Source organism: Sus scrofa, chromosome 6, assembly GCF_000003025.6.
Source record: "Sus scrofa isolate TJ Tabasco breed Duroc chromosome 6, Sscrofa11.1, whole genome shotgun sequence".
Lineage (NCBI taxonomy): Eukaryota > Metazoa > Chordata > Mammalia > Artiodactyla > Suidae > Sus > Sus scrofa.
Genome location: NC_010448.4, coordinates 2,540,238 through 2,679,614, shown reverse-complemented (window position 1 = coordinate 2,679,614; position 139,377 = coordinate 2,540,238). Strand labels below are relative to the sequence as shown.

The 139,377-nt window shown below is 58.3% G+C and overlaps 4 protein-coding genes across 16 annotated transcripts; 3 read left to right on the top strand and 1 right to left on the bottom strand.

Moving 5' to 3' along the window:
• Positions 81,493-100,267, top strand: FOXF1 (forkhead box F1). 3 transcript variants are annotated; one of them, XM_021093697.1, is made up of 3 exons: positions 81,493-82,196; positions 82,832-83,832; positions 85,197-100,267. In XM_021093697.1, the coding sequence occupies exons 2-3, from the start codon at positions 82,866-82,868 to the stop codon at positions 85,355-85,357; spliced, it is 1,128 nt and encodes a 375-aa protein (XP_020949356.1). In that variant the 5' UTR covers positions 81,493-82,196; positions 82,832-82,865; the 3' UTR covers positions 85,358-100,267. The 3 variants fall into 3 exon arrangements, with proteins under 3 accessions (XP_020949356.1, XP_020949355.1, XP_020949354.1); XM_021093696.1 differs by having other exon boundaries at positions 82,827-83,832; XM_021093695.1 differs by having other exon boundaries at positions 81,493-83,832.
• MTHFSD (methenyltetrahydrofolate synthetase domain containing) lies at positions 85,820-127,505 on the bottom strand. Of its 11 annotated transcripts, none has more exons than XM_013998136.2 (9): positions 118,366-118,474; positions 115,207-115,310; positions 114,440-114,553; positions 112,386-112,499; positions 109,673-109,763; positions 105,760-105,872; positions 105,449-105,574; positions 99,697-99,918; positions 96,871-99,561 (listed from the first exon to the last, which is right to left on the bottom strand). In XM_013998136.2, exons 1-9 carry the CDS (start codon positions 118,379-118,381, stop codon positions 99,436-99,438), a joined length of 1,026 nt encoding a protein of 341 aa, XP_013853590.1. In that variant the 5' UTR covers positions 118,382-118,474; the 3' UTR covers positions 96,871-99,435. The 11 variants fall into 11 exon arrangements, with proteins under 11 accessions (XP_003126861.1, XP_020949361.1, XP_013853590.1 ...); XM_021093701.1 differs by lacking the exon at positions 118,366-118,474 and adding an exon at positions 117,425-118,175; XM_003126813.4 differs by lacking the exon at positions 114,440-114,553 and adding an exon at positions 114,586-114,699 and having other exon boundaries at positions 85,820-99,918.
• Positions 124,574-127,474, top strand: FOXC2 (forkhead box C2). Its single transcript, XM_021093694.1, has one exon. It carries the CDS (start codon positions 125,248-125,250, stop codon positions 126,751-126,753), a length of 1,506 nt encoding a protein of 501 aa, XP_020949353.1. The 5' UTR covers positions 124,574-125,247; the 3' UTR covers positions 126,754-127,474.
• Positions 134,637-138,867, top strand: FOXL1 (forkhead box L1). Its single transcript, XM_021093703.1, has one exon. It carries the CDS (start codon positions 135,924-135,926, stop codon positions 136,938-136,940), a length of 1,017 nt encoding a protein of 338 aa, XP_020949362.1. The 5' UTR covers positions 134,637-135,923; the 3' UTR covers positions 136,941-138,867.

The window sequence follows — 139,377 nt, the reverse complement described above, 5'->3', positions numbered from 1 at the left end:
TTATCTATTTATCTAGCTGCAGGGCCGCACCCGCACAATACGGAGGTTCCCAGGCGAGGGGTGGAATCAGAGCTGCAGCCGCCGGCCTACCCCACAGCCACAGCAACGCCGGATCCGAGCCGCATCTGTGACCCACCCCGCAGCTCACGGGAACACTGGATCCCCGACCCACTGAGCGAGGCCAGGGATCGAACCCGCAGCCTCACGCGCTCCAGTCGGATTCGTTGCTGCTGCGCCAGGAAGGGAACTCCCTGTTTTGCCTCTTTAGATCTGATTTATCCAAAGGCCAATGATAAAAATAATGCTGTTGACACGTGTTTACCCACTCGTTCAGTCATTCCTGAAGCCTTTGCTCCACGCCCGAGCGCTCGGCGGTGCTAATGCCGCTGACCCACACACAGCCCCCTCTTCAGGTAGGTCCTGCTCTCACCCCCACCTGATCAATGAAGGCACTGAGGCCTCACTGGCTCTGGCGGCGTGCGGGCCTGAGCCGTAACTGCGCACAAGGTTACACACCGTGGCACGGGCGCAGCGAAACTGTGCAAACTCGGTGTCCAGCAAATACTAAGTAAATTCTGGTTCAGACTTTGAGTAGAATATAAGTCAGCTGTTCAAAAAGAATAAGGCAGATGTGTAGATACTGATATGGAAGTAGCTCCAAGAAAGGGGGCAAGAAATAGCAAGCGACAGAACAGCAGGTGTCATGTGCTGCTCCGCACTTTCCGGTACCTCTTCCAATTACATCTGGAGAGACACCAAGGAAACGGTGAGAGCGTGTCCTGCCGAGCGGCTGGGTATGCCATCGGTAGAGGCACGCGTGCGCTGCAATAACAAACAGCCCCAAAATCTAAGCGGCTTAAATAACAGAGGTTTATTGTTCATACACACAAGATCACATGGCACAACAGGGCTTCTCGGCTCATATATTTCTCAGGGATGGAGGGAGCCTCCGCCATCCCAAATGTGCAGCTGTCCCACGAAGAGAGCCCGGCGGGGGGACTCGAGCTGACAATGAACTCCAGCCTGGAAACAGCACGTGTCAACTCTGCTCGCAAGCCCTGGGGCAGCACGTGCCACGTGAGGGCAGCCAGGAAACGCACATCTTTGTGTGCCTGGAGGTGGAGAGGCTCTGAGCAGCCCTGGCGCCCCGGACCTGGGGTCAGGCGACGGCGGGAGGATTGCTTTCCTCCGCAGACCCTTCCCAACCCTGGAACGTTTTCCTCGGGTACATCCTGCCAGCCGCAAGCTGAAAGGTGCCAAAGGTGCCTCCACGTGAGCATTCGGTCCCAGGTAACCCGCAGGGACCACAGATCTTGCCGGCGGAGAGGAGGAGGACAACTGCAGGCCACGAGACTTTCCACATGCATTTAAAGAGCACCTACTGTGTGCTGGGGGTGGGCTCTGCAATGGACATGCATGGCGAAATAAGACCTGGTCCACCTCGCCAGGACATCAGAGCCAGAGGCAAGCCTCGGCATGTAAGTGGGTTGAAATCCAGTCTCTCCGGGGTATCCTCGTTTGCCCCACCTGTAAAATGGGCCTCCAAACACCCTTTGAAAGGTTTCCCCAGTGTGGATCTGGGTGGACTGAACTCAAGTCCCTTGGCCCAAGAGACACGGCCCCGTGGCCAGCAGGTGCGTAGCCTGCCTTCCTCGCAGCGTCTGCCACGGGACGAGGGGGCCGCCCGGGAGGTCCCATCCTCTCGGTTTTCCTCCTTCCTCTCGTTCCCCCCTTCCTGCTAAGGGACCAGCTCTCTGGGGTGGATCAGACCACTTGTCCTTCTGTGAAACTGCATCAGTCTTGATCTCCCCACTCAACACAGCCACACAGACCATGTCAGAAGCTCTTTGTGGGGAATAATCTGCTGAGTATCTTATCAAAACCCTGAAAGCTGTAATTCAGTTCAGAGGGGGGCATTGGCGGGCTGCAAAGGGGAGGGGGAGACGGCCAGAACGCTGGGATTATCAAGATTTGGATTAGCAAGCAGTTTCCTGAGCGCCCCGACTTCACAGATGAGGTCAGAGAGGTCCGCCCGGAATGGAGCCCATTAATCTCCCTGTTGTTAGCGAGGAAACGTTGGAAAGTGCAGGTGTTAACAGTCTCCGTGTTATTTTTGGGAGAATGTGAATTGAACACTCGCAGGAAGTGTACTATTCCCTTGCCAGCATCCTGGAGTATTATTTTAGGCAGCAGAACTGAGGCGCATGAGCAGAGGCCGGCTTTCAGCACACCTTTAAGGCAAGGAGGCTCCTTCCCCCGCGAGAATGTTGCTGCAACGTTGAGGAAAACGGCAATAACCACAGGCGCTGCAAGCACGCCCGGCCAGGGTCACCCGTCGACCTTCCCAGAAAAGCCACGCCAGTCCTCTCGGCCACAGCCCGTGCGCCTCGGCGGCAGTGTGGACCCGTCCTAGCTCTGCGGAACATACGGGCTAAGCTGAACACCACCAGCCGGCGGGCATGCACACACATGAACACACACACACACACCCCAACTCAGAGTGCACACTTCCGCCTCTAGGGGCTGTCTCCCCAATGATTCAAGGAGTTTATTCTTTAAGGGCATATTAAAACTTCTAAAGTTCCACCAAACAAACAAAAAACTAAAAGAGGGTATTCAACCATCCTCAGACAGGTTCTGTTGGGGATGCGCTGGAATCTTCTCTTTTGGCCCCTCCAACTGCACAGCACTTTGCGGGAAATGTTAAGAGCAAAACCCCCAAAGCCTGTCAGGCTTCCCGCTCCTGGTCGGGCTCTCCTGGGCAGGTTTCTTAACCTCTCTGTGCCCGTTTCTCCATCTGGAAGACGAGGGCGGGTGTGGCTGTGATCAAGCTGTTGTGCTGAATTAATGCAAGTACAGGTACGCTTGGCGACGGCGCAGATTCTGACCCAGGCCACCGCCAGCAAGTGAATATTGCAAAAGAGTGAGTACGCGGTTTCTAAACACTTCCCAGGGCATGTAAAAGTCACATCGTACACCTGAAACTAAGGCAACGTTGTCACCCAACTACGTATCCATCAAGAGTCACGTTCGCGCCATCCTGCACGTGGAGGGCGTGTCCACTAGCATCACGTCCAGCCAACGGCGTACAGACCTTAACGAGACAGACGTTATCACTAATACACGCTATGACATCGAAGTAACAGCTGGGATCACGGAGCAGGACCACAAGAGCAGGCGTAAGAGTAATTTTAACAAGTTTAGAGTTCCCGTCGTGGCGCAGTGGTTGACGAATCTGAGTAGGAACCAGGAGGTGGCAGGTTTGATCCCTGGCCTCACTCAGTGGGTTAAGGATCTGGCGTTGCTGGAAGCTGTGGTGTAGGTCACAGACGCTGCTTGGATCTGGTGTTGCCCCCTGGGGATGAGGTTTCGACACAGGCATCTGGGGAGGACACAGGCAGCCTGCAGCAGTGACGATGGGGTGTGGGCGGCTCCGTGTGTTTAAGTGTCTAACAGACAGGCCCAGGAGTCCAGGAGCATACACGGGGCGGGGCAGTCCTGAGACATGTGTCCCCAGGTACTGAGGACACACTGGCTTGCCGTTCCCTCAACCACCCCACCGAACGGATTACAGTGTCTCCAGGGCTTGATGACGACCTGGGAACGCTCAGTCAGAGTCTGAGGTCACTTCCAAGGACAGGGGACTCCAGGCCCTGTGTGGGGAACACAGGCCCCACTGGGTGCATGTCTCTGGGAAAATCCAATGGGCAGCGCATCTCCAGGCAGGATGAGGCCATCTGTGCAGAGAGAGGGGAAGAAGCAACCTGGGGAACAGACACGGATGGTGATTTTTTGCAGATGAAGAAACAAGTTCTGAAAAGACGACAGCCAGGGAGTTCCCGACGTGGTGCAGTGGTTAACGAATCTGACTAGGAACCAGGAGGTTGCGGGTTCGGTCCCTGGCCTCCCTCAGGGGGTTAAGGATCTGGTGTTGCCGTGAGCTGTGGTGTAGCTTGCAGGTGCGGCTCGGATCCCACGTTGCTGTGGCTCTGGTGTAGGCTGGTGGCTACGGCTCCAATTAGACCCCTAGCCTGGGAACCTCCATATGCCGCGGGAGTGGCCCCAGAAAAGGCAAAGAGGCGAAAAGAAAAAAAAAAAAAAGACGACAGCCGGGATGTACGTGGCAGGGCCCACATCCGGGCCCGTCTACAGAAACTCCACCTCGAGGCCCCCGCAGTGGCGTTAAACCACACCCAGGGATAGCATGTGTCACTCTATTGTGCACAGTGGCCTCCAACTCCAGAGTCAGCATTCTCAACCTTTCTGCTGGTAAAGCCTCAGACCTCTGCTCACGAGGCACTGCTCTGGGCAGGTGCTAGCTGTGGCCCTGCAGATGTGCGGAGCCTAAAGGTCCGGGGGTGGCCTGGGACACCGCACCCCGGGTGAGCGGACGGCGTGACACTGGCCTTGGAGAAACGCAGGCTCCACCCCGCTGCCTTCAGTCCTGGGCTGCAATACGGCGTGGTCTCTTTCTCCGTAAGATGCGTGCAGTGGTCCAGGCGGGGCTGGGATCCAGGGAGATGATGCCTCTGAAACACGGTGCCACGAGTCCACCACTAGGACCTGCAGGCCCTTCTTCCCGTTCATGCCAGAGAAGACTCCCCAAGGCGCTTGCCCGGCCTTCTCCAAGGAGGAGAACTCACAGGTGGGGACGGGCGACACGTGTCCGTCCCACCCGAGCCCAGTGGAACCAGCAGCGTTTCCGTGGAAGAGATTCCAATCGCCTCGCCCGAGGAGGCAAATGGGAGATAAAATTACCAGCAACTCGAGTCATAAATACTTACTTTCTCTTTTAACGTTTTTACGATACTCCCTCTTTTCAGATGCAATAATTTACCCTAATGTGCTCCTCCCGCCGTGTTCTCTACTCATCTGACATCTGTTTAAATGTCGGGACAGCGGGATGAGAGTAAATCACATTATCCTGATGATACGTCTTTCATTCTACTGTGCGCTGCTGAAGCCACATCACCCTCACGTATCGACGTAACACCAAACCCTGCCCTTTGCGTTATCTTGATGAACAGGACATAAATCTTAACTCCTGCAAAGGGGCAAAGTACCAACATGCCATGGAGTTGGTCTGGCTGTGTTGAAAGGAGTGGGAACGGGACATATCCGTCTCATCCCATTCACCCGGGAGCCATGAATCAATCTGCCTTGTGGACCTACAAGTCCACTACGCACTTAACCAGAGAACTTCGGGACAACCCAGGGAAAGAACTGCTACTGCTTTTCTAAGAGCATATCACATGGGAAAGTTTCCCAAATGGAATTTTGTTGAGGTCTGATGTCACTTGAAGAGATAGACAATGTCTCCATTGGGATTAGGCTCCACTAAGACAAAACAAACAAACAAAAATAAGTCATGGATAATGGCCACACCATATTTTATCCTTCAGCATAAAAGAAGACATAACGGATATTCCAGGGCTGGTGTGGTGCTTCCATGCCACCCCAGAGTTGACAGGGGACAAGACGCCTGTCAGCCTCCCTACAGTGTGACCCTCCTCCTTACGGTCCAAAACGGCTGCCTGAGCTCCGGCCATTGCATCCAAGTTTCTGACAGCAGGACAGTAGGAGAGAAGGAAATTCACACCTTCCTTTTCAAAAAAAAAAAAAAAATAGACTTTATTTTTTGAACAATTTTAGATTTCTTGAGGAATTGTGACTACAGCAGAGTTCCCATACCCCCCACACCCAGTTTCTATCATTAACATCTCACATTAGTATGGCGACGTTGTTAGAATTAATGAGCCAATATTGATACCTTATCGTTAACGGAAGTCCCTGGTTCTACCTCATGTCCTCTTTCTGCTCTAAGCTCGTTCTTCCACCTTATGCTCTCATCACGTCCACTTGGGCTCCTTGTGGTCGTGATGGACAGTTCATGCCCCTCCCTTTTAAGGAGACGTCCCAGAGGTATCACATGACATTTCCTCTTACTTCTCATTGGCCAGAACCTAGTCACATGACTGCACACAGCTGCGAGAGAGGCCAGGAGGTGAGTCTTTATCCCTAGGACCACGTGAGCAGCAGGGCACTAAGGAAGGGGCGGAGAGTGGCCACTGGGAGCAGTTCCGGCCACAGAAGGGTCTTGGTGGACCACTGGGCAGCCTCCTGCTTCAGGCCAGTGTGTCCCTAGCCACCCCGGGTGGCGTCCAGGAAAGGTTAGTGACCACTCGGAGGTCACACAGCCAGAGCCTGGGGACCAGGCTCCCTCCGCGCGCCTCTCCTCTCCTGCTGGAGCTGGTTTCTGAGCAGATTCCAGCCGTCATCCCGCGCTCACTTCAGGCCTCAGGGCCGGCACGGCCTCCGAGGCCTCCATCATCCCGGGGCAGGGCCTGGGCTGGGCTCTCCCGGGGGTGACCGAGCGCTCTCTGCAGGGCCGGCGCTGCCCTCACTGCTCCCAGAGGACGGCTTGGGATCCCCACAGCCGCCTCAACAGGGAGCGTGCTCGGCGGCCTGGCTTTCCACGAGAGGAGGCTGGGGACCAGCCCGAGGTCCGTCAGACCTGCCTCCAGAGGTCAAACGCTGTGTCGCATGGTGCGGGGCAGTGAGGGCCCATGGTGGTCACACAGGGTCAGCGGGCATCTGTGTCTCTGGGGAGGGTGTCCCCGCTCCAGAGGCCAGGGGCCCCCCATCCCGGCGTCGGCAGGACTGGCTCCTGCTCGAGGACTCTGCTTCTGCCCGTCGGGCTCGTTCTGCAGCCTCCAGCCTGCGTCTTGGCCTTCACACGCCCGCGCCCTGCTCCGCGCGCGTCTTACACAGCGCGGTCCTGCTAGAGCCCAAACTACTCCAGCAGGGCCCATCGCAACCAATTACCCCGCCTTCTAAGCAAGGTCCTGTGCACAGGTCCTGGGGGCGAGGAGGCGAACATCTTTGGGTGTCGGAGGACCACAGCCGCCCCCCGACCCCGGGCTGGGGGGCCTGGGAGAGACTCCTTCCTCAGATGCGGCCCATGGCCCACGGGCCTGCCTGCCTGTCAGCTTCTTTATCTGCAGCTTCTGTAACAGTCTGGGAGCAGCAGGATTCGGCGTCGCTCTCCAGGGAGGCCCTGCCAAGGACTTAACGGGGGGAGACTGACGAAACGAACCTACAAGCGCGACGGGGGCCGGGGGCTGGGGGCCGGGGCCGGGGAAGGGTCACCAGGACTCCTGGTAGAGAGGCCTCCACGGAGACAGGCCTCCCCAGAGGGACACAAACGACGGAGCCGGAGCTAGGCTCGTGGGCGCCTCCTCCTCTCGTCTCCCCCGGCTGATGGCTCGCTGGTGCTTTGTGTGGGCTGACGTCACCCGGAAGCGAGGGCACAGGATGCCAGTTCATACCGTGCAGGGGGGAAGGAAGGACAGCGGGGTGTCCAGCCAGGGCCCAAACTGCCCTGAGATGCGCTGACATCCCAGGGCTCCCCGTGTGGGCTCCCCTGTGGGGGGCAAGTGACAGCAGCTCAGCCCCGAGAGGCTGGGCACCCTGCCACTCCGGTCTGGAGGCCAGGTTCTGTGGGGCTCGGTGTGGCGCCGCCGTCCTGGACCCAGGCTTCGATTTCCCAGGCTCTCATCTGCTCGCCTCCCAGCCTCCTGGAAAGACTGCGAGCTTGCTACCTCCCAGCCTCCTGGAAAGACTGCGAGCTTGCTAATCCTCCCTCCGACTAAGAACCCCGAGTGATGCCAACCAGGGGCAAAGGTCTGGGTGCCCCAAGGAAGGAGACCGCCCCCTGGGCCAGGCTTCGGAAGACTCCTGTAGCGGAGGGCTGTTCACGGGGGTGTGAGCACGTGGAACCAGCAACTCCAGGAAGCCGCGGACATTCGCAGATCCGAAGATCCGAGAGGGCGCGGGGAGGAAGGGGGTTCAGAGCTTGGCGGAGTCCAGGGGCTTGGGTGGAGGGACGGGGCGCTGCGGCGATGCAGCAGACGACCGGGAAGAAGTACCTGCCGCCTCCCAGGGCTGAACCGACGGCGAGTGGAGCAAGACGAGGGAGCCCGGGTGTGCCGACGTGCGGGGCCAGAGTGGGGCAGAGGAACTGACATGAGTGGGCGATGAGCAAACACCAGGCGGGGTGCCTGCTGCGGGCTGCTGGGCGCTCTCCAGATGCTTTAGCCACTCGACCTTGTCCAACCTTGACCGCGCCCCCTCAGGCAGCCTCAGAGACGTGTCGATGGGCTGCAGCCCAGGCACCCGTGTGACTCCAGGCCAGAGTGACGGCTCCGTCGTCTGAGCTCGCGGCCATCCGGGCGGCTGAGCGACAAGCCTATGTTGTCCCTGTCTGCACGATGGAGAACAGACTCAAGGAGGCTGGACTCCCTTCCTGAGCCTGTGTGAGTCGGCGCAGGCTAACCCCTGCGACAAATAGCCCCAGATTCCAGGAACTTAACCCAGCACAGAGCCCTGGCTCATCGCAGTCCACTGCAGGACGTGGGGTGGGTGGCAGCTCCACGTGGTCACTCCTGAACCCAGGACCCACTTCTTAGGGGCTCGGAGTCTCCCATGGATCCCAGCGTCCAGTCCGTGGAGAGGGAAGATGGCAGAAGTTTCCGGGGCCAGGCTGGACATGGCACGCAGCACTCCCTCCCATACCCGACTGCCGGGGGTGGGGGTGAGGGGCGCAGGGGAGGAAGCGAGGAGCCCAGGTATGGTGACACCGGCACAATCCAGGGAGCACTTCCCCGTGGGCACCACATCGGGCCAGCATGGAACCATGTGGCTGGGAGGGGACAGTCACGGGCAAGGGATGGGAGGGGGGGAGCGGGCCCACCACGCCGACCCCGTGAGCCCTGGCTCTGGAAGCCGCTGCAGGCAGTGAGGAAGCGGGCTGTCGGGCAAGACCGCTCAGGAGGTGAGCTGCAGCCTAAGCCCCAGGGCACCGCGCCCGCCCCCACGACCACCTCCGCAACCACAGGCGAGGTGCCTTCCTTCCCGGGTCTCGTATGCAGGCTTCGGGCCCCCACCTGGGCAGGTCGGTGCTCCGTCACGGCCCATCTTCCCGGCAATGCTCGGAGACGGAGTGCCAGCCTCCATCTGCACTCAGGGAGTCCGGCCCGCACTTTGTGGGAAACACCAGGAGCACCGGCAGGCAAGTCGCCGCAGAGCTGGCAGCGAGGCAGGCCGCCTTACAAATCACCCGGTGAAGCCCGAGAGCTTCAGCGATCCGGGGATTAGGAGGAGCCGGCCGAGGCCTCGTTAGGACGGGCCCCCGGGGCGCGGGGAGCTATTTACATTTGCTGAAGGGCTCATTTCGGTGAAGGATGACAGGGCCTCGGCCTCGGAGAATCATGTGCGCATGGGCTTTTTTTTCCAGCAAACACTCCAGCTCTCCAGAGGTCAGACACAGTGCAAGGCGGAGTCACGCTCAGCTCCAGGCGGGGATGTTGCGGGCTCAGCGGGTGCCGGGCGCCAGCGTGTCTCCGGGGTTTGGTGTCTTCCAACCCGGGTTTCCGTCAGCTTGGCAAACATGACACCCGGCCAGGTACCAACCCAGTTTCACGGGTTCCAACCGAATTCCGCAGGCGCTGAGCTGGGTGGCCACACTGGGCGCCCTCGGCCTCCTGCTCTGGGGCCCTTCTGCGGCCTCCGGGCATAGATGCTGTAGATAGCCGTCTGTGCGGCCCAAGGGTTCACGCCTCATGGGGCGAATGACCGGCCAGCCAGTGGCAGGAGCCAGTGGATAGATCACCTCCTTGCTCCTCCTTGGGTGGCCTGTCCTGAGAAGCAGCTTTAGGAAGAAGGTCCCTTGCTCTTGAGGCCAAACACGGGGTGTTCCCCACTGGACCTTTCTGCTGGCTCCCCCGCCCTTGCTTCTGCTCCCTGGGGTGAAGCCTCCTGAGGGCAGCAGTGTAGACGCCCCGTCTCGGGTTTCCTCTTCCGGGGACGCTCCTGCGCACACCTGCCCGCACAGCCAAATGCTGATTAGCCTGAGCCTTTCTCAGTCCTGCGGAGCCCGAGGGTCTCTCTTCTTCCATGAAGTGATCCACACGGCTCTTGGGGCTCATGGAGACTCCGTTTCGGCAGCAGAGGCGGAGGGACCCACTTGCTGGCCTCCCTTGCAGCCGGGGGTGGTGGCACGTGACGACCACGACGCCCACCCACCACTCCGGACTGACCCGTAAAATGCGACTCTGCGCTCCCCCCCCTCCTTCTACGTCATCCACCTGCTGAAGGGAGAGGCCCCCCAGGGCCTGGAGAAGGTGGACCCAGAGGGTGAAAAGAGGGAAGCTTCCCAGGAAAGACCCTCGACCAGGCACGTGGGCGTTGGGCTGCTGTGCCAGCAAGAAATAAAGCTCACGGTGCTACGCCTCTGAACACGCAGCCGGGCGCTGAAGCAGCAAGACGTTCTGCACCAGTAGGACCCGCAGACGTTGCAGGAAGGACATTTCTAAGCCCCATCCCACCGAATCTTCACCAAGGATAAGGAGTGTAAAACTGGACAGCTGCGGAAACAGAGTGCCGAGAGCTTGCAGCATTTGGAAGCTCCCACATTTAGCCAACGCGGAGGGAGCGTGTGAGCGCTGGAATTTTAGTGCTAAAAAGAACTCCTGCCAAGATCAAGTATGCCCACCTCCACTGCACAGAGGACGAGACTGCAGTTCAGAGGGGGCCGGTGACCCCCTTGATGTGTGACTCAGTTCCCTGGAGGGCTGACGGCTTGTCCTCCAACCTGCCAATTTCCTGTGCCCTTTCGGAGGCACTGCAGAGGGACAAGTGTCTCCACAGGCACTGGCTGTCTCTTCTGGGAGGAGGACAAAGTAAACGGCCCTTTTAGTGAAGGCAACAACCAGAGAGAAATCAGGCACAGCCTACAATACGGTGCTGAATCTAAAGGACACCGGACAGAGAAGCCAGAGTGTTGCCGCAAAGGGCGCAGAGATTTGGAACCTGTTCCTCTCCTAACAAGCTGTGTGCTGTGGGGCAAAGGACTAAACCTCTCTGTGCCTCCGGTCCTCATTTATAAAAGAGGGCAAGTCATGGAACCTGAGCAGCAAAGGGCTGAGCGGATTCTAACAGAGCCGTCAGATGACGTGCGCCGTGTCGCCAGCATACGGTAAACACCCCCAATTTAGCTTTTCTCGTCGTTGTTTGAATTCACTCCGGCCAGTTGCCAGGCTATCAGAATTTACTACCCCACCCCCGTCCCTGCCCAGACTCTTTGTCCCCCTAAAGTTCTTACCTTGCTTCCCAGCTTCAAATACCTATGGCCATACACTGATTCTCACCCCTGTCATTAAGCTTTCAGGAAAAGATCTAATATCAGCCAGATAAGGTAAACCTGCCCTGCCCGGGAAGCTCTGCCGGTGCAGCCTGGGCTCACGCTGTGGGTGCCTGCAGCACAGCCTCCTGGGACAGAGGTTCGGGTCCGAGCTGGCAGGCAGCGGGCAGATGGGGGAGCCCTTCCTGCAGTGCCCAGGCAGACCCCTCCCTGGCCCCCGCCTGGAAGCCATGGACGGTGCCTCCATCAGGCACTTTGGTCTGAGTCACCAGAGGCAGCTTTTCTCTGAGCCAAACTGAAAGCCCGTGATACACACCCCAGCTTGGCGCTGTGGTTTTCTGTTTTGCTCATTTCCCACCACACAGTCCTCAGGAGGCTGAAGGCCTGGGTGTGCTGATTCCTGGGAAGGGCGGGGCAAGAGCAACTATCTCTGGAGGAGGCAGAGAAACCTTTTCTGAGAAGGATGTGGAATGTCGGCGGAGCAAGGGTTGGGGGATGCAAAACACTTTGCCAAAACATACTGCTGACTCCTGACTGAACACAACCTGAGGGGACCTAGGTTCTTGCCACCTCTTCCATGGCATCTATCCTTCCATCCCTCCCTCCATCCATCCATCCTCCCATCCACCCACCCTCCAGCCATCCCTCCCTCCACCCATCCCTCCTCCATCCCTCCATCCATCCATCCTCCCATCCATCCCTCCCTCCATCCATCCATCCTCCCATCCATCCCTCCCTCCATCCATCCATCCTCCCATCCATCCCACCCTCCTCCATCCCCTCCATCCATCCATCCTCCCATCCATCCCCCCCATCCATCCATCCTCCATCCATCCCTCCCTCCACCCATCCCTCCTCCATCCATCCCTCCATCCCATCCCATCCCTCCCTCCACCCATCCCTCCTCCATCCCTCCATCCATCCATCCTCCCATCCACCCATCCCTCCTCCATCCCTCCTCCATCCATCCATCCTCCCATCCACCCACCCTCCAGCCATCCATCCTCCCATCCATCCCTCCCTCCATCCATCCATCCTCCCATCCATCCCACCCTCCAGCCATCCATCCTCCCATCCACCCACCCTCCATCCATCCATCCTCCCATCCACCCACCCTCCAGCCATCCCTCCCTCCACCCATCCCTCCTCCATCCCTCCATCCATCCATCCTCCCATCCATCCCACCCTCCAGCCATCCATCCTCCCATCCACCCACCCTCCAGCCATCCATCCTCCCATCCACCCACCCTCCAGCCATCCCTCCCTCCACCCATCCCTCCTCCATCCCTCCATCCATCCATCCTCCCATCCACCCACCCTCCAGCCATCCCTCCTCTATCCCTCCCTCCAGCCATCCCTCCTCCTTCCCTCCATCCATCCATCCCTCCTCCATCCCTCCATCCACCCCCCATCCGTCCCTCCATCCACCCAGCCATCGACCACACACCTGTTCAAGCATTCGGTATGGGTCAAGCCCTGTGCTGAGCATGGGGAACAGGACATCGAGCAGGGCTGACATAGAGGCTTCCCCCACTCCCTTGCTCACTGTGCAGCAGGGTATCCACAAGATACCCCCCAAAACAGACCCTGAGGCAAGGAATGAAACCAGTGCGTTCAGAAATGGTCCCAGGAAATCACCGCAGGGGAGCAGAGAAATAAGGCAGGGAAGGAAGGCACCACAGAGAAGATGCCCCCGGTGCCCCTGGAGCTCCGCGCTGCTGGGAACCTCCAGAAGGCTTGGAGAACGTGCCTCGGTGTGGCCCAGCTGCAAGACGGAGAGCTGGAGTTTGATCCCCTGACTCACTGCACTGCTGGTCAGGGGCTGCTTCCGAGATACCTGCTCCAGGGAGCTGCCCACGGGGTGGGGGCAGGGGCAGCACACATCTTTTTGCCTCTGTGCAGGCATAAAATGATTCTGGAAGGATGCACAGAGACCCACAGCCCAGTGAGTCTGCACAGATCCCGGGCATCCCGGAGGGGAGCCAAGGGCAACTGGAGACACGCAAACCAACTACAGAAGGAGGTGCCACCTCGGGAATTAGCACGTCTGGGAATCGCCTTTAAAAGAACGTGCAGAACTTTCACGGAGGAATGGGAAACTTTACTAAGATGTGAACTTTCCTGAACAAAGGAAGAGAGCCCCCTGCACGTGGGGGTGCGTGGTGGGGGGGCTGCGTTAGAGGCGGCCGCCAGGGTTCCCGTAGCATCTCTGGAAGAACTTGACAAGCGTGTTTCCTGAAATGCACGTGGAAGAGTAAACTTCCACACGCAGCCAAGACGGCTTTGAAAAAGTGCAAAATGGGACTTTTATCTTACAGTGCTTTAGGCTGTTACCCTGATATCCATAATCTCACGGATCTTTCTTTACGTTTTTGTGTCAGCATCATTTAAATCTTAGTAATCATGGTTTAAAGGCCTCACAATAATCTGACGGGTTGCTTTAACTTAATTTCCTTAAACACACCCCTACTGTTGACATTTCAAATTTCAGTCTTTTATCATCCTAAGAAAATTCCATGGGAGGAAAAAAATTTTTAATTGCAGTAAGAAGACGTGAGAGCTACTCTCTTATCAAATTCTTGAGTGCCCAATAGAGACCGTTAGCCACAGGCAGCCTGTGGCACAGCAGCACCTCTAGAACTTGCTGCCCTTGGACCACTGGGACTGCACCTGCTGAACCACACGCTCCCTCCCCAGGCCCTGGCAACCACCATTCTGTGCTCTTTGAGCCTGACTTTTTTAGATTCCACATATGAGCAAGATCACGTGATATGTCTTTCTGTGTCTGAATTATTTCACTTAACACAATGTCCCTCTAGGTCCGTCCATGTTTCACAAACGGCAGGATTGCCCCGTTGTTTAAGGGTGAATGATATTGCATTATAAAGCTCCCACGTTTTCTTCATCTCGTCACCCATCAGTGGACGCTTGGGGTGTTTCCACATCTTGGCTGACGTGAAACTGCTGCAGTGAACCTGGACGTGCAGGTATTTCTTGGAGACCCTGATTTCAATTCCTCCCGGGAAGTATCCAGAAACGGGATTGCTGGATCACACGGTAGCTCTATTTTTAGGTTTCTGAGGAACCTCTGTACTGTCTTCGCAATGGCTGTAGAAATTCACACTCCCACCAACAGTGCACAAGAGTTTTCTTTTTTACACATCCTCACCGACACCTGCTATCTTTTATCTTTTTGAGAACAGTCATTTCAGCAGGTGTGAGGTGACATCCCACTGCAGGTCTGATCTGCATGTCCCTGCCTCTTTGTGGTGTTCAGCAGCTTTCCAGTTACCTCTCTCTGTGTGACAGATGTCTTTCACCGAGAACTGTCTATTCGAGCCCCCTGCCTAGTTTTTAATTGTGTTAATTTGCTTTCTTGCAATTGAGTTGTTTGGGTTCCCTATATATTTTAGATATTAACCCTTATCAGATATAGGCTAGCAAATTTTTCCCACTCCACAGACCGCCTTTTCACTCTGTTGACTCTCTCCCTTACTGCGAAGAAGGATTTCGTTTAATCAATAACATTAATCTATTTTTGCTTTTGTTGCCAGTGTTCCTGGGGCCATATAAAAAAAAAAATCATTGCCCATACCAGTGTCAAGAAGCTCTTTCCCTGTTTTCTTCTAGTAGTTTTACAGTTTCCGATCTTACGTTTACGTCTTTAATCCATTTTGAGTTTGTGTATATGGCGTGAGTCCCGTTTGACTCTTTTGCGCGTGGCCGGCCCGTTCTCCCAACACCATTTACTGAAGAGACTCCCGTTTCCTCACCGTGTGTTCTTGGCACTTTTGTCACAGCTCACCTGACTGTGAGTGGAGAGAGTTCTGGGCTCTCTGTTCTGCTCCATTGGTCGATGTGTCTGTTTTGATGCCAGTACCTACTGTTTTGATGACTACGGCTTTGTGATAGATTTGAAATGGAAAGCATGGTGCCTCCAGCTTTGCTCTTGCTCAAGACTGCTCTGTCTATTCAGGGCCTGTTGTGGTTCCATGAGAGTTGTAGGATCTTTTTCTATTTCTGTGACAAATGTCTTCAGAATTGGGAAGGGATCACACCGAACCTCTGGGTCGCTTGGGGCACGAGCGCGCGAGCAACGTGAACTCGTTTAGCCCGCACACACGAGCTATCTCGCGCTCATTTGCGTCATCTTTAATTTCTCTCATTCATGCTTTACCATTTTCAGCGTATAAGTATTTTTCCCTTCTTGGCCAGGTTTATTCCTAAGCATTTTATTCTATTTCGATGCTAGAAAATAAGTGAATAAGATTGTTTTCTTAATTTCCTTTTTGGATAGTTCATTGCTGGTATACAGAAACGCAACTGATTTTTATTTTTTTTTATTTTTTATTTTTTATTATTATTTTCCCACTGTACAGCAAGGGGGTCAGGTTATCCTTACATGTATACATTACAATTACATTTAAATGTTGATTTTGCTAACCTGCTTGCCACAGCTGTACTGAGTTTGTCGTATTGGGTTTTTGTGTGTATGGAGCCTGTAGAGTTTTCCACATACGAGGTCATGTCGTCTACATACAGATTCTTTCTTTCCTGTTTAGATGCCTTGTATTTCTCTGTCTTGCCTGACTGCTCTGGCTACGGCTTCCAGTACCACAACGAGTAGAAATGGCAAGAATGGGCATCCCTGCCTCCTTCCCGATCTTAGAGGAAATGCTTTCAGGTTTTCACCGAGTAGGATGTTAACTGCAGGCTTTTCACATACAGCCTTTCTTATGTTGAGGGACCTTCCTGAAGAAGTGCAACGACTTCCAAACTCATCTTATGAGGCCAACACCACCCTGATACCAAAGCCAGAGGAGGACACTACAGGAAAAGAAAATTACGAGCCAACATCCCAGATGAACACAGACGAAAAAATCCTCAGCAAAATATCAAACTCGATTCAGCAGCACATTAGAAAGATCATCAGCCATGGTGAAGTGGCTGCAAGGATGGTTTGACATGTGCCAGTCAGTTCACACAGTGCACTGTGTTAGCAGAATGAAGGGCACCCACGTGGTCACGTCAATAGATGCAGAACACGTGCTGGACAGCCTTCAACACCGTCGATGAAAGAATCGCTACGAGCTGGTCACAGAAGGAAGGCGTTTCTCAGTATCCAACAGCTGTGATCCTCTGAGTAACGGCTTTGTTCTTACGGCGTGGGGGCTGCGGATTTCAATACCATCCTATGCCCTCTGGCTTGGCGAGGGGGGGGGAAGAGCACGACGAGAAGACTCAGAGCCAGATCTCTGGCAGCGCCCAGAGCATCACGTTGGACATTTTCTTGCAGCGACGTCACTACAACTGCCTTTCACACAGCCGCCCTTACCTGTCCTGGTTGAATATCGTTAAGCAAGTATGCTACCTCCAGACGTTGCCAAATCTGGACATGGCCCCCTTTGAGAAGCCCTAGAGACGCTCCCAGAAGTTGGGCTTTTCAGAGCTTGGGGAGCACCAGACATTGAGGGGGATAGCCAGGGCCAGCTGTGCCCTCTCCTGATGCCCTCCTAGCACCAGAAGGGTAGCAGCACAGGTTGCTGACTGTGCACATGAGGGACGGTCACTGGTCCTGCAGACAGGAGGAAGGCCCGCATTAGTTTGGTAGAGGAGCAGGCTGGACATTGCTGCGTGGAGACCTCTAGAGACTTTTCCTCCTGGACACAGGAGGAAGGAGGCAGGGCTGGCCAGACAGCGTGGATAGAGCAGAGCTGCTGTCCCAGAGCAGCCTGGGGGGAGGGAGCAGCTGGAGTAGCCTGACTCTTCGGTAAGGATGGCCATGTCCCTTGGCACTCCCTGTTGAGTCACTTTGAATGTCAAGGGTGTCTCGTCTGAATTTGATTTTCCTTCCTTTGCAGGGACCTCCCTGGGGCTCTTTTGTTCAAACCCAGTGTCAGGATCTCACAGCCATCACTAGGAGTTGCAGGCGACACCAGAGGCCTAACCCCTCGAGCTAAGACGCTTCGGGGCCCAGTGACCCCACGTGCTGCCTCCCTCCTGGCATCCCAGCCCCGGGATAGTCAGGCTGTGGGGCCTGCTGCAGTCTCAGCGACAGGAAGGCTGAGCTTAGGAAACCTGAGGCTCACCCGAAGCCCAGGACGCCAGAGATCACCTCCCCCCCGGCAAACCCCACCCGAGTCCCCGCAGCTCACTCTCCTTTGAAAACGGCTCACTTTCCCCCGGGAAACGTCCTCTCAGAGTGGGCTTTCCACTTGGGCAGAGAATTCAGCAACACACTGGGGTTTTTTCCCCCAAACGGCAAGAACACTCCCGCCACCACCCCGCCTCTGGGCTGAGGCTGTTCTGGAAACACCCACATGAAGGCAGAACCAGGCCCAGATCAGCCACTGAGGCCACGGAGCACTCGGAACAGCTGGAGTCAGGGCTTCAAAAGAGAGACTGGCTCCCCCGCGGGCCCCCCGGCCCGGTGGTTGGGTTGAAAAGTTGGTCCTGAGAGCTTTTAATGACAAATGCCTCCCGAGTCAACGTGCAGTGGAATTTAAGGTTAAAAGCATAATTAATTAATTACAAAATAAACAAGTCACTCCTCAGGCAGCATGTGCGTCTTGAGTGCCCCCCGAGGCCGGGCGGGGCTCCAGGGAGGGGGCGGCAGGGCCTGACCTGGGAGTGAGGGCAGCTGGGCGGTCAGAGGACGCAGAGCAAGTGAACGTGGTGGGGGGGTCCCTCCGGGCACGCAGCGGGGGTGCTTGGGGAAGGTATAAGGTGGCATCAGAGTAGCGGCCTGAGCACAGAGGCCCTGTGGGGGACACGGAGGCCGGGGTGGCAGGTGAGGGTGGTGGCCCCTGAGTCAGGCAGCAGCTGGGGAGAAGGGAGAGCCAGGTGGGAACCTGTGAGCTGTGGTGGGGCGCGTGCACACACACACACATTGCACACACGTGCACACGCACCCTGACTCACACCCACCTGCACACACTATCCTGCCCCACACCCCTTTCGGGAAGCCTATTTCCAGCTCCATCCCCTCCTTCGGCGCCTATCCCTACAGCCCCTTGCACACTGGAATGGTACCCACCGCAGCAGCGGGCAGGAGGTGGAGGGCAGAGCAGAGGGATGCAGTGGGCACCCACTGTGACATCACCAGGGATGCCCATCTCCTGGGGACGGGGAGCCCGGACGCCCCTGCGTCTGCTCAGGTGTCACCCAGGAGACGGCACACAAGGAGCCAGAGAGCCTGAGACGTGGGCAGGTGCTGCGCAGCAGGCCCGGGCCTGGGGCTCTGGGGGAGGCTGGACGGGAAGGGCCGGACTTCACCAGAACTCACCCTGCCTGGGGTTTGGAAAGTGAAAGAAAATGGGAAAAATTCTCCTCGGGCAACGTTCAGAGAACACTCCACGCCGGGCCTGGTGACAGGCAGACATCCTCTCACTGCAGCTCCCTCTGCGGCCCGGGGGCCTGGGCCTGCGGCTGGCCTGGGGCCTCCCTCTGCAGCAGATGGACGGGGGACTGGCCGTCCAGGCAGAACCCGGCCGGCTTATCTCCGGGCCCTGACGGGAAAGGGAGGGTATTTACAAGGGTGCAGTCCAGCCGCTGGCCGAGGGCCAGCTCACATCCTCTACAGAAGGTAGGGTTTTTTTTCAGACTTCCCTGTTCTGTTGAGCTGAAGAAAAGCATTTCTTGCACAGAAAAATAAATAAATAAATACCAGTCAGAGAATGGCTCTCGGCATCGGGTTGGGGCGGTTTAAGGGAGCAGGTGGCGACCCCGGGGTTCCGTGTCTTGCCTGAGACACACACGGTTTCCCTGCACAGAAACGGGTCCCGACAGCACAGTCTTTGGGTCTTACACCTGTTACATTCACCACGGGTCCCGACGACAGTTGTGCCAGGAGTGCCATTGCCCAGCGAACCTGCAGCCTGCCACGTCGCCAGTGGGCACGTCCATTCTCCCCGTCTTTTGGGAAACGGTTTTAAAACAGATGTCGAGAACGACAGAAAAGAGCCATGCACTTTGATGCAGTCAAAAAAATCTCTCTTCCAGAAGTTTATCCCAAGGAAGTAAGAAAATGAGAAAAGACAAAAGTCTTGTGTGAAGACGTTCAGGCCAATAGCTTTAGAACAGAGAAAACGGAGAACGCTTAAGAAATCCAGCAGCAAAGAGGCTCCATCACCAACATGAAGAAATGGGACCCGGCCTCGAACACAGAAAATCAAAGAACAAGGCCATGCTTGCTGTGCAGTGAGACGCCAGAAAGCCGCGTGTGTTCCTGAACCAGTCGGGAGGGCATCGGAGGAGGAGAAGGCAAGGAAACAAACGCTGAAATCAAAGGCTGGCTTCCCGAGGCAGCGCGGTTAGGACACGCAGCGTTGCTAAGTGCAGGGGCTACGGTGTACCACAGGGCACGGTTCTTCGTGGGGCTTAAAGGCCCTGAAAAAAGTCCATAAAAGCGACGCAGTCAAGTGGGCGGACGGTCCCCCAGCCCCTGGTGGCCCACGTGCTTGCTGAACCCTCTCCTCCCGACCAGCAGGGACCCACCGGCTGCCCTTCCTCGGCGCTGCTGCACACACGGGAGCAACGCTGCAGACCAGCGTGCACCGCTCAGCAGTCAGGACCACGGCTCTGTGGTTGGGGAGCTCGAAGTCCAGCTCAGCCCCACCGGAGCTTGTCCTTAAGACGCCCTTTACAGGGCAGCTAAATCTATTATTCAAACATGTGTTATGTGTGGCTCGAGACTTTTCTTTTCTTTTTTTTTTTTTTTTGTCTTTTATCTTTTTTGTTGTTGTTGCTATTTCTTGGGCCGCTCCCGCGGCATATGGAGGTTCCCACGCTAGGGGTTGAATCAGAGCTGTAGCCACCGGCCTACGCCAGAGCCACAGCCACGCGGGATCCGAGCCACGTCTGCAACCTACACGGCAACGCCGGATCGTTAACCCACTGAGCAAGGGCAGGGACCGAACCCGCAACCTCATGGTTCCTAGTCGGATTCGTTAACCACTGCGCCACGACAGGAACTCCAGAGACTTTTCTTTTTCTTTTCTTCTCTTTTTTTTTTCTGTCTTTTCTAGGTCTGCACCTGCAGCACATGGAAGTTCCCAGGCTAGGGGTCTAATCAGAGCTACAGCTGCCGGCCTACAAGACAGCCACTGCAACTCAGGATCTGAGCCGCGTCTTCGACCTACAACACAGCTCATGGCAACACCGGATCCTTAACCCACTGAGCAAGGGCAGGGATTGAACCCGCGTCCTCATGGTTCCCAGTCAGATTCATTAACCACTGAGTCATGACGGGAACTCCGAGACTTTTCAATAAAACTTGAATATCTGCTCTCAACCTTAACACTTTACTTTTGAAAAAAATTACAAATAAGAAAGGAATCCCTCCGTTTGAGATGGCAGGCCCCTCCGTGCCTGGAGGCAGGGGGTTGAATGTCACGACCCCAGGTCTCCTAGGAGTCCACAGTGCTTCCGCCCTGGCTCTCTGCTCCCCGGGGCCCTGCGCTGTGGGACAAGGTCTGGAGTGAAGCTGGGGTATCGCTCATCCATGCAATTGTGTGTCTCACTTGAATGCAAAAGCATATGCCTTCCCGCCGGCTTTTTAACAGCTCACAGGCATTGTTTGCCTCTGGGCCTCTGTCCTCCGAAATCGCAAGCTGGGTGCCCATAAAACGCATAGGCACGAACCTTCCTGTTTTCCCAGGCAGGCTCTCAGGAAATGCATCACCAGGGGGTTCCAGTCTGGTTCCCAGGCGTTGAGTTGGGAGCCCCAGCTCCGCTTGCAGAGCCCACCTCTTTATTCTCTGGAGGAGGGGCTGGAATCTGGCGGGGGGGAGGGGCTGCCTAGGGACTCCCCTGGGGCCATGGCAGCCCATTGCCCATCACCAGCCGTGTGCTCACAAGCATGTACACTGCCAGGGACTCCGGCCTTCGAGGAGATTCGACGTTCACAGGCAGAGCCCAGCTGGCTCGCGCTGTGTAACACATCAGCCCCACACTCAGCTTTGGCTGAAACAGGTGAAGACAACAGGTGAAGACAACAGCCGTGTTAGGACTCCCTGGACCGTTTGCTGGGGCCGCCGTAACAAGGGACCATGTGCTCAAACAACAGAAGGAGACTGCCTCTGGGCTGGAGGCCAGAGGTCTGGGATTGGGGGTCAGTGACGGGGGCTCCCGCCAAGGATTCTGGAGAATCTGGTCCAGGCCTCTGTCCTACCTTCCGGCGTTTGCCGGCGACCTTCGGCAAAGTGCTTGGCCGACAGAAGCATCACCTCGATGCCTGCCTTCCCCTTTGCCTGCTGTGCCCCAGCGTCTCTGCGTCCAGTTTTCATCTTCTTACAGGGACGCTGGGCGGAGTGGATTCGATTCCACCCCGATGACTCCACTCCACCGTGACTCCTTCTGTAAAGGCCCCGTCTCTGAAGAAGGTCGCGTTCTGACGGGCTGCGGGCAGGACTGCAGCATATCTTTCTGGAGGACACAGTTCAACCGAGAGCAACCCCCACGGCTGCTGTGGTCAAGGTCTCTAGAAGCCTCCGCTGACAGCGCAGCCGCAGACCAATGGTGGGGGAGGGAGTGCGGCCGGGGTCCTCCCGCGTGGTCTCTCGTCGCGGCACCGTTTGGGCTTCCTCCCGGCGCGGCTGCTGAAAGCTGCCAGAGCCAGCACCGGGGGGAGCAGCCCGCCCGAGCACGACCCCAACTTCGGAAATCATACAGCGTCCCTTCTCTGGCCTCCGAAGGCCAAAACAGTCACCCACACCCGCTGGGGCTCGAGGGGGAGGACGGAGATGCTCGGGTTAACGGGAAGGGTGTCGAAGCCACGTGTGCGATGGGGACGCGGCTGCAGCCGTCTCTGGGAGACACAAGGGGCCAGAGGGACAGGGCGCTAAAGAGGCACAGGGCGTGGCCGGGGGGGACGGCTATCTTCCAGATCGGCAGAGAAACGGGGCACCCGGCTCCGGGACGAGCCAGGAGGCTTGCGGAGGAGCTTCGGCTGAGACCTGGAAGGGGCGAGCAGCTGTGGAGGCGACAAGGGCTGGGGTGGAGGAGGTGTCCGCAGAGGCACCTGCCCGGGCCAAGGCCCGGAGCGGGGAGAACGCAGCACCTTCCGCCGGAAACTGGCAGCCCGCGGGGCGCGCGTTCTCCCAGCCGCTCCAACCGCCTCCCAAGGTCCCAGCTCCGCGTATGAAAACCGTGAACACCCGCGGAAGGCTCCCCTTTACCCTTTTAACCCGGACCAGGAAACGACCACCCTGCCGCAGCTGGGACCCCAGGTCTGGGCGCATGGTTTTGTTCCAGCCACGGTCTGGCACCTGACTCTCATGCGTGGACACACAGGCACTGTAGCCCCCAGGCAGCCCCACACAATGTAACAATGCATGAGCTCCGCTGTGTCCCCATAAACCTCTGTTTACACAAACGGGAGGTGGGCCATTGTTTGCTGACCCTTGACCTCGACTGAGGTCAGCTCTGGTCAGAACCTGCGTCCCAGCTGCCCCCGCTTACTGTGTGGCCGTGAACAACCTCTCGGAAGCTGGTTCCTCTTCTGCAAAATATTTTAGGTTTTGCCGTGATACCGTCTCCCTCCCGACTCGACTCTGCGCTCACGGAGCTGCAAGCCCCCTCTTTCCCACCCAGGCTCAGGGACACTGAGACAAGCGCGCCTGCCCGGGAGGCCTGGCAGCACTGGGGCGAGAGCGTTCGATGTTGCCATAGCAACCCCGTGCTCCCAGCTGCCCCGCAATCAGGCTCCTCACGTGTAAGACAGGACTCAGTGCAGGCGCACAGTGTCACGGATACACGAAGGTGCCCGGGCCGCGCCCTGGGGGTCAGGTTGGACCTCCTGTTTGGAACTGAAACTGCAACGGGAAGGTGTGGCGGCCACGTTGCTCAGTGGGGCTGAGGGGCGAGGCTGGATGTGCCGGGCAGCCCTGCGGGTCCCTCTGAGGACCCAGCCTCCATGTGCCTTAGTCCCTCGGTTTTGGCTCCATACTGATCACATTCTAGCATTTCTGGAATCAGACGGCCTCCTCTGAGGTCCTTCTCGGCAACAGAGGCAGCGATTAACCCGTGTGCATTTCACGGTCAGTGGCATTTGGTGATGGGAGAGGGGATGCAGAGACAGGCCCCACGGCAGCGTGGGGACGTCACCGTCCAGGGACCCCTCCAGGCTTCCCCTCCCCCTGCGTGGGCGTCGGGGCACAGGGAAGGTGCCTTCACCCCAGAGCCCCACTTTCTCCCCAGCTGGGCGGGTGTGTCCTGGCTCCGGGCAAAGGGACGTGCCCCCCCACCTCACGGAAAGCACGGTGCCAGCCCCCGCGTGGAGCATGTGACATTCCTTTCAGCCGGGCCTGTGCTGTTACAGCCCTGCTTGGGAAGACTTCAAAAGCATAAAGGCTCTGAAATCAAAGGCTTCCTGTTATAAATTCATTTCTACACCTCAGGTACTGGGTGGCTGGGGGGAGGGAGAAAACTAAGGTTTAATGAAAAGTAGTTGAAATGCTCTAAAAATACCCTGCCCGTGGGAGGAGGGTGGCCGACCTGGGGCGGGGGGGGCTCCCGGCTCACCTCGGGTTTGGAAGGCAATAAGTTTTCTCTTAGACTGAAATCTCCAGTACCTTAAAAAATATTTTTTTTTAAATGTTGAGACTTGTTGAAAAGACAATGCATGCAAAGGAGTTTAGAACACAGACTGAATCTTCAAAATCCAGACCTTGTCGCCGTCCAGATGGGAAACCCAGCTGTGGGCATCGGCTGGGTACAGACTAAACAAGACCAGCCCGAGATTTTCTTTTTCTTTCTTTCTTTCTTTTTCTTTTTTTTTTTTTGTCTTTTTGCCATTTCTGGGGCCGCTCCCGCAGCCTATGGAGGTTCCCAGGCTAGGGGTCGAATCGGAGCTGTAGCCACCGGCCTACGCCAGAGCCACAGCCACGCGGGATCCGAGCCGCGTCTGCCTCCTACACCACAGCTCACGGCAATGCCGGATCGTTAACCCACTGAGCAAGGCCAGGGATCGAAGCCGCACCCTCCTGGTTCCCAGTCGGGTTCGTTAACCACTGCGCCACGACGGGAACTCCCTGGCCTGAGATTTTCCCCAAAGGTTCTGGAAAGTGAAGTCGGGCTCACAGGCAACATAGCCTTCTCCTGCTCAGAAGGAAGGAAGGAAGCAAACAAGGAAGGAAGGAAGGAAGGAGTCCTGATGACAGAAGCCATGTGTGTAACTGAGAAAATTCCTAAGAGTCCAGAGAGGAAATCTGAAATCCCCTGGCCCTGAAGCCACGCATGGCTGGTCAGGGTGGACTCCCGCTCTCCACGGGGCCGGATGGACGGCATCGACGCCGTCGCACAGCCCCGGGAGACGCAGGCGGCGCCGTGGACACCCCGCGCCTGTGTGTCCCCACCCAGCTCTGGCCCCAGCCTCCTGGATCCTCAGCCGGCAGCCTTCTCCTGCCCTGTGGCTTCGGGGGAGGTGGCGAGAGCAGAGGCCCAGTGGGGAGTGACGGGCCAGGCCGCCAATCATAGGTGCTGGAGGGCCTTTGGAGAGGACGGCCGTGGGCCTGGGCCTGAACGGCCAGGACAGGTGTCCGGGCCTCGCTGAGGTGCCCCCCACACCCCCGAATGTTCTCTCCCCTCCCCCATGTGGCCGACACCCCCAGGCCTCGGCTCCAGGGAAATGCCTTTGGGAGCCCCTCCCACCCTGCCTCTGCCTTTCCCACCCCAGGGCCACCTGTGCGGAGGCAGCGGCCCCCTCGCTGGGGCGGCCCTCTCCCCACATCTCCGCGGGCACTTGCTGCACGCGCCCACCCTCCTCCTCCCAGCCCTCCTGACAACGTGCCCGTGTCGCTGGGGTCTGAATCGGCCCTGCCCGGCACCAGGAGGTGGTCCATCTTGGCGGACCCCACACTGAACCCACCGCACAGGCAGGAGGGAAACGTCGGCTGTGCTCCTGGTTCCCGGCGCCTGGGCTCAGCCACCGCCGCGATTATTCCCCGAGGCCGGGGGCTTGAGGGGGCGCCCTGCGACAGGCACGATCGCATCGATAAAGCGCATCCCCCACCGGGGCGGGAGCCCGGTCACCTGACCCAAATCCAGAGGAAACACGACCGTCTCCAGAGGGCAGCTGTCTGGCGTCAGGTAATCAGAACACCTGTCTGCTGAGCTCATCCCGCTCACCGGCCCCAGGAAAGGGCACGTCCGTCATCTCCCCCGGCAGCAGGACCGCGATCCGTCCAGGAAACACGAGCAGGTGGGACCCAGGCTTGGGCGCAGGAATCTCCGCAGTCACACCAAACCCCGCGCCGTGTCTCTTTCCGGCGCTTTGAATAACGAGGGTAGTAAAGGAACAGCCTGACCCCAGATCACAGTCGGAACCACGGAGAGGGAGCCATGCGCGGCCAGAGGCGCCGGCAACGTACACGTGGTTTCGAAGCACAGCGGGAGCTGCAGCGAATACGTGGAACTGCGGGATGATTTGCGTTACAGTTCCCTTAAGTAACATTATCTCGTTAAAGGCATTAACCTCGGGCCTTTGCTGTTATATATTTGCTTTTACTGTTTTCATCCTGGGAGCAAACCTGCGGGAGAGACGCCCGTCAGCGCAGCAGGGGTCAGGGGTCGTGAAAACATTGATTTCCAAGGTGGCTGAATGGCTGTCTGGGGAACACTCACCAATTATGGAGAGCAGACATTGCTTTTCAGAACCTCCTTTATAATTGGGAAAAAATAGGAACTCTCAAACATTAATAACCATTTCCTAGTTCTGCCCAGTGGGAGCCGGCCTGGAGGAAATGCCTCCTCCGATGACCGCTTTTCTGGGGAGCCCCTGCAGTTGGCAGCGTCTCCCCGCAGGGCCCAGACCACCCTGTGCCCACTGGAAGTTGCCAAAGTCATGGGAAAATGCATTTCCATTTTCCTAGTGGGCGTTTTGGGGGGTCTCTGCATGCAGTGTGGTCTTGGGCTTTTGGCCGATTCCCATAAGAATTCTCAGCCCCCCCCCCATTTTCTCATCCGTAAAGCAGGGGACTCGGGGACCGTGCAGGGAAGGTTCTAGACAAGGCGTGAAGAGCCACGGTTACGGAGTCATTGACGTGCCTGGCTGCGGCCCCAGGGAGTCTCTGGCTTGGGGCCGCGTTCATTCTCTTCTTGACCTAAGGTCCCGTGGATGGGGGCCCATGGTCCGTGTCCCGGAGGTCAATTACCTGCCCTCCTCACTGCCCTGCACACAGGGGCCCTGTCCCCATCCGCCCCAAAGCTGAGAGCCGGGACAGCTCACCTGGAGCCCCTGGGATGGCCTGAGGCAGAGACAGAACTTCCCCAGGTCTGCCCCAGCCCCGAGCCTGGGGTCTCCCCACACCAAACCAGCCATCTTCACTCGCTCATCCCGCGAGCTGCTAGCTCTGTGGAAAAGCCCCTTTCTTCGGAGCCCAAGTTGCCAGCAAGCCCCCGGGGTCCACGCATGAAAAGGCCAGGGAGGCGTGGCTGGCGCTACCAGGTCATGGCCAAACTGGGGGCGGGGGTCTGCTCAATCCCCTTCGCCTGAAGGGGGACAGTTCCTGAGGTCCCACCCAGCGACTCCAACCTCGTCCCCGGATTCATCTCTAAGCCTGAGGACACATCTTGTGACACTTCGGGATGGAGCTCAGTCCCAGCGGTGAACGCTCTTCCCTGCCCCACAGGGACCCGCCTCGGGCAGGCGAAACGTGTCGGAGAAATCGTCCCTCTTCCGACCCCAGCCATCCACACAGGATGCAGCTTCCTCCTCCCCTCCCTCCCTCCCTCCCTCCTTCCCAGGCCTCCCAGACGCTGGCTCGGCTTCCCAGGCAATCAGACGAGTCCTCCCTGGAACATGGTCGGGGGCTTAATGGCCAAAAAAGCCTCTGAGACACCAGAACCCTGGTTTTGAAGAAAGAGTTTTCAAAAGCGCGTCGCTCCTGCTCAGACCCAGCTATTGGACATGTAAATGTGTTCGGCTTTTCTGGAAGGAGATTTAGCAATGACTACCCAACCTGCAAGTATGAATAAACAGTGACTTGAGTTCCCCGCTGTTAGGGGTTCATAGAGAGGAAATGATTAAGGACGTGTGCAGAGAGAGTTAACTCGAAGGTGCTCGAGGCTGCAGTGTTTGTCTAGACAGCCCACCCTTTCAGGGACGGTCGAGAGAGGAGGGGGGATTCTATGCAGTGAAATAGAAATACACTCCTGCTCTGTTAATATCATAGACAAAGTTTGCGACGCTTCGTTCACCTATATCTCTCTGTCCGTATGCACCTACGTGTGTGCGCGTGTCCACGTGTGAGAGGCACAGGGAGGGACAGGGTTGTCTCTGCGGGTGGGAGCACACACGCTGCACCCCGCTGCGCTTCCGTCACCGTCTGTCCCTCTGGAACAAGTTACTTCACCTCGGCTCCACAAAACGGGGCTGCGAGGATGCAAACCCGACAGGGCTGCCTAAGACAAAATGAGATTGGAAACGTAACGTCTAAGCAGAACGAGTGCTGCAGAGCATGTGTTTAAAGGGACATCTGCGGCGGGAACAAGGACACACGTATTCTCGAGTCATCTCCGAGGCGGGATCACCCACAGCCTCGTCTCCGGCGTCTCTGATTTTCCTAAGTTTTCTACCAAGAGCACGTAACACAGACGGGATGACCAGGGAAATTCCACCTCGCGGTGCTGAGGTGCTGAGAGCTGAGCTCAACCGGCCGGGATGAGAGGTGGCTGTCAGCAGGGGGAGGACGGCAGCGGAGGGGAGCGGCTGCGAAGGCGGGCATCGGGACCTCAGCTGCTTGCTGCGCCTTGGGGTCCCGGGTCATGGCCAGGCTCAAGCAGGGAACAGAGGCCACCCTCCCCAGCAGGCCAGGCGTGTCCTGCGTGTCCAGGCCTGGGATGCGGTCACACTCTGAGTCCAGGGGGCCCCTTGAGTGTGATGTCACAGGGCAGTCACCAGCCGAGGCTCCGCCCCTGCCTGCACGGCCTCTGTCTCTCGGGACGGCGAGTGCCAATGCCAGGTGAGGGCTGTACTGTCCACAGGTAAAGCAGCGGGCTCCGAGCACGGCCTCAGGACTCCAATCTGTCTGAATGTGGCTCGGGCTCTGCCCCTTCCCAGCTGTGTGACGCTGGGCAAGTGCCCTAACTTCTCTGAGCCTCAGTGGGGTCAGGCCAGGTGAGGGCGCCCTGCGAGCCCGGGTGGAGCGGTTCTGCTGAGCAGCGGTGAGAGGAAGTGGGGTTAGAGACGATGCAGTCTGGGGCAGGAAGCTATCAGGAACAATCGAGCCCACTCAGGGCTGCTGGCGGGGACGGAGGCAGAGGACAGGATGGGGCCCCACGCAGACACTCAGTGCGGGGACGCTGAGGACTGAGCAGGGGCACGCAGGGGGGCGTGGGAGAAACAGGGGCGTCCTGCGTCGGCACGGCACCGGGGCCCCAGGCAGGCAGACGGGGCTTTGAATCCTGGCTCTGCCCATCGCAGCTGTGAGACTTCCTGGGGTCACCTGCTGGTTGGCCCACAAGAGGGGAGGAGCTGGTGCTTCAACAACAGAAACATATCCTCTCGCCGCTGTGGAGGCCAGAAGTCCAAAGTCAAGGTGTCAGCGGGCAGGTTCCTTCTGGAGGCTCGGTGGGGGGGGCAGGGGGTGCTCCTGCTTCTCTCCCAAGTCTGGGGTGTGTCGGCAATCCCTCCCATCCCACAAGCCTCCTTGTGTCCCTCTCTGGATGGGACACGGGAGACACTTGGCACAGCACCCAACTCAAGGCACCTTCAATATGTGACAGCCCTCGCTGGCACGAGACGTGGCGGCCCCTGTGCCTCCCGTGTGGACGTGCACCAGCGTTACCCCTGCTGGCCTTTCCTGAGCCTCGGACAGGTGGGCGGGAGCTCTGCACACTCGCCGGCTCAGCGCCAACTCTGCACGGCTGGCGAATCCTCCCCGCACCTCAGCCCTTGCTCCTTGGCTGGACGACGAGCACCCCAACCACCTCTCAGGGAGGACAGCGCCAGCAGCACCTGCCTGCAGGTGTGGAGGTGCCGTGGCCTGGGACCTCCCCTGGGACACAGGGAAGCCTCGCGCCTGGCGGCGGCCCAGGCAGACCTGGCTCGCGTGGGCTGGCCCGGGAACCCTGGCCGTGGGACGTGGGGTGGACGGGGACAGGCAGTCTTGCCGTCCAAATACCCCTGCCAATGGACGTCCGGCCCGGGCGGGTGAGGAAGCAGGCTCAGGGGCCCGGCTCCAGCGCAGCAGACAAAGGACCACAGCGCAGAGCTGAACTGAGCACCAGGACCCCACGGGGCAGAGCCCACAGTCGGACCCCGAGCGGGAGGAAGGCGCCTCCACTCCTGCCTGCACGGCCTCTGTCTCAGGACGGCAACTGTCCCTTCCTTCCCGGCGGGCCTGAGGTGACAGGCGACAGCTCCCTACGCAGCAGGTGGTGACGGGACGTTCGCCCGTGTGAGTTACCACCTCCCCAAGTTACTGGCAAAGCTGGAAGCTGAGTCCAGGTCTCCCACGCCCCCCAGCACGCTGCCTTCCTTGGCCAGGCCCCAGATACCACCAGTTAATTCACCGCCGCCAGAGCGGTAGCGCGGCCCAGCCCCCTGGGCTCTAAGTGTTCCCTTCTCTCCCCTTGTGAGCATTCAGGACACGTGTTCCCCGCATCCTGCGCAGCGTGCAGGAGGCCGGAGCTACAAGAGAGAACGACGCAGCCCAGGCCGAGAGCTTGACGGGCTCACTGTCCAGCAATAAGGAGGCTGGGATAAGGCCCTGCAGGGGAATGCACCCCGGAGCAGGCTGGAGAAAGTCTGGAGGGCTTCCTGGAGGAAGGGCCATCTGAGCCAAACCCTGAACAGGCCTGGGAGTCACCGGGCACAGAGCAGGAGCGTGGGGCCTTGGGATGCCAGGAGGCTGGAGAGTGATGCCAGGACAAACTCACTCTGAGCCATTTTTCCCATCATGTTGAAATCGGCTCCAGCATGGGGAGAAGGTTCCAGCTGGAGGACCTCCTTGCGCCCGAGTGAGTCAAGGTTGCCCCGAGCTGGCTCTGGGCAATAATTCATCGCCCTCAGGGACAGCACCGGGGAGGCGGTGCAAAGGGAGTTGCCCCAAGTGACCAAACAGTAACGGTGCTACGGTCCAGGCTGGCCAGGTGCAGGAGTGGGAGGTGGCACTGGTGCTGAAGTGGCAGTGACAGGGAGAGAGGCCAGGGGTCAGGGGACACACTGAGCCAGGCCTCACTTTCTAACTCACACGCGACTTACTTTCGCGAAGCCTGGGGTCCCACCTCTTTAAAAGGACAACCAGACTAGTTCCTGGGGTGACTGGGTGAACTAGAGGCTGTGTTAGTTGACGTAGCGAGCCCCAAAACAGCAGCAGCAGAAGTTCTCACGCGATGGCCTGGAGATAGGTGGCCAGAGCTGGGCAGAGCCCACGCCCCACCAAGCCCCCGGGGACCCAGGCTCCCTCCAGCCCAGCCCGCGGTATCCACGTACTCTGGTCTCCAAGACGGCGGCTTCCTCGCCAGCCATGCCATGAGCATCCAGGAAAGAGGATGAAGGAAGAGGCTGCCTTGGCCGTGTCCTCAGAAAGCAGGCTCTGAGCAGAGCGAGCCTGAGCCCGGTCGGGACCGCCCGGTGCGGCAGGAGGACCTGGGCCGGATGCAGCCGCACCGGGGCCTCAGCTGACTCCATGGGGCAGCCCTGGAGCTGGGACAGCCCTTCTGGAGCTTAGGGTGTCCTGAGTTGCGGTCTCGAGACCAGACCCGTCAAGGGACAGGGGACCCAGCACAACTGCAGAGAGGGAGGGTGGTTCTGCCAATGAGAATGGATAGGTGGCACCTGTGGTGACCCGTGTGGGCCAGACGGCCAACCCTGAGGCCTGACACCCGACACAGGCACGTAGCGTCCCTGGACAGCGCTCAGTGAACCCATATGTGTTTGGTGGTCGTGGGGCAAATGGCACATGTGTGCCCTTGAAGGGCACTGTTGTCGCGGGAAAGAAAAATCAGACGCATTCAAACCACAGGGCTCCTGAGAGGGGCCCAGGCCTGGCGGTGACACGGAGGTCCAGAGCGGCAGCGGCTCGAAGGCTCTCAGGCAAGGTAAATTCAGACGGTCCCCACTGGTCACTGCTCGGATCCTCTCTAGACGGGAAGCTTGACACGATGGTGCTCGCTTTGCACCAGGAGACGCTCTGAGACCAGTCGGCCTGTGGAATGGGCCTTGCTGGACGGGCGGCTTTTCTACAGGGGAGGCCATTCTGGGCCGAGAACACAGTGGACACAACGGTTCAGGCTGAGTGGGGACAGCGGGGGACAGTGGACACAACGGTTCGGCCTGAGTGGGGACAGGGGGGGACCCCCAGGCACGTGGCCAGATCAACGAGTGAGCGGTGGAAGCGTCGGGAAGGCAGTGGGAGCCCTGCTGAAGAGGCCCGAGGGGTCGAAGGGATCGGAGCCCGTTGGCCACTAGCCCCGGTGGCGGTCGGTACGGGGAGAAGCCGCTGGCTCTGGACTCAGACGGCCCGCGTTACAGACCCCGCTCCTGCTCTCCCCGGTGGCCTGGCTGGGCGCTGCTCGAGGACCCGCGTCCGAGACGGTGCAGAGCCGGCGGCGGGGCCATGTGTCCGCTGGGAGTCTGGCCCCGCTAAAGGCTGCCAGCCCTGGCTCCTGACCGCGTGGCTCTCTCCGTGCGGGGCCCGTGGCTGCCCCACAGCACGGTGGCCCCGTTCCCCAAATGAACGTCCCAAGAGGACCACCCACAAGCTGCGTCTCCTCTCGGGGCCACCCGGGGAAGGCCTGCGGCGCCCGCTGTGGGTACAGGTCCGCACCTCGGTAAGACAGCGGGGCTGGCAGTCTGGGCACAGCTATCTTGGAAAACGCAGGCCGCCACTGCCTACGAGGGAATCTGAACACGGGGGCCTTTGGACGCACCGCAAGATGCCTGCCTGCCTGCTTTCGGACACGTGGGCTGGGCCGGAGGTCACGATCGCATGCCTTCCCAAGTCTGTGCTTCTATTTGGGAGCCTGTGAGGGCAGAATCACCCCCACGCAGGGTTAAGCCGGATGTGCTCAAGGCGTTCGTGGATACAGGTTGCCAACCAGCCTAGAACTCCTGCAAATTACCCCAGAGGTTGGCCGAAGCTTCGGGTACCGGCCCTATGTTTCCAGCGTGGCTTATTTAATGTGAGACACCCAAACCCAAAGAGGGAAGAGCAGCCCCTGCAAAGAAACAGTCCTGGCTGAGCTGCCTGCCGACGGGCGAAGCAGACACAGAGACGAGGAGGGGACGAGTTCCTCCTGACCCACTCAGGGGCCATCAGAACGGAGGCAGGACCACTTTTAAAGACGGAGGACACCAGGGTCATGTTGAAAGAAACTCTAGGGACGGGCAGCCTCCTTGGGATCCAAGCCCTTGGGCTGGTCCTGACGCGTGCTGGGGGCGGGGGCGGGGGCTGCCCTCGCGTCCACCCCGCCTGCGAGGCCCCAGGAAGCACCCCCTGCCCTTCCCACCGGCCTCTCCCTTAACGAAGCCCGTGTCATCTTGAACTTGGTCACGAGTCAGCAGAGGGCCCATCTCTCCTGACCTCCCTCCACCGGGCCCCCCGGAGCAGGTGTTTGCCGAGCTCCAGGTCTCTCTGCTTACATAACCCTTGTTCCATTTGGAAGGATGAAAAATCTCCCTGGGGTTTATTGTAAACAGGCTTATGTTCGCCCAAACACGAAGAGGAGAGTCAGCGGATTATTCACCGTCTCGCTCTCCCGGCCTGCCGCTCTCCACCCGCCGCCAGCTGCAAACACGGCCCCCACCCCAACACCTGGGCCATGGCCAGGACCTGGGCCCAACCTCTCCATCAGGCCACTGGGGCACGGGGCCCAGGGATGGAAGCCAGGGCCAACCTGGCGGCCCGGACGCTTTCATGGGCCCTGCTTCGGAGGCCATTCCCGCTGGACCTCAGGGGCGGGGGCGGGGAGCGGGGCAGTTTCTTGATGAGCCTCCGTGCGTAGAGTTTGCTCATGGAAAGGCCATCTTTTATGATGACAGAAATGGGGCCGAGAACTGGCGGTGAGGGGCCAGCGTGTTTTGCGCAGGAAAAGGAGGGCCCATGGGCGCAAGAGGCCTCTTGGAAACAAATACCATCCACGCCCTGACACAAGCGCACGTGGCGTGTGCCACGCATGCACTCACTTGGCCTCAGACAGCACTAGCAGGCCCCTTTCACGGATGGGGAGCTGGGCCTAGGGCTCAGCATGGGAGACGAAGGAGCCTCAGCTTTCCAGATGGCCCAGCGCATGGCTGGTCCACAGGTGCCGACTGTCGGCTGGGAGCTCAGCCCAGCTGCCCCACGTGGACACGGATTTGCCGCATGATCGAGGGCCCCAGTTAAATGCCCCATGTGCCTACAGGCAGAACTCTTTGGCCCAAGCGGCAAGAACAGAGACTGGTAGGCACCCGGGGGTGGTTCTCAAGGTCTGGCCCTCAGACCCGCAGCTTCAGCGTCACCTGGGACCCCGGTGGAAGTCAAATGCTCAGGCGTGTCGACCCCAGCCCTCAGGAAGCTCCAGGGTCGAGGGAGGGGCAGGCCGGCAGCAGTGCCTGCTGCTCTCCCAGATCCGTGTGAGATGAGGGCCTCGGGAGGGGTCTGTCAGCCGCTACCCTACACGGGCAGGGCCAGCAGCCGGGCCGGGAAGAAAGAGGTGAACAGAGCAGCTCCAGGTCAGCTCCGGGCACAACGCAAGAGCCGGACCCCTGAGCTCACCGGCTCCTCCCCGCCTTCGCCCTGGGGGTCTCAGGAATTCAGTTTCCCTCCTGCCCAGAGGCACAGAGGGGTCGGGCTGCTGCGCTCTGGGGACGCTCAGGCACTACACCAGAGGGCCCGCCCCACGCACAGCCTGAGGGCGCCCAGCCGCCCAGGCTAATGCCTGGACCCCACACAGCCCGGCCCAGCACCTCCCCGCCCCGTGCCCTCCGCCCCCACCCTGACTGCTTCCTGGGGGCAGCTGGTCCCCTTGGAATGTGCCTGGGCCCGGTGACCTGGGTCTTTGCTCGTCCTGCGTAACAGCTTTGGTAAACACAGGAAGTGCGGTTTTGTTCCCAGACACGACTGCACGAGACTCGGGTGGATGGGACAGGCTCCTTCCAGGAAAAGTCCCCAAAGCCAGTTTCAGAGCAGACCCTCCCTGAATTTGAGATGTGGGTGAGGCCAAATCCCAGCTCCCCAGGCTTGGGGGAGGGGGCTCTCTAAACTTGGGGGGCAGTGACGTCACACTCTGAGGTCACAGTTCTGTAAGTGAGGGAGGCATCACCCACTTCCATTCTTGTCCCTGTGAAGCTGCCAGGTCCCTCCAAGGGCAGGAGCCAGACAACCCCAGGCACTGCTCTGGGCAGGCCTGTGGCCTGGGGTCAAATCCTAGCTGCCTGTGGGAGCCTGGTGACCTTGGACAAGTTACCCGACTTTAGTTGCCACACGGGTTCAACGACAAGAATAGCACCTGTCTGGGAGAGTTGTCATGGGGATTAAATGAGGGGCATATAGTAGCTAAGGAGGATGCTCTGGGTAAATGCCTTCTCCCTGGATGGATGGATGGAAGGATGGATGGATGGATGGGTGGGAGGATGGAGAGATGGGAGGATGGATGGTGGATGGATGGAAGGATGGATGGGACCCCAGAGGTAAAGTTCGATGCTTGTAAAAAAAATTTTAAAAAAACAGAGAAGTACTGCTAGATGGACAGACACCTGATCTATTAACTTTCGGGACACTTGACGACGGCAAGATGGCGCTGCATCCACTTTAAAACAACACTACATGGCATTCTGGTGTGGTTCCCATTTAACAGATGGGGAAACTGAGGCTTATGGAGATTTTTTTTTTTTTTTTTTTTTTTTTAGGTGATGTCCAAGAACAGCCAGCAGGTCTGTGTCAGAGGCTGGGTCTGAACTTCAGCCGTCCTGCCCTACACCTGATATGCCCAGTTTTGCCCAGCGTTTGATGTTAACTCAGCCTCTCTTCCTCCTCAGGACAGTGGCTGAGCAAAGGTGCGGGGTGGCCACAGGGCTGCCCAGGTCTGCCAGACTCAGTGCCCAGGTGAATTGAGGCCCTTCCCACCCAGAAAGCTGGCACCCACTGAGCACCACCCATAAAGGTCAGCGCCCCAGAGGACAGAAACAGGTCAGCCCTCCGAGCAGCCTAGGCTCAGAGACGGTGACCCCATCAGGCCCAGGGGCTCCAACCACCCTGACGAATCTTCGTGGCAACACAGACGTCAGAGAGGTTTCCTTCACAGGCAGTGAGGGGGAGGCTGAGCTGTGGGAGGTGAATCACCATAAAACCCATAAGAATCATAACAACGCCAGGCATGAACTCTCGCCTCTGCCAAGCTCAACAAATGACGGGGGACGGAGGGGCTGCCGCTTCGGTCTGAAGATCTCTTAGGCCGTCTACGGGCTGCATGGTCTGCATCCTCGGAGGGCGGCATGGTCACTCCTATTATATCTGGGCGCATTCCAGCCCTCAGTGGTTGGAAGGGAAAACCAGCTACAGAATCACGGTGCCTTGCCTGACGTCCCCAGATACAATTTTCTTCGATGACTCTCTCGGTCACGCCGCTCCTCGAGGGCTGGCCGCCCACCCGCTGCTCAGCAGCAGCAGCGGCATCGCGGCCGTCCCTCCCCGGCTGGTCCAGCAGGGGCGGTTCACTGCCCTGAGCGGCGATGGTGTCTGACGCTAGGGAGCTCTGCCCAGGGAAACCTCCGCTCAGACCTCCTCAGTCCTGGCTGGCTGAGCCCATGGAGTCACCCAGAGACGACGCTGAGCCTCAGATGCCTAAGGTGGCTCCCCCAAATGTGAATTCAAAGGGTTCGGGTTGGGTGCAGGAAGGGTCCTTTAAAACCGCCCCCTTCTGAGCGCTCCTCGTGGGGGGCGGGTATCGTGCTTCTAACCGTGGGCCCCAGGCAGCGATCGTGTCCCAATCCTCGGGACGCCCGGGAAGACCAAGACCAACCCTTCCGCAGTGGCTGTGGCCCCGATAAGATGCTTGGCGTCTCTGCCCCACTCCAGGAGGACACAGGTTCTCAATCTGCCTTTAGCCCTTTAGAACAGGGGCCCCTTCACCGGGTGGACTTCAGGTTTGCGACGGCCAAGTGCAGGGCCACAGGCAGGGCCCATGTTACCACCCACCTGCTCCAAGGAGGACACTGAGGCTCAAGACATGGTGATGGGACTTGTCCGGATGGCGCAGAGCCAATACCGGGGGTGGGGGAGGGGCTCAGTCCGCCACCCACCAGATCTGGGATGCCAGCTCCCGCTCCTTCCATGGCCTCCGTCACTCCGAAGTCCATGGCTGGCTTCCAGGACCCCAAAGGCTGCGCACACCTGACCCCAAGGTGTCACTGACCAAGCAGCCGCGGTCCCTGCCCCATTTCTCTGGCCGCAGAGAGAAGGAACCAGGTGGCCGAGGCCCCAGCTCTGCGGACCCCGCGGATGAGAAGGGGTGGCCACGGCAATGCCCGGGGCTGAAGGAGCCCCTCCACCTGCTCCAAGCATGGGCGGGGGTACCTCAGGGTCACAACTGGCCCAGCAGGAGAGTGAGGGCCTTGGCTGAGGAGTCATTACTCAAAACTACTCCCCTGGCCAAGGCAGGGGCTATCGGAGGGGAAGAGGTATTTGCCTTGGGCCCAAAATTTAAATGGATCCCCAAAAACTCAACATGAATTTTTAAAAAATGCACCATGAACAAAGTGCCAAATTTCAGGTAAGGATGGAATCTGATCCTGAACTGGCAGGACCTCTGCTGGCCACACCTTCATCTCGGCCCTGGTTCCAATAAAACTTTATTTTAAAAACAGGCCAGGCCGCAGACAGTACTTGGCCAGAGTATTTTTCCTTTTCCTTTTTGAAAAATATTACCCTAAAATATTATCTTATCTTGATTTCCAGGACTCGGGGCGCTCCCTTAAATTTCCCACCCAGTCCCGCGCTGTGCGCTCAGAGGAACCTGCCGTGGCCTGAACCCTTGCCCAGTGAGATGCGTCTGAGCCCGAGAGCCCAGGGCCCCGGGTGGGGCTGGGTGTCCTGCTGCCCCAGCCGCGGCCCGCCCTCCCTCCCTCCCTCGGCGAGACTGTGTGTTTGCAGGAACATCCCCCAGCACACTGCTGCTGACGGGGCAAAGCCTCTGCCAGGGGTATCTGCATCAAAGACTTTTCAACTTTAATGGTGTGTGACACTTTTGAGACAGAATACGGTTCAGCGAATCATATTTTAATAGCTCTACCTTTATAAGCGGCCTGCCTTGGAACGCACACACTCATATTTTAATTTCTTAGCTCTGATGAGCATCATATTCTAACCAGGTATTCGATTTCTCCATTTATAAATTTCGCTCCCAGATGTTGGATGCCAGGGAACTCGGCAGAACAACGATACGAATATAATATTTAATACTGGCTGTCAGTTTGGGCGTTCCACTCCATTTCCTGGAAAGAGCTCGAAACTCCTCTTATTTTGAGCCGAATATCCAATCAGTTCCATACTCTGAGGCCCAGCCCGGACTGCCATGTATACCGCATAACTCAATTCCCTAATTTCTGAAAGACAAATTTGGAGCAGATGTAGGAAAAGTGTGTCATTTGTTTCCAAATGCAACAGTTATCAAGCCGAGCAACTGGGAGGGACAAAGGGGCCAAGTTCACCAGCCGGTCCCTAAACCAGGAGACTTGCTGGGCACCCGCCCTGCCCCGGAGCGGGCACGCAGGGCGGGCGGGGGTTGGGGGCTCAGTGCCGAGGATCGGCTGCGGATTGGGGAGCCTAAACCGGGTGAGCGAGCCCCGGGGCAGGTCTGCATTTGACATGGGACTAAAAAATAAACAAATACTAAGACACCAGGGCAGGAAGGTGCGTGGCGAACCCCGGCCTCCTTTTAAACCGGAGTCCTTTGCCAGGGTGCCTGCAGTTACCCAGTCACCCATCGGGATGGGACCCCGGCTTGCTCCCTCCCTTGGCCCAGCTTGCTCCTGGTTCAGGGGCTCTTTTGGCTCTCTGAGGCTCAAAGGAGTTCCCTGTGCTCGATGATGCCTCTCTAATGCCTCTGATGTATGCAGTCAGCTGAGAAAGAGCTCCCAGCGAGCAGAATCTGCACAAGAGCAGTGCCACCGGCTGCCTCTGGGGACCCGAGCAGCTTCAATGACGGGACCAAGGGCTGGAAGGCGTCTTTCTGAGGACACCACTCATCAGCTGGCCCAGCCCTCGGCTTCCCACCGGGAGATGGAAAGCTTCCGGGTGGGGCCTCCGACGATGGAAACCAGCTAGAAGACATGAGGGTAAATTCCTGACACCCACCCCGTCCTGGGCGCGGTTCTTAGCAGGTGCAACCGAGGCAAGGGGACAAATGGCGCACAGCAGGCCTTCCGGGGAAGCATCGGGACGCCGGAGACTGGAAGGCAGCCGTCGAGGGGCTGGACCCCACTCTCCCGGGACCTCGGGTAGGCTCCGCCCCCTGTGAGCCCCAGTTCCCTTCCACCGACAGAGGTGCTGGGTGTGGTGGCGGCAAACCTCTTCCAGCTCTCGGGAGACTTCCCCCTCCTGGACCCCGGGTGAGGATGGAGGCTGCGGACGAAGGCCCCTCGCCAGGAGAGCAGGCACGTGGGTCCTTCGCGTGTCTGGGCCCCAAGTGGGGCTTAAGGAGTCGCAGCTGCGATGCCATACGGGGGGAGCGAGTGGGTGGCTGCAGCCTTTCCTGCCTCGCTCATTCTCAGCCGGGCCGGGTCAGAAGCGCCCGCCTCTCCCCCTGCCGGAGTATCGGTTCTCCTCCCTCCCTTCTCCCGGTCCCCGCCTGCCCTCCTTCCAGACACCAAGCGGCCTGCCTCGGCTGCAGCGGCCCTCGCTGTGGGAAGGAACCGCCTCGGGTCTCCCGGTCGTCTGGGGGGTCTGCTGCTAATTGGATGGTAAAAGATGATCCCGCCGCACAGCTGTCTGCAGAGCTGGGCCCCAGTGACACGGGGTAAATTAAATGCAGACAGCGGAGCGGGGTTACCTGCTGAAACTCTGTGCCAGGCCCAGACCCCAGCAGTCGGCGGGGACAGCCGGGCCCTTAGAGAAGCACAGGAGGGGCAAAGAGGGACCTCACTGGAGTCCCCCAGTCAGGTGCTGAGATGACCGCACCCCTGCAGGCCTGCTCACACCCCCTGGCCCCAGGGCATCAGTGAAATCAAAGCTCCCTGACCGTCTTAACGCGCCCGAGTCACCGCGCCCCGCTCCTGGGGTCGCTCAGCGCTGAGCCAAGGGCGCCCTGGGCCTGTAATCTCACGGCGCCCTGCCAACACGGAGCCCCACGCCCAGGTCTGCTGCCTGCCACTGGTCCATTCATCACTCCTTCGAGTATCACTCATTTACTGAGAACCTCGGGCCATCCGCCTCTAAGCTGAGCATGAGGAATTAAGAGACCAGGCAGCCAAGATGGCAGCTCTGCTCCCACGTCTGTCACCCCCAGGCCCACCCCACAGTAACAGAACCCTGTGTTTAGCAGGCAGGTGTCCCCCCAGAATTAAAACTACATTTCCCAGCCTCCCTTGCCGCTAGATGTGGCCACGTGATCACATTCTGGCCAATCAGAGGAAGCAAAGTCCGATGGGCCTTCCTTTAAACAACAACACAGTGCATCCCAGCTTCCTGCCCTTTGCCCTCAGAGATCTTCTTTCCTCCTGGCTGGGATGCAGAGGTGATGGCTCATGCTGAAACGGCCATCTTGAGCAAAGATGGCTTTGGGCAAAGAGGCCCTGTGGGGAAGGTTCATCAGACAGAAGAAGCCATGCCCTGAGAACACGACAAAGGAGTGCCACCCCGCCAGCCCCGACCTGCCTTACCCCAGACTTTGGTGTAAAAAAGGAAAGATAAATCTGCATTCTTTAAGCAGCGGTTATTTGGGGTTTCCATTGTTTCCAGCCGAGGATAATCGGAACCTACACAACAGGTGGTGCCACTGCACCAGGGGTGTGTGGCCTCGACCACACACAGGGGACCTGCGGCCTGGTCTCAGGCATCAGAGGCAACTGTGCGTGGCTGCAGCCTGCAGGGCCTGCTGGCCTGGGGAAGGCAAGCTGGCGGGGTCGGGGGACAGTTCGGGGGGAAGGCAGGCAGGGGAAGCTTGGGGTGTCTGGGGAAGCACTGGGTCCTTGAGGGAGGTGGGGGGCCCCTGCTCAGAATCTGAAGTGCAGATGAAATTTTAAAAGATGCTGCCCTTAAAATACATGCAAGGTCCTTTTGCTGCGGGGCTGAAATGCCGCCTTGTGATTTTCAAGACTGGTAAACACCCAGCAACAGGCTCGTGATGATCCTCCAGGAGCGGCTTCCCGGTCGGCGCAGGGCGCGACGACTTGCTGTTCCGTGCTCTGGTCCACACGTCCCTTGGACGAACGGCCAGTGTCCCCTCTCCTGAGCTTCAGGTGGTCCCTTTCTCTCCTGAATGCCACCAAGTCCCCAGTGTGCTTCGGGAGGGAGGAGCCAGGACAAAGACACCCCACCGCCAGGCGCGGGGACACTGTCCCGGGCCAGACACCAGACAGGCCATCCGAGGGGCGGGGCCCACCCCTGTTGACTCTGTTCTCATGGTCACCCCCGTGTCCAGCTCTCCAAGACCAGCTCTCCTGGGAAGGGAGAGCCTAGAACGCCCTGGACCGTGGGTGCAGGAAAGAACCTCGGGGAAGGAGAGGCGTGGCCGGCTTTCGGAGCAGAGAGTGGGGCGCTCACAAAAGCGCTCGCCGCCTTCTCGCAGGACCGTCGGTGTGGTCCACCTGTGTGAGCAGGTCCACCCTCCTGCTCAGTCTACGGCGTGGGATCCATCCGGAAATCCTGGGCTGTGCGGATGCCACCCTGGGGGCCTGAGGGCAGAAGTCATTTCCGTTTTACAGGGAGAAACTGTCCCACAGCTGCTAAGCCAGAGGAGGACACAGCCCCATGACCCCCAAATCCGTGCTTCTCCCTGCTGGTGGGAATTCCACACGCTCTGTGCCTCTGAGAATGACAGTGAGAATGGCTAGCATGTCCAGAGCGCCCGGTGCGGGCTGAGCCACCAGCCCTCGTGCCCACCAGCCGTGTGCTCTCCGATCTCTGCTGGTCTGTGAAACGCACCTGGAACCCACCACCCAGGAGCACGAGAGAGGACATGTCGCCTGCCCTGGGTCAGACCCTGCAGAAATGGAACAATCATGAGAGCTGATCTGCTCTTCTCAGGCCAGGGTGTGATCACACACGGTGACAGGCCAGCGCCGACGTGGGACATGGCGCCCAGTGGGTAGGAACAGAGAGGTGCAGTCCAGGCTGGCTGTGGGACACTGCCCAGCATCCGGGTACCAATCCGCCTGGCGGCCTCAGCAGCTGCTGGCATGAGTTTTGTCCCTCAGGCAGAACAGAAGCTGCCCTGCCAGTATCATATTCCCCATCAGGTGTCCTGGTTCTCGCCAGATAACAAAGGTTGGTATTCCCAAGGCCGGCGTCGACGGTCCCGCATCCACAGATGCCTTGGGGAGTTGCTAGGAGTCAGCGTGGTCTCTGTGTCCTGCTGCCCAAGTCGGCTCAAGTTCAGCAGGGAGCGGCCAGGTGTCCTCTTGCTCCCCGCGCTGCGGATGCCAGGAGGCCTAGGATGACCGCTGCCCTGGCAGCCTTCCTGAGCCAGAGCGCATCCAGCCACGTCCCAAGACATCTCGGCCCGGCGTGGTGCCCCTGTCCTCAGGATGGCCCACAGGCAGCCACCCGAGACGCTCCTGGCTAAAGACGTGCTTCAAGAAGCGGGAATCCGTGGCCGCGTGGGCTGCTCAGGTGCCTTTTCCTTTGCGGGTCATTCAATTACAGGCGTAGTTCACCGAACACGGTAATCTCCCCGCTGGCTTCGGGGGACGTGTCAGGGAGGCGTCTCAATGCTGTCGTCGTTTAAACTAAAAATCAGAACGGCATTTCCGACGCCCAGGTCCTTCCCTGCAGAAATACGCACCGTGCTGTGTTACAATCACGTCGCCACCGTTTGCGCCTCAGATGTGCTTGCGGGTAGGTTTATTTGGGGTTTGACCCCGTTTTTCACTTAAACATCAGGATCGCATGCCCGGTCTCAGAGGACAGGAGCATCCCAGCCGGGACGAGAATGTGGCAAACTTTCCAACTGGTTGAACATCAGCAAGTGGCTTCCAAGGGGGGAGTGAGGGTGAGTCAAAATTTTATACTTTGCAGAAGAGAGATTTTTTTCTGCATTCCCATATTGTTAGGAACAAACTATTTTCTTATTTGGGAAAAAAAAACAAGCAACCCACCCTGCCCTCTTATGGGCAGAGCAGCGGAGCCCACCCTGCCCTCTTATGGGCAGAGCAGCGGAGCTCTGTGTATCTTAGTCCACATGAAAGCAGTTTTGCCTTCATCTGTGGCTGCCTGATTACGAAGACAAGACCTTTAATTAAAATTGGTTTGGTTATGTGTGTTTCTTTCAAAGAAAACCATCGAGGTAGCATTTGCAACTCCTTCTTAACTGGAACGCTAGCCTCTTTGCCTCGTTACTCAGCCTCTTTCAACAGAGATGCTGACCTTGGACGACAGGAATGTGCCAGCAAGGAGCTGTGACCACACCCTGCAGGTGTCTTTCTGGGTCTGCGACTGTGGCCTGGGGAGTGGGTTTGTTCTGACACTATTTTCAGGGCATGTGAACCTCTGGGGCTTAACTGCATTTGCGAGGGCAGGGCAGGCAGGCTGGGGCTTTGGGGGACCAGCAGCATCTTTCGGGGGCCCCTGGATGGATGCACGCAGGAATGCCCCGCTCGGCTTGGCTGGGAAGCGAGGGGTGGCAGGAGCTGAGTTTCTCATCATCCCCACATGCTCAGGGTGGGTCTGGGGTCACGTGGCTTTCGGGAACTGTTTCCAGCCGAGGAACAAGATTGCCTGGATCCGAAAGGCTGTCTAACATGTTAGTGAAATGAGTGTTTAGCAATATTTTTGAGAATTCTGTGGTTTGGGCGTTTTGTGTTTCTTCCTCTGCCAAAACAAGCTTGCTAACTTCTTTGCTTCTCTGTTTGCTGCAAAGGGGCTCCAAATCGCTTGCACATTTCATGTTGACGGCGTCCCACACGAGCACGACCCAGGGGAAGTAAGGTTCCAACTTGGCTTTTAGTCACCGAGTGACCCTGGCTCACCCCCCACAACCACGTTTCCCACCTGCTCCCTGGGCGACCGCCCTTCCCGCCGCCGCCCCTCGGAGCCAGTGCATCGACAAGTTGTGCCGGGTGAGTGTGAATTGTGGCCTTTTCCCGGTGTGCCTGGGATTTTCCAGTCCTGCCTCCTTCTCCCCAAGGCAAGACCAGCCAGAGTGTGATCCCCGGGCCAGTGACGACGGCAGGAACTAACACTTACGGGCACACGCTGTTCGCCGGGTTCTTAATGACACGCTTTGTGTTCACGGACAGGTTTAACCCTCCTGGTAGCCTGGAGCCCCACTGCTGAGAGTGCAGCCCAGCTCTGCTGAGCTGTGTGATCCTGAGCACGATGCCTAACCTCTCTGTGCCTCAAAAAGACCCACCAAGTCCTGTGACTGGCCTCATGACGCTGTCATGTATGGGGATGAAACGTGCAGTGCTCTTGAGTGAATAAGCCCCCGCCCCCCAATATGCTGCTGTTACCGGGGTCTCAGGGCCGAGGACTCGCCAAAGGTGCACAGCAGACCAGGGCAGGGCCCGAGGCCAGGCTCTGGATCACTAACTAGACTCTGGTGCTGAAGACAGAAGCAGGAGCGGCAAAAGGTGTTCTGCTTCTCGCCAGATAACAAAGTTCAGTGGTTCTAAGACCAGCATACATGGTCACTCATCCAAAGATGCCGAAGGGAGTCCCTTGGAGACCCTAGGCCATCCCCACGCTGTCTTCAGGGTAGCTGCAGAAAAGGACTTTCTGTACGATGCTCATTGTCTGCGGGGGCGGAGCTCTGTGCAAAGGGGGCAGACAGAGCCTCCTGGAGGGCGAGAGGAGGAAGCGTGACACAGTGTGTCTATAGCACCCCCCCCAACCTTCTGGAGGAGACAGGGGCTTTAGCTGCCCACCCAGCTCCTGGGCTGGTGTGTGGAGAGCAGGCGAGGGACAGTGAGGAGCCCAGAGGCGGGACAGTGAGGCGGCGCTTACAGGGGGTGGCTGGTGACACGGCTGTGCCCGAGTACCACCCAGCTGTCACAGAGCTCGCTGGGGGCTGACACGAGGCTGCGCCAAGACCTGTCATCGTGGCCGGTGCTCACGCCGTAGGCAGATAAGATCTGTGCTCTGCGTGCGGCGCACACGCGGACGCTTCTGTTGGATACACAGTGATTCCTAAACACATACACATTTCTGTGAATAGGTAAATGCGTGTGCATTTAATTACAGAACTTCAAAATGCCATACAGCAAAATGGTACAGTAAATAAAAAAGCAGCAAAGAATCCAGTCATAACTGGAGATTTTAAAAGCCCGCTCTCGGTAATCAATAGAATGCGTAGACAGAAGAAATCGGCAAAAATATAACAGCTCTGCACAACACCATCAACTCCCCTGAGCTAACTGAGTTTGCACACGCCTCGCTCAGGCTGTAGAATGAGGGCTCTCTGGGAGAGAAGGTGAACTAGTCACCAAGGCAGACCCCCCACCGCCGCCACCGCGGGGCCAGGAAACGAGCATGTCCTCCAACCACGGGGTTAAATGGGAAACAACCAACAAGGAGACGCCTGGGGAAAAACCCCAACTGCCTGGAAATTAAGGACCACCCTGCGAAATGACCCAGGGCTGATGGAAATTAAGGCACCAGAAAACAAGTAATGGGAAAAAATTGAAAGCCACAAGTTGTTTCTTTGAAAAAAGAATTAATACAATTGATAAGCCTCTAACTCAAGGGATCAAGTAAAAAAATAAAGAATACAAACGATCAATATCTGTCATTAATAATTAATATTCACTCAGTGTGGGAAAGGGCGATCTCTTTTAACAAATGCAGCTGGAACAACTGGATATCCTTAAGGAGAGAAAAGTGAACCCCGACAGCTATCCGACGCCACAGACAAAAATGTGAAATGGATCGCGTCTGTACGTAAACATAGCCAACGCACGGAGACAAAATACAGTTTGCTAGAGAGGACACAGAAAAAGCTTTAACGACTAAATTAAAAACTGCTAAATGGTACTTCCCCAAATTTTGAAACCATTAAAATATAAACGGAAGCTACAGGTTGTGAGAAAATATCTGCAAAACATCTATCTCAGGATCCTACCCAAAATACAGGAACTCCTAAACTCAGTAAAAAAAAAAAGACAACTCAGTGTGTCACACGGGCCAACGATTTGAACACACACTTTACAGAAGATGCACGAGTGGCCATTTATCACACGAAAAGAGGCCCATAAGCTGCCATCAGAAATGCAGACTGATGCCCCGACGAGACACGCATGGCCCAGAACGGCTTAGAGCAAACCGGCTCGCAGACGGCACCCAGTGTAACCACTTTGGGAACCAGCTCGGTGGTGTCTTAGCAGGTAGAACCTGCGTCTACCCATCCACCCAGCAATTCCACCCCTGGGCATTCACCCCAAACAAATGAAAACGAATGTCCCCGAAAAGGCGAGTGTGCAAAGGCTCATAGCAGCTTTACTCCTAAACGCCAGAAGGTGGAAACGAGCCAAATGACTCAACAGGTGAATGGGCAGTTCATTTAAAGGAACACCACAGTCCATTTAAATAAGGGAACGAGAGGCAATTCAAAACCACCTCCTCCTCCTCCTCCTGATGCCCCAGCGTGAAGGGTGAAGCTCAGAAGCACGCCGCTGCAGAAAGCAGCTGGACACAGCACCTGCTCTGTGAATCCACCACGCGAGGAGAAACTACGGCCGTCACAGGCACCGAGAACCCTGCACAGCGTCCTTTGCCCCTGGCGGCCAGAGTTAAGGACCAGAGACGCAGGACAGAGGGAGGTGGCTGGAGCCACAACGAGATCCTTATGGCAATGGAACTGCTCTGTGTCTTGACTGTGGAGGATACATGAGCACATGCAGGCGATGAAATTGCACAGAACTAACCACACACACACACACACGTACAAGTAAGGCTGCAGAAATCTGAATTTGATTGCAGAACCATGTTAATGTCACTATCCTGATTGTGATATTTTATTTATTTTTTGATTGTGATATTTTAACACTGTTTTTTTTTTTTTTTAAGTTGTTGTCATTGGGAGAAACCAGATGAAGGGTACATAGGATCTCACTGTATTATTTCTTACAGATGCACATGGATCTACTTAAAAAACTTAAATTTGTAAAACCACAATTACTTTCCCACTCTTCAGCCCTTTCTCTGGAATGCAGGTGAAATGGCTGGAGCTGAAGCAGCTATCTTGGCCCCTCAACTGGACCTTGGGGGTGGAAGTTGCCCACATTACAGCAACACAAAAGGACAGGCCTGGCCCCTGAGGACTACACAGAGCAAAGCATACTGGTCCAGTCTATCCTCCGGCATTTTTACGAAAGAGAAATTTTTCACTCGGTTAAGCCCTTGCTACAAAAAGTGATCCACAGACCAATAGCCTTGACACCACCTGGGAGCTGGCTGGTTAGAAATACAGCTTCTCAACCCTACCCCAGAGCTACTGGATCAGAATCTGCATTTTTAACAAGATTCCTGGCTGAGTCATGCACAGATTAAAATTTGAGAAGCTCCAATTTTTGCTGTGGCTATTGTGTATCTCAATTTTGAGCCAATCCTAATTTTATTATAGATACACTTACACTAATTTTAGTGATAATGCCCCTTAGAGGTTTATCAGCACTTTTATTCCCTGAGACATATTTCTTGAAGATGGAGGCAGAAGAGGAGTGAGAGAAGGTCTGTAGGAAAACAGCACCTTTCATGGAAGAAGACACGGAAGGGCACCTGTCGCGCTGGCCCCAATCCCCCTGGCCCACCTGACTCTGCCCGCAGCAGCTGGCACACTTCCCAGCTCGCTGACACGCCCCGCCTCCACCCCCTGGGCCTCATCCCGCCCACCTGCAGGGGGCAGGGGCTTCCTCTGGCCCCAAGGGAGTTGCAGCTGCAAAGTGTGGGGAAGGGGATGCCCGAGGCGCTCCTCAGGGCAGCCCTGCCTGCTTTCTCGGGGGTCTCTGGCGGGCCCGCACTTCACGTGCAGGAAGGCAGCCTGGATTCCTTCCCTTTCTGATCTCTGAACTCCCTTGTGCCTGCTCACCGGGGTCTCGCCCGAAGAAACCACCCCACCAGATCCTGTCTCAGGCTCTGCTTCTCGGGGGCCAGACTGAAACCCCAGGAGACCAAGAATGCTGAACCCCAGCTCACGAAACTCAAGGGAGGGGCTCGTTTCAGGCAGGGCCTCACAGAACCGAGACCTCACTGTCTTCAGGAGGCTGAGCAACCGCGGTTAGAAAACAGGCCGTCCCTGGGGAGGTTTCTCTGGGACATCACGCAAGATCCCTGGAGAGCTGGCGCTTATCAGCTCGTCTCCATCGAGCCTCGGCAACACTGGGACCACACGCCAAGTCTTGAGGGACCAGCCATCACGCCCTTTCCCTTGGAGCAGGAGGGGCTGCTGAGCCAGAAGCAAAGAAACTCAGGCCGGATCCGGGGAACACAAGGCTAAGCCCTTATCGTTCATTTCCTGACAATCAACTCTCATCACAAACAGCCCCCGAGTGGTCTGTGCCAATCCCAGGAAGATGCCAAACAAACAGGCTCAAAGGACGGCCACGTCAGGCAAAGCCTCAGAAGGCAGACTAGCTTCTTTCAGGAAGCGCTTTCTCAAATTCATCTTTACAATGACAGCCAACAGAAGAATATCCCGACGCACAGTGAGCAATCACCCCATCGCTGCTGCGCCCGCACTCCTGCGGCACTGATGGTGCGGAGTCTGCCCGCTCCCGCTTTGCTCCGCGCTGACATCAACGCAGGGAGCTTTTACCGAGGCGTCTGTTTGCAGAGGCGAGGCGGGGTCACGCTAGTGGCTGAGGGCACGGATCCCGGAGCCAGGCTGCTTCAGAACCCGGTCACTTAGAGCTGTGTGTCCGGGGGCAGGTCTGTTCTGTGCTCCTAATGCCCCCACTACAACGTAGGGCTAACAGTGGCACCTGCCTTGCAGTGTCGCAGCGAGGACGGGACCTGCGCCGAGGACACGCATCTGGGCATTTGCTGTTATTCTTGCGGGGCCATCTTCCTCTTCCTTTAACCACAATTCTAGCCACGCTTTACATCCCACCGTGCCGATTTCATTCCATCCCTGCAACAACTCCCCCCGAAGAGGGAGGTATTATTACCCTCTTTTACACCTTGGGAAAAAGTGAGGGGCTCAGAGAAGTTAATTAACTTGCCTGAGGCTACAGAGCTAGGGGCTCTTATCAGACAATGAAGGGAACCAATATTTTTAAAAAATTATCTTGAAAATCAAACCATGCTGAACCGTGTTAGACTTTCTTACGCAGGGACAGATTCCTGTTCAGGCTCTTCCCTCCCCCCGTCCCGGTGCTCCCCCCGCAAGCCCCATCCCACATCAGTCTCCCTGCACCACCCTTCTCTCTGCGGGCTTCATGGGCTGAAGGGATAAAGCCCATCGCACTGGCCGCCTCCCTCCTGCCCAGCTCTCCTGCACTTACACTTTAATGATCAAAATGAAGGTGGACCAAAGAGCAGGGACACGCGTGTCTCCAGCAATAAAATCTTGGCTTTGACCAGTGTGTCCTGCTAAGAGAGACCGGGGGGCCCAGTCTGTCGAGAGCAACTGGGGGCTGGTGCGGTCACCCTGGCTGACGGTGGGGGGGCCCCCGGAAGCCCTTCTTCCTGACCTCCCCGCTCACAGTGCCACCCGGGAGCCGGGCTGCCAGCCCCAGGAGGCGGGCAGGCAATGCGGCTGCCGCCGCCCTGTCCACTCTGGGAACCATCCTGTAGGTGAAAATACACCGCACTTTTATCCAAGGAGCGCAGCGTCACTGCCAAGCGCACATGAGATCACTTAAACCCTGGGAGCCCGCAGTCCCTCGGCCTAATTACACGGCGGGCCGTGTTCTGCTGAAAGCAATTACATCTCGGATCCCGGGCTCGGGCACGCGCACAGAGCCCAGCGCCGGCACCCCCGGCCCCCCCCAGATGCCTCCGCAGGACGGCGACGTCTGGGAATCAGCTATTTGTTCAGGCGGCCAGTCCTCTAGGGCCCAAAGGACAGAGTGGGAGGCTTCTCTCCCTCCCGTCCTTCCTCCAAGCAGCCGGGCTCCCCCAGAACCAGGGCCGTCCAGCTCTCTTGCAGCCCCTGAAACCACTGCCAAACGTGGCCTCTTCCAGAAGGAAATCACGTTTCTGACGGGGGGCCGGGAGCTGCCTGCATCACCTCTGTCGGAGGAAGCAGCAGCCACTTCTCACCTGGACAGACAAGTTTGCTGCCCACGGAGAGCTCCCTGTTGGAAACCAAATGATGGGTCTGGTTCCAGAGCGAGGGCTGGTTCCCGGTCCCGCTTGGCGAGCCGGGACCACTGCGCCCGGAGCTGGCTAATGAGCGGGCCGTGCCGTCCCCACCCTCCCAGATCACAGCCGTGAAAGGCCCCTTTGAGACGAGGAAGGGGCCAGGCAGCAGCCACAACGTGCTCTTGTCAGAAGGGCCTCCTGGAGCCGCCGTGAGGCGGGCAGCCGGGCAGAGCAGAGCAGGAGGAAGGCGGCGATTCTGGGGTGGTTTCCGTGGCCCACTGGACCTGACAGGGGTGCCCAGGTTTCCAGGGCTGGCTGGATCGCAGGCTCCTCACGCCAGCACACCAGGCCAGCAGTGCAAGGCACAGCGATGTCACCCTCCCTAGGACATGCCAGCCCCAAGGCCGGGGGCACACTGGGCAGCTGGACGGGGCTGTGCCCACCACTCTTCGCGGGCCAGAGAGAGCGGGGCTCCCTGGGAGGACGTGGCGGCCAGGAGAAAAGTCCAGTCTGTAGTTCCAGGCGATTCGCGTCTTCCTGTTATTCCAAAACTAAGTGCTTCACACATTTGGGAAGTATTACTAAATTCGGATCTGCTGGATGGTCTGTGGTCGGGGCTAATTTCTTCCAGTTTGCAGGGCGTCTAGTTACCAGACCCCCTCAAGAGGACCTGTCAGAACGGCTTTGACTGTGCAAACGCCACTTGCAAACACCAGCCGGCTCTGCGGCCGTGCAGCGCCGCGCCGGGAACGCCCAGGGCTCGTGGCTGCAAAACTGCTCCTGGGCTCACCACGCACACGCACTGCTCTCCCTGGTGCCTGTGAACGCGAAACCCTAAATGACGGCAGGGTCGCTGAAAAGCCCACGGAGAGACTGTTTTTGTTCGCTCCAGTGGGATGGAAGTTTGGGATTTTAGGTTGTCGTAGGGTTGCCCCCAAAGGCAAACCTATAATTGATCTTTTTAAAAAAGACCTGGCATGTAAAAAATTCTTTTCATGTTTCTCCAAAGCGTCTGACAGACACAAATTCTCGAAACATTCCAGAGGAGAGACAAGGGGGATTAGGTCCTGCTGTGGATAAGGAGATGCATCGTCAAGACAGAAATGAGGCTTGCATTTGCCCCAAGAGTAACTCTGGGGGGCGGCGAAGACCCTCAGAGGTGTGTCCCACCCCCAGGTGCCACCTCCCCAGTCTGACAGGGACGGACAGTGACCTCCTAGGACGGTACGTGCTCGAGGCTCAAGAGAATGGGTTCTGGAGCCAGAGGGGCTGGGTCTGAATTCTGACTCTTTCCCGCTATGTGCCGCATGACCCTGAGCACGTTACTCAGCCTGTGGGGCCTCAGTTTCCTCATCTGTAAAATGGGTGTAATACCAGAACCTAGCTGTGTGATTAAGGAAGTTAATACTTGCACAGTGGTTAAAGCCTCCTGGTGCACAGTGCGTGCTCAGCAAGCGCCGCCGTGCTCACAGCAGAGTCTGCGAGGCCGCGTGTGTGTGATGACCCCGCCGTCAAGCCCTGAGCAGGGTCCCCCTGCAGGGAGAAGGCTGTTCGCATGTCAACCTGCCCGGTGGCCGAAAGGCCAGAAGACGGGGACGACTCTAATTTCTCTTTGTCAAACCGACCAACTGGGACATGGAGAATGACTGACGACAACCTGTGCGTCAGCCAGTCCCTTGAGAGAACTCTGATCGGATGCACTGGGCAGATGAGATCAACAGAAGACAGTGGCAGAGCTGCTCACAGCCCCGCCGGTCCCCAGAGCCCAGGGCTGCCCCTGCCTTGGTCAGGTGTACGAGGGGACTTGGCCAGGCTGTGGCGGCCCGTTATTCAACCGAACGCTCATCTAGGTGTGGCTTCGAAGGTGTCTGGGAGATGTGGCCCAGAGCCACAGTCCGCTGGCCTTACGGAGCCGACCCTGGAGGGTGTGGGTGGGCCCCACCCAATCAGGTGAAGGCGTCAAGAGCAAAAGGAGGTTTCCCGAGGGGAGGACATCCTGCCCCAGAAGGCAACACCCGCTCCCGCCTGAGCTTCCTGCTGGCTCTATGGATTTTCAGACTCGCCGGCCCCCACAGTGGCACGCGCCAACCTCCTGAAGTAAATCCTGTATGTATAAATACGCTTTTTGCTTTTTGGTTTTTTTACATATTCTGTCTTACTGGGTGTGTCTCTCTGGGGACCCCTCGCTGCTGGGTGGGGGCGGGGGCCCTCTCATCACTGTCGTAGCACTTGGGCAGACACAGCCCCTGCTGTGTCTTGAGTGCCGGTCGGGGCTGAGCCCGGGGATGTGGAACGCCATGGATCCTCCTGAAGCCAACCAGCCACCCTTCTTCGATTCTGGAGATTTCCAAGGGAGAGCCAGCAACATCAAAGGATGCGTGTGTTTAAAACGATAAGGATATTCCTAGCTCACTCTCTCTGGACACGGCTCCGTGAGTGACACTCCCACCACCAACAGACTTGATCCGATGAGTAAAAGAACAAAAATGTTATCTTGGTTTTTAAAACTGGGGCAAAAAAACACACAACATAACGTTTACCATCTTGGTCATTTTTCAGCGCATCGCTCAGGAGGGTTAAGTACACGCACAAAGATCTCCCGGCCCCTGGCCCCACCACGGGGCGCTGTCTCCACGGGTCCGACTCCCGTAGGGCCTCCCCCGAGGAACTCCCTTCGGACGGGTCCCTCGGCGACTGGCTCATTGCCCGCAGTGCGGGGCTCTCAGGGTTCCTGCACGCGGCAGCCTGGGTCAGGACTGCCTTCCTCTTTAAGGCTGAGTCATCCTGCCCGTCGCGTCGATCCGCCGTCAACGAACACCTGCTCTGCTTCCACCTCTTGGCAACCAGGAGCGCCGCTGCTGTGAACCCAGGTTGACATCAGGGTGCCCACATCGCTGCAAAACACGGCTGTCGATTCTTTGGAAATACGCCCAGAGGTGGGACTCCCTGAATTTTGTATCTGCTTTTCCGCAAGAGTCCTAGTGAGGCTGCACCCACGTGCATATTCTTCTGGGACTGGCCACGGTTTCTAACCTAACACGTACGCATTATATTACTGCATCTGTGTCTGTCTAGCCACAGGATCGCACACTGATTGGCCATGGAGATGACATCTGGCAAATTTGGGCACAGGGCCTGGCCCCTGGAAGGCAGTCAATCAATGGCTCTTACTTATTGTTTGCTGACTAAATGAACAAAAGGCTGAGCTGGAGTGGGAAGACAGAGGAAAAAGCTCCCTCTCCCACAAAGGGCAATTTCATTTTCCATTGTCACTGAGCCCCGAAGACACCAGGATGGGGGAGCGTTTGGTTTGGGGGTCTGGCAGGAGGCTCTGAAACAAAAGCATGTGGGACATGGGCAAGGAAAGGAGGCAGCCTCGTCTTCCTGTGGACAGTGGCCCCGCTGGACGTGCACATGGCAAAACATCCCAGGGTGGGATGGCCCCGGGAGCTGCCCGCAGGCCCCCAAAGGCCTTAGACGGCAACTCTGGGGGAGGGTTTGCCCCTGTTTTGCAGAGGGCTGTTGGCCGGAACAGCTCCTCCGTGAGCAAAAACGCGTGGGGAGAAGCCTAGGGCAGTGCCTGGCATCTAAGGTACCACCAGTGCAGTTCTCCTCACCCCCAGGGGCTGGGAGTGGGTCAGCGTCTCAGAGCACAGAGCTGGACCCCTGCCATGCTGGCGGTGTCAGCTGATGCGCAAAGAGCAAAGCTGGGCCAGCAACGGCCCATAACTGTGGTGCCCAAGGATCCAGGACACTGTAAAGATTGGGACATCTCCAGGCAAAGACCCATCAGCCTTCTGCCAGCAATTCCCAGCGTCCAAAGAGTCGGGAGAAGCTGAGCCTGTTCCCAGAACGCCAGTCCCTCCCTTGCAGAGACATCAGTGTCAGCCAGTATCTCATTTCTGCTTCTTTCATCGTAAACGAATGTCTCACCAGCCAAACGGCCCCCTCCAATCAAGAATACGTTCCCAGACTCCCTTGCAGCTAGCCACAGTCATGTGACCAGTGCTGGCCAATGGGATGCGAGTGAAAGCAATGTGCATAACTTCCAAGTCATGCACTCCAGACGACCTAAACAGACGCTTCTCCAAAGAAGACAGACAGATGGCCCCAAAGCACCTGGAAAGGCGCTCCGCATCACTCATTATCAGGGAAAGGCACACCAAACTACAGTGAGGTACCACCTCACACCAGTCGGAATGGCCATCATGAGTGAGTCTACAAACGACAGATGCTGGAGGGGGTGTGGAGAAAGGGACCCCTCTTTCGCTGCTGGTGCGAATTTACAACCGCTATGGAGAACAGCATGGAAGTTCCTTAAAAGAACTAAATATAGAACCAGCGTATGCTCGGGCTGCCCCACTCCTGGGCTCATATCCAGAGAAAATAATAATTCGACCCGTCATGCCCTCAGCGAAGGGGAGCCTGGGGTGGTCACCAAAACAGGCAACAAGCAGTACAGACAGGCCCTGAGAAATCTGAACGCACACCGACCACACGGAGCCCGCTGGGCCATGCCCGGGTACACCACCTCAACAGGGGCCCTGGGCGTGCCCTCCCCTTGACCCGCTCCTGACGTGTGTCCGTCTCCTGCCCAGCAGTGCACTCGCCGGAAGAGGCACACGCATGGGGGGCTGCCGCCTGCGGGTGGCAGACGAACCAGAAAGACAGCAATTTTGGATCAATGACTCTGTGAAGCTACCTCTTAGCCTCGTACGCTGAGTGGGACACCACCCTCGGTTGAGAGTGAGTGTCGCCTCTGTGCAGACGCATGCGACCTGGATCTTCATTGCGGTGGCAAGCCCGCACCCTGCGGACACAGCTTCCGGCCTCTCCCCTCCTCGCTGGAGTTTGACTTTCCAAGCAAATGAAATGGGACAATCTCCTGCTACAATGTCCACCATCTCAGCGCAGGTGAAGGTCTTTGAACAGTGACTGCTGGTTGGTGGTGGCCCCAAAAAGATACGTCCGCATCCCGACCCCTGAAACCTGGGATGCGAGCTTAGTGGGAAAGGGGGTCTCTGCACGTGTCAGTTAAAAATCTTGAAATGAGGAGTTCCCGTCGTGGCGCAGTGGTTAACGAATCTGACTAGGAACCACGAGGTTGCGGGTTCGGTCCCTGCCCTTGCTCAGTGGGTTAACGATCCGGCGTTGCCGTGAGCTGTGGTGGAGGTTGCAGACGCGGCTCGGATCCCGCGTTGCTGTGGCTCTGGCGTAGGCCGGTGGCTACAGCTCTGATTGGATGCCTAGCCTGGGAACCTCCATATGCCGCGGGAGCGGCCCAAGAAATAGCAACAACAACAAGACAAAAGACAAAAAAAAAAAAAAAGAATCTTGAAATGAGAGACCTGGGTTCGGGTGCGCCCGAAATCCCAGGGCAGCGTCCCTCTGGGAGGCGGAGACGCACACAGTGGGGGGGACATGATGCTGGAGGTGGGGACGGGGCGGCACGGCCAGAAGCCCAGGACACCTGGAGCCACCAGGATCCAGAAGAGGCAGGAAGGACCCTCCTCTGGGGCCTCTGGAGGGAGCGCAGGCCTGCCCGCACCCCGACTGCAGACTTCTGGCCTCCGAGGGAGCAATTTCTTTTGTGTGAAGTCACTCTGTTTGTGGCCATTTGTCTCAGGGGCCAGGGGACACTCAGACACTGCAGCTACTGCTTCTCTCCACCCCTCAGGGGTCTCTGTCTCCTCCCCGCCGAGGAGCGTGTGGCTCCAGGGAAAAAGCGTGGGACGAGGAGCCCAGGGCGTCGCTGCCAGCCCCCGAGTCCCGAGACCCCAATCCCCAAACGCGCCCACCACCCCCTTCACCCTGGGGTGGACCTGCGAACTGCGGTGCCATCCCGGTGGCCTTCCCTCACTCCTCTGGGGTCCCTTCTAAATACCCCAGCCTTGAGGGTGGCCGGGGGCCCCTCAGCCGGCCGGGGGCCTCGCCCCGAGCTTTGTGAGGCGGTGCTGAGAGCACAGGAGGGCCGCCGCCCAAGCAGAGCTCTCGTGCCTCAGGCTCACACGCTCCACATCTGAGTCCATACGAGATGGGTGGGGGTGGGAGGAGGCACGGGGCTCTCAGCCAGGCCCTGTCTGCTCCCCTCTGCACACCAATCCCTGTGTCAGAAGACGGCTGACAAAGTTGAGAACAGCAGCGACAGCTAACCCCGTGCCTGCATTGCACATATACTGGCTGCTTTCATCCTCATAACCCTCTCGAGTTGGCCCTGTTTTGGAGAGGGGGACACTGGCACGGGGTGCGGTGGTGTAACTGCCCACGGTCGCACAACTAGTAAGCGGTGGAGCAGAGGTCTGAACACCCTCTGTCTCCAGAATCTGAGCTCATGACAATGCTGTGAAGCCACATGCACAGCCCACTGGGCTACTTAGAAAGCGTCTCTTCTCTTGGTGTCCTTCCCACTTGCCCCTTCCTTCCTATGTGGGATGTGGAAGGGAGGGTGTGATGTTTGAGCTGTGGCAGCCATGTCATAACCATGAGGGGAGAAGCCAGAAGACAGCAATGAGACACCACATCTGACCTGGCCCACCTACGGGCAGGGGTGAGTGGGGCGTAGGGAAGCAGGGGGGTAGCCAGCGGAAGGACATGCAAGGAATATAAAAAATAAACTCCCAGTTCTTGGGAAGTACAACCTAGCTCTGCACTGGGGACAGGCAACATGCTCCCTCCAGGGCAGACTCCATTCCTGAAACCTGTGTTCTAACCCTGAGTGCAGCAGAGTCATGTGGAGAACTCGTTAGGCTACAGAGCTGCTGACCGAATAGGGCAGGCTCGGGGGGCGGCCTGCTGGGGTCAGGGTTCTCGGCTTGCGGCTCCTGAGCTCCGTGACTCTCTGAGCTGCGGTTTCCTCTTGAACAAAATGAGGATGAAGGAAAGGCCTTTTGAAACACGAGGCTCTCGGCATGGAGTCTGCTGCACGCTGAGAGCTCGCACAATTTGAGGGGCTACTTCGGAGTGTGTGTTTGGACCCTAACCGAGCTGTCTGTCTGTCCGGAACTAGGCTGTCCAGACCAGCCATCAGAGGCGTGGCAAGGATGAAGATTCAGTGTCACAGCAAGGAGGTACAGCCCCAGGATGGGGAGCTGACTGCCATCAAAAGAGCAAAAACCCCACTGCAGTGTGGCCCCTCCAGGGACCCCTGCTCTGGGACCACCTGTGCTGGTTGTGGGTAAAGACGGCAGGGGCTCTCACAGCTACACCATCACGCCTGATTTTTAAAAGCGCTTGTCAAAGCCACCCCAAATTCAGCTCTGATGGAACACAGAGCCACTCCTTACCTTCTATCTACATAAATTCATTTTAGACACTGATGCTTTAATATAAAAATAAATCTGATACCTTAATCGGGAAGATTGATCGCAATCAAATGCACCAGGACATGGAGCTCAGTTCCATAATCTGTCTTGACTCAGGGCCGTCAGATTCAGAGGGGTGGGGGGGAAATGTGTTTCCAGGCGGAGAACCTCTGGCCCAGGCAGCCAGCCTTTCTCTTCTTCATCCAGCTTTTCCGTGAGAACAGGACTTAATGCTCTTGTCCTCTGATGTTAAGATACTTTTTCTTTTTTTTTTTGTCTTTTTAGGGCCGCACCCACAGCATATGGAAGTTCCCAGGCTAGGGGTCACCATCAGAGCTATAGTCACCAGCCTACACCACAGCCATAGCAATGCTGGATCCTTAACCCACTAAGCGAGGCCAGGGATCGAACCCACAACCTCACGGTTCCTAGTTGGATTCGTTTCCCCTGCACCATGACAGGAACCCTTAAGATACTTTTATGAGTCTCAACCTTTTGGACAGGAACCTTCCGAGACCTCTGTCTGTGGTTTCTGCTGCTCCCTTCACCCTCCCGTGAGAAAGCAATACAGAGCAGGGACACCGGAGTCGGGGAGGGGCCGGGGAGCGGCGTGGGCCCCTGCAGCTGCCAGATTCTTTTCCAGGGCAGCCACCCTGAGAAGTCGTGGTTCAAAGCAAGAGTCATTTATTCAGTTCACAAATTGGCCACCAGGGCAGGGTTCCACGGGCAAGGTCACGTGGGGCTGGAAGACGAGGCACCCCAGGCTCCCCAATGGGGCACCAGCCTCGTGGCCAAGAACGCGGCCAGGGCTGTGGGCCGGGGGCTGGGGGGCCTCCCCTGGGCTCACCCAGGCCGCTGGGGCTGCCTCAAAGCATGGCAGCTGGGTTCCAAGGATGAGTGTCCCTGAGCCTTGGAAGTCACATCCCGTCACGTCCACTGTCTGCTCCGGCGGGGCCGCCACAGAGCCTGCCCAGAATCCCGGGACGGCCCCATCCTCCCGGGCAGGGCTGGCACTGTCTCGAGGAGCCGTGGGCCGGGAGGCTGGGGCTCGTCTCCAGGACGCCCCCCGCTCCCCTGCCTCAGAGACTGGCTTCAAAGCCCAGCTCGGTGGCACCTTCGGGACGTGGCCCTGGCAAGCTCCTTCTCTGAGGTTCAGTTTCTCCACATGTGAAATGAGGGACTCTGCCCCGCGCTGCGGGCCCAGAATGTGTGAGAGGCCGTCTCTGTGTCCCGGCTGAAATTCCCACAGTTACCTAGAGAAACTGGAGAACGGCGCCAAAATCATCAGCTTCATGGTGAGTCCATTTCACGGACCCGGCAGAATTCAGTAGAGAGCCAGCGGCACAGAGAGTCCCCGTGTTTCAGTTTATCAGGTCCTGCTTCTGGGGTGTCCTGCTCGGGTGGCCTTGCCCCGTGTTCAAGACCAGAAGACAAGCCTTCAGCATCCTGTCCGCGCCACTCCTAATAGTGACAGCAACTGCCTTGGAATTTTCTGAAACCTCCCCACCTTCCGGCCAGTCTGCAGACAGGAGGCCTCTGGGGGATCCGGGAGCGCGGGTGAGCTTTCAGACAAGGGGTGGTGTGTGCTCCACAAAGAAGGGCCAGCCAGGCGCTAAAGGTTTTGACGGGGTGTCCCAAGCCCTGGGGACAGATGGGGGCGCGAGGAGTGGAATTCTGTCCCAGAGGGCAGAGGCTCCCGGCTGCAGCCTTGAACCTGGCTCCGACCCTGAGCCGGTCGGGGAGCAGCTGGCCTTGCTGCGTGGGGACCGGGCGCGCTGGGGAGCGATTCTCGGAAGAGGCCTCCCTCCCTCGCCGCAAAATGGGCAAACCCCCAAACTCCAGCCGTTGCCACACACAGGACTGTCTAGAGGCTGAGCCCGATTCCACGCTGGTGGGATGGTTTACCCGTTTCAGTCACTGAACCTTTTCTGTTTGTTTCATGACAAAAAAAAATTTGTTTGTTTTAGCCACATTGTTAGTTGTTTAAAGGAGTGAAGTAATTACAACAGGAGGAACCCTATATAGTCTTGGGTTTTTTTCTTAACAGGCATGTGAAATGCACAGATAAATCATCTATTTTTTACTGACACACTTGAAGGAGTTTTAGTCATTGCTCAGTGATTTATAAGCATCCTTTATTTAAAAACCCACATGCACAGAAAAAATTAGACCCTTAAATCTTTTGGAGTGTCCTGGGGCTGCCGTGACCACGGCCCCTCACCAGGTGGCTAAAACAACAGGGGCAGGGGTCCTTGCACTTCCAGGGCTGGGGAGTGGAGTCCAGCTGCCCGGGGGTGGGGGTCCCTCTGGAGCTTCCCCCAGCCCCTCCCAGCGGGCTCCTCGCCATTTAGGGCACCCCTCCCGCCTGTGCCTCCATCGTCAGCGGCCCCTCCCTGCGTCTCTCTGGGTCCTTGTGTGGTGTCCTCCACGCTGCCTTCCTCGGTCTTTTTGAAAACTACCCTCTCTGCCCGGCTTTGTCTGAGCTGACATTACCCTGTGCTGTCGAGGTCGCGGGGTCCCTCTTGCTAGCCCGGCCCTCCCGGGTCTGAGCTATGACCGTGAACCAGCGTCTCTCCTACTCCCGCAAGCACACAGCATCCAGATGGCACCTCTCCCTGAATCTCGTTTTAGGGGAGGCGGTAGCAACCACCCACGCAGAGAGTCCACCTTCCTGCGGGTTTCTGAGGACGCACACATGGGAGGGTTCATGTACCCTCCCTAAGGTCTCGGTCAGTGGGGGGTGGGGACGTGGACATGCACATTCCAGGTCCAGAGGCTGAGCACCCCTCCTGGTGCCACGTCCCCTCCGCTCTGGTTCTCAGCGTCACACTTTGAATCTGTTCACGTGGCTGTGAGCGGCTTCTTTCCAGGGTCTCCGTACTGCAGAGCACTGCACCTCGCGCACATGTGCCAGGGTCCTGCCCTTCCCGGAAGCGGACAGCGAGGTCACCCTTGGGTCTAGGTCCGCCGGCCCCACTCTGATGTACTGCCTCACTGCTCACACTGGACAAACGTGAGCGTTCGTTTATGCCACGTGGGTGTTGAACCATAGGCTCCGAGCTTGGGGTAGAGTGTGGCCGTTTCCACGGGGCAGTCTGATCTGTGAAGGGGGAACCCAAGCCGGAGGCAGAGCTGGGACCAAACTCGAGCCCCTGCATCCGGGCAGGACGTGGGCCACGGCGGTCCCGGCTCTCACCCGCTCTCTGCTCACACCCAGGGGCCCCAAAAGGGCCGACCTTTAATGCGGAGGCTGATGTCAAGGCAAGAAGGGCCCCGAGGTGAGTCTTAAGTCCTGGTGGACTCAGCGCCCAACCCACTGTCCTGTGCAACCGGAGGGGTCTTTCTCAAGGGCCAGTCAGCCCACGATTCAGTCGTAAGCTCCAAAGATGGTCTGAACCACATCGGCCGCCCTGAGGGCAGCCTCCACCCAGGGACGGACCTTATTTCCCTCCCACGGCTCCGGCCAAGAGGGTGATGGTCTGGGACGGCTGAGCCCAGGTCCTAACCCTGGAAGCGTCTACTTCCCTCCTCTTGGAATCCAGGCTCCTAGTTCTAGGAGCTGGAGCCGCATGGGGAGCCCACAGGGAAGAGAAACGAGGCGCTCTGATCCAAAGGTCCCGGCCCCGGCCAGGCGAGGAGGCCGCTCAGAGGCCCAGCCCAGCTGGCACTGTGGGCACCGCTGGCGCTGTGGGGCACCGCCGAGCGGAAGCACTGCCCGCCTGAGCCCCGCGCATCCTCAGAATCCTGAGGAGGAGGAAACCCATGGCCGTTGGCAGCGGCCCCATCGAGGGTGGTCTCTCCCTCGAACGAGGTGTGGAAACAACCTCCGACAGAAGCGCACACAGCTGTCTACCGAACGGCACGTCCAAGAACGTTCGCGACGGCCCTGTGGCTGGTGGGCAAGCTGGAACCGCGGGCACGCGTCCCTCCGCGCGGAAGGAATCGACAGCCCGGGTCCCACCACGCCTCCGCCGCTGGGCGCCCTACAGCCTCGCGGGAGAACGGGCTCCGCCCGGCGCCTCCGCCGGCAACGCGGGGGGCCTCGGACACGCGGCGGGGAGGAGACGCCGGGCCAGCCCGGGTCACAGCGGCCACACGAGGCAGGGCTCTCGGCGGCATGGTGTCCTCGGCATGTCCACGCCACAGCGTGCCCGCCACCCTCCTGGAGAGGAGGGCAGACCCGTCAGCTCCCACAGGTCCCGCCTCCTGACACGGTCACACTGCGGGGGGAGGGGATTTCAACACAGGACTCTGGGGACACAGGCGTTCAGTCCCTGGAGGGCGGGGGTGGCCGGCAGGGGGCACGGGGCGTCTGGGGCACGCTGCGTGCAGGGCGCACTGCCTTTGCGGAAATGCGCCGAGCTCCTTTGTGCACTTCTCTGTAGAGAGGTTATATTTCCACACAAATCTTATTTTAAAAGCGGAAATGAGACCTTTGGCGGGTAGCGGGCTGCGCAGAGGAGGCTGCCCAAGTGCAGTGGCTTTGCTTCTTCCCACGGTTCCGAGGCGGGGATCCGGGAGGGGCTGGGCTGCACGGCTCGGGCCGGGGTCTCTCACCTGGCCCGGCCCCACAGCGGGAAGAGGGGAGGCCTCCTCACTCATGTCTGGCCCCTGGGCTGGGAGACGGGACTCCTGTGGGCTGGAGCCTCGGGGGCGGCCCGGGCCCTCTTGTCCCCGTGTGGCCTGTCCCTGCCGTCTCTCCAGCCCGGAGGCTTCGGAGGAGCCGATGCCTTCAGGGTCGTTCCAGGCTCAAAGGCCTGAGTCCGAGAGGGGCAACCAGAAGCTGCCCCTTCGCTCGCCCGGGCCTGGACATCACGCAACGGCATTGCCAGCACATTCTGGCTTCGAGGCAGCCTCAAAGGCCCGCCAGTGTCCAGGGAGGGGCATACAGACCTTCCACCCTTTCTGAGAAAAGCGGCATCTGAGAATCCGCAGCTGCGTTTTAAAAACACCCCCAGGTCAAGCCATTCTCTTTGCCAAGAGCCGCCACCAGCTGACCGTGACACTCAGGATACAATCCGCCCTTTTCGGGTCCCACCGGACTGGCAGGATCACCCTGGCCCCTGGCTTTCTCGCCCCTTTTTCTACTGTTCCAGCCTTCTCTGCCTTCTCCTCCCCCCACCCCAGGCACCCTGGGCTCCCCACGGAAGTCAGCACACGGCTGCCAGCTCAGGGCCTTTGCACGTGCTGCTCCCTCTCCTTCCAGATTTTTGCCCGTCCCACTCCTCGTCGCCGTTCGGCTCACTTCACCTGCGCCCTCCTTTCCCATCTCCCCATCTCATTGCCTGGTTTTACTTCTTTGCTGAACTTTATTCCTTTTGAAATTATCTTTTTTTTTTTTTTTTTTGTCTGTTTTTGTTGCTAATTGTCTGCCAACCAGAATGGAAGCTCCTTGTTAGCCACCAAGGCAATACCTGGTGCCTAGTAAACGCCTGTGGAATGAACAGAGGGGTCGAGAGTGGATGGAGTGACGATACGCACGCAGAACTCGCATGTGCTGTGCGTACACGCGTGGTGCTGTGCCGGGTGCAGGGGACCGGAGATGCACACGCTGTACAGGGAGACCGCGGCCACCACCTCCGGGGAGTCTCAGGCATCTGGACAACTGCTCGGCGAGTGCTAGCAACAGCGCCCTTGTGGACACAGAGGGAGGGACCTGTGTTGTTGCAGACACCTGGCTGGCTCCCCGCATTGGCTCCCTTTTTCGAATGTATCTCCCAGGTCCAGATGTAAAGAACTACGTTTCCCAGAATCCCCTGCAGCCCATATGCTGCCCAGGAGGAGACTCCGCCTGCGAAATGCTGTCGCTGTCTCCCTGTCGGAGGCCAAGATCCAGAGGCAGAAGGGGGGCCGCCTGGAGCAGATCTGGCACTTGCGAGGCTCGGCAGGTACAGCAGCGTCCCAGCATCCAGACACCCATCCTGGGCAGGCAATAGGCTAGTTCCTGATCCTGGATTGCGGGCAGAGCTGTTCCAGAATTCGGCAGAACCCGTGGCAACCTCCTGCCTCCTGTTTGAGATAAACACGTAGCTCTCTAGGTAGGTCAACTCTGTGTTACTCGAGAGTCAGTTCTGGAGGCCCAGCTAAACGTACTCCTCCAGGCTGTCCCATCATTTTGGAGGCCCCGAATCCCTGTGGGACGTCGCCTGCCGTGGCTGGGACATCTGAACGGATGAAGAGGGTGTGACTGTGCCGTGCCGCCCTGCCCTGCTCACCACATTTACAGAAGCCTCAGCAGGTCCCAGAATATTCTGAGAAAAAGTGAAGACCAGCCCACCACCTAGAAGCTCCGGCCACAAGACCAAGAAGCACCCAGAAATCTGGAGTGTCCAGGTGGCTCCCTGCTCTGCTCACCTTCCCACCCATGTCTTTAGTACAAGACCTGGTTGACTGGCTGCTCCAAAGACCCTGAACAGCAGCAAATATGAAATTCTTTTCGTAGGCTTCATGACATGGTTTAGGGGGAAAAAAGGCCAGAGGTCTGTGTCTTTGTGTGATCTGGTCCTGGCACCACCACTGAGGCAGCTGCCAGACTGGAAGAGCCACCCACCCTTTCTGGTCTCCCCGGTTCTCACTGAGAAATGGGAAAAAGAAAGAGAAACCACACCAGCTTCCCTCTGGCTTTAAATGTCTAGGACCCCTTTCTGCTCTTCTGGGAAGACACGTGTGTGTGTCGGGGGGGTATTTGTGGGTTTGGTGTGACTGTGGCGTGTGTGTATAAAACCTATCCTCACCCACTGACCTGCACAGGGCACTGTCCCTGCTCCCCAGCCTGCCGTGTTGGTCCCCAGAGCTAGAGAAAGGTGATTTCAATTTTTTTGTGGTTTCTTAAACCACAGAACGCATCAAGCACGTGCAACTGCTCTGGGGCCAGCCCCGTGTGCCACTGCCGGCCTCGGCCATGTGTCCACTCCTGTTTTAGCCCCACCCTCCTGTGTCCCTCACCCCTGGGTTATTCTGAAGTAAATCCAGCTGGGTGTGTTTCACTTATGTCTTTAAAAGACAAGGACAGAGCTGGTCTGGATGGTGATGAAAACGCTGGCTGGAGGAAGCATTTTGCATCCTGATGTTGTCTGCAAATTCAGGTCACCTTTTCCCCATTTGCAAAAGCACCGCATCCAGAACAGATGCTCCAGATGCCCCGCAGGGACTACGACACCAATAAGAACATCCACACGCGCTGATTTCTCAGAAAGCAGTTTTTCAAACTTCAGGAGTGATTCTAGGGTGGTCTAGCGTCAACCATCTTCAGAAAACGATGAACACAGGATGGAAAGTGGGCGATGTCTTTTGCTGCCTTCGCACTCCAGGCCCCCAGCTCCTGCGCCACCTGCCCAGCTCTCACCCTGCATCTGAGGGTCAGTGTCGCGGTGATGAGTGGACAGCCAGAGCCCCGGGGGACTGAGGCTCTGGACTGGACCCATGTCTGCCCTTGGCTCTACCGCTCAGAAATGTGTGGCTGGACACACCAGGCCTTCTCTGAGCCTCCGTGACCCCACCGGCAGAATGGGAACGCTCACGTCAAAGGCCGTCTCATCAGGCTGCCTGGGGATGAGACGAGGTCCCGGGAGGCCTCTGCAGGAGGCCTGCCGCATGGGACGTGCTCCCGTTGTCCCAGGACCGTCTCCCTGGTTCCCAAACTGAGATGAAGGCTCCCCGTGGCCAGTGTCGGCCTGTGCAGAGCCTCAGCCGCCTTGCCGGTCAGCTGTAGAAACCCGTGCTGACCCGAGAGAACAGACCAAAATGTGATCCCCAAAGAGAGAACACTGCCTCGCTAGCCTGCTCCTTCTGGATCCTCTGCCCTTTCCCCCGCTGCTTGAGTGAGCTTGACACAAGGCGGGCATTCAACCTCACTCTCGCGGGGAGGAAAGCAGGGAAACACCCTTTCTGAACAGAAAGGACTCAGTTTGCACAAGAACTGCCATTTCAAAGGCCTGGCGGGAGCAAGTGGAGGGGTCTGTATTTTGGGCTCCTCGACGGAGCAGCCGGCCTGCCCGACAGTAGACAGGCTCCTGATGAAATAAACGTTTGGGGCAGCAGAGTCCCCGCTGCGAGCAGCAGGCAGTGCGCTTCCAAGAGCACGTCAGGCCAAGTGCATCTGTCATCTCGACAGAGACCCTCCCAGCAACACGACCTGGACGGCAGTGCGGGGCCCAGCCTGCGCACGAACCTCTCTCCCAGCCAATCCACAGGCTACGCCGCCGCCTCGGGACCTGCCTGAGGCCACACCTGGGCAGACGCGTCCAGGGATGCGTGTACACCTTCGCGGCCGGGCCATCCATCGCGGTCTCTGCCCCGTGGAGCTCCAGGGTGACACTGAGTGCAGCCCAAAGACAGCCAAGCTTCTAGTGCACATTGTGTCATGGCACTAAGCCATGTCTGTACATCAATCCATCAGCAAAAGTTACATCTTGCAGCGGCATTTAATCGGAATTCCATAGGACTAAACACTGAATTCCCCTCCCCACGCCCGCCGCCACCCCAGCCACAGAGCCAGCAGAAAAGCCGGGAGCCCTGTCACCTCAGGGTTAAAGGCCCGTGAAGCACCTGGTGTGTGCTTCCTGCAGGTGACAGGGTGGCGACGGGGAGAGACAGCCAGTCATGCTCAAGAGGGCCTGATGCCCAGTGGCAAAGGCAGGAGGCCGGGGCTCTCGAGGGTCCCCGGTGCCTAAAGAGGAACCAGAGGCTCAGAGACGGGTGGGGCCCAGCCATATACGCACCCAGCCCTGCCCTCTCAGAACGGCAGACACCTCCGGAGGTGGCCACGGTGATTCAGAAGAACCAAGGGCATTGCCAGGATGGAGGTCCAGAAGCACCCCCAGGAGTCCCCACTGTCTGGCTTCAGGTGGGCGGCATGGGAGCGGGACAGTGGCTGGGCTGAGAGGACAGCTCCCAGGACAGCAGGGGCGCCCGAAGGACGCAGGGCTGGTGACCCGGCAGTCGGATGCGTGTGCACGGAGCGGGCTCAGGGGAGGCCTGGGCATCTGCTCTGGCCCCAAACACCCCCACCCCGTCTCTTCCGCACGAGCTCTCATGATTTCTGGGCGGGGGTCTGTGGGGGAGGCCAGGGAAGCTGGGCCTTGGCCAGTGGGGGTCGGGGGCCATTCTCCCCTGGGACACGTCTGCCCTCTCCCGGAGGGGCCCCCCAGCCTCACTTGTCCAAGTAGCTGTAGCTTGCGGGTCACCTGGCCATTTCCTGAGAGGCTAAACTTGGGGTGGTCTCAACCCACACAGTCTCCACCCCCCCAGCACTGCAGGGGCTAATCTGAGCATCACGTGCATCTGGAGGCTTCTGGTTCCAACCAGGACCAGCCTGACATCCAGGACACTGGCTGGGGAGTGGGGAGGGCGAGAGACCGCGCTGGGGGCGTCCTTCCTCCTGTGAGGCTCTGCACTGGACAGGGCAGCCTCGCAGCCACTCCTGGCCACGCTGGTTGGCAACTTTCTTTTTTTTTTTTTTTTTTTTTTTGTCTTTTGTTGTTGTTGTTGTTGCTATTTCTTGGGCCGCTCCCGCGGCATATGGAGGTTCCCAGGCTAGGGGTTGAATCGGAGCTGTAGCCACCGGCCTACGCCAGAGCCACAGCAACTCGGGATCCGAGCCGCGTCTGCAACCTACACCACAGCTCACGGCAATGCCGGATCGTTAACCCACTGAGCAAGGGCAGGGACCGAACCCGCAACCTCATGGTTCCTAGTCGGATTCGTTAACCACTGCGCCACGACGGGAACCCCTGGTTGGCAACTTTCAAAGAGGGGGCCCAGGGCCTGGACAGAGGAAAGAAGCTCCTGGAGCCAGAGGGCACAGCTGGCGATGGCCCGGGCCTCCTCCCACCCGGGTCCTGTCCACTCCGGCTCGGGGTCTCCCTCAGCCTCCGTGAGAACAGTTCATTCCTTCATCCCGCCCCGCAGCCCATAAAGCTGCTCTCTCTCGCGCCCTCGTGGCTCTCCCTCTGGCCGGCGCTTACTAAATACCCCTCTGGGTTAGAGCTAGTTCTCCTGAGGCTCGAGGGAGAAGGCGTGGCATCCCCTCCCCTTTACAGATGGGGCTGCCGAGGCACAGAGAGGTTAGGCAACCCACCTAAGACTGCACAGAGGAAGACCCACTCCAGGGCCAAACGCTCTGACCCCGCCAAGCCCCAGCCCATTCCGCCACTGTGTTCTTCTTGCAACCCTCCTAAAGCTGTTCCTGCTACAAACCGGGGGTGGGGAGCGGAGGGGGGGGGCGGGGGTGCAAGGTGGGGGAGGGGCGGGGCAGGGACTCTGAATCAGGGACCTGAGAAGGGTGGGTATGAGCCAGAAGCAACACTGCTCCTGGGGGTGTGGCAGGCCAGTGCACCCTGGGGCTGCGCCTTCTGGGCCTCCGGAAGCCCTGGCCGCCGGGGCGGGGCGCAGGCCAAGGCGGGAAGGGTCTGCAAGCTTGTCCTGCCTGGAGTCACTTGGAAGCCAGAGCCTGTACTTAGTTCTCCTTGGTAAATAACAGCTCTGGTTTCTGCTAAAGGGATTCATTCCCAGAGCACAGTAATTTTCATCTCCTCCTCACTACAACCCGTAGTTTATGGCTAAATATACGCCATAATGAGCCGCTGGCCTGATAGCGTCGTTAAGGAGATATGTGACCTTGGGTTTAATTGCAGGATGGAATAAAGGGCTGGGGTGCACAGAAGGGGCCCCGCCAGCTCCCAGGCAAGTTGAGGGCTCGGCATCTGGCATCAGCCAGCCCCGGAGAAAGTGGTGCTGCGGAGAAAGCGAGAAAGCGGCTCCTGCGGGGTCTGGGACCCCCAGGAGGGTGGGGGCTCAGGAGCCAAGTGCAGGCACCGGTCCCCGGCCAGGGCTGCCCTGGAACCCTCAGGTGTGGTGGATTCGGGCGGCTGCTGGCCCTTGAGGGAGGCCCTCTCGCAAGTAACCTCCTCTTTTTGCCTGGACCCCGCTTTCCAAAGCACCCCTGCCCCCGAAAAAAGTCACTGCTCTCCTCCCACCGCCCCCTTCACCTTGGCAAAACTCAAGGTCGGCTTGCTCAGGACCTCAGGATGCCTCTCCACCAATCGCAATAGACTCGACACGGATCTGAAGTGTCCCCAGCAGAGACCTCCTGTATCTGAACTGGCTGGGGAGGCCCGAGGTGGCCCGGCACCTGTTGAAGGCTATGCAGACAGCTTGGCGAGGCTGGGAGCAGGCGGCAAGTGGGGAGGGGCTTCGCGAAGCTGCCTGCCTTCGACCCCAGCGCCTCCGCAGGAGAAACCGACCAGAGGGGCAGCGGAGGCTGCACCCGGTCAAGTCGGCCGCTCCTCTTGGACCTTTCTCTCTGCTGCTCAATGTCAAGGCTACAAAAGCCTCAAGGGAGTGTCAGCTGAGCACACAGCCTGGACAAACGACAACTGTTTGAAAGATGGGAGCGCCAGTCACTGTGACTTGGGCCTGGTTTATTCCATCCTGGTGGTTCTTATTTGGGGAGGAGGGGGGGAGGCAGGGCACGGCTGGTGACAACTACGGGCCGCCCCTCCCCAGAAGGCACCTGCACACCTAGCTCTGCACCTCTCCCTCTAGATCCCTTGGTCTTGAGTTAAAAACACCCCCTACCCTCAAATGGTCAACTGATTCCAAGACCGAAGACCTGGGAGGCACGGCCAACCTGTCCGCCCATCCAAGGGGTCCCAGGCCAGCTTCCAGGGCTCAGCGTGGAGCCCGAGGTGGCAGAGGAGGGGGCACAGTCCTCCCTCTGCTCCCACGGTCAGTCCTCCCCCACACATGCCCAGGCCACCCGAACCTGGAGTTGGAAAGACGCATCAGGGCAGTCGGCCTGCAGAGCGCTGACGGCCGGGCAGTCTCCCCGCTTGCCTCCTCCTGGAACTTGCCTCCTCCTGGAACGAGTTTTGTCTTTGGCTCCCACCCTTTCTCTCCTGCTAGGCTGCCGGAGGGACTACGGAGCTGGGGTGAGCCTGGCCTTCACAGCCTATTTGAGCAACGTCTGCGGGCTTTGTAGCACCCGGGAAGCAGAGATGCGGAACCGGGAACGTGGTGGGAGGCTGCCGGGAGACCAGCTCGCCCGGTGGAAGCGCAGGCGGGGCCTTCCATCTGCAGCAGCCCAGCACCAGGCACAGAATCAGGAGGCGGCTAAGATGATCGGAAGGGTGGGGGCAGCGTCTACACACGCGGAGTGGCGAAAAGCTGCGGAGAGGTCCTGGGGAAGCAGGACTCCCCCAGCCCAACCTTCTCTAGAAGATGAGACACGGCCCCGAGTGGAGTCGCCTCCTGGGCTGCACAGCTGCCAGTCTCAGGTTCACTTTACCTGTGGGGACGCGGTGTAGGAGGGGCTGGGGTGCATTTCCAAGAGGAAGCACGTGCCTGTGATCTCCTCCGACCCGGCAGCGCCCAACCCGCCTCCCGCGGTGGAATCCCCGGCCTCCTGGCGGCTGCAGGTCAGAGGATCTCTGTAGCTGGGTCTGGCTTTTCCTGCTCTGGTTGGTTCTCCTTCCATTAAAGAAAGGAAGGCAAAAACAAGCACACTCCACCCCACTGCCGTCCTTTCTAACCAGTGGAGGACAAGAGGGTTGAGAAAAAGATAGGAAAAATTCTGCAGGGATGCGGGAATTGGACTGGCCTTTGGAAAACCAACTGCTTTTCCCCAGAAAAAAAGTCATCCAGGCCAGGAAGCAGTCAAAGTAATTATATTATTTTAAAAATAAAGAACAGAAAAGAGACAAGGGAAAGGCTGGCAGGGGAGGGCAGGAGGGAGGCTGGGTTGCCCGGAGTGTCCCGGAGGAGCTGTCTGGGTGCTCTTAGGCGGGCGCTGCAGGACTTAAGTTAGGGTTTTGGTTATCCAGAAACCGAGCACAGGGACGGGATGGCAAACAGTCCGGATCCTGGGGAGCGGGGTGAGGAGACACGACAGTCTGCCCACTTAGAGGGTGGGGCACGGGGTTCACTAAGGGTCCCAGCCGCCCAGAGCCCGTGCTCCTTGCTTGGACCTGGGACTCCGACGCCCACAAGGCCCCAGCACCCACCACCCACCGTAGCTCGATCGGTGGGCTGTTTGTAATTCCATCCTTTTTTCATTAACATAAACACCACTTGAACAAAAATATACACGGCCACCTACTTCGCCCGCTAGGAAAGAAGGCCCAGCATCCACCGCCCGGCAATCGCCCACCGGCGGGGACGCTTGTCCTTGCTGTGCGCACCAGGGCGCCTGCGTCCACGCAGCACGCGGCCGGGGCCAGGCCGCCTTTGGGTAGCTGCAGAGACTGAGGTCTCCTGGCTCTCAGGCCGCCCCTCTCCCACCCCCCACAGTTAGCCTGTCATCCCCGCTGGCGGCGGCCTCGCCAGAGCCCCTGCGGAGGTGCTGAGTTGTCAACGTAAATTCCTAGTTAAGCCACTTGTTGATAAAGCCTCGGGGCAAATTGGTTCCTCCTTACCTGCCCGCCCCCCCGCCCCCCCCCCTTGCCGGCGCGGCCGTCTTTGCAGAAGGAGCTGCTTGCAGGCGGCGGCCGTGCTAATTGAGTTGGAACCAGCGCCGCCGTCTCTGTTCAGCTGGACGCTGCCGGGTGGAGGCCGGAGCTGGGGGCGGCGGCGGGGGGGGGGGGGGGGGACACGCGCCTGGGACGTCTGCTGGGTGGGCTCTCGGTAAACGCAGTGCAATAATGGGGCGGGGGGGCTCCACATAAATGGACGAGACGACCATGAGGTGCGCCGGCTTCCCGCGTCCGCGTCCACGCAGTCCCGGCCCCTCCACCGCGCACGGGTGCGTGTGCACGCGGTCCTTGCGCCGGGGATCGCCTCCCGCGCGCTCCGCCCCAAACCGGCTCCCCAGAGTGAGCCGCGAGGCGTGGGTCTGAGCCTCGCTCTCTTCCACCCCGCTGTGCAGCCCCCTTTCGGCCCCGCGCCCACACGAATTACAACTCGGGAGAAACTGGGACACCGAAATAAGACATCCGTCCGACTGGTCCCGGCCCCGCTCCGGGCTCCATCCTTTTGGGAATAGGCAGGTGAAGAACGGAGCCAGTTCTCCGCATAATTCAGGCCCCACACAAGGTAATTGGAACTGTCCAAGGGGAAGCCCGTTGACGGGTCCACCACCTCCCCCGACGTTAACAACGTCCCCTTTGGTCTCCGTTCTTTCCCACTACCCGTATAGGCACGTACCAAGCAATTTTGCATTTTAAGTGCATTCCCTGGTTTTGCAAAAGAAGAACAAAACAAAAACATTTCGAGGCACCCCAGCTTTGAGGCACCTCAGCGTCTGATCGAGGCGTCTCACCCTCTAGCGGCAACCGAGGTTGCATCCGGAGTCCGGCGCTCAGTCCCTTCCTACCCGCCCCTCTCCCTTCCTGCGCCGGGCGCCCGCAGTATCCGAGACCCGGCAGTCCCACCGCGGTCCAAGGGGCGCAACCCAGCCCGACGACGCGAGCGTACTTGGCTTCCAGAAGGCGCCTCTCCACGAGCGCGAGTCCCCGGTGGACCCGGCTGCCCCAGGCCCCGGCATCTCAGCTCAGACCCCCGCAGGAGGAGGCTACATGTGCCGCCTCGGCTTCCAGGCTCCCACCCAGGCAGGGCCAAGCCACTGAGAGCAGGGAGCTGCCTGCCCTCACCTCCCAAGACCCTACCCTCGCTTGAGACTTTTCGGATTTGCAGCTCCAGCGTCCGGCGGCGCGCCCCCTCCCCGGGGGTGCACGAGGTAAAGTAAACACCGCGTTCAAGCAAGCAGAACCCATCATTAGCCCAAACCACGGTTAAAATAATTGCTTCGTCGCAGAACAAGGGCAGCAGTAACCAGCCGGATCTGCCCGGGACCCTCCTGCCGCCGCCGCCGCCGGGGCCTCGGTGGACACGGAGCCGCGGAGCCCCGTCGCAGCCAAGCCGGCCCGACTCTGCGGGGTGGGACGAGCGGCCCGGAGCCCCGCGGGCCCGGGTCCGCACCAGGAGGAAGGCGCCCCGGGCTCCCCGCGAGAGGCAGATGCACCGCCTCGGCCGAACGCCCGCCTTCCGCAGTTATTTTCTGGGAGGCGACGTAGAGAACGCTCGAGTCAGACTCGCAAACCCAGAGTGAGGCTGGCTGCTTAAAAAGGAGAGCCAGCGACAGGGGGAAGTTAGGAGCAGGTAGGCGGCGGGGCAGGGCAGGCACCACCCTGAATCAAGTCCGCAGAAAATGCCGCTTTGCCAAAAAAAAAAAAAAAAAGAAAGAAAGAAAGAAAAAGAAAAGAAAAGAAAAGAAAAGAAAAAGAACAAAAGAGAAAGAAAAAGAAAGAAGATGTGGGGGCGACAGGGTGTTAGGACACTCATTATGGTCTCTTAAAAAGGGCAAATTTGACTCCTAATTGAGTTAGTTTCCACGGCGAATTCAATGGGTCTTAGCCCAATTTAGGGGTGGGGTGGGAAGGACCCCCGGGGGGATGCTCTGTCTGCAGCTGAGACTCATTCTTAAACCTTAACAGAGAAAAGGGAGATGAGCGGAGAACCGAGACAAAAAGATCGACTTTGACCTTGGGAATATAACGAAATGTTTAGAATATGTTGTGGTTTGTGCTTTTCAAAAGAGCAGGTCTTCTCCTATCAAGGATAAATTCCTGCATGTAATTAACTTCTAATTATTAAGAAAAAATATCCAGGATAAAAATTAACGGGTGCTGGGGTAGAGAAACGAAGCACTTATGTGAAAACCAAGTGCCCCAAAGAAATAAGTTTCAAAAAGGGAACCCATGCTTGGATGTGTGTGATAAAACTGTTCAAAGATGCGATGCGTTGAGAAACTCTGTTTCAAAATAAAAGAACCGGAAAGTGTTATGTGGCTACTTGATGTGTGACTGGGCCTGTGGGAAGCTGAGCACAGACTGCGAGGCAAAAACAGGCAGAGACGAACGGGGCAGAGCACACTGGGAAAAGGCAAGGAGTTCTGCCAGCATAGGGCGGGCGGGTGTGCAGAGCAGAGCTGGGTGGCTCTGCCACTGCCCCACGTCCAGACCTAGTGCCTGAGCTGGTCAGGACCCCCTCCAAGGAATTCCACTGGAGGTCTGCTCCTGGGGGGACAGGGACCCCATTCGCCCCCAAGGTGCTCAGCTGAGGACATGCCAACGTCTGCCTTGTTGCACGTCCTCCTGCCCCAATTTTACTCCACAAAAAGAGCAAGCCTTTCCCTGAACACCCTGGGGGAAGGCAGTCTAGGGGCTCAGTGAGCCCCCAGCCCCAGCAAGAGCGCTGCTCTGGAGGGATGAGCAAGTTCAGGACAAGCCCTACTGCCCATCCTCCCTGCCGCATCTCAGAAACTGGACTGTTGGGGGGCAGTGCGGGGACGGGGGTGGAGGTGATCACGCAGCCATGGGAAGCAGCTATTTTGTTTGGTGCAAAGCTGGGGGTCCATCAAGCAGTGCCCCTGATTTAGGAGACTAGAAACCCGCCTCTTCCTGGGGTTCCCCATGGTGGCCCAGAGTTGGGACCCCACATGTGCCCTTGAGAGGAGGGGCGGGGAGGCGTCTCACGATGCAGCCCTCACTGTCTGCCTTAGCCCTGCGCTGGGAGCCGCTCCGAGGTTCTCTGAAGACGATGCTGAAGGCGATGCCCTTCTCGTGGGGGCACCTTTGGTTTCACCATCGTGCAAGTGAGGAAAGGGGCTCAGAGAGGTCCTGAAGCTGCAAAGAGACGACAGAGCAGCAGGGGCAGAAGGGTGGATTCTAATCTAGGTCTTTGGCTCCCGCTCCAGCAGCCACCACACCAAGGACAGAGCCACCAGGCAGCTCAGGTGACTGCAAGGGTGACTGGGGACCAAGCCTGCCAGGAGGGCCACACTTGAGACTGCGTCACCCTTTAGGAAGTGTGTTAGGAAGTGTTAGGAAGGTGGCTCTGAGCTGTCACATGGCCAGAGGAGGCTCCCCCCCAAATCAACCCCGAGGTAGGTGCCAGGAGCTGAGCTCCCTTCCCTTCCACACTGCCTGGGGCTGAGGGTCTGCTCCACCAGTGACAAAACATAGTGCCCAGGGGGAAGGGACGTGTCCAAAGTCACATGGGAGCTGATTCCCTATCTGCATTCATGCCACCAAAACTGGGTCCTGTCAAGCAGAGTCCCAGGGGATTTCAGAGACCCCCCCCCCAGGAGCGCCCCCCCTCCCCATAACCACCAGGCTAAGAAGCACTCACACGTCCCTCTCAAGCACCCAGAAGCAGGTACTGTCATGGTCTGGCTCTACAGATGAGGAAACTGAAGCCCAGAGAGATAAGGCCACCAGCCCTGGGTCCCAGAGCAAAGGAGGCCAAGTCTCAATGCGGTTTTACTCGTTTGTTTAAGAGCTCTGCCCAGTCCACATGAATGAGCTCCCCCTTTGAGTCCCCTCCCCATGCTGCTCGGACCACTGCCGGCATTTCTCCTCTGGTTCCCAGGCCTCTCTGGAGACGGGCACTCACGGTAGCCCCTTTTGAAGATAAGGAGCAACGGAGACACCAGAGCGAGCACAAGTCCACTGCAAAGGCTCTCCTTGCTCCACGCTGCCTGGGCCTCCTCCCGGGGCTGTAGGCCCCACGGCCCCAGGGACGCTGAAAGGGGCAGCACAGAGACCCTTGTGGACTCTTGGGAGCGCCCTACCCCAGGGCTAAGTGAGACAAGTCTGGGGCCCTCCCCTTGGAAAAGTGGACTCAGAGAAACGTCTAGGTCACAGGGGCCACTGCCTGCCCAGGGTCTGAAGCCCCAGAGAGAGGCGTCTAGTGTGTGCCAGCTGGGCCGTGCCTCCAGACACTTGTGCACACGTGCGCCCATGCAGGCGCACGCTCTGCCTCCCTCCTACACACTCCTCTGCAGCCTGGAGCTCCCAGCCCCACCCCGTCGACAGCCTTCGATGCCCAAACCCTCCCCAAGCCCAGGAAGGAAACCCCTCTCCCCATCCCTCTGCAGCAAATTCTGTTTCTCTCAACCATCGCTGCCATGGGGCCCCTGCTTCTCTCACAACTGAGTGTGTGGATTCTTCTCTCTCTGGGGAGGAAGCGGGGGTGTCCATGTCCTGGCCACCTGTACCTCTCTGTTCTGGTCCCCGGGCAGGCTGCCTGCACACCACTCAGCTCTGCCCGGGAGCTGTGTCACCTTTCCTGTGTCACACACACAGTGGTGCTCTCGCGGGAGGCTGTGCAAGTCTGCACACCAGCTGTAAATCCTCCCAGGAGCTCCTGGAGCAGCCCAGACGGGACCCTGGCTGGGACAAAACGATCCAAAGCCAACCTGGGGGCGGGGGGGGGGCACGTTCTGGGAAGGGGACCTCACCAAACCCAGGCTGCTGCGCCTGCAGGCAGGTAAAGTCCCTGCTGCTTCCCTGCCTTCCAGAGCCACGGAGGGCTGCAGGGATTATTTTTTCTCCCTGGAAATAAAAATACATTTTCATATTTTCAAAACTCTCTAAGTGGAAATAGACAGGGCATGACAAGCTATAAAAGGAGACCAATGGTCACATTTTGAGTGCTCAGGCTGGCAGGTTTATGGGAGAAAATTGCTGCTGTTGATGAAGAAACAAATCTCAGCGCCCCCACCCCACCCTGTCCTTGTCCGCCTGCCCCTCGTCTCCGGTTTCCCTCGTCTCCTCTCGCTCTTCTCCAAAGTCCCTCTTCCCCGAAGCTTTTGTGCCTGAGTCGCAGTTCATCTCCGCTCAAATGTGAGATGTAGAAAATACCTGATCTTCGAAATTTAATTGCAATGTTCCTTTTTGTTTTGTTTTGTTTTGTTTTTTTGAAACCCATTCATTTTCATCTCCTCACTGGACACCGTACACTCCACCTGCCCCCAGAGGACTTATGTCCACGGGGTACCCCTCCCTCCAAGTGAGCCTGGAGGAACCGTCCCCTTCTCTCTGCCTGACCTCTCTCTTTCTCTCCCTTTGGATCCTCTGCTCAGAACAAGACCTACGAGACACCCCCTCCCGCCCAAACACACATCCCCGAGCGCCGCCCGCCCGCCCGCCTGGGGCTGGAAGGAACATCCCCGCGCCATCCTGCTGAGCTGAGCGCAGCCGTCCAGGCAGCAGGGATAAAAATACACGGGATGCTTCGGGGCCCCTGTGGGAAGGAGAGCTGCGGACGGACCAGGCATCCGGGCTGGGAACGCCAGGATGCCCCGGGTCCCCGAGCGATCCCTGCTCCCCAGCGCAGCATGCGCGGCTGCTAATGCCAGAAAACTCCCAAAAATCTCGCAGGGAAGAGGGCAGTAAATTCCCGGGCTGCAATGTTGTCAAATATTTCATCGAAGAACGTCATGGAAAATGTGTGCTTTCGGGGAAAAGGCCAAGTGGAGGGCCAAGCTCAGGGCCGCAGCAGTGCCAACACGAGCTGCTTCTTCTAAAAGAAGAATTTCTTGACCAAAATATGAACCTCTCTCTCTAATGTGCAGCTGACAGGCGAGATTAACTGCCAGGGTCCGGGTGGAGGATCACCCCCGCCGCAGCTGCTCGCCCAGCTTGGCCCTGGTGGTCGCCCAGGTGGGGTTTCCATGTCCCATCTATTCCCCGGGGGTGCGGTAGTGCCAGGGAGGCCAGCGTGGTGACTCTCCTCCTCACTTTGGGGTACCCCAAGGGAGAATCGAGGGGCCCCAGGACCTGGCTTGCCACTGACAAGAGACAATGGGACTGCCAGGGTTTGGAGTCTGGCTGGCAGCAATGGGCACAGGAGGGGACAGCCTTGCCAGACTAGGGGTGGGCAGCTCAGACCCGACGTGCCTGGGCACTGGACCCCCAGAACTTGGGGCCCTTCTAGGGCTCACTCTGCCCCCTTGTCTCTGTATCTTTTCCGTGCCGCTGCAGACAGAGGGTTGCTGGGTCCTGCGCTCACAGCCCCTCCAAGACAGACCGGCTGCTGCACGCTCTGCCAAGGACAGCCCTCCCTTCCCAGCAGGCAGAGTGCCGGGCAAGTTGCTGTCGGGCACCACAAAGCAGGAGGATCGCCTCACTTCCTCAGGAGCTCAGCTCCAAACAGCCCGCCTGCCCCTGCCGGGACTGCACTGCGGGGGTTCCTGAGCTGGTGAGGACCTGGAGGCTCCCAGCGGCGAGGGCAGACAGTCAGGCCTCAGTAACTGTTACTGTGTGATCCTTGCATTTTTACATTTCCATGGTCCGTTGCAAGCAAACCTCCTAACAGCCTTTGATACACGTCCGTCGCCAGGCTCTCCTGCAGACACCACCAGCCCTTGGGCAGACACAGGGTCGCTGTGCAGACCCCTCTCCTTGCAGTTTGCTGGGCCCAGGACCCTCTGTGCCCACAGGCACCGCGTCGCACGTACTTCCCAGTGTGTGTGTAGACCTGCTGTATCCCCTTCTATCACCCCCGCCCCCCCGGGTCTCAGTTCTGTAGGGTCTGCAGAGCCTGCAATGTTCTACGTCTGGAGAACGTGACACACACCCAGACCATCTCGTGTGCGTCACCTGCTCTGCTCTCACATCTGCTGTAACGCTCGTTGTGCAGGACACTGCGCGCCCATAACGTGGCCTGTTGTCCGCATCTGAAAGTAGCCATTACAGATGCAGCCGTCACAGGCCACCAAGCCCCAATACGTTCAGTACCGTTGCACACGTCGTGCTCTTCTGTGCACACACACCGGCCTTACACTGTACGCCCACTGGACACAACCGTGCTTAGGGGGCACTACTTGGCGCCTCCCTGGTTTGACAGGGCTCGCCCCGCTGGGCACTATCCACACGCTGGCACACGTGATGCGTGCGCAGAGCCAGGGTTTGCAGAGAAACATCCCACTTGTTTTGTGCACAGATCGTCACTGGGGGAGGAGAGGGCTCTCTCTTCCTGACCCTGAGGTTTCTCCCCACAAGCCCCTGTCCCCAGGGCCGAATTTCCCCTGCAAGTAGCCCACCCCTCGCCCCCCGCCCCCCGCACTGATGCCCCAGGCCATGCAGCTTCCTTTACTGCCCAATGCCCACCTCGGTCTGGGCCCCAGCCCGAACTACCTTGTGTTGCCTTTGGACTTCGCCGGGAAGGGGTTCGAGGGAGCGGGGAGCGGGGTCGAGGGATGCTCGGGAAGCACTAATGCAGAGCAGGGGCGGTGGCGGCAGCAGCGGGAGGGGTGGCTGCCCTCGAGGTGGGTGGTCGGCGGCCACCCCGGCCCCCACCCCTGCGGCCGGCCCAGGCACAATCCGAGCTGGATCTGGTTCCCTGCTCGGGTTACGGCGAGCTCTCGGCCCGGCGGCTTCACTTAAGCAATTAGCCAGTAAAAATACCTTGGGCTTGGGGAGTGGGAGACAGGGCATTCGCGTCTGTTTTTACACCCCCTCACCCCCGGTTTTGGGATTCCTGGGGCGGGCGCGGGGACGGAGACTTGATTTGGGATGGGAGGGGTTCTCGATGGATCTTTAAGCCACAAAGCCGCCCCCTCCCTGCTGCGTTTTCTCCCAGTCATCCCTGGGGGCCCCTGGGGGTTTGTCTGCTGCTGTCTGTTTGGCGAGCCGGTCTCTCCCTGCACAGGCCTGGCCAATCCTCCCACAGCTCTAAGAAACAGCTGCCATCAGTTGTCCCATTCTTCAGATGAAGAGACTAAGTTACAGCTTGGGGATTAGAGCTGATAACACTGCATTTATCCTCGAGTGTGGCTAAGAGAGACCTTAGAGGTTCTCTCCACAAAGAGAAACGGTAACTATGTGATCAAATGGAGGTCATTTTCAACACATACACGTGGAAGTCAACACTGCATGCCGAAAGCTTACCCAGTGTTACCAGTACATTCTATCTCAATAAAGCCGGGGGGAGGGGCGGGAATATACTAACAAGACCCCCTAAAAGACAAACAAACAAACAAAAACACAAGAAACTAAGGCACAAGTGGCTTCTGCAACATCCTTTCACAGTGGAAGCTGGATTCAAATCCGGACCATGACTGCAAGCCTGCAGGTGGAGGGCCTCTGCGCCGTTCTCTGGAGGCTTAACCCCCGGTCCTGCTCAGCCCTAGATGTGTGCCCTGGCTCTACAGGGTGACCTAGGACGTGGGGTAATGTTCCCGGGCCCATCTGCAAAGAGAGGGATAATACTGACCCTGTAGGGGCATCTGAAGTTTCAAAAAGTCTCTGTGGGGCGCTTAACCAGGGTCCTGGGTTCATGGCTGGGAGGGTGCGGGTTCATGGATGGGCTAGGGGTATTTGGTGAAACCTTGAAAATTATGCTACAAATGCTGCAGGTAAGCACCTTCTGGAAGGGGCAGGTATAGGGCTGTAGTTTTCCGTAGTTTATCAAAGGGACTCACAGCCCAGAGAAAGGTTAAGAACCTGGCGGGGGAGGGGGGGTTATAATCCGAGGCTCAATACCAGGTGTGTGGCTGGCATCCAGAAAGTTCTATTATTATCGTGTCTGTGGTGGTCAGTTCTGCAATGGGCTTCTCTGTGCCCTTGAGCCTAGGACGCCAGAGGTGTGCAGGAGGCAAGAGAAGGCAAGAGAACCCCACTCGTTCCACTCTGGGCCTGTGATGAGGCATCTGGGAGGGAGATGCCAGGGCAGTTGGCCCGTGCGTGTGGAACAGCACCACGGAGGTATGTTCGCTCAGCAGCACGGCTGACCCAGGGCTCCAGTTTCCCCGTGGATAAAACGCAAGATCAGGCGGGACTTTTCAGGGGCATCCTAAGAGCCAAAAGCTTGGTCTCTGGGCATCTGGAAAAGCCCTCCTTGCCAAGGTGGTGGTTCGTCCCAGAACCGGGGGAGGGGGTGTCTCTGAATCCTGGAGCTGAAGCTCATCCCCCTCCTCTTCACGCCCACCTTGGTAGAGAGGAGGGGTGGGGGGCGCCTCCATCTGCCAGAGTCCCCAGCCCTCTGAGCCCCCTCCCTGGGCACCGTCAATGCCAACTGCAGTGTCACTGTCAGAGCCTGAGGGCTACGTGGAGGCCAGGTGGGGCCCCACCTCCACACTTAGGCCCAGGAAGGCCAACGCTTCCCATCCCCAAAGGCAGAGGAGCCCCAGAAGGAGCCTGTGAGAACCGGCGACTGAGAACCAGGGCACGAGGGAGGAAAGCTGACCTGGGGGTTAGCCAAAAATGGACTCTGCAGCTCCCTCCCAACTGGAGAGGGCGAAGAGGAAGGGGGCTACTGGGAAAAAGGCCCCCACCTTCACGACAAAGCCCCTCACTTTTGGAGGCACCCTGTCAGTGGGGGAGGAGCGAGGGAAAGGGAGGGGTTCCTATTACATTCTGGGAGTTTCGGGGCTTTGCGCTGCACCCCAGGCTGGCTTGGGAGCCGGGCAACCTCCTCTGCTCGCCTCTCTTTTAAAAGCCAGATGTGCTCCCAGCAGCTGGAGGTAGCGACCCTTCGCGGGAACTTCCCTCCCGGCGGCGGCGCCGCGGGGCCTCCTATCCTGCAGCTGCCGTTTGGCGGAAAAAATAAAGTGACGGGGAGAGCCTGTGAGAATGCGTGTGGGGACGTGTGCGCGCGGGCGCGTGGAGCGGCCAGGCGTGCGACTGCGTGTGCACGTGCGGCTGGCTGTGCGTGGGTGAACGCAAAAGGGCAGGAGTGTGTGCACACAACCGCAAACGCGTCCTCGGCGGTGGGCAGGCCTGAGCGTGGGCGCGAGGGTTGGGGCGCCTGAGCTGCGCGAGGCGCCTTCGCTGGGAAGAGGTAGGGAGGCCGTGCGCGGTGCTCAGTGTGTGCCTGTGGTCGGTGGGCGCTGGCTGGGCGCTGGGAAGCGGGACTGGGTCTGCCCGCACGGCTACCTGCGCGAAGATACAACCGCACTCGACTCGGCCACCTCCCCCACGGAGCCTTCCCCAGCCGCGCCGAGGCCGGGAGAGCCAGGCGGAAGCGCTGCGCAGAGAAGGTGGCTCTCTGGTCTCCCGAGAGAGCGCGCGCTCGGCCGGGACCGACCACAGCCGAGACCCCCTGCTCCTCACACGGACGTGCCAGGCGCCCTGAAGGTGACCAGGCGTCTACCGCCTCGGCTGAAGGCGTCGGAGCGAGGAGGCAGGTCCCGGGTGACAAGGAGGCCGGAGAATCCGAGGGGCCCACAGGCTTTGAAAAGCGCCGCGGGCCGCACTCCGAGCCTGGCATCCGCCTCTCGCCCCCAGCTCGCGCCAGGGCACTGCGTTCAGGGTCCCGTCGTGGACCCGAGAAAACACCCCTCGCCTCGCTCCTCCCAAGTCTGTGAGCAATCAAACAGCACTCACCTGGGTCCCCGCGTGCGGCGTTGCGCCCGGCTCCTGCGCTGTTCCGCGCTGGGCGCCACTGTCCCCCCACCCCGTCCTAGCCCGCACCCCAGCGCTGGGAGGTTGGCGGGGGAAGACGTTCGTGCGAGCCCCCTGCTGCAGGCAGCCCGGCGCGCGGGGGCCTCCCGGGCCCGCGCTCCCCGCCCGCGCAGGCTGCCTTCCGGAACCTGGCCTGGCGCGCAGTGTCAGAGGCCCCCGTGGCGGCGGCAGGCCGAGCCCACAGGGGCATTAGGCCAACTCCCCCCCGCGCACGCGGAATTCTCTATTATTATTATTAAAGAATCCCCCCCAGAACTTGTTTACGTTGAGCCATGTAAACTTCCTGCCAGGGCCTTTACCATCTGCGAGAAATCGGAATCTGCTCTTGGAAGTGGGGACACCGGGGCTGCGGGGCCAAATAGGCGGGTTTTCAGTGTGTGTGTGTGTGTGTGTGTGTGTGTGTGTGTGTGTGTGTGTGTTGGGGGGGTGTCCAACTGAGTTGTGTGGACTCAGATCAGAGTGTGGCTAGTGTACACACGAGTGGGACTGGATGCAAACTGACGCTCCTGTGGGCCTTTCGTGCGTGCGTGGGCGAGCGCGTGAGTGGGAACGCTCATGCCTGAGCGCCGCGTGTGCGCGACTGGGAACGCACGCGTGGGTGCGTCCGTGTCTGTATGTGTGCGCACGAGTGAGGGAATGAGCCGGGTCGCTTGGTCCGGGAGCCCGGGAAGTGTGGGTCCCCGCAGGGCCAGCGGTTCTCACTTGCTCCCCGAACCGCCCGCGGCGCCGGAGACAAAGCGGGAACGACCCGCCCTGCGCTTTCGTTTTCCGCCCGCGCTCGGCTCCGCCGGCTGCCCGCCTGCTTGCGCGTTGCTGGGCGAGTCCGAAAAGTCCCGGGCGCGGCGCAGTCCTTCCCTGGGCGGGGAGAAGGGGTAGGCGGTCCCTCGCGGGAACACACGCCCGCCGGCCGCGGGGACCCGGGGACCCGTAGCCAAGCCGACTGTGCCCACGATGGCCCCGACCCGGCGGCCCCGGCCTCCGCTACAGCTGCGATTTGCCACCGAGCAGTACGGCTCCGGGAAGGCCCGGGTACCGGGGCGCCTTTTCCTCCGCACCGCCCGAGCAGGGAAGGCGGGGGCCTACGCGCAGCTGGGCTGAACGGCGGGCGGAGGGCGCATTAACACTTGCTCGCCAGGTTGGTGCAGGCGGGGCGGGTTCTGCCGGCGGCCGCTGGGCGGCGAGGGTGGGGGCCCTTTAAGCGCCCACCGCCGAGGGGGCCGGAGGGGGGCAGGGAGGGGAGGGAACTCCTGGAGGGTCTTACTCTGGCCCGTGAGACGCCGCTGAGAGACGAGGCAGAAAGGGCGGCCTCGGCTGGAGTCTAGGAGCCGAGCGCCGCGGGTGGCGGGGACCGAACGGTGCTCCCCGCGGGGGCGCACAGCCGCAGGCCCGAGAGGTGGTGCCTCCCCCCAAAACGGTGGGGGGGGGGGCTTCCTCGCGGCCTCCGCCCAGGCTGCAAAGAGGCTGCTCTCAGCCTCCGCTCGGCTCCTTCCCTTGTGGGAGGGCGAGAGAGAAAGAGGGAGGAGAGTAGGTGGGGGAGGAGGGAGCTGGGGAGAGAGGGGGCTGTGAGCCAACCGCCCGCGGATCCAGCAGCTCTTCGGGGAGGACGAGCGCGCAGGCGGGGGAGGGCGCGCCGAGGCTCGCTCGGGAGAAGTGGCCGCGGATGACGGCAGAGGTGCAGCCAGCCCCGCGCGCGCAGCCCCCTCCCCCTCCTCCCCCTCCTCCTCTTCCTCCTCCTCCTCCTCCTCCCCGTTTGTCCGCGGCGCAGAGCAGCGGCGGCAGCGGCGGCGGCGGCAGCAGCCACCCGATGTCTTCGGCGCCCGAGAAGCAGCAGCCACCGCACGGCGGCGGCGGGGGAGGCGGCGCGGCCATGGATCCCGCGTCGTCCGGCCCGTCCAAGGCCAAGAAGACGAACGCCGGCATCCGGCGCCCCGAGAAGCCGCCCTACTCGTACATCGCGCTCATCGTCATGGCCATCCAGAGCTCGCCCACCAAGCGCCTGACGCTCAGCGAGATCTACCAGTTCCTGCAGAGCCGCTTCCCCTTCTTCCGCGGCTCCTACCAGGGCTGGAAGAACTCCGTGCGCCACAACCTCTCGCTCAACGAGTGCTTCATCAAGCTGCCCAAGGGCCTCGGGCGGCCGGGCAAGGGCCACTACTGGACCATCGACCCGGCCAGCGAGTTCATGTTCGAGGAGGGCTCCTTTCGGCGGCGGCCGCGCGGCTTCCGAAGGAAATGCCAGGCGCTCAAGCCCATGTACAGCATGATGAACGGGCTCGGCTTCAACCACCTCCCGGACACCTACGGCTTCCAGAGCTCCGCTGGCGGCCTCTCGTGCCCGCCCAACAGCCTGGCGCTGGAGGGAGGTCTGGGCATGATGAACGGCCACTTGCCGGGCAACGTGGACGGCATGGCTTTGCCCAGCCACTCGGTGCCCCACCTGCCCGCCAACGGCGGCCACTCTTACATGGGCAGCTGCGGTGGGTCCGCGGCCGGCGAGTACCCGCACCACGACAGCTCCGTGCCCGCCTCCCCGCTGCTGCCCGCGGCTGCCGGCGGGGTCATGGAGCCCCACTCGGTGTACTCCGGCTCCGCGGCCGCCTGGCCGCCCTCCGCCTCCGCGGCCCTCAACAGCAGCGCCTCCTACATCAAGCAGCAGCCCCTGTCCCCCTGCAACCCCGCGGCCAACCCCCTGTCTGGCAGCCTCTCCACGCATTCCCTGGACCAGCCATATCTGCACCAGAACAGTCACAACGCCCCAGCGGAGCTGCAAGGTGAGTGGGGAGCCGGTGCGGGGTGGGCATCTGGGCGAGCACCCTGCACGGAGCCGCTGACGCCCTGGTCCTCAGCCTGCGGCCGCGTCCATCCACTACCAACCCGGTACCAACCCCGATGCCGCGGCGAGTCTCTCTCGGCCCCACCTCCCCCATTTGAGGGGTGCGTGCAGCTCCGGTTTAGACCAAGATACAGTGTTTCTCTTTTTCTATTTCAACTTCCAGCTGCTGGCTGCCCCAGCCTAGCCAGGTAGGCCCATCCTCACCAAAACAATTCAGACCCCAATATTCTGAGTCCCTTTGGGTCCCTCAGCAAGTGCCCAGGATGGAGCCAGGCCCGGCCCTGGCCAGCTGGCTCGCCCTCCCCAGTTGACCCAGAAAGCTGCGGAGAGCCGCCTCTGCTCTGAGCCGGGCAGGCGGGACGGAAGAGTTAGGCCCAAAGCCGGCCGGGCCCGGCGCTCAGAGCCTGGCCTTTCAGGGACCGAGGCCCGGCTGTGTGAACGCTGCGCGGGCATTTTGTGGCGACGGTGGCAGAGAGGGGCCCAGATCGAGGGTCAGATGGAGTTGCAGGTCCCACACCTTCTTCCTCGGCATCCAGGTTCTTCCAGGTCCCCAGGTATCCCCCCACCCCGACCCTTGAGAAAAAAGAGGCACAGCTTTCTCCTCTGAACTCTCCATCTCAGCACCCATCGGCAGCCTTCTGGGCCTGGTTCTAGAAAGACCATGCAGTGACCTAAGCGGGGGCCTGTCAGGGGTCGGCTGTCAGCAGCCTTCTGGAGGTCAGGAAAGGGGCCTGGCAGATGGAGGGCCCCTCTCCATGGGGGTCCCCCAGCTTGGGCTGCTACAGAGTCCCCGGGCTCCAGCTGGCCCAGGACCCTGGTCTCCAAGGGGCCTTTCCCCTGGAGAAGCCACCCTTTGCCCCAGAGTTGGCCCCTGTCAGCCTGGACGGCTGCTCCAGGACCTCTGCAGTCTTTGGGGGTTGGAAGGTGGCTGCCCGGCGCCAGGCAAAGGCCTCAGGCTGCCCTGGAGGTGGAGGCCACGAGACCCTCCCTGCTGGCCCACCTCGGCCCCTCTCACCACTTCTCTGGTGGCCTCCGGAAGCGCCGGGGCTTGAGCTCAGTGCCCAAGGCCAGAGAGGCCTGCGCCGTGGGCGCTCGGGAGCAGGGCGCCTCGCAGCGTCCAGGGACCTTCCTACGGAGAAGCCCAGGGACGTGGGGAGGCGCCCCGTAGGGGAGGCCTCAGGCCCGGGGCTGCAGCCGGGCAGGCCTGCCCCGCGCCCCCGCCCGACAGGCAGGCCTGCCTCTTGCCTGGACCTCGGGACACTCACCCTTGACCGCCCCCCTTCCTGTCGCCTCGCCCCGCAGGCATCCCGCGGTATCATTCGCAGTCGCCCAGCATGTGTGACCGAAAGGAGTTCGTCTTCTCTTTCAACACCATGGCGTCCTCGTCCATGCACTCGGCCGGCGGCGGCTCCTACTACCACCAGCAGGTCACCTACCAGGACATCAAGCCCTGCGTGATGTGAGACCACAGCCCTCGGGGCCCTCGGACACGGGCTGGCCGGGTGCAGGGACCTCGGAACCCGTTGCCAGAAACTGCTTTATTCTTGAGGTATAACCGTCGGCAGAAAAAAAAGGGTTCGACCCCTCCCAACCGGATTATATTATTCGGGAAGGAATCCCCAAGGCAAAGACCCAGCCCTGTGGTCAGCACCTCCCCCCACGCCCTCACCAGTATTTTTAAATGGTGGTGGTGGGACCTGATCTGACTGCGGCTGTTGGTAAATAAATATCTATTTTTGATCCTGTTGCAAACCGGCTGAGAAGGTGCTGTGTTGGGGAAAAACCTTCAACTAAATCAGAATTCTGCTGAGGTCTCTCCCCCTCTTCCCCTCCAGCGGCCAAAGTCGGGGAAGGTTTTTAGGAGAAAGGCAAACGCGTGAGACCATCATTATCAAATACTTTTATTTTTTGGTTGAGTATTTATCTTTTAATTTTTAATTTTTTTTTTTTGGAAAGAATGTCTTGGAATGCTCGTCTCCTTTTAGAGCCGTTTCTTGCAGGGAAGCGGGGGCAAGAAACGGCTTCTCCCTCCCCACCTCAGAAGCCCTCCGTCAACCACAGGTGGATCCTTGTGCAAATAACTTGCATTGCTGACGCCACTGCTCGCCTTGGGGGAGAAGCCAGAAGGAGCCCAGAAGCGGCGGCTCCAGGCTCTCGGCCTCCACGTCCCCCTCCGCCTCCTCTCCTTCCTTCTCTGCGGTCCTTCTGGTTTGGTTTCCAGCTTCACTTGGACGTTTTAGGCGGGGGGTCTTCTCCCGAGCCCCAGCCCCGGCCGTCTCCCCATCTCTACTGTAAACTTCGTGCTGGGAGACGGGGGCGGGCAGGGCGCCGCGGGGACGGGAAGGCCCGCCGGGCGCGCGGATTCAGGATTGCGGTGACGCAGAAAGGTTAAGGCACTTTTTGAAACGATAGCAAGGCTCATCCTGTTATTTATTCTACGTTCTCTCCCTAATAATCGAAACACCGCATAGGCTCCTCCGTTTATCAGTATTAATGGTGTAACTTTGTTGGCAATATTTGCCGCGTAGAATTTTTTTTTTTTTAGATATCCATTGTAAATTTGAAACTAAGTCCGATCTGTGTAAAAACAAATTTCCATATGTTTTATATAAATATATATATATAAAATGAAGGATTCCTTCCCTTTTTTAGTATTTTGGCTGCTGGGGTGCAGCGTTTGTGACACGTATTTTAAATTTCCTTCTGCACTGTATAAAAATGACAATTTAAGGATGTTTTTGCCTTTTGTGTATTTTTTCCTAAAAAAAGAACAAAAATAAAAATGTATGACATTTGTACATGACCTTTAATACTGTATTAAGTAGAAATAAAATCGCATGAGTCTTTTACTGGGATTGGAGAGTACCTTCCAGACCCCGACACGGACAGAAACTGGCTCGGGATCCCTAGGTTTTTTTTTTTTCCTTTTTCTTTTTGGTATTTAAAGTATGGGTAGCTCTTAGCACTTTCTTCTTTTTCTTTGTTACTTGTGGGCGAATCCTCCTCTTTTCACTCCTCAGTTCCCGTGGAAGTGAAATCTAGACAAGAGTAACTATTTTTCTTGGCTTCTGTTTTTGAAGACGAGCCCTCTGCCCCCCTAAATGTCATTTATTGTTTTAAAGAAATAATCAAATGTTTAAAGAAAAACTGAAGTCCTCCCTCCCCCTGGGAAAACCGTGGATATGTGTGTGTGTATACGGATATATATGTACGTTTTAAAACTTTTTTGGGGGCCACTCCAAGACCAGTAAGAATTTTACTTTGGATTCAGACTTTTCTATTTCCATATTCCCGCTGTTATAAATCAAGGAGCATCTCTTAAGGTTTGGGTTCTGTTTAGGGTTTTTGGTAGATGTTGTGTGTGTGTGTGCCCTGTACTTGGCGTCCTCAATGGGGAAGCGAGTAAAATTTGAGCAAGAGAAAGGCTGTCGGGGGAGCGCGAGGCGACGGGCGTGCTTCCAATCGGCGTGCCTTTCCCCACATCCACTCTAGAGTCTGTCTCCCCACCGACCCTCTTCCTACTCCACTCCCGCTACCTAGGAAAACAAACACAGCAGAGCCACCTCTCCAGGCGGCCCTTCGGACCCCCCGCGGTGTCTCCGCGTCGCAGGGTCGCGAGCCCCTGAACCTGGTTCTTCTCAAATCTGACATCTGGGACGTGAGGGTAATTTCTCCGGTGCTCTGTTACATCAAAATTATCAATAAACTCGCCCAGGCAATTAATGCCCCAAACGAACAGCTGTCTATGAAATCGAGATAAAGGGCACAGGAAAAAGTTGCGACTCGGCCCCTGGGGTCTCTCGGGCCGCGTGCGGGGAGCAGCTTCTCCGAGGGTGGGGGAGCCCCTGTCCTCTGGGGCAGAGGCCACCTCGCCACAAACCCTGCCTCACGCCGGTGCCCGGGACAAGGCCAGAAGACACGTCCAGGCCTCCAGCACAGGGACGCTGAGCCAGTGTCCAGACGAGCCCCGCCGGCAGGAGGGGGACCCTGCGGCCCTTCCCCCATTGGAGCCGGGGCCACAATTAGGAAGGAGGCTCTGGAGAAGCGGGGCTGATGACGAGAAATCCAACGCCAGCCCGGCCGGCGGGCTCCCTGGGCTCCTCGAGTGGCGTCTGCAGTCCCACGCCCACTCCCTTAGCCCTTGGCGCGCCAGAGGCCTCCGTGAGCCCTGGCGATGCGTGGCTTTGGCGCCACGGGACCAGAGTCGGGGCGGCTGCGTCCCAGAGACGCCTCCACTTCAGCAGGATCTCCCAGCGCACCCCAGTCCCAGCCAGGCTGGGTGGGAGGTACCCAGAGGGGCCTGTGTAGGAAAACCGGCCCGGTGGCCCAGAGATGGGCCTGAGTTTTGCCTTAGGACAGGCCTGGGGTCTGGGGACGCCGAGAGCAAAGTTCAGCCTTCCCTGCGAGCAGGAGAGGCTGGCTCCAGGCCAGCTCCAAAGGGCCAGAGGCTTTAGGCATATTTGCCGCTGCCACACCCGAGACCAAGATTTTGTGGCGCCCCCGCTCGCCGCTGCTGCACCAGGGCCCGAAAGACGCAAGACGGCACTCACTCGGGTCGAGCCGGGCTCACACAGGGACCTTAGGACGAAGCTTCCACCACCCCAGCTGCCAACACAAAAGCCTGCACAGCTTGTGCAAGTTACCGGCTTAAAATACAAAGGCTCTCGAGTGGGTACAGCCAGGGGTCTTGTTCTAGCCCGGGGCATTCTCCATCGACTTAACCCAAAAGGTCCGAGCACGTGTCCAGGGAGTCTGTCCCGGAACAATGCAGTCAAGACACCTCAGGGGTCTGAGTGCCCTCCAAAATCACAGGCCAGGAGGTGGGCAGGACCCACGGGATAGGGTTTCTGTTTGTGGAGTACGCGTCCCTGGGAGGCAAGGTTCTCTGCGTGGGGCCGACGCCCTGGACACAGCCGAACCTGGCTGCCGGCCACGGCCGCCCCAGAGCGCGGCGGCGCCTGGTGCAGTGTCCAGGCTCCCCAGCCCTCAGCGGACTGGAACTGCAGGCCCTGTGACCAGGCAGGGTCAGGGTGTGCGCTTCTGATGGGAAGGAGCCTGGCCGGCGAGGCCCACTCTGTCTGGATATTTTCTTTCCCCTTTGGGGCTGGAGGGCTGACTGCCTGCCCGCAGCTCTCCAGGAGGTAGTGCAAAGATGGAGCTAGAGTCTTGGCTCCGCCACCACCTGCCCTGGGCAGGCCATGTCACCTCCAGGCCTCTGTCCTCCTCACCTCTAGGAAAGTCCTGCTGACCTACGCAGGCAGTGGTCAGTGAGGGGACACTTGAGAGAAGCAAGAGACAGCTTAGGCCCAGGTGCCCGGACAGGAATGACCACGAGACCCAGGCACTTCTCATCCTCCCCACCTGCAGTGTGGGGGCGGACGGCAAACACGGGGCAAGCACCCCTGTTTCACCAGGCTGACTGTTCAGGGATTGGAGCATCCAGCCCGGGAACCACTGGGGCGCCCAACTTCCAACATGACCAACCTGGCCCTTCCCTCCTTCCCAGGAGAAGGAAGACTTCCCGCTGGGCTTCAACGCGGGAAATGTGACACACGGGGTTGAGCCTGGGGTTCCGATATGGACCCATGCCCCCATCTCCTAACCCCCAGGCCAGAAGACCCCTGCGCTCAAGGGCTCCTTCACGCCTGCTGGTCCTGATGGGGGCTGAGTTCAGAGTCCCTCCTCCAAGGAACTCTAGGCTCCTGAGAAACCCCCGCGGAAGGCATCTCGTTGTGGCCTCTGCTGCCCCCTCCTGCCCAGCTTCCCAGCCAGCTGGTGACTCTACGAAGCAGAGCTTGGAGCCCAGGCAAGCAGGCCCAGGCGAGTGCTCAGGAGGCGCCACGTGCAGGCCCTGCGGCCGCCCCCTTGGGCAGGTTCTAGGACTGGCTCACTGCTCCTGCTTTCCAGAGGCAGGTCCGCCTCATCTCAGCTCAGAGAGGTCGGGGGCTTTGGCAGGACGCTGGCGGGAAGAGGTGGAATCTGGACTCAGACTCAGGACTTCCTGACCCCCAGAGTCCATGGCCCTAACCACGGTGACACCTGGCTCCTGGACACCTGTTTTTCTCCAGCCACAAGGCTGAATGCAAACAGAAGCCGAAGTGTGCTTCGTGATCCAGCCTCCGCCAGCTCCCTGCCTTTGCGGGGCAGTGGCAGGAGGCAGGGGACACACAGGCCTGGGGTCTCTCTGATCTCCCCATCTTGATCAAATGGGCTGGGGAGGCTCTCCTAGGGGCCCCAGCTCAGGCCCCGAACATTCACTCCTCTCTGGAACAGCGGCCCTCGTCTTTGTGGGTTCCCGCCACGGCCCCCAGGAGAGCTGCCTTCACTTCCTCGGGGCCCTTAACTCAGCAAAGATAAACTCCCAAGTTGCAGCTCAAGGAGATCAGGGCAGCGGGGTAACACGTGTGGCTGTGCCTCCCCACTCTACTTCTGGAATCTTCCGGGTATCCAAAGCTCAGCGTTCTGGGCTGCTTTAGGAGGAAGGCCCCTTCAGCATCTCCTGCTGGTGAGCCCTGTCTGCTCACGATGGGACAGCGACAAGTCGTGGGCCTTTAACAACCGGACTGGCTTCTGTGTTGTGGGGATGAGCAGGGGAGAGGGACGAACGGCTTTCGCAAGTACCAAGTATTGTTGGCGTGAAACACAGGACAGAGGAAGAGCTGCCAGAGCCCCTCCCTCAGGGACGCCGAGCACCCACTGCGGCCTGCCCTGGGACCAGACGAGATTCAGCGGCTGACACAGCCCTGTCGTGACAGATGCAGAGACCGACGCTGTGTTGCCGGCACCAGGGTCCTTGAGATTGGCCGTGTCAACACCCTGAAGAGGTGATGTCACCACGGCAGGGCCACCCAAACCCCGATCAGAGGCGGAACACACGCCGTTCAAGGCCCCAGTAGGCACGGGCACCAAGGCGCCCAGCGACTCTGGCAGCACAGCTGTGTGGGGATGCGGAGAAGGGCGAGTCTGCCCAGAGGGCTCGGGTGCTGGGGGGGCCTTCTGCAGGGCGCCATGTCAGTGGGGATGGCAGCGCAGGGAGAAACGCTGCAGCGGGACAGTGGTCGGAGGAGTGACAGTGGTGACAGGCACACCCCCTCTCGGGGCATCTTATTAAAACCACAGCACCACACCAGGGAGGAGGCATGGATCCTGTGAGTCCCGGTGTGTCCGGGGCTGATGAACACAGGCTGTGCCAGGTCCTCTGATCGCCCCCAGCAGAGGGTCGGATGCCTCTGTATTTGGACATTTCCCCCAAAGCCAGCCTCCGTCGGCCAGCACACGGGGTTTCGGGTCCTGCTGTATGTAAGACCTTCGCGTGGCCACAGCCTGGGTGAAGCAGGGAGGCTGGGCCTCCTGTGTCCAGATGGCCAGAGGCCTGGCAAGTCCTCCCCTGGGGAGAAAGCTCCAGGTCAGGGAGCCCTTCTGGGAGCGGAGGCAGCCCCGCCTCCGACCCGCCCCGGGGATCGGATCGCGCTCCGGGCTGGTTCTCGCCGAGGCGGCACTGCCACCTGGTGTCCGCTTCATGGTTTGTGTTGGGACGACCGCAGGGACCCAGCAGCGAAAACTGGCTTCACCCAAATGGGGACGGAAGCTGCGCGGATGAACCCGATTTTGATGTTTTAGGCCCTTTGACCATCGATAAGGGGTCCTCTGGGGGGAGAGGGCCAAACTAAGTGAATTTAGTCTCTTCCCAATCACAGAAATGATAGGGCTTATTTAAAATAAATACACCGTAGAAAACTAAAAGGAAGAAAGCAAACGCTGCTCCAAACCTGCCCCCTTGGGGCTGCAAGCCCGTCCCGCACACACAACCCCCGTCCCTGAGGACAGGGGGAGCTGGGACTCGGAGTCAGAGGGCCCGAGGGTGAGGCCTGACTCCAGCTCTTCTCAGCTGTGAGCTGGGCTGGCACCGTCCTCTCTACACCTCCGCTTCCTCCTCTGTAAACAGGGGTGACAGTCGGAGCACGTCTCTCAAAGCATTAAGTGATTTAAATGTCTACGAAGTTTACAGGTTTAGACCCAAGAGAGGGTCAGCGCTCTGCCTGAGACGCACAGCAGGGGCCTGCCGGGCTGGGTTCACTGGGCACCCTGGGTGTTCTCGTCCCCTGGTTCCACCACGAAGTCAGTCTCTCTGGTGTTCCCATGGGCCACCATGCATCCCAGCGACCCCAGAGACCTTCTGGTGGTCCAGACATGAGGGACCCATGCCCCCCGCCCCCAGCGGATGGGCTTCTCCCTTGATGGCTGGGAGAGGCCCTCGGGCTGAAGGCCAGCTCTGCTGTGTGACCCAAGCAAGTCACGTAACCTCTGGGGACCACATCTTTCTGGAAAATGGGAACCTGATGGCACCTGCCTTGTGGGCTTCTTCTAAGTGATGAGAGAGGGAGGGATGTTCAGTTGGTTCACAGCTCAGCACTTTGGGGTCTGAGCTTCCTGGTGCCAAACCATCCAAAGGGCAACATGTCCACATTACATGATCACATGTCAGCTCCCCTTGTAAGCTTTGTGATTTATGGACGATGAAAATAAAGGGTCCCATTCACAAGAAAAAATCCTGCCCCACCAGAGGAAGAGGAGTATGGGTTGCACTGCTTCCAAGTCTCTGCTTGTTTGAAAGTCGGCCCAGGCGGTCTCCAGTGAAAACCCAGGACGATGGCAAGCACTGGCACAGCAACTGCGGCCCACAGGGGAGGGCGCGGTGGGGGTGGGGTCAGGAGGGCTCCGCGGCACAGCTGCCAGGAACAAGCCATCACAAGCCGGAGTCCTGGTTTCCTCACCCACGCAGGCAATGAAACACAGGGCTATTCAAGTAAAAGAGGGCAGGCTGACCCGGTGCCCGCCACACGGTGGGCTGCCAACAAGGTAGCTACTGAGCGATGTGCAGAGCAGAATCAAAGGCAGCAGGACAGACGCAACACGGAGGACAGAACCAGCTGCTGCTGCCTGGAGATGCTGCTGCGGGCCTCTGAACGGATGCCCAGGCGCATCTCTGCCAGTGGCATGTGTGTGCCCTGGGGGACTTGCCCACGCTGCCTCCTTCTGCTAGGAATGCCCCTGCTTTTTCTTATTTTTTCCCCCAAATTGATGACTTTATTGCAATTTTTTCATTTTTTATTACTCAATTACATTTATAAGTGAACAACGGTCATCGCAACCAACTTTTACAGCATGTCCATCCCAAACCCTCAGTGCATCCCCCCACCCCCCAACCTGTCTCCTTTGGAAACCATCAGTTTTTCAGTCTGAGAGTCAGTCTCTGTTCTGCAAAGAAGCTCATTGTGTCCTTTTTACAAATTCCACATGTAAGTGATAGCATTTGATGTTGGTGTCTCATTGTCTGACTTCACTTAGCATGATAATTTCTAGATCCATACATGCTGCTGCAAATGCCTTTCCTTTTAATGGCTCAGTAATATTCCACTGGGTATATGGACCACACCCTCTTTATCCACTCCTCTGTCGATGGACATTTAGGTTGACTCCACGTCTTGGCTATTGTATATAGTGCTGCAGTGAACACTGGAATACATGTGTCTTTGCGAGTCATGGTTTTCTCGGGTGGATGCCCCGGAGTGGGACTGCTGGATCAAATGGTAGTTCTATGTTTAATTTTCTGAGGCATCTCCATGCTGTTTCCCACAGCAGCCGCACACACTTACATGCCCACCCACAGTGTACTAGGGTTCCTTTTTCTCCACACCCTCTCCCGCACTTAACTGTTTGTAGACTTTTTGGTGATGGCCATTCTGGCTGGGGTGAGGTGGTACCTCCGAGTGGTTCTGATGTGCATGTCTCTCATGATGAGTGATGCTGAGCATCTTTTCATGTGTTTTTGGGCCGTCTGTACGTCTTCTCTGGAGAACTGTCTGTTTTGATCTTCTGCCCTTTTTGGACGGGGTTGTTTGTTCTGGTATGGAGCTGCAGAAGGTGGAGTGCCCCTGGTTTTGTCGGCTTCTTTCTAGCGTAGGTGGCAAGGTGAAGGTGATTCTCAGTGACAGAAGACCCAGGGATAACAATGGCTCAGTCTACAACTAGCTACAACTTGCCTCCTGGCTTCGCTACCAAAGCTGGGCAGCTTGGGGACTCCAGTTATCAGTCTGTGAACAGGGACGTCCTCACAAGAGATTGTAGGACGAGGTGAAACCAGATATTCACTTATCTGTACATAAAATTTGTATTTATAAATTACATCTCCGGTAATATGTGTATTTACAAATACATTATGTATATATATATATTTTAAACAGCCGCACTCGAAGCAATTGGAAGTTCCTGGGCAGGGGGTGACATCAGAGCTGTAACTGCCGGCCTCCACCAGGGCCCCAGCAGTGCCAGATCCAGGCGACACCTGCAACCCAAGCCATAGCTGGCGGCAACCCTGGATCCTTAACCCACTGAGGAAGACCAGTTATCAAACCCGCACCCTCCAAGAGATGGCGCTGGGTCCTTAACCCACTGGGCCACAGCGAGAACTCCACGTTATATAATTTGCCTAGTAACATGACAGTATAAATGAAATTATGCAACCGATTATCAATGAAGAACCAGTCACCCTCCAGACTTAAAGCAGCAAAAAGCATTCATTTCACTCCTGACTGCACTGTGGGCAGGGCTCGTGGAAAAAGCCCGTGTCTGCTCCAGGAGGCCCTGGCTGAGACGGCCCTTCCGAGGCCGGGGGACCCGTCCGAGAAGGTGCCCTCAGGAGGCTGGTGAGGCGGCGGCACCGGCTCTCGGCTGCGGCGCCTCTCCGTGGGCAGCGTGGGCTTCCTCATAGCGGGCGCTGGGCTCTATGACCGGGTGTCCGAGAGGCTCCGAGAAGCTGAGGTGCAAGCCAGCAGGGCGAAGCCAGCTGCCCCACAGCCCACAGTCGAGAGGCTGCACAGACCCCTCTCCCCAGAGAGACCCGAAGACCTCTGGGGCAACACTTTACCACTTCCACAGCCCTTAGCACAGCTCGGCGAGCTGACACCATCAGGGGGCAGGCAGAGGAGGACACCCAGAGAGAAGCCAAGGCCACCCTCGGCCGCAGAGGTGGGGCTCGGGGCAGTGGTGCCCATCAAAGAACGCGCGACGGGACGGGACCGCGCGTGCACACACACCCCCGAACCTCTCTCCTGCTTTTATGTAGGGCTCTGGGTGACACGTACTCGGAAGAAAGACTCCCACAGCCCCCACCCCACGCGAGTTTTCTTCCACAATGACTGGAGTCCATGCCATCTGTTCCATTTGGAACCCTGGTTGGATTAGATGCAGACACAGGGAAATGAGTTTAGCAATCCCCACTCGGGCAGGCCCGCTGCGGGCTGGGGGTGTGAGACTCAGAACTGAAGGCCTGGAAGAGTCCTCAGCAAGCCAGGTGCTTCCCGGAGCCTGTGGGGGAGGCAGATAGTCACACGCAGTGACGCTTCCCAGGAAAAAAGGTGGAGGGTCCTTATTTCTGTGCCTTTGGCAAAAAGGCAGCGTTATCTCATTCCTAGTAAGAACACTTGGCCCTGGCTCCTTAAAATCTCGTGGAAAGGTTTCTCAGGCTTGGCCAGCAAGCCGTCTGGGACTGACTGCTGCTGTCCGCTAGGGGTGTGGGTGTGGGAGGGAGCTGGACGTGGCCCTCGTCTACCCTCCCTGGCCCTGACCACTGCTTCCCTTTTTAAATGTTGCTCTCATCTGACACCTCATCTCTCCTCCAAGGCGTCTCTTCACCACGTGCCAACTCTTCTGTGGTTTCAGTTACACAGGCTCTGTTTCTTGGGTAGCTTTATTCTCGGCCTTTCCTATTGGTGGTCTTGCGTCACCTTTCTCCCTATGCAGCAGCTCAGGGGAGGTGTGTGTGCCCCACTGGACAGACCAGGGAAAGGGCCGAAGGACGATGGGAGGGCAGCTGTGGGCAGGACCCCTCCCCCAAGAGTCCAGGAGGGCGGACTCCCCACCCTCCCCTCGGCAGCGGAGGGGCTGCAGGCTGGGCTGGGGAGGACGGGGTTGTCTCTCTGGTCTCCCAGTGAAGTGAGGGGTTGTTTCTAGGAGGCCCCGCGGATACCCACACCCGCCGATGCTCAGCTCCTTTAGAGAACATCGGCTCCCCACATCCCCGAGCTCCGCGTCCAGGAGTCGAAATGCGCAGGTGGTTGGACCCACAGGTGCGGAGGGCTAAGAGGAATGCAGGGGAAGCAGCAGGGCTCTCGGGGCAGAGGCCAGTCCAACACCCACTGTCTCTCTGCCTGAGCCTGGAGCCCCGAACGAGCCGGCCGCACCTTCTAAGAGCAGCTCTTTCTGTCTGGAAGGGCCGCCCACTCTCACTCTTACTCTCTCCTCCACCGGACAGGCAGCCCTGCCCTCAGGGAGCCTCCAGCCCAGCGGGGCCACCGTGTGAGGAAGGGAGCAGAAGTGGACGGAGACGGGAAGCGAGGACGCCTGCTAGGCTCAGCTCTGCCAGAATGGGCTGCGGGGTCGCTGCGGCGGCGGCGGCGGGGGAGCCACTTCCTCCTGGGAGGCCTCGGTCTTCTCACCGCAGAAACGGGGAGAGCAGGGCCTGCCGCTCTGCGGGGCCGAGGGGAGCTGGGGCCGGGCCCAGGGGAACACGGGGTATGCCTGTCCACACAAGGACTGGGACCGACACGCTTCAGCGTGTGTCGAGGGCGCACCAAGCGCTGCGCGGAGCAGCCCAGAGGCTGATCTCCCAAGGAGGAGACACATGTTGCAAAGCACATTGCAACCACTCCGAAAATGAGCAAGTCGCACTAAGTAAGACCACCCACGTGTAGTGACCCGCGGGACAGGAGAGGACGCAGAAACGAGGATGCACGCAGCGCACGGGCCGGTGCTGCCGCCTGAAGAAGCACCTGCAGACAGCTCGTCCTGGAGGCCTGGCAGGATCCCGCACCCACCAGACCCCGGCACGCTAAGGAGAGACGCAGGCCTGCACGCCTTCATCAGCGCGGTGTCTTGCCCACCCTTCCCTCCCGACTTCATGAAACATTCCATTACCTCCAACTTCCTTCACGTTTATGTTCAGATATTTAGTCGGCCTGGATTTTACTTTGATGTGCGCTACAATTTAGAAATCTAAACCGCTTTATTCACCCTCCAAACAGCAAATCCAGAGGAGATCCTATCGCTGTGCCCATCCACAGACGAGCGGAAGTCAGAGGCGGCACCGGGCGGCGGGTCCCGGCCGCTCAGCTGGATCGTGCGCGTCCGCTCCCGTGACCCGCGGCGGCGCTTTAAAGCTGCTCGGAAGAAAGACTCAAGTCGGCGAGCGGCTGAAGGGCTGGGGTGAAGGGCACAGCTCCGCACCCCTGATCCTCTCGTTTCCAGAACGGGTCCCGTGACTCCGATAAACAGAACCACCCAGGCGATGGGGAACGGTGAGCCTCAGGCAGAGCCTGCGAACCGGCCGGGCCTTAGAAGCCAGCGTGCTCAGCCAGCCCTGTGGTTCTGAAGCCCGGAAAGCCTCTAGGACTTGGCGCAGACCAGGGCCAGGGGCCGAGGCAGCCGCAGCCCAGGGCCCAGCGCGCCCCACGCAGAGCAGAGGCGGGGTCTCCGGAGAGGGAGCCGCTGCGGATCTGGCCAGAGCGCCTGCACACCCACAGGCAGGGCCACAGCGGCTCTCGGGACGAGACCCCGGCAGCCTCACAGCTCCACTCAGAGGGGTTCGTGTGGCCTCAGCACCCTGCCCGGGCTCGCTGTCCAGCGCTTGCTCTGGCTGTGTGAGCTGTGTAATGGTGACGATGACAAATCCTCAACAGCCTCGGGAAGGACAAGCCGCGTGCGCGGGGGCGCTCCTCCCGGCGGCCCTGAGGCCTGCGGAAGGCGTGCCGTGGGGGGGGGGGGGGGGCTCTCAGGCCCTTGGTCTTCGCTGCCCTCAGCCCAGCCTGCTGTCCACAAGCACAAAAGGATGAATGCGGTGAGACGACCCGTGTATCAATACATCTGGCTTATTCTGGCTGCAGTGACAGGAAACCCAGCGACCAGGCTCCACCCGAAGGGACGGCCCCTGAGGTGCACAACGAGACAGTCTAGGACGCTGGCGCCAGGGTCCCAGACACGCCGCCCTCTCCGGTGGGGGGAGACCCGAACCCGGCCCCCGCCTCACTCAGCTCTGACAGGCCCCTTCACAGCCGCATTTTTCCCGAGCTGCTGTCTACCTGCCCCTGGGTCTCGCGGCTGGGGCAGGGCAGGAGCGACGGCAGGGACAGGCTCAGGTCTGTCCTCCTGGATGGTGGCACATCAGCAAAACCAGAACGTGTCGCACACAGGAAGCACTCTGGATAAAAGCGGAAGACCCACGGGAGGGAGGAGTTCGGATCATCAGGTCGCCGCTGTGGGCTGGGCAGTCCCGGGGCCTGGGACGGCCAGGCCGAATGCAAGCGACAAGACGAAACCAGCTGTGGGACGGGGCTGGACAGTCCGGGCAGAGAAAGACTGAGCCAAGAGGCCCCGGCCTGTGCTAAGATAGTCCACCTCCTGCTTCTGTTGATGTCAACATGGAAAGAGCCTGCATTTAACAAGCGAATCGAATGACCAATTCGCTTTCCAAAATCTCCATGGCATTTTCACTGTAAAACCCAAGAGAAAATACTTTTTCAAAGGGAGTCTGAGGGCCTTGAGAACATTTTCTTCAAATGGGCTTAAAACACACTCAGTAAGACCCTCTTGTGAGAAACTAAAAATTTTCAATGCATATACATTTAAAAAAAATAAAATCTCCACTTAAATGCTTACTTTGACTTTCTGCCCAGGATCAATTGCAAAAGCACTTCTGTTTAGAAAGCATGGTTCAGCCAAAATCCAGCTTGTTTTTTTAGGAAATGAGAGCCGGAGGAAAAGACCCAGAAAACACACGGCAGTGGGCAAATGAGCGAGTGAGCATCTGTCTGGCCTTGTCTGTGACGTCGACTGGGACGACTCACTCTCCAAGGCCAGGATTTCCTAGAGCCCGAGCTTCCTGCCGGGCAGGGGCAGCGAGCCGAGGGCAGCGCTGCTCCCCGGAGGGAGGAGCCTGGCTGGAAAGGGGAGGGGAGGACAGAGGTGAGGTCGCACAGCCGAGGCTCCACGTTGGATCAGCCTCCGTCTCCGACACCAGGACTCAGATGTGGCACGCAGTTTGAACCGAGGGGGCCGAGCCCCCTGGCTTCTGTGCTGTGGACGCACCTCGTCCCACCAGCAGTGCCAGGTCAGGGGGGCAGGAACCCTTCGTCCACCTTCCCTCCATCCCCATGCCCCTCGAGTCCAGGGAGCAGACTCCCCTAACTGCTGTCACCGTTTGCTCCTGTGTGTTTATTGCTCACTCGGTCCCCTGACCCAAGGAACCAGCAGGGCTGTGACTGGAACAGGCTCGAGGGGCAGGATGAAGCGGAACCTGCCCACAGAGCTCTCCTCCTCCTGAAGGCGGGCGCATCCTGGGGGCAGACGTCTCTCCGGGGTCGCCCGCGGCGACTGAAGCAGGGCCTCCCGGGAAGGACTGATCTCAAAGCAGCTGCTGCAGGAACAGCCCCACCACGTCCCTCTGCGCCGGGCTCTGAGGTTCGGTGGGGACCAGACGGGGGTATCATCACGGGGCAGCCCCGGCCGAGCATCGGTCAGGGTGTGGCCCTCCAGTGCGGCCACCTGCTGGGTCACCGGCCGTCTGCTGCCTGGCCAGAGACACCCTCACAGTGTTGGCGCCCAGGCGAAAACCCTGCAAGCAGGAGACAGCGTGCTGGGCCGCGGCCGGGTCCTGGTAGCGGAGGAAGGCCCTGTGCTGCGCGCCCTGCCAGGTGAGCCGCAGCGGGGCCACGCCGAGAGCGCCAAGGGCCCGCTTCAGCTCACTCACCCGGGCGTCCCGGGGAAGGTTCCCAACATAGACAGTGTCGGAAGGCACAGAGCCCAGTTCCGGCCGGGGTGGGTCACATGGGCTTCTGCCAGGGCTCAGGGCAGCCTGGACCCGTGGAAGAGGCCGATGCCCGTCCCGGAGGGTGACGTCCTTGCCAGCCTGCTCCTCTCGGCAGCGCAGGCTTCTGAGGACTGGCATTTGCCGCATCATCTCACAGCTGATCTGAAAGAGCAAAGCAGTCCCAGGTCTTGCTGGGGTGTCCACAGGGACCATGAGCCGGTCACAAGCCAAGAGGAATCTAAGTCACGGGGTCCCCAGGGAGGCCGGGCAGTTAGGAACCCGACGCAGGGTTCACGAGGAGGCGCTTTCACCCGCGGCCTGGCTCGGGGGTTAAGGATGCAGCCGTGCCGCACGCTGCGGCGTAGCTCGCAGAGGTGGTTTGGATCTGGCGTGGCCGTGGCCGTGGCTGTGGGGAGACTGGCAGCTGTAGCTCTGAATGGACCCCTAGCCTGGGAACTTCCACGTGCCGAGAGTGCAGCCCTAAAATGGGGAAAAATAAAAAAAAATAAATAAAAGGAAAAGAAATCAAAGTCTCTCTGGGGTGGCTGCCACACACACACCTGGAAGACGCGGGCACACCCTGCGTCTGCCTGAAAAGCCCCAGCAGCTGGCAGGAAGCGGACACTTTCTCCGTCTTCCTGGGGCCCGGGAAGCAGACAAGCGAGGCCCTCTGTGCAGAGGGAGGCGCTGAGGCCGCTGCTGGGAGGTTGGAGGATCACAAAGGGCAGCGGCCTGGAAGCGCCCAGGGTGACGGGAGGTTTCTGCCTCCGCACTGCCCTCCCCCAACCGGCACCTCCGGGTGGGGTGAGGACTCTGACGGGGCCCCGGGAACCTCAGGGATCTCCTCCACCTCCCTACCCTCCCGCGGGAGGCCCACCTCATGGAGACGTCCCCAAAAAAGCGCAGCAAAGAGCACAAACCAGGCACATCTGAAACAGAACACGCCACTGAAAGCACTTTCCAGCAAGGGGCCATGGAGCTACAAAACACTGAGTGCCACTCACCACGTTCCTTCACAAGCAGCAGGCTCTGCAGAAAGGACGTCTCTGGCCTTTTGGCCAAATTCACCCACAAATATTCCCAGAGCACTTATGGCAATGGAAGTGACAGAACAGCCCCAAGAGGACACCCATGGCTCTGTCCTGGGGGCAGGTACACAGGAGGCTGAGCCGAGGGCAGACCTGCTCTTATCTCTTAAGGAATCACACGAAGGAAAAGGAACAGAGAGACATGCTCAGTTTTTGTTTGTTTGTTTGTTTTTGGCCATGCCCATGGCGTACAGACGTTCTGGGGCCAGGGATCGAACCTGCGCCACAGCAGTGATAATGCCAGATCCTTAACCCACTGCGCCACCTGGGAACTCCCAGCACTTTTGGATAATTCATTCTTTAGAGATGTTTTCTGGCTCCTCTTTGGGGCACGAAGCTCATAAATGATCATCCACCAAGAGGCAAGCAATGGTCCAAACACGGCTTCCCACAGACGTGGGCGCGTCAGCACACAGGCCAGCACAGGAGGACAGGCATGGCTTTGCTACAGAAAGAAGGAGTTCAGCGGGCACCAGTGTCCTCAGCGTCTTCAGAATCATACGTAACTCAGGGTGATGGCTCTTGTCCTTGGCAGGGTGTCAGGGCCCGGGAGAGAAACTGGGGTTCCCTCCCAAAGAAGGTCTCCCCCACAATTTTACGTACAGTTTCCCAACATCTGTTCACGGACCTCAAAAACACATGAGGCCCACAGGCCCCAGGCGGAGAGTCAATGAATTAGAGGGAAATTTAAAGAAACCAAACACCTAAGCCCAGCAAGGACCTTCTCACAAACCAGTCTCATCCAGGCCCCCTCCCCCTGTCCCTGCGGCCAGATGCCGCTTTGTCCCTGGCACAGCCGGGGCAGCAGCCTGGGGGGCGGGACACTCGTCCCCTCGGGCTCCGGGCTCGAAACGCCAAGAAAACCTCCCTTCTTCTCTGTCTCCCATTGTTGAAAAAACAAACAGAAACCATGTGTCCGCCATGGAGACGCCCACAAGAGGGGCCACCCTTCCTGACCAAAGGACATTTTCCTGCACGAGACCTGCTGCCATCCCCTGAACTGCGTCACCTGAAGGCGGTTACCCTCAGTCCTCTGCAGGGTCTGGGCCCAAAGAACCCCAGAGACACCCCAGTGCAGCCGACGCAGCCCCGCGTTCCTGGCCTGCCCTCTCAGGGAGTTCAGATTCTGGCATTCTCCCGGAGTACTGAGGAGCAGATTGAAACGGGCCGTAGTTAGGGTCTAAAGGGTTTCTTAAGTCTCTCTGTCTGGCATTTAAAACTGCAATGACGATCAGAGGAAAGTGTGACTGTGTCCTTATTTGGAAGAACGAAACTTTACCCCGTCCAAGCGCCGGCAGCAGAAGCCACCCAATGCCACCTGCTGCTAAACACCACACGTCGGCTGGTGCCGCTGCGGGGCTCTCAGCAAGGGGACACCCCCGAAGGGAAGAATCCCCCGGGAGGTTTTGGGCGCACGGGGCTGCTTCTGCAGAGGTGTGTGTTCTCAGGAGGACGAAGCCCGAGGCAAGGCTCCACACTCAGGCGGCAGACCCATGCTTGGGTGCGGGGCCCCGGTGGCTACCCCACCCCGAGCTGGCGTGGGCACAAACTGCCATCAGCTGCAGGATGATGAGAGCGTCGGGCACACTGCGAAGGGACAATCCACAGCACCGCCGGCCGCGTGGCACACACCCAGGGGTCTTTGGAAATGGAAACGCACACGAGCGTCGCTGTTGCATGAAACCCGTGGCTTCAGGAGCGGTGTGTCCCTCGGGTGGGGAACCAACGACAGAGCTCAGCGTTGGTGCCCGCGCCCGCGCCCGCGCCCGCCCCAGGATCCCAGGGGAAACCTCCCCGACCGCCCCCCACCGCCGGCCACCTTCCACTCCTCGTGGGCCGGCGGTGGTCGCACAGCCGACAGGAGGCCTCTGAGCGCCCAGTGGACGGGCTGGGCTCTCGTGTGGGGCTAGAGCAGGGCTGCTCTCTTTCCTGGCTGGCAGTTAGAAACATTTGCTATGTTTTGTCATGTGCCACATGAAATGAAAGAGTCTGCTTGTTAATTAAACATAAAAAAAATGTATGCCCTTTTGTAACTAATCATTCCACTTAAAAAGCGAGCATAAAGCAAAATTGATTATTTTTGGTGTGCCACACTTTTTTGCTGAAGCATGCAGATGGCGGTCATTTATAAACATATGTTCCCTTTAGAGATTAAATTAAAAACCTGTCCCTAGACATACACCTAATTCCAATCCAGCCGGAAATCGGAGTCCCAAGGCATCTGCTGCCGACCCAAGAAGACCCGCAGTTCCGGCCTCACCTCCGCCACACTCTAGGGCTCATGAGGTGAGGTGCTCTTCCCGCTGGCTCTCGCTTCACTTAAGGGAAAGACAGGGCGGGGAGGGAAGCGCTCGCCCTGTAATCCGAGACGTCCTGGCGAAGGCAGAAACACGAACTACCCACACCAGTGCCTCTCAAGACAGAGAAAGTGAGTGGAAGCGTCTCGCTGTCCCAAATACCCGAAGGCAGGCTGGTGAGTCGGCTGGGGCAGCACGCACATGTCGTGAGAGACGGGGGCAAAGGCCAGGGAACCCAATGCTGCACAATCTTCATGCGATGATTAAAAAAAAAAAAAAAAAGCATCACATTTTGTACTTATTCCGCAATAGGAGGGCTGAGTGTTTAGAAGAAAAATGGGATTCCGGCGAGCCCAATAACATAGACAAGAGGCCAATTCCCGGATCCTGATCCTCACGTGATGAGGCGTCTAGAGGTGCAGCGTCGCGGAAGGATTTACCAACGCGGGATAGAAGCCACCGGAACAGAACTGCAACCCACTGCTGGCCCGCGCTCACCACCCCCCCAGACCCTCGGGGACTCGGGGCTTTTCTCCCCAGCGCCGAGGAAGAGGCACTCAGACCGCACACGCAGCAAGGCCAAAACTGAGACCCCAGGGGCTGCAGAGTCAGTACCTTCACAGGACCCGGCAGAGATGGCCCGTGCGGAACTGAGAACACAGGGCCCAAAATGAGAAGCGGCCTTGGAAAGGCCGAGGATTCTTGCCAGGGCCTCCTTAACGGTGAGCGCTCCCCAGGAAGAGGGTGGAGAAGCTGAGGTCCTGACAAGCGGACGGCAGGGCGGCCGAGGCGTCAGGAACTGCGGTGGAGTCTGGTTTTCTGCCGTCTAAGAGACGTGATGTTCACCTGACACAGCGAGAGCCCAACCTGTGGCTGTATTTACATCCTCCCTGTTAAAATCTGCGGCGTGCGACCACGGCTGTCCACCAAGGCAGCCACATCCCCCGCCCCAGGAGAGGCCGAGAACCTTCCCACCTGCGGTGCAGGCTGGCCCCGGGGGGGCCCGCAGCCTGGATGTGGCTGCCCCTCTTGTTCAGCCTCCCTGACTGCGTGCCCACCCCCTGCACAACCACCTCACTCCGTGGCTTCGTACTGGCCGCCACTCAAAGGGAGGTTGTAGGTTCAACTCTGCAGAAGCCAAGGGAATTTCTTACTATTTTTTTTTTCTTTTTTTCTTTCCAAGGCTGCACCCTCAGCATATGCAGGTTCCCAGGCTAGGGGCTGAATCAGGGCTGTAGCCGCCAGCCTCCGCCACAGCCACGCCAGATCCAAGCCGCGTCTGTGACCTACATGACAGCTCACGGTAGTGCCGGACCCTTCACCCAGTGAAGGAGGCCGGGAATTGAACCCGAGTCCTCACAGATACGAGTTGGGTTCGCGCCCGCTGAGCCACGACGGGGACTCCGAAGGGGCGTTTGAACATTCAAGAAGGGCGCCCCAGCCACTTCCCCAGGCCCGGGGTCCCTCGCCCCCACTCGGGGTGTCCCCTCAGGGCTCTCCCGGCAGGAGCAGAGGCATCCGGGGAGAAGGTCCAGGGACAGGCGACAGGACAGGGCTTCCCCTTCAGGCTTATCCGCGGAGGTGGAAGCAATGGACTCCCACGCCTAAGGAAGGTGCCTCGTTCCGGATGACTCAGGTTTAAGGAATGCGGACCACGGACCAACAGACTAATGCGACCAAGAGCTTCAACCCGAATGGAGCACGACTTCTCCTGTCTTGTCAGTAATCCCGCCTATTTGCCGGCAGAGAGCCTCAGAACCTAGAGCTCTGCTCCTGGGACCCAGCTCCTGCTGGGACTCTGCCGACAGGTGGCACTGCCTATTCCGGAGAGGATGTCCCCGAGGCATCAGCTCACCAAGGCTTTGGGCACCGCCTCCTACCCGCTTAGCTCCGCGCGGCTCTGCAGGGTGGCAGCCAGACCATCGAGGTTCGCACGAGCAAAGACGGTGATTTAGGGCCAGGCGCAGTGCGGACGGCAGAAGACAGCCCTCAGAAAGGGATTCAAGGCCTCAGCCCTCCTAGGGAGGTGGTCGAGTCCCACCACCCGCAGCTGGAGGAGACCCTGCTGTGGGCACGTGCTCTGTGTGGCGGAGACCTTGACCCTGCCTGCTTGGCAGAAGCAGACGCCCGGGCCCAGGCCTGGAGAGGAGGATGCAGAGGCGGAGTGGGCAAAGCTCCCGCGGCTCTAACGCACAGCCACGCGGGCCGGGGACGGCCGCTGTGCCGGACGCAGAAAGCCCGGAAGGAGGAGGTGCCTGAAAGCCACGAGCTGGTGCTGGTTTCGCTCCACACCGCCAGGGGACCCACCTTGGACCAGATGATGCCCGCTGGCTTGGGGCGCGCGCACCCCGTGGCGATGACGCGCGTAGGAGTGAGAATGTAGTCCACGGTGAGGTCGTGATCCTCGAGCAGCGCTTCAGGGATGTCGACAACCTGGGCAGACAGAAGCCGGTGAGGGGCTGCCGGGAGGCGGCGCCGCCTGGTGAAGGGTGGTGTCCTGCAGACCCACCAAGCTACGGCCTCGCTGCTGCGCCTCCAAGCAAACCCAGCCCGACCCAGAAAGGCCACACCCGCCGTGGCCCGGAGCGAGGGCAGAGAGCCGGCCCTGCAGGAAGCACCTGGCAGTCGTGGACGATGGTGACCACCGGCGTGGCCTGGCTGGCCGCTCCCATCGACACCATCATGGCGTACTCGAGGTCAGCGTAGCCTTCGCCCTTCCCGATTCGCCAGCCTAAGAGGCAACACAGAGGGTCAGCATCCCTGTGGGGACTGGGCGATCGGCAGGCATGGATTTGTCATCGTGGATGCAGAGCAGTTAAAGAGGAAGAGCCACACTGAACGCGCACAAGACGGTAACACATGGTGAACATGGAACCTTCCGAACACGGAGACCCCTGCTTTACAAAGGAGAGTGAGCCGGCATTTGTGTGAGGTTTACATTAGCAAGAGTCACATTTCAAAGTAACGAAAGAGTAGTTTTTAAAAAGACTAAGAACAGGAGCTCCTATCGTGGCTCAGTGGTTAATGAATCCGACTAGGAACCATGAGGTTGCGGGTTCGATCCCTGGCCTTGCTCAGTGGGTTAAGGATCCAGCATTGCCGTGAGCTGTGGTGCAGGTGTGCAGATGCAGCTCAGATCCAGTGTTGCTGTGGCTCTGGCGCAGGCCGGTGGCTACAGCTCTGATTAGACCCCTAGCCTGGGAACCTCCACATGCTGTGGGAACGGCCCTAGTAAAGATCAAAAAAATTAAAAAATAAAATAAAAAGAATAAGAACAGGCGTTCCTGTCGTGGTGCAGCAGAAACAAATCTGACTAGTATCCATGAGGTTGCAGGTTCGATCCCTGGCCTGGCTCAGTGGGTCAGGATTCTGGCATTGCTGTGAGCTGTGGTGCAGGTCACAGACGTGGCTTGGATCCCGTGTGGCTGTGCAGCTGCAGCTCCGATTTGACCCCTAGGCCGGGAACTTCCTCTCGCCGTGATTGCGACCCTAGAAAAGTAAAAAAAAAGACTAAGAACACATTTCTAAAAACGAAAGTCTAAATCAGGGACGTGGGTGTGAGACGGCACGGCCTTGCCTTGTAGAGGCACTAAGGAGTCACCCAGCACAGCCCTGCCGCTCAGAAGGAGGTGGTTTAAGCAGCACTAGCGCTATTTCGCAAATCCACAGATGCGGCCCAAGAAAAGAACTCATTATCTGAAGCTGAAGGACAAGCCAAGCAGGAGAAAAGGATGCCAGACGGTGGACACATGTGCTCACTGTGGGCGCCCGGCTGAGTCCAGCCTCTGCTCTCAGAGGACGCCCGGCCCGGCCGGTTCTCACGTCCGCAACACCTCGTCACCACCAAGCGCGTCAGCACCATCGCCCAGGCGTCCGTCTAGGACGCAGACCTGACCGTGCTCCGTTACAGAGAGAAGCCTTCGATCAGGCACGCAACGCAGCCAGAGAGACACGTCAACAGCAGAACAGCAAAGGGTATGAACAAACTGGGGGAGGGCAGAGGGGAGACAGGTGAACGGACGGGGGGTGCAGGAGACACCTTCCACCCCAACCGGAGTAAATGCGATCAGGAGGCAGCACAAATACCACTGCTCACTATCAGACACAAAACCCGAGGCAGGGTAACTCTCGCTGTTAACAGGGCAGCAGGGAGAAAGGCGGGCAGACGACATGGGGACGTGAGGTGGGCACCCTTCTGATGCCAAATTTGGCAACATCTCCGGCGTTGCCGTGAGCTGTGGTGTAGGTTGCAGACACGGCTTGGATCCCGAGTTGCTGTGGCTCTGGCATAGACTGGCAGCTACAGCTCCGATTAGACCCCTAGCCTGGGAACCTCCATATGCTGTGGCAGCGGCCCAAGGAAAAAAAAAAAAAAAATTCTTGGCACCACCGATCAGGATTTACGTATGTATGTATTTGCTTTCTAGGGCTGCAGCCGTGGCCCATGGAGGCTCCCGGGCTCGGGGCTGAATCGGAGCCACGGCTGCCGGCCTCCACCGCAGCTCAAGGAAGCTGCAGAGCCAGGTCCTTACCCCACTGAGCAAGGCCAGGGATCGAACCCACATCCTCACGGATCCTATTCAACTTCATTACCCACTGAGCCACAAGGGGAGCGCCCATCAGGACGTTAAAACCCTTTGGTTTGATAGCTCCTCTCCCAGGAGTCATCCCCTGGACAGCCCTCCTCCCGAAAGGTACCCCCAGAGCAGACCATGAGATGCCACATGCTAGCATTACCTGCAAGGGAAAGACCGAAACCAACACTGGAGACACCACCGCGAGGGTCCGTCAGGCAGGGCTGATGAACGGGAGGAGGCTGACCTCTGCGCGGACGGGCAGAGGCCCTGGAGACGCGGCCGCCGCAGCAGGGCACGCGCACTGTCAGTGCGGACACAGCAACGGGGCGAGCGTGCAGCCCCCACACAGAACACCCAAGACACCCGCGTCTCACATGACACAGGCCCACACCCGTGTGGGCCCTGGGGACAGGCAGAGGGCACGTGCCCGGGTCGTGCTTTCTGCGTGCCCGGGTTGTGCTTTCTGCGCTACCCGCATCTTAAAACACACGGGCACGTGACTGCGTTGAATCAGGGTTATCTAGCCAACGATGTTTACACAACACTGGCTTCTTCCTCACACATCCTGAGCTAAAACAGAAAACGCCTCATGGTCTTTGAAAAATTCCCCGTTGCCAAGAGTACAGCCCAAATCCCGTCACCTGGCCTCGGGCCCCTGGAAGGCCAGCCCCAACCACCAAAGGGCCATGCTGCGTGGCCACGCCACTCGCTCCCCCATCCAGGCCCACCTGCCTGAAAAACACCTGGCAGCAGGAGCCAGCCCTGAGGTCCCTCCCAAGGGGGCCCTGCTCCAGGCTGAGCCCACTCCCATCCATCCCCTGCGCGTCCAGCACTGAGCACGTCCCACCGTCGTTCACTCTCGTGTCTGCACTTCCCACCCACAGAGGACCCAAAGCGGAGCCCACCCAGCGCCAGCCTGGCGCCTGGCACCCAGTGGGCACAGGTGTGCTCGTGCATACCTGCCACCTCAAGGGCAGCGCCCGTAACGGGACCACAGGGAAGACAGGAAATAAAGAAGCGCAGCATCGCACCCCACACACCTCACGCGGCAGCTCAGAGCGCAAGTGGGCAAAGAACCAACTCCAGGAGATGACACTCACGGCCAACATTTAAAAGCACAGCACTCGGCGTTTGGATGAACGCTTTCGAGCCCCCCTCACCAGCTCTTTACTAGAAACCTCTCTGGAAGGAAGAACCTGGCTTTGGCCAATGAGTTTTCAAAGGGAGAGGTGGGGGGATGAGAGTCTCAGGGCATTCCCTCGTTTCTTCTCTCGGCTGGGAGGCGAGAGAAGGCTTTCCCGGGGGAGCGGGAACCCCAATCCCGCTGCGCAAGCACAGCTCTGCGGTGGGCCGATCCCGCCAGACCATCGGCAGCTTGTGTCTACACAGCACCCGCCTGGGCCTGGGCCGGAGCAGGGCAGAGGGAGCAGGCCCCCGGGAAGCCCGTGCTGAGGCCGGCTCGGCGAGCTGCCCTGCTCACCGGCCTGCCGTGGGAAGCCAGGCCCCGCGGGCGGGCTCAGGACACCCTGTGCTGGCAGGAGGCTGCCGCTTCACTACCAAAGCCGGCTGCAGAACCCGGCATCTGCCCGTTGACTGGAGGCTCTCCAAAACCAACTATTTACTGACACGCTGCAAACAGATCCGGCTCCAGTTCAGTTAACTTAAGACCAGGAGGGAAATCCTTCACCACCTGGAGAGATTAACTCACTTTATTTTTCCCGTTAAGAAAAGCAAAAATGCTGTAAAGGTGTTGAGTGGGGCCAGGAGAGCGAGGAACTGAGCTCATTCTTCAAAGCGAGGGAGGGATTGCGGCAGCAGCTGCGGAGGCCAGGCATGCGTCCCAAATCCCGAACGCAAAGTCACCCGCCGTCCACATGCAAACGGCGCCGCAGTGCTGGGGGACAGCGGGCGGCGGGGAAGCGGTCACATCCGGAGGCTCTGCTCTCAGTCTTACCTTTCTCAGAAACAGCCACGGAGCCCACCACGACCAAGTCCACGAGGAGCCTGGACTCCAAGCCCACGGGAGTGCTGTAGCTCCTCACGCCCTGCAGACAGACACGCAGCCTGAGCGCCCGCTCGGAGCCCGCGGGGAGGCGCCCGCAGGGCCTGACGAACCTCCCCGGGGAAGTGAGCCCCCCGGCCGCCGGAGGCGACGGCTCAGGACCACGGCGGAGAGACGCGAGGAGGAACGGACAGCGCAGTGAGGGAGACACTCACCCCGGACGACCCAGCACACCCTCTGCCCCGGGAGACAGATGAGCACGGGGACTAGAACAGAGGCTCGGAGTCACCGGTAACCGGGTCCAGACCCCTCTCTGCCCGCAGCCTCAGCAGGACGAGACCCAGGGGGCGGCAGCCTCTTGCTCTGGAAGGGAGGGCCACCAGCGCTGCCGCGTCTGCCAGGCTGCAGCGACGTGGCAGAGCCCAGACAAGGCGTCCAGCACGTGAGACACGGCCGTTAGACGTGTGACACACCAGCTCACCGTGAGACACGGGAGGCCTCTCCGCAGGAACGACCGGCGGGTCACTCCCACCGCGTTGTTCGACCCAGAAGCAGCGCGGGCACAGTCCCTCACGCCAGCAGAGGCCTGTGCGGAGGCCCAGGGGGGCTGCGGCGGCCGGGCTGTGCACACAGGCCACAGGGAACCCTAGGACACTGAGCAGACGCCAGGGGCTGTGCGGCACAGTACCCTGCAGGAGGAACCGGACGTGGGACGAGGCCCTGTCGACCAACACGTGACAAGTCACTTCCAGGATCAGGACTGTGATTAGCTTGGGGCCTCCGAAGACTCAAACCACAGCCACGGGCCCACAGTGCCCCCACCGTGCGAAAGCCTATCCGTCCCTAAGCTCACAGCGGCCGCGCAGGCAGGCACCTCGGGCCCACGGCCGGGGTCCCCGAGCCCGTTGCCAAGGGCTTGGTGCCTGGCAGCCTTGGTGAGTGGACAGCTGCGTGGCTCCTCTGTGTTGTAACCTGTCAGGCCTCCTCTCCTCTCGGTGGGTCAGCCTTGCCGGCCGGGTCTGATCACACAGGGTGTGAGCAGCCAGGAGTCTCCCGGACGCTCCACTTAACCGAGAGTCACCAGGTGGGCAGAGGGACACAGGGTGCAGTTAAGAGAGCTTTCTGTCTGCTCCCTGGGGGGGCTGCCACAACACCCCCGAGGAAAGACTAAATACAAAGGCAACAGCAGCAGACACAGGTGGCTGGGGCGTGACAGTAGCAGGGGTGGAGGGACAGACTCAGAGATCTGTCTGCCAAGAAGAAAGGTGACATCACACTCTCCCAGGCGACGGTGGCAGCAGTCAGTAAATAATAACCACGCTGCCCGTGCATCCACACGAGACGTGGCCTTGAGCCTCGTTCTCCGCTTCTCCATTCGTTCCCTCTGCCACAAAGGAAGTGACAATCTCGCGGAGGTTCATGACACTGGATCTCTGATTTACACCCACGACCACATAACATTAGGATTAAAGAGATCAGACACTGTTCAATCCATCTTCCAGTTTGGTCGTGAAAGCTGGTCTGGCTTTCCCTTGGCCAGGCCGTCCTTTCAGGGGTGGCTGCGAGAGGCCAGCCAGTGCCAGCGCTTCACAGGGACTCATGGCAACGAGCTGCATGCCAGTCACCTTTCAGACAGGGAGCGGGACGCTGCTACGGGTGACAGAGACCACCAGAGCAGCAAGACGGCCACACCTGACCCCGACCTCAACACCAGGAAGACGGCTTCCCTTACTGTCCGAACCAATGACTTATAACCATCACATTCCCTGCCGGCTCTCGGAAGTGTGGCTCCGGGCTGGGCCACATGTGCCAACTGCAGGGTCACCGGTGGGCGTGCTGATCGGCAACCAAACTAGGGTGAGCTCTTGCTCATCTACATTTATTTTCCCTTTGCTCTTGTTTCTACACATATTTTATTATCTTACTTTATTGCATATACTTTCATATGCCATACCAAATTCTATTTTTGCAATAAGACAGATTATTATTATTATAAATATGATAAATAACAATGAAGCACTCACTTCTTACACACTAAAGTGGAAAATCTCCTCTAAAAAGGAATACCCAATGCCCTGTTTCTTCTTCGCACTAGATTTGGAATGGAATGACCTTGGGTAAACTCTACAATTCTGAAAAAAAGTCACCAGATTTTATTTCTTTGTCTATAAAATAGTAGACAGATTCCACTCTAAGGCACCTTAAGGTAATATTTACACATTTGTTTTAGGACATTGTGAGGCTGTGGAGAAAATGATACTGCTAAACTACGTAGCCATTATGACTTCAGCAGTTGGTAAGGCAATTTCCAACGGAACATACTTTAGAAATTCCACCTGTGTCCCCTTCTGCTCTGGTGGCATCTGAGAAAACGCTACTGACACTGAATGGCACCAAAAGTGAACACTAGAGGGCGCCAGACGACCAGAAACTTGGCTTTCCCTTTGCTTTTTCACAGGGAATTGACAATCCGAGAAACACCGAGGTACATGCAGTTGCTCTATGAGGCTCCTGCAGAGGCAAGACTGGCGGATACCGCAGCATCACTCATTGCTTGGCTTGGTTAAACACAGATCAACCCTGGCAGATTCGCGCTGCTCTAACTCACCGGAAGTCACAGCTGAGACTGGTTCTTCCCAGTGGCTGGGGTGCTCCTCGAACTTACCTGAGAGGTGGCACACTTCCTCAAGACGTCCTTAGTTGCCCCGGGGGGTGGTGTGATCTTATTAAACAACCCCGTTCGCAGTCGTGGTGTTGGAACCAACAACGTTTTTTTGCTCTTTTAAAAGAAAAGAGAGTCAATGAATTACAGAATCTAACAAGGGAATTTTCTTGCGTATGTTTTGATGTTTGAGGAACAGGTTCCTATCATCTGCACTTTGGGGTTTGTGCCACGGAGATAAGGTATTTTGCAAACCCCGCTGAGTAACAGGAGGCGGTTTTCCTTACAGCAGCTCCTCTACCCTGGCTCAGAGTAAAGGCGGGGGGGGGGATAAAGCTCACTAATTCTCCTCTCCTCGCCGTCCCAAAATCGTCACAGGTGAGAACAGTGCAAACCCAAAGGAACATCTGTTCTCATAAGCCCTTCAGCCGTCCCTTTCCTGTGGCCCCACTTCCAGCATTAACTAGGCACCATACGGTCACGGTGATGTTTGAACCCGAAGCCGACACTGCAGGGCCACGCTTAAGACACGGCTCCCTCACGCACTTGTGTCTAACCTGCTGCGCGATAAACCGCACTCTGAGAGCTGAGTGCCGATTACAGCTGGCCTGTGTCAACAGCCCCTTTCTTCCAGTGAGTCCTCACATGCTTATTGTGAGGCTCTCAGAGTGGCGGCCTGGCCAGCAGCGTCAGCAGCCCCTGGGCACCAGTCAGCAAGGATCAGTGGCTCGGGGGCAGGCCCAGCAACCTACTTTCACAAGCCCACCTGGTGACCCGATGCACAGGGAAGTTCAAAACCACAGCAAAGGGCACACTGCAGATCATACATTACACATGGGTGGCCCATGAGAAATCAGAAAATTTATAAGCTCTTTCATGTAAAAAATAGCATATTTTACTTTTGTGTGCAGGAGATGGCAGCCTGAGACCAATAAAAGACCTATAAAACCAGTTTGGCTTCCTGAAAGGCTTTCAACCCCGAGAAGGGTCTTTCGGCCCAAGCAACGAGCAAGGGCCCCTTTCCTTCTGCGGGTGACAGAGGTGCTTCTGCCGGCGGCCTCCAGACCCGGGGACGCGGCACGCTGCTCTGCTCCCCCCATGGCTGCACACGAGCGGAACCTGCGGAGCGGAGTCTCTCAAAGCTCCGTTAAGGCCTTTTCTATGAAGAGGCTCTAAACCCAACCAAGGTCTGGGGGGTGGGGGGTGGGGAAGCTGCGTCCACACGTGGTCTGTGGCCACACGCACCACCAGCCTGCCTGCAGGGGGATGCGCTCCCCTACACACGATGCAGCCCCCCCCCCCCCGGCCCCCGCCTCGCCCAGATGCTGGCTTCTCAGCCAGCTGTGGGGAAAATGAGTCACCACCCGAAGTCCAGTGGCAGACGGCAGAACCCCGCGGACCCTGCGCTGCTGCTGTCACACGCACACTGTCAACAGGGTTTCATTTCGGCCAAACAGCATCGGCCATGACATCAAGTGAGGGCCGTCATCTGAATGTTACCGCTTTTATAGGTCTGTTTTTATTTAATTTACATGTTTATTTTGGTATGCAACTGTAAGCTGCATAAGAGCTGCGAGCAGTAAAATTTATGCCAGGTTTTATGTTTATACTTATTAAACTACAATAAATGAAAGCAACCCTGGGAGAATTCTTCTTCTGGAGAGGGGGTATTTTATCTAAGTTAAGCGACACTTGTAATTCGCAGATGTGGGGGCTCATTTATCAGATTTCTCACTCATGGGTTGTCAAGTCTCAAGGAATTACAGCATCACAAGGTAGCAGAGAAAATACACATGTTGTAATCACTCTCTTCCCAGGAGCACATGAGCACCGGGATGCCTCAAGGTCATGGTTTCAAAGACTATTCTCTGAATTCAGACACGCTCGGGACTTCTGACTGGCTGACAACAACCAAAGGCTTCTGGACTGTCCTGGAGAGAGCAGCCCAAGGACACTCCCTGCGCCCGAGGGAGTCAGACGCAGGCCTGTGCACACGTGCCAGCCCCCGGGGAAGGTGGCCCGTCAGGGCCAGGGCGCTGCTCAGGGAATGGGATTACCTGCAGCGCCAGCAGCCGGACGCCTTCCAGCGGTTTATCGGGGTCCACTTTAACTTCCCGTGTTCGGGCAAAAACCTCGAGGTCTCTGATGTTTTGGCAAGCCAGGGAGGAGCCCTGCTTAGGCAGAGAGACAGAGGCGCACTTACGTCGAGGACGAAGAAGCGGGCCCCTTTCTGGGGAGCATCAGGGTTGACTTTAATGGTTCTGGCCGCTCTGAACGCCTGCAAACGCGGGAAGTGCTCGGCGGCCCGGGAAGCACCCTGTTTTTAAACGCAAGCGCACGTTACCAAAAGGCCTTGACCCCGGGCCGCCCACAGCCTGGCGCTCCAGCATCTCACCCAGAAAGGTGTGGGAGCCAATTCCAAGACTAGGTCTGGGGTCTAAGAAACAGTCAGGGTACAAAGGGCTGCGAAGCCAGTCTCTCTGGCTGAGGCTCCCTCTGAGGGCACGTCAGGCCTTAGGGAGCCAACTGTGTGAAAGGCACCACAGCCATCGCGTGCCTCCACCACGAGAAATAGCTCCTTGCAGCAAAAGGAGCGGGAGCCCTGAAACACCTCACGGCGAGAGGCGCGTGGGAGAAACACCTCACGGCGAGAGGTGAAGTGACAGGATGAAGGACATTTCAGAGCCCGCTGGTTTGGACTTCACACCGCTCGCTGGCCACCGAGTTCAAACCCGCCGTGAAGCAGGACAGTAACTGCGTCGCCACTGGGACCCGCGGAGGATACCAGGCTTTCCTTGTGGCCGCTCCAGGAATGCTGCCGTACCTTGAAGTTGGGAATCCTGTGATGAACAGGCCGGGGGAAATCGGCTAAGTTTTCTGACTCCATGTAGTCCCAGATCCGCTCACGAATGTCCTGTTTGGAAATACCTGCGGCAACAAAGGATGTGGCTGATGAACACACAGACAGGAAGCCCAAAGAGCAGCGGTCCCGGGCCCAGCGCCCGCCTGCTCCCGCTGTACCCGCAGCTCCGCCACAGGCAGACGCACCCAGGGCTTCTGACCCCTGCGCGGAGAAACCAGGGTCAGTGATGAGTTCCACTCTTCAGCAAACTGCTAAAGTCCAAACACAGAGTAAAATCGACATAACCCAAGGGTCTGAAGCTAGTTCTACGAATCTGTGGTGGCAGAACAAACACAGCCGAAGCCATGGCCCCGGCAGCCCTAGGTCCTCCTTTGGAGCGGGAGGTGGGCTCAGTCAAGGCCCTGCTCTCGGCCTCGCCCATCAGTCGCAAGAGGGCTGTGGTCACTTCAGCCCCACGACGGTCCCATTCGCTTGCCCTAAACCTCAGCGACTCGTAAGCCAGCTACTATCTTGGTTCCCCAGCTACAATCCCCTTCACCGTGTGAATCTTTATTTCAGATCCCTCTCTGGGAATGAATTTTCAGGCAACAAATATTCCTTAATTATTTGATTGGGGAACTCCTAACAAAATCAGTAACCACGTGCTCCTCCTGTCATGGAGAAATATAAAAAGCAGCTTCCAGCTAAGCAAGGAAAAATAAAATAAAATCAGCACATTCATGTAAGCACATTTGAAAATATTCACTCAATTTTATCCCTGCCCTCACCCAGAAGTTTATTTCCAATCACTGTGGTGTCACGGGGCACCTCTCATCAGCTGGGCAGGAGAGGGGGACAGGTTCAACCTGTCTCCCCTACACGAGCAGAAGCTGCTCAAAAGTGACACAGGGGAGCAGCCTCATGGCCAGAGCAATGTGGCAGTCACCTGCCTGCGTGGTGGGATGGGGCTGGCAGCCAGCTTCTCACCACAACCATTTATCAACTGTGTAGCTGTGAGTCATGTGAATATTACATTTCAAAAGCTTAATTTGTTGTAAACGCAGTTTTAAAACATAGGCAGGCATCTATAAGGAAAAGTCTTTCTCCTCACTGTTTGCCGAGTACCGTCCCCCCCCCCCCCCCCCCCCCAGGGAATGAGTGGAGCTGTTTCTTTCAGTGAATCCTTCTTTGGGCACCTCAGACTTCTCCCAAGAGACGCCGCATTCTCCCCGCACGCTCCTTCCCTAAGAGGATACGCTCCACAGTCAGCTCCACCACCATCTGCTCGTTACCCTGCAGGTCCGTGCGTTGTATCTAAAAGGCACCTTTGCCCTTTTCTGCCGCTGCAGTATTCCACGACGGGGCAGGTGAAATTGTACTGAAGACGGATGGGCCACAGGGGTTCCCAACCGTGCTACCGATGTCTGCTTTCACAGCCCTCGCCCCCACTTTGATAGCGGTATGCCAAACTGCTACAGGTCCTTTTACGGTGTTAAGGACCAGGGCCAAAGGGTGCCACTGCTTATGCCCTCAGGCTAGACACAGATCCCCTGGGAAGAGCACCCATGCCAGGCCCTTCACAGCCAGACCCGAGCCTCCTGGAGTCCACTGCCAACACTAAGTGCCTCCTGATTCTAGCAGTGCCTCTGAACCACTGCAGACATCAAGAATGCAGATTCGAGGGTACGTAGGGAACACGCAGCTCCAAAGACGCAGGTCTACGCTGTCAGCCTGAGTAGGGCCATGTGGGCAGTTTTCTAGCGCTTGGCTTGTTATTTCCGGCAGTAAAGTCTGTGCTACTCCCTGTCCCTCAGGCAAACTCTCTCTTCAAGGTCCAATTTCCACCCCATGCCCAGGAAGTGTCCCCTCGTGCTGTTCCAGTGCCCCAGGGATCCCTGGCACAGGGTATGGGATGAGCTGCAAAGCCCTGCTGGCCACTTCACCCTCTCCTCCATCCAAAAAGTATCCCACCACTATTGGTCTCTGGCCCCACACACCCGCCCCCCTGTTCTTTCAGGCCTTTGTGTCTCCTCTCCTCCCTTCCTTCGCCTGCCCAGAAAGCACTCTCCGGGCGCTAGGTCACAGACAGACATCCCTCCTTTAGGAACCTCCCACAGGAGGAGCCCAGAGCCTCCTCCCCACTTGCTTTTTCAAACGAAAGCCGTTACACTGACCAACTATTACAAGGCTATGACCTTACCACTTTCACTAACAGCCCAGAGGCCCCACGCCATCCCCAACGCCATGCAGGAGGCTGTGTGCGACGTAAGGCATGGAAGGACTGGGTCCCTCGTTCTGGGGTCCATTAATCACAAACATGGCGCTTACTCCCATTTAGAAAGCAACGAGCTAATTGTGAGGGAGGGGGAGACTAAAAGGCAGGTCCTTTGCCCTTGGAAAGGTACCAAAACGTGGGAAAGGATTAAGATGATAAAAGGCGACATAAAGTAATGTGGAAATACACCCTGTTCCGTAACTGCCCATCAGGTGAGCCCAGGTCTCACTCCTCCTTGAACCTCTAGCCCAGAGCTCAGTCCCGAGAGCAGCAGGCGTCTCCAGCTCTTCGTTACCCCTCTCCCTAAACTCTCAGCACCTGCTAACTGCGCTGTTCACGTGCCGCCGGTGCAGGAAGGGAGGAGGGGGTTATTCACAGTTGCGGCACCCGCCTGTAACAGACCCTGGGTAGGAACAGCTTTGCCCGGCAACCCGGCCGTCAATCTCCAAAGCTCGGGGGCTCTGGGGCGAGCCTCCCCAGGACCTAGGAGAGCCACGAGATCTCGGAAAGCGGTCGTTAAGAGGTCGGCGGTGCAACGTCCCAGCGTTCCGGTTAATTCCAGTCCTGCCCGGCCAAGAGCAGTGAGCCTCCACTGCCGCGGACGACACGGGAGGCAGACCTCACGGGGCCGCAAGGACACCACCAGGTGCCCGCAAGACAGCCCTCCTAGCTCTTGTCCCACCTGGTCCACCGACCAGCTTGGGCGTCCGGTCCTCACACGCCGCAGGGTCAACTCCAAACCCCGCTGCGACCCCACCTGCCTCTCCAAGTCCCCGCCTGCCTCTGTCGGGCCCTCTGCCGCACCCCGGGCGGCCCCTCCGCGCCCCGCGCGCGTCTCTCAGGTGAGCCCCTCGGCGGCGCCTCACCCGCGCTGGGCTCCATGGCGACGCCGTCAGAGCGCGACACCTTCCCCGGCGGAGTCCGGCTCCAAATGACGTCACCCGCGCGCGTTCTCCCCGCGCCTGCGCACTGGCTGCAGCGGGGGGGTGAGGGGCGTGGCGCCGCCGCGGAGGCCTGGTGGGAACGTTCTGCAGGGCGCGTGCGCGTGCAACTCCGCGAGCCTGAGCCTTAGGTCTTGGACCGGAACCGTCTTGAGCGCCTGCTCCCGCAGGCGTCTGCGGGGCGTTGCGGGGTGTGGCTGGGGTGTCCCGTGCCCCTGGCCTCTCAGCGCCCACTGCCAATTCGAACACACCCACCTCCTCTTTTGGTTCCCCAGGGGGCCGCCTTCTTCCTGGACGCCGCCTGGATTCCTCGCCCATGATGCGGTTCCTCTCTTCTGAGACGCTAGACGTGGCACACGACATTGTTTTCTGCTCCTCGACTTCTCCCTGCACTATCCTCACACACACACACAATTCCGAAAAGTATGACTAGTTCAATAACAACAAAGGCTGGCTCCCGAAAAGCCAGAAGAGTCCCCTCCGCCTGGGGAGCTGCTCTGTGCTTCCAGGCTTCAGTCCATCCTGTACAGGCCCCCCTGGAGCCTCGCTTCTCGTCGCCATGGCACCCGGTGGTCACTTTGAGGTCGGATGGTGATTCCCGGGGGCCCGGAACATCCATCCCACAGTCTGCAATCTCCGTGAAAAGCGGGGTCTCCTCACCTCTCTCTCTCCCTGCCCTGTCCTACAATCAAAGCCCTGTCTGCACCTCCCAGGGAGCAGTCTGCTTTCTGCAGGCTCTGATTTTGAATCCTTGTATGCCACAGGGTTAATTACAGGCTTGCAAGTTGGTAATATAAAAAGCTAAATTTCATAGACATTGAGTCATGTGTTCAGAAGCCTTCGTGAATACACTACTGTGACTACTGTGTGTATATATGGTTTTGAAATTATATAAACGTATATTTCCATATAGACTATTTTATATAGATATTTCTATTTTAACTTTTTAAATTGCCTCTAATTTCCAAGACCGTAACCCTAATCTCAAAGAGGCAGTAAAGTAATGAGTTATGAGATTCTGATTCCCTCACTTGTAGCTGAAAATTGGGTGTTAGTTATTTAAGATCTCTAGAGCTGTTTCCTCACCTGTACAATGGTGACATTAACAGTACCTACCCCAAAAGACGATTAAATGAGATGTCAGGAGTAGAACATCTTGGCACCCGGTATGCATGCATGACCTTTTCCCTCATTGATTAGGGAGGAAGGTTTTGGAAAAGTCATACATTCATTCAGTAAACACCTCTTGTGCACCTATTATGCTCCAAGGTACCATGCAAAGCACGGGGGCTGCAGACAGAAACAAGGCAGGGTCACCAGCTGCCTGGGTGGGTAGGGCATGTATGGCAGACATGAGGCCACTAAATGAATGTCAGCTTGCCCATCTGCCTGGGCACAGAGAAGACCACACTTCCCCAGCCCGTGGTGTACTGGGGCCATGCGTTCAGCTCAGGCCAAGGCATTGTGAACGGAAGTGACACGTGTCACTTCTGACCTTGGACACACTTCCAGGGCAGAACGTCCCTCTCCTGCCGCTGCCAAGGTGACAGGACAGGCACGCTTTGAAAATCCAGGCTCCTGGGTGATGCCCAGCTGAGGCTGGCTCCAGATGAAGTCAGTGAGACGTGGGGTGCTTGTTACTAGAGCCTACAGCAGCCTCAACCGACAAGACATCGTAAGCAAACCAACTGCAGAGCAACAGGGAGAAGGGCGACCGTGTGGACATGTGTGGAATGGGCAGGAGAGAGCGGCATGCAGGTAACTCGCTTTAACATTCTGGTTTACAACATCTGCTACAGAATGCAGAAATCGACTGATTTCTTGCGATTTTGATGGTATTCATTGTGGCAATTGCTTGAATTATGAAGATGGATGAACTCCTTAGGCAATCAGGATTGTTTTCAGAACCTTCCAGAACACAAGAAGAGGGGACCCTGGGGGCCACACTGGGCCTCCACATTAGGGTTTGCAATGTGGAAATTTCCTTCTATGGAACGGTGTTCACTTTGTGTCACAAGCCTTTTTTAATTGCCAGAGTAATGAAGGTGTTTTTCTCCCATTTTTTTAATTTGGGAAAATTTCAATCTTACAGAAAAATTGCAAGAATAATACTCAGTGAATACCCACATTTCATAGATTCAGCAACTGTCCTCATTTTACTACATTCCAATAACTTTCTCTTTCCTTCTCTTCTCCGTCCTCACCCCCACCTTGGCTGAATCTTTAAAAAGTTGCAGAGACGATGAGTTATCAGTCCTAAATATTTTGACATGTATCTTCTAAAAACAAGACATGTTCTTACTTAACCATATATAATTATCACACTCAAGAATTTTAATCTTGATACAAGATTATTATCTAATATGCACTCCAGATTCAAATTTCCCCAGATATTCTCAAAGCTGTCCTTTACTAGTTTTTTTTTTTTTTAATTTTTTCCTCCCAGAGTTCCCGTCATGGCTCAGTGGAAACAAATCTGACTAGCATCCATGAGGACTCAGGTTCGATCCTTGGCCTCGCTCCAAGGGTTAAGGATCCGGCATGGCCGTGAGCTGTGGTGTAGGTCACAGATGCGGCTCGGATCCAGTGTGGCTGTGGCTGTGGTGTAGCCCAGCGGCTGCAGCTCCGATTCGACCCCTAGCCTGGGAACCTCCATATGGTGAGGGTGTGGCCCTTAAAATTTTTTTTTCCTTTCCTCCTGCACTTAGTCACTGAGTTTCTTTACTCCTTTAACCAAGAAGAGTCCCCGCTGCTGTGGCTTTGTCCTCCGTGCTGCCGCCATTAGGAGCTGGAGTGCAGTGGATATTTAAGCAGCAGCATTGACTCTGATCAACCCAAGGGCTCCTCAGATCCCAAGTACCTTTTAGGAAGCCTGAAGCCACTCCCATTCCTGGCCCCTTTCACTAAAACCTCATGAGCCCAGGATGGAAATGTATTGAAGACATCAAGAGGAGGCACACAACTCCTTTCACTTGTCCAGTCTTTGAATTCTCTTCGGTGCCTCAAAAGCATAAGTGGCTGCAGAGGTGTTTCAACCTCCCTGCTATTAAAGACAATGCCAGGCACACACACGCAGCACATTTTTGCTGAAACTTTTCCTGAAACTCAGCTCACACATGGGGTAGAAAGACAGCTTCCATGGGGAGACAGGGAGGACGAGCAGTTTGTTAATAACCCTGGGAAATATCACCAGACTTACAGACACCTAAGAGGTGCAGATTTTATTTGCTTAAAACCTCAGCAAATCTCCCTAGAGAAGACTTGCTGCTCCCCACGAGGTTTCGAAAGACATTTATGTCTTCCAAAACATCATGTTCTCGACACATTGCAAAGCTATGGAAAATGTTTTGTTTGTGCTTAATCAAAGCACCACACAGTTTATTCCCGTGCTCTCTCGCTTACAGAGTTTGAACTTTCTGCCATGCAATGCTAAGGTGCGTCCACAAGGCGTCAGCACCTCCATTGGAAGCAGAACGAGCGGGTTTTCCCAACCATCCCCCGCCCCGGAACACTATTTTAAGAGTAGTTCCCCGTTCTGCCTCGAGATGGCGCCCACACTACAGGTCCGCCCGAGCCGTCCCCAGGTGCTGGAGCCCGCTGCGCCCAGGCGGGGACACGAGGCGGGGGGCGGGGAGGGAGGGAGGAAGGGGGTAAGTGGCTTGAATCTCTTCTGCCTTTATTCTCGCTTGTTATTCTAGTAACACAGAGAGCCCTCTGGGGCCCGGTTCGGCTTTTGGCTTACTGACAGTAAGGAAGGTCAAGAAAGGAAGAAATGGGCTGCCCGCAATCCAAAATACCCTGGCAGGATAAAGGAAAAATCGGAAACACGGTTTTTGCAAAGTCCAGGTGTATGGAAGGTGTTGTTTTAACAACCTGAACAAACATCTCTCCTGGAGTCCTACGGAGAGGAGAAGAAACTTAATTCCAGGAGCAGAGGAAAATGTCTCTCTCACCTTTTCTGTCTTGATTATAAGGATTTTTCTTTCTCTCCCCGACCCAATTCTTTAGGGAGGGAGGTAAATAGTTTAGGCAACTCAACTTAGTTCTTTTCAGATACCACTGGTTTAAACCTAAACACCCTTGTAAATATAAACTCAGGCAGAAACTGTCATTTTGGAATTTATTTTCCGTGGTCCTGAGCTATTTTGGTTTTTGCCCTATGCCGTGATAAAGCTTTTTTTTTTTTTTTTCTTAAACACCTCGTAAAAGCAGAGCAAATAATATTCCTCCAGGAAGTCCACGGACTGAGGAGTGTTTCTTGATCAATAGTTTGCATTTCCAGTAAAATTGTGAGAACTCGGCTGCCCTCACATACTCCAGGAAAAAGACATTTTTTTTTTTTTTGCTAGAGTTTCTTTCCTTTAAAAAAAAAATGGATGTTAAAATAAAATGGATGAAAAAATAAAGCTGTGGTGGGAGATGGAGGGGTGGGGGGAACGCTCACACCGTTCACCTGCGAGCTGAGGATGGAGGTTTATTTGACTTCGTGTATGTATATGAGAGGTGGGGAAGGGGAGCTGCCATACCGACAGAGTTAGGGGAAGACCCCAGAGCACCCTTTTAAAATACAGCGAGTGTTTCCGAAGTCGAATGTTACAGAAATTTATTTCGTACTTACTCTTCGATTTTGAATTTATCAGGAGATAATACCATTCACAGATAATGCAATAAATATTTTGTCTTTTGTTCTTCCACTGAAAATGAGTGAGGTGTTCCCCGTGCCTCCCGCACAGCTAATAGTGACGGCATACTCTCCCAAACCCTTTTCCTGGGGATCTCATAAACAGGGGATGCGAGAGTGAGGAGGGAAAAAGAATCCTAGCACCAGAAAGTTTTATCCGAACTCGTCTTCCCTACTCTACCGGACAGACAACTTCCAGAAGAACTCTCACTGGCATTTAGACCTTCTTAGAGGCGTCCTGCCCCGTCAGGGAAGCGAGCGGAGGGGGACCCGATTATTCGAGGTGTTGAAGAAATAAATACTCAGTCCACAAATAAACAAACTTTCCGGGATTCCTAGAGGGAAGCAGACAGCTTGGAAGGGCGAGGACCTCCGAGTTGCTCGAGGTCCGGATCTCGAAGTCTTCGGTCTCCGGGGTGCCTTGGACCTTCTGGATCGCTCCCCGCACCCTCCCACGGGGCCCCGGGGCCCAAATCACCGTATCCAACCGGGGTAATCCCAAGGGGCTCGGCCAGGAGCGGGAGGTGGGGGCCGCGCCTGGGGTAGCGGGGTGCCGCCGGCGGGGCCGCGGCCAGGAGCCCGCGCTCCGGACGCGCGTCTCGGGCGAAGCCCCCGCGGAGAGCGGCTCGGGTTTCTGCTCGCGGGCAGAGGAACCCAGCACTGCGCCGGCGGCCGGGTGGCTGGTGCATTGTTCCCGTCTTCGGGGAGCGCGGGAGTCGGCCTGTCAAAGGGAATTTATCTCTGGGAAAGGGGAGAGAAGCTGCGAAGCTGGGGTCGGGAGGGGGGGCTGCAGGCGTCTACCCGGGAGGGGAAAGTGGGAAATGAGCAGAATTTTTTCACCCTCTTCCCCAAACCCCACAAAACTGTTCCCCATGTCGTGGATTATTTGCCGAACCCACGGTGAATTCCAAGGATTAAATTCTCAAGATATCGCCACTTTCTGCACTTCGCCTTTCCCTATAGACGCCTCGGCCCGCCTCCTCAGGTTGGGGTGAGAGGCTCTCGGATTCTATATTTGCCTCCGAAACCTTTATAGGTAATTCTTGTCGGCCCCGAACCTGGATACTCCCCGTTGATTATTAATTATTTGCTTAAATAATAACACCCAGCGGAGGCCCGCCATTCCAATCCAGCACGTTTTCTTGGAATCCATTACACCTAGGCCGCGATAATTAGGAAATCTAATTATTCGCCTCATTATTCATTAATAAGAAAAATAGTCCCAGGTTCTTTGCTACTTACGAGGTCTTTGGGGAGATATTGGACTACATTAATCCATTCGATTTTATATCTCCAACTGACTTTTATCTGCAAAGGAGCGTCGGTTTGGTTTTTTTGTTTTTTTTTTTTTTGCTCTGGACACGTGGGCCCATTAACTAAAATGCGATAATAAAATAAATTTTAATAAGATATAACTTTAAAAAAAATCTTTTTTCAGCTGAGACGGAGCAGCAGAAGTCTGGTTCTGCGTGGCTGGGTCTTAGAGCCGACGGATTCGGCGCTCCTCGTCCTGATTGGTGCTAAGTCCCCACAGCGGCCAGGTTATTGGTCCAAAGTTCCCGGAGGGGGCGTGGCCGCAGGAAAGTAAAAACTCGCTTTCAGTAAGACTTTTGAAACTTTTCCCAATCCCTAAAAGGGACTTTGCCTCTTTTTCCGGGCTCGGCAGGGCAGCACTCTGGACCCCGACTCGCTGACCCTCAGCGCTACCGATTTGCCGGGGGGCTTGGAGAGCCGCCGTCCCCTTCCCGACGCGGACCGAGGGGGCCAGCCTCGGTCCACCGCGGTGCGTGGCGACTCTGCTCCGGCCCGGCCGCCCTCCCGGGCTGCCACCAGCCAAGTCCCGAGAGCGAGCGGGCGAGCGAACAGGGGCCGGCGCTGCGCTCTCCCGGGCGCGCCCTCCAGGATGCTGCCTCTCCCGGTCCGCTGAAAACGAGCGCCCCTTCCCGGCCCGAAGGCGGGAGCCCAGCGCCGGCGCCTCCTCCAGCTCACTCCTGAGGCTTCCAGGCGCCCGGGCTCCCCCCGCCGGTTCCCTTCCTCCCTCTCTCCTCTCTCGCTCGCGCTCGCTCTCACAGGGCCTTCCTCACGGTCCGTGCGCGCAGGCGGTGGCTAGCCGTCTCGGACGCAGCATGCAGGCGCGCTACTCTGTGTCCGACCCCAACGCCCTGGGAGTGGTGCCCTACTTGAGCGAGCAGAATTACTACCGCGCGGCGGGCAGCTACGGCGGCATGGCCAGCCCCATGGGCGTCTATTCGGGCCACCCGGAGCAGTACGGCGCGGGCATGGGCCGCTCCTACGCTCCCTACCACCACCACCAGCCCGCGGCGCCCAAGGACCTCGTGAAGCCGCCCTACAGCTACATCGCACTCATCACCATGGCGATCCAGAACGCGCCCGAGAAGAAGATCACCCTGAACGGCATCTACCAGTTCATCATGGACCGCTTCCCCTTCTACCGGGAGAACAAGCAGGGCTGGCAGAACAGCATCCGCCACAACCTCTCGCTCAACGAGTGCTTCGTCAAGGTGCCCCGTGACGACAAGAAGCCTGGCAAGGGCAGCTACTGGACCCTGGACCCGGACTCCTACAACATGTTCGAGAACGGCAGCTTCCTGCGGCGCCGGCGGCGCTTCAAGAAGAAGGACGTGCCCAAGGAGAAGGAGGAGCGGGCCCACCTCAAGGAGCCGCCCCCGGCGGCGTCCAAGGGAGCCCCGGCCGGGCCCCCCCTAGCGGACGCCCCCAAGGAGGTCGAGAAGAAGGTGGTGATCAAGAGCGAGGCGGCGTCGCCGGCGCTGCCGGTCATCACCAAGGTGGAGACGCTGAGCCCCGAAAGCGCGCTGCAGGGCAGCCCGCGCAGCGCGGCCTCCACGCCCGCCGGCTCCCCCGACGGCTCGCTGCCGGAGCACCACGCAGGCGCGCCCAACGGGCTGCCGGGCTTCAGCGTGGAGAACATCATGACGCTGCGAACGTCGCCGCCCGGCGGCGAGCTGAGCCCCGCGGCTGGGCGCGCGGGCCTGGTGGTGCCGCCGCTGGCGCTGCCCTACGCCGCCGCGCCGCCCGCCGCCTACGGGCAGCCCTGCGCGCAGGGCCTGGAGGCCGCGGGCGCTGGAGGCTACCAGTGCAGCATGCGCGCCATGAGCCTGTACACCGGGACCGAGCGGCCGGCGCACATGTGCGTCCCGCCAGCGCTGGACGAGGCTCTCTCGGACCACACGAGCGGCCCCACGTCGCCCCTAAGCGCCCTCAACCTCGCCGCCGGCCAGGAGGGCGCGCTCGCCGCCGCCGGCCACCACCACCAGCATCACGGCCACCACCACCCGCAGGCGCCGCCGCCCCCGCCGGCTCCCCAGCCCCAGCCGGCGCCGCAGCCCGGGGCCGCCGCGGCCCAGGCGGCCTCCTGGTATCTCAACCACAGCGGGGACCTGAACCACCTCCCCGGCCACACGTTCGCGGCCCAGCAGCAGACTTTCCCTAACGTCAGGGAGATGTTCACCTCCCACCGGCTGGGGATTGAGAACTCGACCCTCGGGGAACCCCAAGTGAGCAGCAACGCGAGCTGTCAGCTGCCCTACAGATCCACGCCATCTCTCTACCGCCACGCGGCCCCGTATTCCTATGACTGCACGAAATACTGACCTGCCCCGGCCCTCCTCTGCCCCGGCCCGCTCCGGCGTCGTCTCCCAGACGCGACCCTCTCAGACAGTGCAGGCTGCAGAGACGCAGAAAGAACCAAAACATGGCCCACCGCTTTTTCGCAGACCCGGGAGCAGAGAGAGTGCGCGCGCCAGCCTCCGCCCTCTGCGAGCTGCAGGTAACTTTCACTCGCCGCCCCGTTTCTGAGATCCCAAGAAGCCCCGTACAGGAATGCGGCCCAACGAAATGAATATCGATTTTTTAAATCCCCCTCCCCTTCCAGGATGGCTATGCTAACGGCTCCACTTGGGGTTTCAAAAAGTATAACTTATGGACCAAATCCCATAGCGACCCATTAATGACTCTCTGTAGAGACCCCCACACGTCTGTGGGGGTCTCTATAGATTATGTATGTGCTGTGTGTAATTTTAAATTTCTCTATCCGTGCTGTACAAATGTGTGGATTTGTAATCAGGCTATTTTTTGTTGTTGTTCAGAGCCATTAATATAATATTTAAAGTTGAGTTCACTGGATAATTTCTCATCTTGCCCGACCATTTCTAACTGCCAAAGAGAAAATTCAAGAAACCTTTGGGGGGGTTTTCCCCCCTGTACAATTACGATATAATTCTTTTCCCAGTTGTAGGTCTTCTACAAAACAAGAACATAATTTATTGTTTGTTGTTGTTGGCAGATAAAGAAGTCAAGTATCTGATACTTTTTACTTACAAAGCGAGATGGTGTTGTATAGTCGAGTCCTCCCCCGAGCATTCCTAAAAGAAAAAAAAAAAAAACCCTAAAAATTTAACTTCACCTGTGTTTGTCTTATGTGGTCTTAATTGTTGTACTTGCCTTAAAATAAACCCATGTTGTTTTTCTGCCCAAAGTCCGGACAGTGTGTTTGTATTCTCGAATTTTTAAAAAATGAGGTGTGTTCATGAGTCCACCTGTTTGGTTATTTTGTGACACAGGTGGGTAAATGTGTAGGCATCACAGGGGGCCCGGGGGGGGGGGAACTCCCTTATTGTCTTGCTAGTGTCAGAAAAGGCTTTCGATGAATTCAGAATCCCACCCTGACCCAGGCCGCCCAGAGAAACAGTCCTGGTTGCAGGCGGCTGCCAGAAGGGCTGCGAGCTGTGAAGTCATTTGCTGAATGCAGACAACCATGCAGATAGCCAAAGCAGTGCCATTCCACCCCGCTGTCCGATTTAACATCTCCAGTTTAAGCGGTGAGGAGAGAGAGGATGAACATTTTCCATTAGCTGACGACAAACCAGGGGGGGTCCTGCTTTTCCTCAGTTTCCTAAAACGTGGACTTCCTCCCCCACGTTAATGGTTTTCCAGAAGAGAATATTAACTGGGATGGAAGATAGCCAAAGAGGACTGATTCTGCACCATTTAATGACACCCCTGGTGGAGGCCAGATTAGAAATGAATTTTAGACCTCTTTATTTCTTGATTTGATTTCTAAATCTTTACCCTATTGCAGTGAAAAACTGTAAAGCCTCATAGCTCTTCCAAAATAATTTACAGTGCTTCTAGAATTTTACATCTGTCCATTTTCCCAGGACTTTAAATAAGTTATCTCTTTCTTTTCAATTCTGATATCTCATCTTTAAGATTTCAAATAGCAATAGAGCCTTTTGCGAGGCGTGGCTGCAGCGATATGGCTTTATTATCTGTGTCACTGGCCGAAACACTCCTCTCCTGTCTCTATGTGTCACGTTGGGGTCCAAGATCCAAATTGGGAATTAGTGGCCCACCCCAGCAGGTGAGCGGTACCCTTCCTGGGGTGCAGCTCTTGTGAACTTAACACTTCCGGGGAGGATGCTTTTCCAAAAGGCGATTTTGCTTGATGCGGTGGCCTTGAATGTAACCTGGGAGTGAGGGTGTTTGGACGTGGCATTTTGTCTCTGTTTTGCTGGGGGAGAATTGGGAGAAGTTTGAAAGTAATAATTCCCTCCATGTGTGCAACACAGATTCTATCGATCTGTGGCCCCAGAGGTGGCATCTAGTTAAGACTTAAAGGCTGTGGCTTATTCCTTTTCGTGACCGCAGGAGCGGCGAGCTCCCATGCTTGGCAGACGCCTTTCGGCCGGCCCCCAGGCCACCGAGCGGGCTTGAGAGGGGTGGACCAAAGAGAGAGGGGGACATACCCTGAGAATATTTTCTGAGCTGCAGAATGAGGCTGCCAATCGCTCCTTGCCCAGTGGGCAGCAGGGTTTCACGTTGCTCCCCTCTCCAGGAGGAGAGGCCTCTAGCTGGGGGTCTCCCTCCCCAGATGTTGAGAGTCCTCCCTGAAAGCCTGCCCTCACCTCCAGATCTGGAACTCAGGGGGTCTCAGACGGGGAAAACAGCCCCGAGAGAAATGCAACTAAGGTGTCAGAGACCCTATCTGCCCTTGACGCCGCGCTGGGCTCTCCTGCCTTTGGGAAGGCCTCTTGGATACGGGCAGCTGTGCGGGCCGCTCCCCTGAGAAGCCCAAGGAGGCCTCTGGCAAAGGCCCTGCCCCTGGGAACCTGGGCCCCTGCGGGGCCGCGGGGGGTAGCCAGGACTCTGGAGTTGGCCGAGTGAGGCCGGCGTCAGGCCCACCCGGAAGGCTGGCGTGTCCGGCGGCCCTGGGGCGCGGCGGCCCGGGAGCTGCGGGAAGGGCCAGGAGGCCAGCGCGGGCGGCGCTGGGCGCTGCGCTCGGCCGGGCTGGGCCCGGGCCCCAGAGCTCAGCGGCTGGGGGCGTCAGTTGCTCCCGCGGAGCGGGAAGGGCCGGCCGCCGCGGCTGACGGAGCCAAGGCCCCACCGGCAGCCTTGCTGGTCCCCGCGCGGCCCTGCGCCCGCCGCCGCCGCCTTCCACGCGCAGAGACTGCGCGGGGCTCGATGTCCTGGCTCCGCGGAGCCATCCGCTCGCCGCCCCTGCCCCCAGCCAGTCTCCCCGCGGAGCCCAGGGCCTTTCAGACAAAGTCGGGGCTGCAAGGGCCTGAAGGCGGCTCGCAGGCTGCCTGCCCAGACCCTTCGCTAGGGCGGCTCCGCGCGGAGCGCAGTCGGCCTGAAGCCGCATCCGATGACCAGGTTCCTTCCTGACCCAGTAAGGTTCACCTGGGCAGCTCTGGAAGATACTGCAAGTACAGTGGCCGCGACCCAACACCATGCCAGAGACTGTGTCCCGTAGAGTTAACCCTGCGGCCCGACAGGCCTTGGCTGGGTGGACTAGTCTGTAACCAGGGCCCAGTTGTGACAGAGATGGGCCGCCAGAGAGGCCCCATGGCCTTCAGGCATCCTGCACGTTCTCAGCCCGGGAGAGGCAGCCGCTGGGTCAACCTCTGCTTCTTGTAAGACTCCAAGAGGCACCCCCAGCTCTCTCCTTTCAGGGAGAGAGCCTAAAGCTGCGCCCCTCTCCCAGGGCCAGGCTCAGGTCAGTGGCTGACCCGTCCTCACTGCTCTGGTTCAAGTGGCTTATCCCCAAGGACGCCAAAAGCAGTGGTGACATACATCCTGGAATTGCTGGAGCACTGGGCTAGGGGTTCGAGCACAAACTCCCTCCCGCTGGCCTCTATCTTCCCATCTGCAAAGGGAGGAGGTGAGGGCGAGGGCGTGTAGGTCGTGCTGCTTTCTCCTGCATAGCCGGCGCCTGCCACGGCCTCACCTACCTGATCCCCTGGCCCTGCCCGGCTGGCAAGAAATAAGGATCAGCACTTAAAGGGAGAAGAAAAGGCTTGGTCCTTATCAACATTTGGCTCATAATTCTTTCCGGGCCCATCTCCTCCCTTTTATCCCAAGACCTTTGGGCGGGGGGCGGGGGGGTGTCACTTCTGGGCCTGGGAGAGGCTTGAGCAGTCGCTGAAAGCACAGACCAGAGCTCCCAGGTCCCCGGTGACTGAGCGCCTTCTCCATCCTCGTCCCGGCCCAAATCAAAAACACCGGACTGGGTGTTGGGCAAGGCAGGCCCATGGGAAGTGACCGACAGCCATGAACCTGAGGCGCTGGAGAGCAGCAGAGGGAAGACCCGGGTGAAGGGGAGGACGCCCCCGCCGCTGGGCACCCGGGGGACGTGTGCCTGCGTGGTCAGGACCTCGTGGATGAGCAGAGCTCGGAGGTTCGATGCGCTGGGTGTAGCCCAGCCAGGGGTGGCGGGGGCGACTCCAGGTGAGCAGGACACACTGGTCAGAGCCACCCACATGCCTGCGGGCACCACAGGCTCGAAACGCCTTCCCAAACTGTGAGAGGTAGTCCCTGCCCGCCTCTGTCTTGCGAGGCGGCAGCTCACCAAGGCATGTGCATGTCTGCTTTTTGACCTGTAAGGAAGGGCCGGGACGTTTCAGGGAGCAGGGAAGTCTGGGCAGCCGTGATGCCAGCGCCCCAGCTCGCGCAGGCCTTCCCTCCCTGGCTTTTGCAACCCATCTGCTCTGCAGCCAAAGCAGAAGGACGTGGCTTGTGCAGGGTTTGATTCTTGAAGGTGTCTCTCTGGCTGTACAGGCTGTGTCGCGTCTACAGGGACTTGGTCGTGGGCCTGTGTGTGTGAGGGCTGGAACGGAGAAGGTGACCCGACAGCTTGATGGGCTTGCTGGCATCAGTGGTCCCTTTAAGGGGATGGAGTTGGGGGGCACTGGGAGGGCTTCCCTCCTCCCCCATGTGCTCCGTCCACATGCCCACCCAGGCTGGGAGGTCACGGAGGCCAGAGAGGCCGCGCAGACCTCACGGAGGCTCTGTGGCCCTTGACCCCAGGCCTTACCTTTCCAGTGGCCCCCCTGGGCACTCTCTCCGCCCTGGTGTTATTTTTACAGATGGTTCCTCCTCCACGAGCCTTTCTCTCTGAGCCAAATCCACAGGCACCAACGCAGGCCCTACGCACAGACAGGCCACCTGAGCGCTCATGCGACCTCGGCCATGCCACCTCCAGCTCTCTAGGCCCATTTCTCAACAGGAAAAATGACAGGATCACCAAACAGGGTTATTGTGAGGCTTAATGAACACGAGACCCCTGGGGAAAGTGATTCCAGAGCACCCGGTCCGTGGTGAGGACAGTGAGCTGGCAGGATTGACCTGGGTGACAGAAGAGGCCGGCTTCTCTGGTGCTGATTAACTGCATACAGCACCTAAGTGCTCGGACAGGGCAGTGCCCAGGCCCTAAATGCCCCTGCTCCCTGGGCTTCGGTCGGCACCAGCTGACCGGCCAACTGTTGCCTTCATGGCTGAGGTCCTCTGAGAAGAGAAGACACGGCTTCCTGACCCTTTCCAAGTGGGGAGAGGCAGGCAGGCGACAAGAGGGTCTCCTGTAGGATGCGAGGACTCTGGGGTGTCCACCCCACAGCGCCCCAAACCTCCCTGGTCCGAGGGGAGGGGCGCATGTCTCTCCTCTCGAGGGCACCTTCCAGACACACCTCGCATCCTCTGTGGACGCCTGAAGGTGTCGGTCCTCAGAGAACCGGCCTTTGGAGGACAGCATGTGGCTTCCAGTCCCTGTGCTGTCTACTGCCTTCGTTGTCTCCGGGTGTTCTGTGCCCAGCCTCGGTGTGGCCATCTGTAAAGTGGGCAAGTCCATCCGCCGCCTTTCATAGATGCTGCTGGGGTTCTCAAGAGAGTGTCCACGGCGCTCCCACGCCTTGGCATCCACACACAATAGTGACCACAGTGTGACGCCTTTCCTGTTTTTGGAATACTCCCTTCTTGGAAACCTGAGGGGATCTGCCGCCTGGCCTCAGTTTCCTGGTCTGTGGAATGGGAGTGATCAGCATGTGTCTCTTAGGAACTTCGAGGATGAAGTGCAGGGAAAGCACTTGGGGCAGTGCCGGCACAGAGCAGCGCTGCGGACAGAGTTAGTGATTCATATTATCCGTGTTGCCATCGTCCTCTCTAACCTTCTTAGCTGGTCAGGAAGGTGCCCTGGCTGAGTGAGTCCTGCATCTTCCCACCCTCACTCTGCTCGTCCGTTCATTCATTCGCTGACACACACACACAGATGTAAGTTGTTAACTGTCTTCACACTTAGAAAAGTAACGCAGATACTTGCAAATATGTCACAACCGTGTTTAAGCTGACTGTCTGCTTGAAGCAGAAGAAGGGTTGATGGAGGGGGGCACGGAGGGCGCTCCTGTCTCTCCCTGCTCAGCGTTTCGTTTTGTCCTGAGGCCTCTTTGCTCCAGGCTGGTGCCTGGCCGGCCCAGGGAGCAGACTTTTTGCGGGAGAGCTGAGAGTGGTGCTTCCTGCGCTCATCCCACAGGAACCCAGTTTGTGTTTGGGCCCCAGAGGATTTCAGGGCTCTCCTGCTGGCTGGGAGATGCGCTCCCACTGGCTTCCGAGATGCACGTCCTTTTCTGGGATCTGAAGACTTGTGGACCTGCAGGGAACTTTCAGTGTCCCCGTCCGGCTTTCTGAGACACCCAGCGCGCCCGCTGTCTCTGCGCCTCAGCTGGTCCTCACCGGATCGAGCTCCCGCACGAGGGCGCATCCGTGCAGGATGCTCCGGTGCTCCTGTGCCCTGCGCTCCCCGGAAATGAGCCCCAGCTCGGGGTGCCTTCCCACGCGTCCCTTCCTAGGCTCAAGTTACACACTCCACCGGGGAGCCCAGGATTCGCCCCCCACCCCGCATGGCGCGCCGGAGCTGGGTTGGGGCGCCCGCTGGAGCTGTGTGGCTGGAACCTCCCAGAGAGGTGCCCAACTGCTGCCGCAAACTTGTGGAGCTGGACCCGCCCCTCCAGACCGCGACTAGAACTGGGCTTTTTTTTTTTTTTTCTCTGCTCTCCGTGCCCTGCCCACCAGCCGTGCGTGTCTCCGCCTGCATCCCGCCCATGCCCAAATTGGGCTGTGTTTATTATCGCAGCGCTCAAGCTGGGATCTGCCTTAGAGTTTAGAAGGAGCGCCGCCAGCAGCGCGCCGTTTGGGAAAGGCAGGGATATGCCCGCCGGACTTGGGGGGGGGGCGGGAAACTCCAGGAAGGGTTCTGGATGAGGAGTGGGGGTGTGTCCGCGTGGTGACACCCCTTTGTCTCTTGCTCTGGGTGGGCACCAAGGCTGGAGACCAAGCTGGATCCAAGCCTGAGCAAGGCTTGCGCTGTCCCGGAGGGGCTCGGTGACGCCAGGGGCTGTGGGTTTGTCAAAAGCGCCGACCTTGAGGGTCTTTTTCCATCCCAGGGTTCAAAGAGGTGCTCTGATGAAAGCCAGGGATCCGAGGGAAGACAGCACCCCGCCCCCCTCCTGGCTGGAGGGCTATCCTCAAGACCAAGGCCAGGAGGGACCGGGCTGGGTGGGACGCGGGGCTTGTTAGAAACGCATTGTTGGGCATGAGGCCTGGATGCCACCCAGAGCCCGACCTGGCTTTCCCTCAAGCCGGGCCTGCACCCAAACTGGTTTTTCAACCCTGGTGGTGACTTCCTTTTCGGTATTTCAAACGGCCTGGCTCCCCCGCGGTCTGTCCAGACCCCTAGACACAGTTACTTTCTGGAACCCCCCATTTTGGAGTGGGCTCCTCCCTGCTTCTCCGCGTTCAGTGACGACCTCAGCACGGACAGCCGGTCCCCAGCTTGGTGTTGCTTCACTGTGACCGTGGCAGCAGCAGACAGCCCCCCGCCCACCCCCATGCCCCATGGGCCATCACTACCCCACCTGCCATCCCCGCCCCTCCCTCTTCTCTTTGGCACTCGCACGATTCACTCCATGCAGCGTGAACTCAGTTCTCCCCAACCTTTTCTGTCTGTTAAAATATATTCCACAGAGATCATAAACAGGAGCCAGTCCCGCTACGTGGCCCCCGCCCCCGAAGTGCTGGAGGGGGGAAGAGATGCCTTCTAAATCGGCACCATTCAGGGTTTTTGATTCAAACTGGGAGGGGGCTACATGTAAAGTGAGACGGGGTGGGGGGTGCTTACACCCCAGGGTGCGTGGGTGGGTGGTGGCGGGAGAGCCAGCAGGCTTCCCAAATGCTTAATGTAATCGCGGGCCAGCTGCATGCACTTGTAAAGTTGTTATAACCCTCCTTGTTATAAACAGGAAAACGCAGAATATAAAGCAAGAGTCCCGCGTTCACAAACACCAGCTCTCCTGCGCCAGCTGCCAAACTCCCCTTTTATGGTGTTCCTCCTTGCAACCCCAGGCCGGGCAAAAAGACCTTCCTCTCTCCCCTCCACGCCGCCCCCAAAAGGGTTTGTTTTGAATCTTCCCCCAACCAAGCTGTGGATCGGGTACCACACGCCCACTCCAGCTCTGCAGTGCCCTGTACCATCGGCCTGGGGAGAAGCTGGGCTCCTGGCACCCTCTTCCACGGGTCCCCAGGGAGTCCCGAGGTGGAGGCTTGCTCCTTTCCCCCAGGGAACACGCCCCCACCCCTGAGTCCTCTGGGCATCCCAAGGACCTCTCCAAGGTGGGCATCCTCTTCTAATCAGATGCCCACCTCTTCCCTCCTAGGTAAACATGCCTCCCCTCCCACCCACTCCCAACTATCCAAGAGCTCCCAGAGATCTCCAAGGGCATTTTATGAGAGTGTGTCATCGCCCTGTCTCCTCCTCTGCCTGGAGAAGAAAAGCCTTCTTGTGGGCGGCCCTGGGATTTTGGGGCTCCCCAGACCAGAGGTAAAACTCGCCCCTGCGCCCCTCCCATCCCCACCTCTCCTTCCTGGCCCCACAGACCCTGCTCGGAGCCACAGCGATCCACATCCTGCCTCACTGACTGTGTGTGCTTACAGCGTCAAGGGGTGGACGTGATATTTCAAACATCAGATCAGTGCGTTTATATATTGGGTGCCCGGAAATTTTTCCAAATAAACACAGCTTGATTCAACTTGGGTGGGCGGACTTATCAACAGACTAATTCTATAAACAAATGAAGGAATAACCCCGAAACCGATTGGCTGGTATCAGAAAGACACGTGGAGGGAAAAGCTTGGAGTTTTTCAGCAATGAAATTTTAATTAATGTGGGTGGGCTGAGAGCACAGCGACTGTTTATCATAGACAATTTATTTGCCAGCGCTAAGTCAACATATAATAGCAAACTTACAACAATTATTTAACATTTTTAAAGCCATGAAGAGGGGACAGAGCGCTGAGCGGCCGGAGAGCGCGGCAGAGCAGGAGGCAGACGCAGGGCGGGCTCCCCGGGAGGGCCCTTGCGGCGCGGGGCGCAGTCCCTAAGCCGCCCGGGTCGCCTGCCTCGCCGGGAGCGGGAGCACCGCGCCCGCGCCCGCTCGCCATGAGCCACCTCTTCGGCCCGCGGCTGCCCGCCCTGGCCGCCTCGCCCATGCTCTACCTGTACGGCCCCGAGAGACCCGGGCTGCCCCTGGCCTTCGCCCCCGCGGCCGCGCTGGCCGCCTCGGGCCGGGCGGAGCCCCCGCAGAAGCCGCCCTACAGCTACATCGCGCTCATCGCCATGGCGATCCAGGACGCGCCCGGGCAGAGGGTCACGCTCAGCGGCATCTACCAGTTCATCATGGACCGCTTCCCCTTCTACCACGACAACCGGCAGGGCTGGCAGAACAGCATCCGCCACAACCTCTCGCTCAACGACTGCTTCGTCAAGGTGCCCCGCGAGAAGGGGCGGCCGGGCAAGGGCAGCTACTGGACGCTGGACCCTCGCTGCCTGGATATGTTCGAGAACGGCAACTACCGGCGCCGGAAGAGGAAGCCCAAGCCGGGCCCCGGGGCCCCGGAGGCCAAGCGGGCTCGCGGCCCGGCGCAGCCCGAGGCGGGGAGCGGGGCCGAGCGCCCCCGCCCTGCGACCCCGCGCCACGAGGGAGCGCCCGCGCGCCCCCCGCCCCTCCGGGCGGGCGCCTCTCCGTCGGCGCCCCTCCACGGGCCCAGGCCCTCGTCCCCGGAGGGCAACGCCGGAGACGCGCTCCGGGGCGCCGGGGCCGAGGCTGCCGAGCAGCCGGCGCGCACGGCGGACGGCCGGGGCTCTCCTCCGCGCCCGGCCTCCGGCAGCTCTCCGAAGAGCTCGGACAAGTCCAAGAGCTTCAGCATAGACAGCATCCTGGCCGGACGGCAAGGGCAAAAGCCGGCCGGAGGGGACGAGCTCCTGGGGGGGCCCAAGCCGGAGCCCGGCGGCTGCCTGGGAGCCTCCCTTCTGGCCGCGTCCTCCAGCCTCTGTCCGCCTTTCAACGCTTCCCTGATGCTCGACCCGCACGTCCAGGGCGGCTTTTACCAGCTCGGGATCCCCTTCCTCTCCTATTTCCCTCTGCAGCTCCCCGACACGGTGCTTCATTTCCAGTAAAGCCAAGGAGCAGGGGCGCGGTTCTTTCCCCTGCCCTGGTCTGAGCTTCTCGTGAGGCGCCAGGGCTCCCACCGCTGGGGAAAGAAGTCGCGTGTTTTGTTTCGTTTTGTCCTGTTTAAATGATTTCCTCCGAGGATGTGTGGATCCTGGGAAGTCTTACCAGCCTCTGCGCACAGATGGGCACCCTCCCCTGCCTCCTGCAAGGCGGACCTTCCCAGAATCCCGAGCAGCTCCGGAGGTTTAAAAGACGCTGGGACTTGGGCATCTCAGGCTCCTACCTTGGGAGCAGGAAACTTCCTTGACCTTAGGTCAGTCTGATGGCGTGATCTTCCACCAGCTACCCAGCCAGGTCCGGCGAGTCCGGGGACTGGGAGGGCACGGTCCACGCATGGGCGGACAGATGGCTCCAGGCTCTTTCCATCCAAGCGCCACTGTCAGACCATCGCCAGCTCGGTGGTTGCTTGGCCCAGGCCTTGGCTTTGAGCCCGTCGGAGTGGTGGGTGTTCACAGCTAGGTTTGTTCCTGCAAGTCCAGTTGTGGGGACACCAGGGGTGAACCCTGTTTTTCAAGTTCTCTGGGGCTTGGGGAGGACGTCTTATGACCAATGTCCAAGTGGGAACTGAGAAGCCACACTTTTATGTTAGAGAGAGAATTTTCCTCTTTTCCTTTCTCGACAGTAAAAGGAACATGCTGTATTCTTCGGCTAAATGCTTGATTCTTTTGACTATGAAGGACTGTCCCGTGAAAACGTCTGTATTACTAAGTTCCAGTAAGAAAGCACACTCTATATAACATAGCATTTTGTTGCATCAGGACAGCTCATTAATCAATACACATTTGTTCTCGAACGCATGTCACCAGCAAGAGTCCTCCTATCTCTTTGCTTTGGTGGTTACGGGATCAGCTGGCTTCTGAGGACGCCAGAAGTGTGTGAGGGGAGGGAAGATGTCTCAGACATTAGAAGACTTTGGATTGCCATGTTTGTTTTTTTTTTTTTCCCCAAGATCAGGTTTGATTGTTGCTACATTTTCCAGAATTGTGCAGTGAAGGATGACTTTTAATCAAAAGAGTTGGGTGAAACCAACACGTGGAAAGCAAGCAGAGGGGGGAATGGGTGGGTGCCAGGAGCAGTAAGGGAGCCACTGGTGTCTGTGGAGGTGGCTCTCTGGACTGCAAGGGCCAGGAGGCTTGGTGGCAGGAGGCAGCCAGCTCCTCCCTCTGAGCCCGGGCCGGGTGGGCCCAGAGACTGCAGCGAAACCAGCACCGTGAGGAGGTGACTGGAAGTTGGGGGTGACGGGTGGGTGGGAAGGCAGGGGCTGAGACAAAGGTCTGGTTATGAAAACTGACATTTCACAGCCCCACTCAGCTCGGAACTTTGGGGAAATGCAACCCATCTCTTATGGTGGCTCTTTTGGGGGGTTTTTTGGTGGTTCTGAAACTTGATTTTCTGAGCCTCCAAGTTACTTTAATTTTATCTGATGTGGGAAAAACACAGTAAGACAAGAGTTCTTGGAGGCAGGTGGAGAAAAGGTCTTTGAGGTAATTTTTTAAAGCAGTTTCCAGGATTTATATAAAAATGAACCCAAATGTCACATCAAGAGAGCCTGTTGGTTAATATGTTGGGAAGCATCTTTCAGACAAGCAGAATAATTTAATCGCTAGTAGGCAGAGAGCTGACTTACCAAGAATTCACTCTGAAAGCCACGTGCCGCTGACCCACATGTGTGTCCATGACGGCGTTCTGGCAGCCTGGTGGGAACGCAGGCGCGCGCGCTTCAGTGTCCTTGATTTGAAGAACCTTGTTGAGGCCCCAGGTTTGAGATCCAGGATCACTGCCATCAGCTTAAAATGCGGTGGAAGGGCCGCCACTGGGCATCTTGTTATCCCCCAGTCTCAGCCTCTGTGAATAAAGTGGTTTTTTCATTAACCTCTCAGTGCCTGGTTCAATGGATGACTGGGGGAATAAACAAGCAGTGTGGTAGGAAAGGGGAGCCTGGGAGTCTGTCTGGGAGCCCCATCAGCGTCTGAGGGAGGCAGGCACACTGACGGGAGGGGAGAAGCCAGAAACCCCAGGACTAGTGGATGCTGCCTGAACGTCAGCAATGAGACGAAGATTCCGCCTTGTGGGATATGTTTCCAATTCCTTCTTTTTGTGTTTGATGTGCTATCTTGTATGTTGTGTTAATTTATGGTGGCTGTTGTCTGGAGAAGCGAATAATCTAAGGCTGTCGTTTTAAAAGGGTGGTATTTTAATTTTGGAGGTACATACATAGTACAAAGCATAGTACAAACATCGTTTTTATGGCATAGAAAATAAAGGCAGGAGTAGGTATCTGCATTGTGAGGGTGTTTATACCTAAATAAAGAGAAATTCCGTTACCTAATCCCTCCATTCATCCGGTTCAGGACAGCACAGAGGAATGGACGGTGGGGCCAT

Excerpts from the sequence above, each read along its gene's own strand:
- FOXF1 (XM_021093695.1), top strand. The coding sequence starts at position 82,722 with ATGACGGCAGAGGTGCAGCCAGCCCCGCGCGCGCAGCCCCCTCCCCCT. Across the intron at positions 83,833-85,196 it reads CGCCCCAGCGGAGCTGCAAG|GCATCCCGCGGTATCATTCG; the intron begins GTGAGTGGGGAG and ends CTCGCCCCGCAG.
- MTHFSD (XM_021093699.1), bottom strand. The coding sequence starts at position 117,530 with ATGGACCCCAGAACGAGGGACCCAGTCCTTCCATGCCTTACGTCGCAC. Across the intron at positions 114,700-115,206 it reads ACAGGATTCCCAACTTCAAG|GGTGCTTCCCGGGCCGCCGA; the intron begins GTACGGCAGCAT and ends GTTTAAAAACAG. Across the intron at positions 99,919-105,448 it reads CGGGCATCATCTGGTCCAAG|ATCAGCTGTGAGATGATGCG; the intron begins GTGGGTCCCCTG and ends TTGCTCTTTCAG.
- FOXC2 (XM_021093694.1), top strand. The coding sequence starts at position 125,248 with ATGCAGGCGCGCTACTCTGTGTCCGACCCCAACGCCCTGGGAGTGGTG.
- FOXL1 (XM_021093703.1), top strand. The coding sequence starts at position 135,924 with ATGAGCCACCTCTTCGGCCCGCGGCTGCCCGCCCTGGCCGCCTCGCCC.